Source organism: Phaseolus vulgaris, chromosome 7 (genome assembly GCF_000499845.2).
Source record: "Phaseolus vulgaris cultivar G19833 chromosome 7, P. vulgaris v2.0, whole genome shotgun sequence".
Taxonomy (NCBI): Eukaryota; Viridiplantae; Streptophyta; class Magnoliopsida; order Fabales; family Fabaceae; genus Phaseolus; species Phaseolus vulgaris.
In genome coordinates this window covers 37,838,981-37,960,132 of record NC_023753.2, presented here as the reverse complement: position 1 = coordinate 37,960,132, position 121,152 = coordinate 37,838,981, and the positions used below count along the sequence as shown (strand labels likewise).

The 121,152-nt window shown below is 29.5% G+C and overlaps 12 protein-coding genes across 17 annotated transcripts; 4 read left to right on the top strand and 8 right to left on the bottom strand.

Moving 5' to 3' along the window:
• The first annotated feature begins 14,533 nt into the window (after nucleotides 1-14,533).
• Nucleotides 14,534-18,214, top strand: LOC137830620 (FT-interacting protein 3). 2 transcript variants are annotated; one of them, XM_068638067.1, is made up of 3 exons: nucleotides 14,534-14,777; nucleotides 15,295-15,386; nucleotides 15,589-18,214. In XM_068638067.1, the coding sequence occupies exon 3, from the start codon at nucleotides 15,684-15,686 to the stop codon at nucleotides 18,006-18,008; it is 2,325 nt and encodes a 774-aa protein (XP_068494168.1). In that variant the 5' UTR covers nucleotides 14,534-14,777; nucleotides 15,295-15,386; nucleotides 15,589-15,683; the 3' UTR covers nucleotides 18,009-18,214. The 2 variants fall into 2 exon arrangements, with proteins under 2 accessions (XP_068494168.1, XP_068494169.1); XM_068638068.1 differs by having other exon boundaries at nucleotides 14,620-14,971.
• A 15,699-nt stretch (nucleotides 18,215-33,913) lies between these two features.
• On the top strand, nucleotides 33,914-41,849 carry LOC137830618 (bZIP transcription factor TGA10). Of its 2 annotated transcripts, XM_068638065.1 has the most exons (12): nucleotides 33,914-34,011; nucleotides 34,089-34,430; nucleotides 34,604-34,695; nucleotides 35,322-35,410; nucleotides 35,587-35,709; nucleotides 35,874-35,942; nucleotides 36,061-36,120; nucleotides 36,281-36,358; nucleotides 36,625-36,700; nucleotides 37,093-37,364; nucleotides 37,946-38,185; nucleotides 41,355-41,849. In XM_068638065.1, the coding sequence occupies exons 1-12, from the start codon at nucleotides 33,929-33,931 to the stop codon at nucleotides 41,502-41,504; spliced, it is 1,674 nt and encodes a 557-aa protein (XP_068494166.1). In that variant the 5' UTR covers nucleotides 33,914-33,928; the 3' UTR covers nucleotides 41,505-41,849. The 2 variants fall into 2 exon arrangements, with proteins under 2 accessions (XP_068494166.1, XP_068494167.1); XM_068638066.1 differs by lacking the exons at nucleotides 33,914-34,011; nucleotides 34,089-34,430; nucleotides 34,604-34,695 and adding an exon at nucleotides 34,908-34,926.
• A 3,137-nt stretch (nucleotides 41,850-44,986) lies between these two features.
• LOC137830616 (FT-interacting protein 1) lies at nucleotides 44,987-47,780 on the bottom strand. The gene has a single exon (XM_068638063.1). The coding sequence runs from the start codon at nucleotides 47,539-47,541 to the stop codon at nucleotides 45,151-45,153; it is 2,391 nt and encodes a 796-aa protein (XP_068494164.1). The 5' UTR covers nucleotides 47,542-47,780; the 3' UTR covers nucleotides 44,987-45,150.
• A 2,967-nt stretch (nucleotides 47,781-50,747) lies between these two features.
• On the bottom strand, nucleotides 50,748-54,512 carry LOC137830617 (3,9-dihydroxypterocarpan 6A-monooxygenase-like). Its single transcript, XM_068638064.1, has 3 exons — nucleotides 53,567-54,512; nucleotides 52,188-52,632; nucleotides 50,748-51,482 (listed from the first exon to the last, which is right to left on the bottom strand). Exons 1-3 carry the CDS (start codon nucleotides 54,079-54,081, stop codon nucleotides 50,871-50,873), a joined length of 1,572 nt encoding a protein of 523 aa, XP_068494165.1. The 5' UTR covers nucleotides 54,082-54,512; the 3' UTR covers nucleotides 50,748-50,870.
• A 6,079-nt stretch (nucleotides 54,513-60,591) lies between these two features.
• On the top strand, nucleotides 60,592-62,529 carry LOC137830615 (cytochrome P450 93A3-like). Its single transcript, XM_068638062.1, has 2 exons — nucleotides 60,592-61,595; nucleotides 61,748-62,529. The coding sequence occupies exons 1-2, from the start codon at nucleotides 60,681-60,683 to the stop codon at nucleotides 62,372-62,374; spliced, it is 1,542 nt and encodes a 513-aa protein (XP_068494163.1). The 5' UTR covers nucleotides 60,592-60,680; the 3' UTR covers nucleotides 62,375-62,529.
• Nucleotides 62,530-65,389: 2,860 nt separating this feature from the next.
• Nucleotides 65,390-66,234, bottom strand: LOC137829469 (F-box protein At5g18160-like). The gene is made up of 2 exons (XM_068636270.1): nucleotides 65,585-66,234; nucleotides 65,390-65,444 (listed from the first exon to the last, which is right to left on the bottom strand). The coding sequence occupies exons 1-2, from the start codon at nucleotides 66,232-66,234 to the stop codon at nucleotides 65,390-65,392; spliced, it is 705 nt and encodes a 234-aa protein (XP_068492371.1).
• A 9,260-nt stretch (nucleotides 66,235-75,494) lies between these two features.
• Nucleotides 75,495-76,667, bottom strand: LOC137829468 (F-box protein CPR1-like). The gene has a single exon (XM_068636269.1). The coding sequence runs from the start codon at nucleotides 76,665-76,667 to the stop codon at nucleotides 75,495-75,497; it is 1,173 nt and encodes a 390-aa protein (XP_068492370.1).
• A 1,186-nt stretch (nucleotides 76,668-77,853) lies between these two features.
• On the bottom strand, nucleotides 77,854-79,982 carry LOC137830614 (cytochrome P450 93A3-like). The gene is made up of 2 exons (XM_068638061.1): nucleotides 79,047-79,982; nucleotides 77,854-78,768 (listed from the first exon to the last, which is right to left on the bottom strand). Exons 1-2 carry the CDS (start codon nucleotides 79,959-79,961, stop codon nucleotides 78,142-78,144), a joined length of 1,542 nt encoding a protein of 513 aa, XP_068494162.1. The 5' UTR covers nucleotides 79,962-79,982; the 3' UTR covers nucleotides 77,854-78,141.
• A 2,793-nt stretch (nucleotides 79,983-82,775) lies between these two features.
• Nucleotides 82,776-85,281, bottom strand: LOC137830613 (ras-related protein RABA4d). The gene is made up of 2 exons (XM_068638060.1): nucleotides 84,799-85,281; nucleotides 82,776-83,562 (listed from the first exon to the last, which is right to left on the bottom strand). The coding sequence occupies exons 1-2, from the start codon at nucleotides 85,023-85,025 to the stop codon at nucleotides 83,121-83,123; spliced, it is 669 nt and encodes a 222-aa protein (XP_068494161.1). The 5' UTR covers nucleotides 85,026-85,281; the 3' UTR covers nucleotides 82,776-83,120.
• Nucleotides 85,282-87,706: 2,425 nt separating this feature from the next.
• LOC137830612 (transcription factor bHLH130-like) lies at nucleotides 87,707-91,380 on the bottom strand. The gene is made up of 6 exons (XM_068638059.1): nucleotides 90,425-91,380; nucleotides 89,181-89,515; nucleotides 88,918-89,088; nucleotides 88,581-88,646; nucleotides 88,182-88,250; nucleotides 87,707-88,100 (listed from the first exon to the last, which is right to left on the bottom strand). The coding sequence occupies exons 1-6, from the start codon at nucleotides 90,873-90,875 to the stop codon at nucleotides 88,041-88,043; spliced, it is 1,152 nt and encodes a 383-aa protein (XP_068494160.1). The 5' UTR covers nucleotides 90,876-91,380; the 3' UTR covers nucleotides 87,707-88,040.
• Nucleotides 91,381-98,935: 7,555 nt separating this feature from the next.
• LOC137830608 (OVARIAN TUMOR DOMAIN-containing deubiquitinating enzyme 4-like) lies at nucleotides 98,936-103,301 on the bottom strand. Of its 4 annotated transcripts, none has more exons than XM_068638055.1 (7): nucleotides 102,832-103,301; nucleotides 102,268-102,308; nucleotides 100,997-101,593; nucleotides 100,711-100,832; nucleotides 100,404-100,444; nucleotides 99,616-99,714; nucleotides 98,936-99,527 (listed from the first exon to the last, which is right to left on the bottom strand). In XM_068638055.1, the coding sequence occupies exons 3-7, from the start codon at nucleotides 101,580-101,582 to the stop codon at nucleotides 99,356-99,358; spliced, it is 1,020 nt and encodes a 339-aa protein (XP_068494156.1). In that variant the 5' UTR covers nucleotides 101,583-101,593; nucleotides 102,268-102,308; nucleotides 102,832-103,301; the 3' UTR covers nucleotides 98,936-99,355. The 4 variants fall into 4 exon arrangements, with proteins under 4 accessions (XP_068494156.1, XP_068494158.1, XP_068494157.1 ...); XM_068638057.1 differs by having other exon boundaries at nucleotides 98,936-99,543; nucleotides 102,832-102,999; XM_068638056.1 differs by lacking the exon at nucleotides 102,268-102,308 and having other exon boundaries at nucleotides 102,832-103,155.
• A 1,044-nt stretch (nucleotides 103,302-104,345) lies between these two features.
• On the top strand, nucleotides 104,346-108,249 carry LOC137830607 (protein cornichon homolog 1-like). The gene is made up of 4 exons (XM_068638054.1): nucleotides 104,346-104,644; nucleotides 104,729-104,910; nucleotides 107,123-107,245; nucleotides 107,961-108,249. The coding sequence occupies exons 1-4, from the start codon at nucleotides 104,567-104,569 to the stop codon at nucleotides 108,025-108,027; spliced, it is 450 nt and encodes a 149-aa protein (XP_068494155.1). The 5' UTR covers nucleotides 104,346-104,566; the 3' UTR covers nucleotides 108,028-108,249.
• Nucleotides 108,250-121,152: the final 12,903 nt, after the last annotated feature.

Here is a 121,152-nt window from a genome sequence, read left to right as displayed (position 1 = left end):
AAGATTATATATATATTTTTTTTTTTTATTAATAATAAATAAATAGAATAAAAAGATTCAGAGACTTAAAGAATATCATTATTTCGTCTATTTAGATTACTGATGCTAGTTTTATAAATTTTTCTTATATATACATTGTAAATTGTGATAATACATGCGTCACAACCAGCAATATTGGTTTGTTTTGATGTAACTGCTAATTTAATTTGGGCACCAATAAACTTATTTTATTAAGTATAATACTCACTTAAATTTTTAAACACTTATATTTTTATATAATTAAAAAATTAATTATATTTTTTAAAATTAAATATATTTTTTTGTTTAGTACTAAAAGTCAAAATTTGTTTTTTTACTAATTTAAACTTTAAAATATTTATAGCAAAGCATTTTAATAATTTTTTATTATAAATATTGAAGAGACTTAACTATAAACCAATTCATTGATAGCCGACCCTAAAATAGTGTATGTATTAAAACAAAGCAACATGCTTTATAATACTTCACTTATAAAAGTATTGGAAACTTAGTTAGAAAATTATATTTTAGTAGATTAAAAAAAATAAGAATTAAAATATGTTCTTATTGTGTTGGAGATAATTAATTTCTTCTTCTTTTCCTTTTGGCTTCTAGTTCTTTTGTTGATTAATTTTTTGTTATTGGATCAACTAGTTTGGATTCTTTGTTACTTGGGTTTAAGCTTTTTATCAATTATTGAATTTGGATTATCACTTAACTATTGTATATTTGTTAACTCTCAGTTACTAGAATAGACATTTTATTCACCACATACGACCTATTTATAATATTAATGGTTGAACTTTTACTTTTCATATATTATCTTTATTAAATATATTTTTAATATTATCTGAAAATTTTCTCCTTAACAAATAAAAAATAATTTATTTATTTATTTAATTGTATAAATAATTGAATAATTTCTTTATTTTAAAATGATTAAATAATTTCTTTATTTTAAAATGATTAAATAATTTCTTTATTTTTACAAAACTATATATATATATATATTAAATTATTGTATATTTTAATTATTTATTTATAAAAATAAAATTTTAGTTATTTTAGTTATTTTAATAACAAAAATGTGAAGGTTATCACTAATAAAAATAATATTTTTTTATCATTAAAGTATAAAAGAATGACGAAAAAATTTATATTAACAAAATAAAAAATCACTTCTTTTATTTAATACTAGCGGGAACAAAGACATTTTTTATTTCTATTTTTTTAGTACTTTTTTTTATTTTTCAAAAATAATTTCTCTTAATAACATTAAAATGAGAAGTTAAAAAGTATATCGTTAAAGAGTAGTGTGTATTCGCATTTTTTATTTCTCTTTTTTTAGTATTTTTTATTCTTCAAAAACAATTTATCTTAATAACATTAAAATGAGAAGTTAAAGAGTGGGTTAATAAAATAGTGGAGAACGGTAATTAAAAGTTACATATGGTAAAGAGAATGAATGAATTTTTCAAAATTTAAAATTCAAAATTATTATTTGAATTCAAAACCGTCTCTCAAAATAGAAAATAATTAAATAGAATTTGAGTTTCATATTTTTTTTATAATTTTTAATATTTTATTAATTATGGGTAAAAATATATGTATTTGGTAATAGTTAAAATTTATTTAAAACTACAAACTCAACCGAAAAAATAATTAAATAGAATTTGAGTTTCATATTTTTTTTAATAATTTTTAATATTTTATCAATTATAGAAATTAAACCAATATTTTTCATTAGGTCTATAAAATCAAATTGGAAGTAACTTTTCCGTAAAATATGCGGAAATATATGCTCTGTAGGATTTCATTTAAATCCATAAAATTGTTACCAAAAAGGGTCTTATGATAACTTTCATCATGTACCTTTGTCTCCTCTTGTTGAGTTCTTCTTATCGCTCTAGTCACATGTTTCAATCACAATTTCAGAAGACAAATTAGTGTTTTACAAATTGAAATGCATATAAAGAGAATTACCTATTGTTGTGATGAAGCGCGCAACTTTTGAGTCTTTTTGTTCCCTCTAGTCACAAACTTCAATTACAATTTCATGAAACAAATGTCAAATTAGGGTTTCAGAAAGATTAATCAAAGAAATGAAAGTATGATTTTAGATGAAAGTGAAAAGGAAAGAGAAAAGAAAGTGAGAAGTATGGTAAAAAAAAAATGTGTTATGTGTAGTGGAGAGAGAAAGTGGGAAGTAGGTACCTATATAGGAGAGAGAAAGTGAGAATGTGTTATGTGTAGTGGAGAATCATAAAATCGGTTTCTTAAACCATTTTTAAAATTCTACAATTTTAATAAAAAAAGAATATCAGTTTAAATCAGAAAAGTAACGTACCAAATATTCACTCTCCTGCTAGAGTGGTCCACAAAATATTACAAATATCTTTAACTTTTTTATTTAATAGAGAAGAAGATCTTTAAATCAGAAAAATAAGTAATCAATCTCTCCACTCTCCAGTTAAATAATAACAAATAAAATAAATTAAAAAATTATTTTATTAATTTTTGAAATTATAAAATGTCTAAATAACCAAAATAAATTAATACAATAAATTATTAAGTAAAGATAAAATGAAAAAAAAATTAAGAGCAGTTAAGAGGAGAATAAGAAATGACACCATGACCATAATACAATAATAAAATTAAATATTAATATAAGGATAAAATAGGAAAAAAAAGTAGTTAAGAGGGGAATCCCCTTTATATATAGGTATAGATAAAATATTTAATTTAATTAAAAATAAAAATTTGTATTTTTTAATTCATTATCTTTGAAATAATTTAATTAGATTTTTATTTTTTAAATTTGGTTGAACTTAATTCTTCTTTTGGAATTAATATTTATAAGTATCTGGAAAAAATAGACTTGACTGTTCTTTTAATTTTAAAACAGATATTAATTTCTCTTAAGTTTTTAATAAAATAATAATAGTTATAACAATACTTTCTATTATATTTTTATTTATTTTATTTATTCTTTTAATAAAATAACAATTACATTCTTCCACAGTTTAAAAAGACACTAATATCTTTTTATGTTTTTAATAAAATAATACTTATCATTTTCATATTTTTAATATAGAGTCACTTACTTTCCAATATTTTATTTCAAATGAAAACATTAACAAAAATTTAATTCAAAACTTAAAGTTTAAAAGTATAAAATTAAATATTTTTAATAAGTAAAAATTGAATGATTTGATTATGAAAAAAAAATACATTCACCCCTTCTAATAATATTTAAAATAAGCATTTACATAATTTATATAATTAATAAAATAGTATTTATATTCTTTATTTTATTTTAATTTATACTTATAATTCTTAATAACATTTTTATACTTATAATAAAATCATATATAAATATAATGATAAGTTAGCAAATTTAATTATAAATTTTATACGTGAAAAAATATAACTTTTTATACTTAGAAGTTTAATGACAATGTTAAACGTGCGAGATTATAAAACCATACCCCTTTTCTAAAAAATACCAATTTTAATATCTAATAATTTTATTCAGTATTGATAAGTATGTTTAAATTCATTTTTTTTTCTTATGTAATCATAATAGTTGAAAATTGGTTTATAAATTAAAATAAACTAACGGAAAAGTTGAGTTTGCAAACAAGGTCATCCTCTTGGAGTTTAAAAAGAGACTTAAGAAGAGATTGGGTAGTGCAAAGGGGAAATGGGTAGAAGAGCTTCCTGAAGTCCTATGGGCCTACAGGTACACTCCACATTCGGCCACAGGGGAAACTCCCTATAACCTTACACATGGAATAGACGTTGTTACCTGTTGAGGTCAGGGAGCGGACTATCTGACGAGAGCTTGATAATCTCAAGCTCAATGAGGAGTACTTAAAAACTGAGCTAGATTTACTCCAGGAAATGCGTGACAAACCAAAAGTACGGGAAGAAGCGTGTAAACAAAGGGCAGCAAGAAGATACAACTCTAAAACCAAGTTGCGCTCGTTCCAAGAAGGGGATCTTGTATGGAGAATGAGAGGAGAATCTCGTAAGCCGACAACTGAAGGCAAATTCAGCTCAAATTGGGAAGGACCTTTCAAGATAAAGGAAAACTTAAGCAACGGGGCTTATGTTACAACACCTGGATGGTCGAGAAGTTCCAAGAACGTGGAATGCAAATCATCTCAAAATGTATTTTAGTTGATATGTAATAGACGATGTACTTTTTCCTACTCTCGGTTTTTTTTCCTATGAATAGGGTTTTTGGCCGAAGTAGGTTTTAACGAGGCATCACGTTAATGAAAACAGACTTAGTCTGCGTAAATACACACAGTGATCGTATTTGCTTCTCATGTACTTCTGATCCTTCATGAACTTATCAAATCGTTTGTACCACTGTCTCGGAGATTGTTTCAGTCCGTATAACGATTTGCTAAGTTTACAAACCCAATCTTCTTTACCAGCAACCTTGTATCCTTCTGGATGAGTCATATAGATTTCCTCCTTCAAATCACCGTGTAAGAACGCGGTCTTTACATCAAGTTGAGCTAGCTCCAAATTCAACTGTGCTACCAAGGCCAATAAAACCCAAATGGAGTAATGTTTAACAACTGGAGAAAATACCTCATTACAATCAATTTCTTCCCTCCCAGCAAAGCCTTTAGCAACCAATCTTGCCTTGTAGCGAATATCTTCTTTATTAGGAAATTCTTCTTTCTTTGCAAATACCCATTTGCACCCAATTGTCTTCTTACTTTTTGGTAATTTGCCAGCTTCCACGTCTTGTTCTTCTTTAAAGACTGTATCTCCTCTTCCTTTGTACTTGTCCAATTACCACTCTCTGAACTCATAATGGCTTCTGGGTAAGTGGATAGAATGTCATCAACAACTTTAAGTGCATAGGCAACCATATCCATGAAACGAACAGGCTTCTGAATATCTCGTCTTTGTCTTCTAACTGCAATTGACGCTGATTATTGTTGAGATTCTTGGGTAGGAACTGTTGGGTTCAATAGTGTCAAAGTTCAAGGAGGGGTGAATTGAGCTTTTAAAAATTTCAAACAAATTTAGATTTATTACAGGTCAGAGACAAATAAATCGATTTATTTGACAATAAATAGATTTATTTTCATACTGCTTATGTATTAAGACAGTTATACCAATTAAGTGATTTTTTATATTAAGCAGATTGATTGGCAGGCGCTACGTTCACATCAATTCATTTTTGCTTCCATAAACATTCACATCACTAATAATCTCAGAGTCAACAGCAACATTTAAAGATGGGGGATTTTCACGCATATTCTTCAAGTTTTGTATTACATTTGCCAAAGATCTCTGCAGTATCATTTGTCATCATAAATAATGAGTATACTGAACCATGTCAAAAAGAGTTTACTAATGATAAAATATTGTATACAATAAATACATATAATTTGATAATTATTATTTTCTTAATAGAACCGTAGAACAGGCCTTAATACCTTCAGGACAATAAATCTTGTTTCCAAAAAATTGGGTATAAGAGTCTATTGGAAGGTAAAGCTTTGGTTTCCAGTTTGAGCTAGCCGTAGTGCTAACAAATACATGTGTGTTTGTTGGAGTCGCATTTAAATGAAGAGGCGCACCTCCATTTGTAATAAAATCTCAATTATGTCATAATATATAGATTCAGAGTGTTTCCTTGATGTTTTGTTTGGAAGCCTTCCATAAATATTACATCACTTCATGTATAGGAAATATATATGGAGTTTCTCTCCCCAAATTACCTAATCATGAGATTCTATAATTATTAAATTAATTGCATATAATTGGGTATAATATCGTACAATATTGCATACAATAATTGCATATAATTTGATAATTATTATTTCCTTAATAGAATTGTAGAACAAACCCTAATACCTCCATTACAATAAATCTCGTATCCGAAAAATTGGGTATAAGAGTCTGTTGGAAGGTAAAGCTTTGGTTTTCAATTTGAGCTAGCCGTAGTGCTAACAAATACATGTGTGTTTGTTGGAGTCGCATTTAAATGAAGAGGCGCACCTCCATTTGTAATAAAATCAATTATGTCATAACATATAGATTTAGGAGTGTTTCCTTAATGTTTTGCTTGGAAGTCTTCTATAAATATTTCATCGTAGTGTCTTTTATCAAAACGATACACAGCACAAGACATATCATACTCCTTAGTCCCGTACTTCACTTTGGCTAACTTCTTTCCTTCCAGCACGTTTATGCGGTGGATTTTAGTAAACAAATCTTTAGCCTCAGTCAGATTATCTCCCGATAAAGGTTGTGGGAATTTTGAAGAACAACCTCTAAATGAATCATTTTGTTCATGGATTGACATATTTTAAACCAACTTTCCACAAGTATCCTACCAGAAAATCATTAAAATCAAATCAGTAAATTTTTGAATCATCTTTGTCCGTGCTAAAAAAAAAGTTTCAATTTCTGAATACGGGTGTTGCAGTGTTTGATTTATTTATCTTAGAATAGACATCCGTTTGACCTAAAATTGGTTTCATTTGATCAAATATTGTGTTGAGATTCTCACATAAACATTTCATACACAAAAATGTTTCTAGATGAAGTTTCACAAATTTTGGAAGTTTCAATGTCTGTTTTATTCTAGATTTTTTGTTTTGTTTTGAAAGTTATGTCCGTTATCCGACTCTCTTTGAGCAAGAATGTTGCGTTCAACATTTTGAAGGAGAAGACAGCGAAAGGTATCATGGGAGCATTGTCTAACATGTACGAGAAGCCATCTGCTCCAAACAAGGAGTTTCTGATTAGAGAATTGGTAAACACAAGGATGAAGGAAGACAGTTCAGTTACTAAGCACATCAATAAAACGAATTCGATCTTAGCCAGACTTATGTCAGTGGGCATTAAGTTCGATGATGAAGTTCAAGCTTTACTACTGTTATGAAGCCAGGACCAATTGGGTTGGGTTGACTAGACACATGTTTAGTGAGTGGGCTTAATCATTGTGTCCCTTTATTATCTCTATTTAAAGAGATCATTGTGCTTGTAATTTTGTACGCAACAGAAAATAAATAAAACCTAATAGTTGCTCGTGTGGATGTAGGTTGTAGTTGGCGACTGAACCACGTTAAATCATGTGTTGTTTATTTTTCTGCAGTTGATTTGTGATTGTGTGTATTGCTTTCGCGTGCATTTTTTCCATCACCAAAAGCCACAATGAGTTGCTTGAAATTACATACACACAACTACAGATGAAAAAAGCAACAAACCTAGATGAAATATATATCAAGCTTTGGGGAAGGTCTTTTCCTTTTGATACGTGGCAAACCAAATGCTTTCAAATTTGTAATACAATAAACTTCTGTACAGTAAAGTAAAATGGTAGTGATTAAATATACATCTTCAGTCATTCAAAATATAAACATATAAGCTTCATAACATTTTTTAAAATGCACCAAGCCTATAGCACTTTGTTTCTCTTAATGTTATTATGATAAAAAACAAAAAAAAATGCATAAACGAATGAATTGTAACAGATAACAAAAAAACAGATTCATTTTGAAAACGATAACAAGAGATATTTGAATAGATGAAACTCAGTCGTTTTGATAACATGATGACTGAGTTGTGATACTGATGCACAAACCAAGGATAGGATATTCATTTAAGAAAAAACATATTCATTTTGTTGTGCAGTAAAGAGTATTTTGGTGAAACATGTGAAAACATTTTTAGAAAACATTGTGCTTGCTCTTATCACATGATTAAGGGTTAAGAGGTAGGTCATGCTGCAAAAAGCTCACTTTAAACAACCTCTAATCTAAACACAAGACAACCTCCTAAAAACAAACTCAAACAACAAAGCAAAATATACAAATGGGTTCATCAAACACATTGTCTTGAAGGGAGCAACATCCATCTTCAACAATAACCACGATTCATTATTCACTATTACATTCAAGCACTTGAAATCACCCATATGAAAATATACTGGAAACATGCGGTTTTTTGATAAAAAGGTTTTAAGAATCAAACTACCTTTTTATCAAAAATTGAGAATTGATTTTCAACTATGTTCATCACATAACCATTTTCGGTTAGATGTCCCATACTCAACAAATTACTTTTCATATCAGGTACATAGAAAACATCATAGATGTACCTGTGATCACCATTCTTCAATGTGATAAGAATTCTCATTTTCCAGTCACTGAAACGAATCTGCCATCATCGAATTTCACTTTTGTACAAAATGAGTCATTCAAATTTACAAACAACTCCTTCTGACCACACATATGATTCGTGCAACTTGTATCTAAATACCAAATATGATTGTTTGGAGTTTCATTTGATGTGGCTGCCATCAGTCCAACATGATCCTCTTCATCTTGTTTGTGATTACTATTTTCTTGAGCACAATTGCCAGCATGATTATCACCTTTTGATTTGCACTCATTTGCATAATGGTCGCATTTATGACAGTTATAACACTCCACATTTTATTTATTATACATGCATCTTTGTCCTCCGCAACCACGTCCTCCGTGCCAAGAGTTATTTGAACTTGGATTGTGATTGGAACTAGTGTTGTTTTGCTCAACGTCTCCATGATTCTGGCCACCACGACCTTTGTTGAACTAGCTACCACCACATCCCCATCCTTTGCCTCGTGAACTATCGTGTTTATGATAGGAGCTACCAATTGAGGTTTGTGCTTCTAAAGCCTGTTCAATTGGTTTTCCAATCTTATTGTCATTCGTCCGATGCTCATGCGTCCGTAGGGAACCAGACAATAACCTTAATGTCATTGGCCTCTTCAATTGCGGCAATAACATGTACAAATCTGGGAGTTAAAGACGTCAAAATCTTCTCCACCTTTGCCCTGCTCCGAATGTGTTTCACCATTGGTCTTCATTTGATTTGTCAAGACAAGAACTTTATTTATATAGACATCAACAGTCTTTGTCGTTTCCATTTGCAACAGTTCATATTAGCGTCTTAGGGTTTGAAGACACACCCTTTTGATCTTGTCATCACCTTTATAATTGGTTGACAAAATGATAAAAGCCTCACTTGCAATTGTTGCTCCTTCTATCTGTTCTAACATTTCGTCATTCATCCCTTGATGTATGAGATACAAAACCTTCTTGTTCTTCTTCTGGTCATGATGTGCTACTCGTTGCGCCTCAGTTGCATTATCAGCTAATGCAGACACTCCACTCTCAACGACATCCCATAACTCATGATAGTTATACAACCTCTTGAAATGTTAAATTCCAACATGAACCACACTAACATCAAATGATAAAACTATTTAGTGATGTGAGCAATGAAAGAAGCCATCTCCATATGAGAACCTCCACCTTCATCCATTGACCTATGGATGCCATTTTTAAGCTTCACTGCTCTCTCTTTGATCTCATCACCTTCCTCTGTTTTCATCAACCTGACTTCATATGCACAAATCGTCCCAATTAAATACGATTCTGTTATGTCATACTGAAGTCGTGTCAACTTTTATTTAATGCTTCCAAAATATAGATCCAAAATAAGACAATAAAAAAATTATTTGTGTAGAGAATGACTTATTCAGTATCCTATTCTTTTATAACTTAATGTAAATTTTTCGTGTTGTTGACCTGAAATTATGATTCAAAATACAAGATATAATGTGCTTTAAGAGATTAAAATACAACTATTTAAGGATCAATGAGAATAAAAAAATGGAAAAAAATATATTTAATAAGCTTACTTAAATAAGAGGATAATTCAAAACAATATCAATACCATATATTTTCATCAAATCTAGCATTTTTTTTTTCAATTTAAAAGTTCTAAAAAAATATTGTATTGTTTAGTCGTAAAGTTGCTTTAACTTTATTCATCCAATCATGTTGCATCATTTATCATACATTTAAAGTCTAATAATACAAAGATAAATATACTTGTTAGTGTGGATTCAAAACTCTTATTTTAAACCACATACAACAATATATACAGCTATTGATTATTTGTTCTTGAAAAAGAATTAAGATATTTAAATCAAATATTTTATTAATAAATTGAGTGAAATAAATAAATATTATAATAAAAATAGACAATTAGGCATATTTTTATATATATATATATAGTACTATTAACCAATGTCTTGTGTTAAAGAATCCATTTGGGAATACATTGAATAGATAGTAAAATTAATTTAATGATATTTTTTTAATAAAAATGTTCCATTTTGAGTTTCTAAACTATTGGATTGAACAATACAACGTTATATTTTAAAGAAAATTAATTTAAAAAAGACAAAGACTTAAATATAGTGTTGTAAATATGTTTTTTGTAATGATAATTAAATTTTAATCTCAGGCATTGATATATAATGAAATATTTTATAATAGCTTATTATACATATTGCAAATATGAAATTGTAAGTTTGATATGAAAACAACACTTCTCACAGTTGAAATGGTTTATTGTAAATTCAGAAAAAGTGTATGATTATGAAGATGGAAGCAGTACCTACCAAATTTGACAGCGTTTCAATAAAGTTCCAAGAACGTATGGTGAAATTCCCATTTTACCCTCAACCTCTTTAGAGGCTTAAAGTCTTGGTAGTATTTAAGAATCCAATAATTCACAACATTTTTCATGATTCCCATTTTTTTTTAAATTAGTGCAATTTTCTCCATTTATTATTGAAATAGATGATTTTAGAAAAAAAAAATTATGTAAATGGTCAAGTCACATCAAAGTAACATGGTTTTAGTGTATAAAAATCATGTTATTCTAACATTATTTTATTTAAAATTTAGTAAACTTGGTGAAAAAGTTGTGTGGTCCAGTCACAAATTTTGCTTAGTATAATTTTGTTTTTAAATTTTAGGTGAAGTTGTGATAAAGTTTAATGAGTTTAGGTGACAATTGCAATTAAAGTTATACCACAGTTGATATGACTTTAAATATTTGTGAATTGTTCTAAAATAGTGTAGAGTTTGTACTAAAATCTTCAACATGAACTATTGAAACAACTTTTCATTGAATATTTTCATTTGTAAATAAAATATATACAACAAATTTAATTAAGTTTTAAGTAATTATAATTTTGTGTAACTAAATACGTAAGTGTCTATGATTTTATTTTGTAGTGGTGGAATCGCGTACTTATTATTTCAGTTTTTTAGTCTCCAACTCATGTAACATTTCATTGATTATTTTATCCATAATAATCAAAATTATATACATGTATTTATATAATTTAAACAATTCATTGGTATCTCATAATTACAATCTCAAGGATATACATTCCATTTACTTATTAAACATATATCAAAATAAATCATTTAAGGATAAATATTCTATTTATTCATTCAACATATATCAAAATAAAGTATATAACTCCGAGTTTATGAGCTACATCTAGTGTCATATATCATCAATATTCAATATCAGAGACACCTAACTTTACTTGTCAAAGTCATGCAAGTTGAATTAAATTCAAAGTTTTGCATAAGTTGCACTACCCTTATTAAGTGATTTCACAACAAAACTACGTAATATGAATGTGTTTCATTCATAGGATAAGACAAATCCACACGACCTATAAGATAAAGTCATTTTTTAAACTCCATCACATAATTAACGTATATTCTTATTCATATATATTTCACTTGAAATCGTATTTCATCCTTCATCATATAAAATCTTACATTTTCCAATAAATTAATCACAACTACAATGTATACACATGACTACAAATCATTAAATAAAACAAGAAAAATCATACAACTTAATGATTTTTTTTATACAAACACATGTCTTTACACAAATAACACTTTTTATTTTTTAAAATAGGTTTTTTTAGCTAGAGCAAAAGTTTAGTTGATAATAAATTCATTTTTCGTTGCCTAATTTTTGCTTAAGCGATAATGTTTATTGAGCAAAAATTATGCTAAAAGTACCTATAAAAACACTATTTATTTTTTGTTTAAAAAGTGAGAATGATTTGCTTGAATAAGAACGAGGTCAATAACACCTCCAAGAACATTGTCTAATTCTTGTTTGAGTGAAAATGACTCATTTAAGCGAAATTTAGGCTAAAATAAAACCTAACTTAGTGTCAAATTTTAGTTTAAGAAAAAAATGACTTGATTGAGCGAAACTTTTAGTGCAACTTGATTATTCAACATCAACAAAAACTCATTTTTTCAAATCAAACTTAACATAACTCGAACAACTCTTTCATCCAAACGTTATCAATTTAACATGAATACTGATTTGTAGATAAAATATTATTGTAAACAATCTAAACACGCCATTAAGATTCTGGACAAACAAAAATTAATCTTTGTCACAAAAATTTCACATACAGAGCTCATTCCAAGCATGCAATCCTTCTAATAAAGATAAAACTAAAAGATACTAAAAGATGATTTCACTCGATAGACCAAAGTGTTATATTTTTTTTTTATCAAAATATATAAGATTGAAACTATTTTAAAAATCTAGAAATAAAATAAAAAAGTAATATTTAAGAGAGATAATGAATTTTGTGAAATGAAGTTTGAATATTTAATTTTTTATATTTATATTATAAAATATCCATACTTATTTTGTATAAGTCATTTATACTTTTATAAAGAAATTAGTTTGACTGATAAATTTAAAAGATAAAAAAAGAAAGAAACGAGTTAATCGAAACGATAATTAAATTTTAAAATAAAGAAAAAATGATATTTTAATTTTTGTAATAAATAAATAATTTATAATTAAGTAATTATATAATTGTAACGTTACATCTATATTTATTATAAAAAAATGAAATTAGGTAATTTAAAAAAAATATTAGTTTTATTTAACCTTTTGTCTTTATATATAAGTGGTAGATAAAATAAGGGAACTTAATAAAAAATGACATCCATCTTTACTAATTTTTATTATTGAATAAAAACAATGTTTTCTTTATTTTTATCTCTCCATAAATCACTTTTTATTTTAGACTTTACAACAAAAAAATGGCTTACCATAATTATCTATGAATACAAATATTATTTTAATGTAACTCAATTAGGTAAGTGAAACTTTACAAGATTAAAATCAATCTTCCTCCCACCAATTTAAGCTTAATTTATAATAATTTAATCCAAGCGTAAAAAATGCTTTGTTCTCAACGAATATTCCATGGTGGGGCCACACAAAATAAATTTTTAAATTACTAAAACTTACAATGCTTCAATTATATTTTTGCTTTTAAAATCACTGTATTTATCTTAGAAAAATCAAAATATTCAGCTAATTACGCAATCAATTGTTTTTTTTTGTTTCTTTACAATTCTGCACACTTACCAATGTTTTATAGTCCTTTTTTAACATTGATTTTAATTTATTTAATCGTTATTCAAAACTTGAAACGGTATTTTTTTTAACAAAAGTAAGAATAAACTGAAATAATACTTTTAAAAATAAAATAGAGATGAAATTTTAATATGCATTGCGAAAAACAACATTTCTTTTAAAGATAAAATAAACACTGAAACCGTAACTTAAAGGCACAGCATGTCAATGTCATACAAAAAAATGACTAATATTGGAATTAAAAATTCACATAACGAACACCTAAAATGTGAAGTTTTACTCAATTTCTCTAAAAAAATAAATATCAAATTGAAAATTATACAATATCTTCTGATTTTTTTTCTTTAATTAAACAATATTTTTCAAAATTCCAAATATTTATTTCCTTTTATTCTCCATTTTATCCAAAAACTCAAGCTTACAATAAAAGAACATACTTAATTAGATACGTAATTACTCAACTATCATTATTTTATAAATTTATCACTTGAATTTTCGTCATATTTTATCAAGTTTTTACATTCATATCTTAAAAAGTCCTATTAAATATATATTACACTAGTTTGATGAAGTTGCTAAAATAGATTTTTTTTATTAGAATAAGCTTTTGAGTTTAGTCCGTAATAGTTAAAATTAATTTATCAAGGAAAGTGATATATAATTTTCTTATCCTATTATTATGATATTTTTAATTTTTTTGAATATTTTTAATTCTTAATTTTTTTAAAAATTTAAAGTTGTTACTATAATGTCATATGATATTTGTTGCTGATACAAAATGTTGACAAGTCAACTTTAATTAATGACACATTGTTCACTATTGGTATGTTGTTATAACTATTAATTTGATAAAAGAGATATATTGAATCATTCTTAAGAAACTAGAGATTAAATTCAAAATAGTAGTATCATGAAATTAAAAAAATATCATAATATCGAAATATCTTAAAGAAAAATATATTTAACAGTAATTAAAAATAATTGAATAAATTGAGAAAACTGATAAAAAATAGAGTAAGTTTTTAGAAAAGAAATAGCATATGATATATAGTTAAATTAAAAGGAAAAAGAAAGAAAAGAGAAAAAAACATGGGGTTGTGTGTCACACGTGTAAGCGTTTGAGTGGGGTCCATGGTATGCAGCAGTAGCAGCATCACTACAGACGCAGAGATGTACAGCACTGTAACAAAACTAGCAATGGACCTTCTCTCTATGTTTCCCCCACAACCAGACAAATCACCAAAGAAAGAGAAAAAGAAAAACTCAGAACAAGAGAACACACAACCACCAAAAACCAAACACTTCTCTTTCTTTTTCTCTCTCTCTCTCTCTCTCACCTTTTCTTCTTCTCTCTTCACACTCTCTTACAACACTTGCCTCCATTGTCTTTTTTTTTTTCCTTTCCTTTTTTCCAAAAAACGACCTCGTTTCACAAGGTACATACACACCCCTCTCCGCTACTTCAATCGTTCCACATTCAAAAAAGTTAAAGCGAAAAAAAAAACTACTTTATTTCCATTTTCTTCACTTTCCCTTTTCGTTTTCCTCATTTCGGTGCTTATCGGGTTTTCACATGCACCGTCGCGCTGGGGTTTCTTCTGTGGGGGTGCGCCAGCGACGACGCCGTTTGGTATCGGAAATGCATTTTCTTATTTTACTTTTTTTTTTTAAAGTGATAATGTCTGGGAAAATGTGAGAACTGAGGAGACATAAATCAACGGTTAATCGAAGCGTTTTTTTTATTGGTGGTTTTGTTGATTTTCAAAGCAGTCAATTCTCTCTCTAGTTAAGGAAGTGGTTTTTGTTTTTACTTGTACGTTTCAAAATGCTGAAAGTACAAAGCCTTGAAATGTTGCTTTTTCTTTCATCTTCTGCTGCATTACACACCTGCATTTTTGTTTTATTTTTTTATGATTTTTTTATTTTATTTTATGATTTTTTTTATGCTTGCAGATTAAACAATCGGATCTAACATCTTCTGGGAAAGTGGTTGGTGTTTTTCCGATATTGGAGTCGTAGAACACTTTGTGCAATCTGAGATCTAGGTTTGACATTGCTGTTTATATATATTTTTTTTCTGTTTTATGGTTCATATACTAGTGATGCACATTATTTGAGTTACAGCTGCTGTTACCTCGATTATATCTTCTTTTGATGTGTTTTTTTGAAATTTCCCGAACTTTTAGGTGCCTCGGTTGGGTAGAGCGTGTTGTAACGACTATTTGACTGTGTTTTCCTGTTTTTTAGGCTCTTGGGAACGGTTGTGTATAATCCGAGTTGTTGAAGGCTTTGGATATTTGGGTTAGAAATTTTGAATTTGTGGTTCACTGAAGTGAGAGAAAATGCAGAGGCCTCCACCTGAAGATTTTCTGTTGAAGGAGACCAAACCCCACCTCGGAGGGGGAAAGGTCTCCGGTGATAAGCTTACCAGTACCTATGATCTGGTTGAGCAAATGCAGTACCTTTATGTGAGGGTTGTGAAGGCCAAGGAGTTGCCTGCCAAAGATGTCACTGGGAGTTGTGATCCTTATGCTGAAGTCAAGCTTGGGAACTACAAGGGTACTACCAGGCATTTCGAGAAGAAAACCAATCCTGAGTGGAACCAGGTTTTTGCCTTCTCGAAGGACCGGCTTCAGGCGTCTGTGCTGGAGGTTACTGTGAAGGATAAGGATGTTGTGAAGGATGACTTCATCGGTCGTGTCTGGTTTGACCTGAACGAGGTCCCGAAAAGGGTGCCTCCAGATAGTCCTTTGGCACCCCAATGGTATAGATTAGAGGATAGAAAGGGCGACAAGGTGAAGGGAGAGCTGATGTTGGCTGTTTGGATGGGTACCCAGGCTGATGAAGCTTTTCCGGAAGCTTGGCACTCGGATGCTGCTACAGTTGGTGGAAGTGATGCTCTTGCCAACATTAGATCGAAAGTGTATCTGTCTCCTAAGCTTTGGTATTTGAGGGTTAATGTGATTGAGGCACAAGACTTACAGCCAACTGATAAGGGTAGATACCCTGAGGTTTTCGTGAAGGCTATTCTGGGGAATCAGGCCTTGAGGACCAGAATCTCTCATAGTAGGAGTATTAATCCAATGTGGAATGAGGATTTGATGTTTGTGGCAGCCGAACAGTTCGAGGAACCGCTGATATTGAGTGTGGAGGATAGAGTTGCCCCTAACAAGGATGAAGTGTTGGGGAGGTGTGCTATTCCTCTGCAGTATGTGGAAAGGAGACTAGACCACAAACCAGTGAATACAAGGTGGTTCAATCTGGAAAGGCATATTGTTGTTGAAGGGGAGAAGAAGAAGGATACCAAATTTTCAAGCAGGATTCACATGAGGGTTTGTCTAGAAGGTGGCTATCATGTTTTAGACGAATCTACTCACTACAGCAGTGATCTTCGCCCAACAGCGAAACAGCTGTGGAAGTCTGGCATTGGTGTTCTTGAACTGGGGATATTGAATGCTCATGGTTTGGTGCCGATGAAAACGAAAGATGGGAGAGGGACAACAGATGCTTATTGTGTAGCGAAATATGGGCAGAAGTGGGTCAGAACAAGGACAATCATTGACAGCTTTGCACCAAGATGGAATGAGCAATATACTTGGGAGGTTTTTGATCCTTGTACTGTCATTACAATTGGTGTATTTGATAACTGTCATCTGCATGGTGGAGACAAGGCTGGTGGAGCAAAAGATTCAAAGATTGGAAAGGTAAGGATTCGTCTTTCCACCCTTGAGACTGATCGGGTCTATACACATTCCTATCCACTTCTTGTTCTTCACCCGAATGGGGTGAAGAAGATGGGTGAGATTCACTTGGCAGTGAGGTTCACTTGTTCATCTCTGCTCAATATGATGCACATGTATTCACAACCCTTGTTACCAAAAATGCACTATATACACCCCCTGACTGTCAGTCAGCTCGACAGTCTGAGGCATCAAGCTACTCAGATTGTTTCAATGAGACTGAGTCGTGCTGAGCCACCGCTGAGAAAAGAAGTAGTGGAATATATGCTGGATGTGGGTTCCCACATGTGGAGTATGAGAAGAAGCAAAGCCAACTTCTTCAGGATTATGGGGGTTTTGGGTGGTCTAATTGCTGTAGGAAAATGGTTTGATCAGATTTGCAATTGGAGAAGTCCTGTCACTACAATTCTGATCCATATCTTGTTCATAATATTAGTTATGTATCCAGAGCTTATCTTGCCAACAATTTTCCTTTACCTCTTCTTGATTGGAATTTGGTACTATAGATGGAGGCCTAGACAACCTCCTCACATGGACACTCGTCTCTCTCATGCAGACTCTGCACATCCTGATGAACTTGATGAAGAGTTTGACACATTCCCGACCTCCCGGCCAAATGACATTGTGAGGATGAGATATGATCGACTTAGAAGCATTGCTGGGAGGATTCAAACTGTGGTTGGGGACTTGGCCACTCAGGGTGAAAGGCTGCAATCTTTGCTAAGCTGGCGTGATCCCAGAGCTACATCACTGTTTGTGCTTTTCTGCCTGATTGCTGCTATTGTACTGTACGTCACTCCATTCCAAGTTGTGGCCCTCTTGGCAGGAATTTATGTGTTGAGACATCCAAGGTTTCGCCATAAGCTTCCTTCGGTGCCGCTTAATTTCTTCAGGAGGCTGCCTGCAAGAACTGATTGCATGCTTTGAAGCCACTACAGTGCAGAATGGACCTTGCCTTCTCCTGAAGGCAGTAGATTTTGTGCATTTATTGTTCGTTATCCTGTCACAGGATTTTCTGTTTTCACTTTTGAACTTCATGGTAGTCTTGTTAATTTGTAATTTTGTAGGTTTGAGTTGAAATTACTTCAGCTTAATTACTTTCATGCTTAATCAGATGTGGTAGTGTTTCTCAATGGGGAGTTATTAGTTTGTATTGTGATGGCAGTGGAGGTTATTTGTGTTTTTCTCCCCTCCATTATTTTTTAAGATGGTGCATTTCTTTTAAAATAGGCGTTTAATGCTCACTGTTCAAGTTTTCTTTACATTTTCTTTATATCATAACATATGATTATAATATGATAGGATCTAATGGATTTTTGTGCTGTGATAACATGAGATGCATGTTCTTAGTTTAATAAGAAGTTTCATGAATGAGTGTGGTTTAGTATATTACTGTTTTGTCTGGATAGTGTAACACTAAATTAAGTCCTACTCTGCGATGTTTGGATTCAGATTTTGAGGGTCAAAACTATGGGTCTGTACAGACAAAGATCCCTTCAGCTAAAAGTGTTGCTATTACTTTTTTATTGACAGATTGCAGAATAAAATACTATGATTCTGTCACAATGTCGTTCTGCTGTTCATTTTCTATTCTCTCTATCGTGTGGGTGAACTGAAATAGCAAATATATAAAAATAGTGTTAAATACTTTATTGTTATACTTTTATTTAAAATGTTTTTCTAATCTTATAAACTGAATGTTCTTGTAGTTGCTTTTAAAAATCTCTTGTATGGTATATGCATGAGGCAACTACAAATAATGATAGCTAACAAATACAAATATAAATGGTTACAATTTTCACAATTACTACCAAAGTGGGTTTATTAATGAGGCAGCAGTGATAGAGTACAGTGTCTGAGTATCTATAGCCAATTGACCAGGACAACCTTGGACTGTTAAGAACAGAGCATCATTATTCATAATATCCCATGAAGAGCTGCAATACTCTGTATGAGTGGACCCATGCTTTAATAAAAGTAAAATTTATGGCTTGTGCAAGCTATGATGGATTCAACTATTGATAAGAATCTTGGGACCAAACTTTTGGGCCAATGATGACATGTTTATTATATTTTTCTTGTTGCATATAGTATAGTAGTTGAATTGGCTTTTAAACTTGAAAATATCATGAAATAATATTGAAATAAAAATGTAAATATCACACAAAATACATCTGACAGAGATTTACTGTAGGGTATAATATTAAATATTGTATTTATTAAACAAAATATATATCAAATGTTAAATTCAACACATATATTAAAAAATAATAATCATGAGTAGATAACTGGAATTAACTGCACAATAATATTAAATACTGCATTTATTAATTTAAATATATAATAAATTCAAATACTACTATAATTAAATGTTACACTCAACAAATATATTATATTCATTATACTTTTGCTCAATATAATATTTATTCAATAAACGTAATACTCTTCTCATTAAAAATATCTAAATGTGTTGTGTTATTTATCAGTAAAATTAAGGTATGTATTTTGATTTTGGTCTTTGTAAATATTTTTATTTATTTCCAGTCCTTCTGATTGAAAATTATTGTTTTTAATCTCTAGCATTATGTAACACTAATTAATTATTAAATAAAAAATGAAGTTACCATCAAGTAATATTTTTAGGTAACACCTTTAAAAAAATCTTTAAGATATATAAAGTTATATTTGATTAATTTATCCTAAAATTGGTTATCTGGAACCAAAATAAATTCTTTCAAAAATTTAGAAAATAAAAATGTGAAAAATATTTTGTTGAGATTAAAATCGAAATTCATACATTACATTGTATAAGAATTAAAAAGTATAGATAATTTTTTATAAGAATTGAAATTAAAATTCATTTATTATTATTATTATTAGTTGTGGCTTAACATTAAAGATGTGAAAATGATAAAATAGAGTTTGGAAAAAAATAAAAGATAATTGATGATGGTGAAAGAAAAGAATAGAGTAGAGTAGGTAGGAGTAAAAAATAATTGCATGCTGATTTATAGCATTCCTTCGGCTGCTTGGAACACATAAGTGCCTACCTATCTGCCTCTCTTTTTTTGGCTTTACAGCCTGTAATATTTTCCTCATCTTAATATTATTAATATTATGTCTTTCATTCTTTAAAATACTTTTTACAAAAACAACCTCTCAAATATTATATCACACAAATAATATTTAGTTTGAGAAAAAAATATAAATATTAGCCAGCACAAAAATAATATTCAGTAAGAGGAAAATAAATAAATATTATAAGTGCTACGATGTGATAGAAACAAAAATAAGGATGTTGATCAAATATTTAACAGCAAAAATTAAGATTCTCATTTATCATTTTTCTAATATTTATGTGCATCTAAAAAGTTATATGTGAATTTTAGAATTATAATTTATCAAAAAATATGAAAGACTATGCATTTTTCTTTTTATTTAATTTTTTTTTGTTAAATATATATTTTTTCTTATATTATAATGTAAATTTGGTTTTTATGTCTATTTCAAACTTTAGATCCTTTAGTCATTCGATGGATCTTACAAGTATAAATCTTTAATGTGAATTATATTATAAAATTTACATCAATAATTAATTAATATGGAGAAAAAAACATATAATTTTCTTTTTTAATATTATGGTAAATGGAATAACTTTAATAAAAAATGAATAAATTCTTCTAAAAAATTACCATTCTCTCTTTAATTTAAACCTTTTAAAATTTATGGATATTTTCTCATGTATGTGCTTAATTTTCTTTTCATTTGTAGTTAATATAAGATTTTTGGGTAATACTTTTTAGATTTTTAACATAAATTCACATTGAAATTATCAAGAATTCTAACATCAATAATTTGTGGAAGGTGACACACACTTTTATTGAAAAAAGTAGATATATAAATGAAAGTAGAGAAAGAAGAAAGATGAAAAGGTTCCATGTGTGATTTGAAGTCTACAATGGTGGTGGTTTGGGTGAGCTAAAGGGCAATTTTTCTTAGCTCCTAAGTTAGGAAGATTTGTTGTTTTATAAAAAAATGATGATGAGAAGTTGACAATGCTACTTTTGTTTTCATCAAAAAAAGATGTTGGATTAGATCTCACCACAAACACTCATTATGAACCACTAATAATAATAATAATAACAAACTTTGGACTTGTGTTTTTTTTTGTTGCAAAATTTCGTGGTAGCTTTTGATTAGTTCTTTCACTTATTATATTTAAGAAATTATTTCCATTTTTTCAAACTAGCTAGGTCCTCTTTTAGCAAAACGACATGCAGATGAAAAAGCAAAGGTACAGTAATTTTATATACCACACCTTTATTAGTTTATCTATTTAATAAATTTAACTATTTTTTACTTATTATTTTTAATAATTTACCATTCACTTAGGCTAAACATTTGTTACCAAATATATTTTTAAGGCAAAAAAAACCTTTGGAGTCACTATATTTCCTAAAAGGGTAGAGAATCAATTTTTGTGAATATCTCCCTCAATAATTTTAGTCATTTGTTTGGGAATGGATGATTAGTTTTTACAAATCTTCTTAGATTAGATACTATTTTAAAATTAAAAAATTATTACAGTTTTTATTATTAATAATAAATTATAAATTAATTTTTTAAATTGATATCTAATATTATTAGTTAGTAATTAAAATCTTGGTAGTTAATCTTAAATACCAATTTAAAAATTAGTTTATAAATTTTTATTAATAATAAAAATTATTTTTAATATCAATATTAAAAAATAATATATAACTTGGTATTCAAATGTCATTTTTTTATAATAAAAAATGAATAATTATGGAATATGGAACTCTTTTAATTGTAAAATTCAGTATTATGTCAGTAAGGGGTTTTATCTTTTAACTATCTTATGGAAGTACACATAGAAACTATGGAGGTGCAGAAAGAAATAATCCACGATTAGTTTTTATATTACGAGACTGTGAGAAGAAATGACGAGAGTGCACAAAATAATATATGCCACAGATCATCCTCTAGGCCCGTATAATTTTCTATAAAACATTTAAGTGTCTATGTCGATGAAGTATATAGTGGGCTTTTGTTAACCCATATAGGTTAGAATCCAATCGATAATGGGCTTAAGTTGATCAATTTCTTCATTTTCTCATGGGCCTAACCCAATCCAGTTTCGCGTATTTGGACTCACCAAATGTATTTTTTTCTTCATCATATCGCATTGCAGTTAACTCCTAATTCATCTCCCTTTTCTTCCACCTATGCCCTTACAATTTTCATCACGCAAAAACCCTTTTGGACGTGAATCATGAATATTGCATACGTCAAACCTTTTAGTGATATTTATTATCTTTAAATTAAAAAATATCTGTAGAGATATTTATTATACGTCAAATTCATCATATTTATTACCTTAAATTTTCGTAGAGAGAAGTGTCTTCATTGTGTCTATATTTAACTTTTATCTGTATTTTGAATAAGATTCATCCTAAAAGAAATTATTTGAGTGTGCATAGATAGTTTTCATGATGCATTATTCTAACCCTCAAAATCAGAATAAAAAGATTAAAAAGCTAAATTATAAGTGCAAACACATTTAATATCATATATATATATATATAAAAGAAGAATAATTAGATGCATGGAACGATGGAAACCTATATTAGTCAAAGTCTCGTAAGAGAATAGTTCTAAATCTCAAGTCGGTGAGATAACATTGTTAAGATCAATTTATGCATTTGAGGTATTATATGTTTTAGAGTTTTTGACTTCCATTACAGTTTTGTTCTTAAAAGATGTCGTCTGTAGCAATGTTATCTTTCGGATTTGAGGTCAGAACATTGGTGCCCACCATGAGACCGAAAAGGTTCCTTAGCTCCTCAACTAGGAGAAATCCTCTCCTTAGACCTCGACTGAAGGGGCTTGTTCCGGTATGCCAATATAATCGTATCGCTCAGGAGTCGAGACTAAGGACAGTTTACAAACTCCTTCCTCCTCCAATCCATCGAGACATCTTTTAAGGATAAAACTGTGACGGAACCTAATTTCCAAAGCGGACAATACCTCAGATACGATAATTGACCCTAACAATGTTATTTCTCGTTGTAATGTTTTTCGCAAGTTGTTTCTTTATCTTTATCTTTGTTGTTGATTGCAGATGTGTTTAAAAAGTCTAAAGTGGGAACATATATATGGAATTCTTCAATGATCTTCCAATGCTTCTCTACACGTTTTCTGAAAGCATGTAAAGTCTTTAAATTTTTTTTAGAACTGCGTATGCTTCACGCAAGAAGGTGGAACAATTTGCCAATACTATAGTGGGAGAAGCAAAGTTTTATCTCCATATAAATAGTATATTTTCCAAACTAGAAGAATATTCAATCAAATGAGAAGACTAAAGAAATTCAAGAACCCACTTTTAATTGGTAAGTTTTTTTCTTGTAACAATCTTTTGATGTAATAGATTTTATAATCTAATTTCATTTGTGTTCTTACATCAATGAAGACGAAGCTTATTGAACAAGTTACAAAAAGAGTTGAATCTTCTTTTTATGTTAGTAGAATTTCCAAAGTTGTATTTTGGCTATCTAATATAAATATCGAATGAAATTTAATTTCAAAAAGACTTTTCAATACTTAACTAAATTAGATTTTTTGAATGATAAGTATGAATAGAAAACTTATAACATATTTATATATTTTTGAATCTTCACTAATAAATTTAAACAATAAAAAAAGTTAAGTGCCCAGTGTCCACATTATTGTATACATAACAATGGTTTATTTTTATATAATTAATGTACATATTATTATATACTTTATAATTTTAAATATAAAAATTCATGGATAAAAAAATTAAATGCGTGTCTGGATCAACATTTTTAAAATTGATTTTAGATATAATTAACATTGATTAGAGTTGATTTTGAAGTCAAATAATTTATGTTTAAATATTTGTATTTTAAAACCACTAACTGGTAAACACTATAAAACCAATAAAAAATTGATTTAATGTAAAAGTTATCTAAAATTACTTTTGACTTAATTAATTTTAAATTTTGGATAAAATTTTGAACACAAAAATAAACAAGTGAATATTTATCTAAATTATTTAACATTGAACTGAATAAAGGTTTCTTTTACACTTTTAGTAGCTCTCCAAATCCAACATGTTTTATTTTTATCTTTTTTGAAGTTTTGTTTGACCTAAGAAGTCAATGCAGTTCCAAAAAGTTCATCAAGTTTTCACTAAGACTCTGGTCTTCATCAGTAAGATATCAGACATTGTTCACCTCAATTTTTCAAAACTTGAATTTGGTTGTTAAGTTTTTTTTTAAATATATTTTAATTTTGTGTATAATTATAATAAGTTTTGATTTTTTTGTTTTTTAAAAACCTTTTTTTTATTGAAATCACTTTTTTTAATCTTTAAAAATGAGTGAATTTTATTTATTTATTTTAGTATATGTAAATTAAATTGTTTTTTAGGTGACACATTATATTACAATAGTAGTAAGTATGACTTTGTAACAATCATTAACTTTTTTTTCAATACATAACTTACTAATTAATGTCTTATATTAAAGATTAAAAGTGGTAATTTTCAATTTAAAAGACATAAAAAATAAAGATTTTTTTTTACAAGAACAAAAATTAAAATCCACTTACTTTTAAGGAAGTAAAAACATATTTAAGTCTAATTTAATTAAACTTTATTTAAGATGCTGTTTATGTTTAACTCTTTATCTTTATCATTAGTTAAAACCTTATAACTAACACCTTAATACTTAATTAGATATCAATTTAAAAATATTTATTAATAATAAAAATTACTTTAAATACTAATAATATTTTAGTCTTTAAAATAATATCTAATTTAGTTAATATAGAGAATAATTATTTTTATTTAATAATTTTTTTAAAATAATAATTTTAAATTTAATTTTTTACTATTTTTCTTTCACACAAAACCATCAAATTCTTGGGTGCTACAGAGAAATGTTACCAATTAATTAAATTAATCGCATTGTCTTTTAAGATTATTTGCCTCCATTTATTAGCCAAAACTTGAAATAGAAAATTTCACCAAAAATAAAAAATTCCTTCTCTTTCAATCCTAATCTTACATCTTATGAAATCTTTAAAAACTAATCAACATTTCATTAGATTTTAAAATATTTTTTATTCTAAATCTATATTAATTTTTAACATTTAAATAAAATATTAAAAAATAAGTTTAATTTTTTTTATATATAAAATTGTCATTAAAACATGATTGCAAGATTTGACCATGTTTTTTTTTCTTCCATTTCGTCGTCTTATTATTTTGAATACTTCCATTTGGTCTCACATTTTTTCTAAAAATAATCGTTTCTTTAGTTAAATTAATAGTAACAATGTTATTAACACTTACCACCTAAAGTTAACTAGTTCACGAAAGTGATATATGGTACAAACAACGAATAATATGTATATATATATATATATAACAATATCGTTATCATTAATTTAACAAAAGATACAATATCAATTCATTTTTCAAAATAGTAAGATAAAATTGAAAATGTTTAAAATAATGTAAAAAAAGATACTAATTAACATGCAAACAAACACAACACTCAATCCCACCGCTTTATATTAATGGTTTGTAGTTTTGTTTGTGTAGATTAAGAGTTTTTATTTATTTATTAGGACAATAGTGTTGATAAGGGTATCTCATGCTTAAATTTTATAAATAAATGAGAAGACATAATATTCATTAGGAAATAAACTTAGAATATAAGTGATAATAATATATAAGTGGAAAATAGTAAAGTTAACAGAGTCTTGAATTCAATATGGTTGAAACATGAAACTGAAAGCTTTGGGAAAAGGCTCCACAAGGAAGATGATGAAGATTTACTATATTTGGAAACTGAAAATTAACATGAAAAATGGGATGACCCATGATTTCCACAAATTAGGGAACTAATGAATGGAAGATAGAGCATGGTGCCATGCTAAAGCTAGCAATACCCCTTTTCCCCATCTTCTGTTTTTTCCCATTCCCAACCCTAAAAATCAAAACTTTATTAATTAATATTTCCATAACCCCAATTGCTTGGCTCAGATTCAGAGGACCTTCTAAATTAATTTTCGTACATGAAACAACCTTTGTGGGTGTGGGCTATTTATCATTAAATGCCTCTCTATCCATTCCTAAGTGAAGGAGAGGAACAATAACATGAACATGAACATGAACAACAACACCCATTTATGTCCCTTGCTTTAATAACTCAATATGGCTTCTTAGGGCAACATAATAAGATAAGGTACCAAATATTGGAGATTGAAGACATGGCAAAGCAAAGAATTTAGAATGAAATTGATATTTTGTATTTGTTGTTGGCTTTCCCATAAGCAGCTATTTGCCGAATAGCCTTCCGAAGAGGCATGGGCATAAGAACATAACTTGGTGGAGTGTTGTAATAATTAAGGGAGACCTAAGATGAAATGTAATAACACCATGATTGTAGGTAATGTCTAAGAAGAGCTAACTTTGGAGCTTTGAAGGCTATCCTAGACCATGGCCTTACCACATATTGGTTGCGTAAACTGTTTATGCCGGAAGCATATGCAGAAATAGAATTCTGAAATTGAAATTTGTAGTACTTGATTTGACTTCACTAATCTTCTTCTCCTTTCTAACAACCATACTCTACATACCTTTTCCTTTCACCATGCTATATGTGTCAACCAGTTTAGGTTTAGGTGTTCTTGTCATATGGGCAATCTCTTTGCCTAAACCTATATTTGGAGGAAGTTCAGATTACAATGTTGATTGCAAAATTTGGCATCAAATTATTTATATATACTTAAGCTTTATTTTGAAGTGAACATCACCAATTCCTTCTATATTACACCAACCTTGCTTTTTCTATTTCCATTTTTAAATCATTAAATTATAATAATGTTTTGTATCATCTAGAGTTTTTCCTCCAGGTATCAATGGATGGTATATAGATAAAACAATCACGATTTTGAAAGATGTGTTTATAGGATATCTGTTAAGTTAGGTGTGTTGAAATTATGTATAAATAATTTTTTTTATAAGAGTCGAAAGATCTCTTAAATATTAGTATTTGTTTAATTCTTTTTATCGATTAAAAAATATATTATATTTATACATTATAATGTATTATAAGTTTAAAAATGTTTATTAAAATAAATATTGGTAATATTTTAGAAAGAGAATTTAACTCAATTTTATAAAATTAATTTTAGTAAGATGAGGTTTATATTTCACTTATAATTTCACAATATCTTTAAATAATAATAAAAAATTTAATATAGAAAAAAAAACTTACTCAAATAACTTTTTTACACTGAATTATGATAATTCTCCATCAAAGTATAACAATGAAAAATATAATCATGAATGTATTATTTTGTAAACTCGAGGAAAGGTTTATGTAATCCTAGAAGTAAAAGATATCCCTTTGCAATGAGTGTATACGTATATTATTCTAAAATCCCATCAAATAGTTAATTAACCATGAATATTTCACTTGAATTCTATGGTTTTCCTATCACGTTAAAAATCTCAAAAGTCTTATTTCTTCCAAAATAGTATATTTCTTCATCCATGAATCAGAGCCTAGTTTTGCAACTTGCAAATTTTTCTTAACATAATTTGAATTTTGAAAGAATCAGAGATTCTATGTCTTAACATATGATCAAAGTTTAATGCCTTAAACCAAAACAAGGATCACAGAAAAAAATCTAAATTGTACAAAATATTTTCATTAATGACTATCACAAAAACAAAAGTGTCACGAAGAGTATTTTTGTCTACATCAGATATCATACAAAACTTCTTGTGTCTAATTTGATTTATAATTATATATGCTAATATTATTTAGATAAATGGGGAATGATATGATTGTTGAAGCGAGGTAAACGGTGGGAAAAGAATTGATGGGTTTAAAATGTAGAATTACTTATGCAAAGGAAAGAAAATGATTTGGGAGAAGATTCTTGGTCAAATTCCACCAATCTTTTGGCTTTTATGTATAAACCTTTCATATAATGATGAATGGGATTGGGTCACCTAATTTATCTTCCATTATTATAATATACTAAGAACAACCCCAACTGCTCATCAAATATCAAACCCACAAAATGGGACCTTACTTTTCAATTATTCTCTCATACCCTTACAATGCTTTCCTTTAAACCACAAAAATTAACATTACAATATAAACAAATTCTTCTTATAATCATGTGTGTGTGTCTCTGTATATAATGGATATATATGAAGAGCAATTCAAATTACTTTAAAAGTATTGTTATAGAGTTTTTATTCTTCTTAATCTAATAGCTATAATTTTTTTTTATCAGAACAATCAGATTTGAAGAATCAGTATAAAAGGGATTTCTTTTCAAGTTAACTTTTGGGAAATTTGATTTATATATATATATATATATATATATATATATATTATGTACCTTTTTAATATGAATTTTATTATTGATTGAAATTTATTAAAATTTATAAAGTTTTTCCAAACTCGTTAGTTTGGAGTCTCTTCATTTTATACATTTTTATAAATTTTAATTCAATATTACATAATGTTAACAAATGTGTTACTTTTACTCATTTGTGTAAACTGTATGAGTTTAATATCAGGTTCGAATTTTCCCCTTAAATTATAGATTACATATGTCGATGGGTTGCTATCTTACTTTAAAATTATTCATATATATTTAAAAGTGGAGTGGTGAGGGAAAATTACACAGAAATTAAAAAATAAGCAAAATTTGGAACTATTGATATATAGTCAATTTTTTTATTAATAAAAAATAAATTAATAAATAAAATATTTTAGAAATATTTCAACTCTTATATAAGTATTAAGGTTAAAAAATTCTTAATTTTTAATAAAAAAATTAACTAGATAAAAATAGTTATTTTCAATATAAAAAAATTGATATCTAGTAAATAATTATATTAATATTTCTTACACACATTTTTTTTATGATATCATTTCTACAATTCATTTTTCATTGTTCATTTCTATACACTACAATTTACCAACCGAATTTATTATTGTGGATAAGCTTATACCTTTTCAATTTAAAAAATAAATATTTTCATAGTTTTAAAAGACAAAATAAGATTTACTTGAAATTTAAGACTAAAAACACAAATAATAAAGCTTTGATCATATAGAAAAATACTCACTTAGCATAACACATCGATCCAATATAGTTGGTGAATTCATTACTTGAATCACCTTAGAATCTCTTATCTCATAGTTATATAAATATATATTTTTTGGATGTGTTCATCTATACCTAAACCAGTTTGTTTAAACATGAAATATATTTGTCTCTTTCGGAGTAAGGGTTTCACAAATAACAAACTTTGAATAAAGAATTAAAAAAGTTATGAGTATGCAATGCTATAATATTTGTTTATCAATGGAGTTTAACACTGTTTTCTAAACGGAAAAAGTTTCATGATAATGACACTCTAACCATTTTTACAAGTTATTTTTTTAAAACACAAATATAACAATATAAAAGTATGTTTTCTTCATTACTGTCTAAGCATGTTTATTATTAATGGTATAATAATCAGGTTAGATAAATAAAGGTTCAATTGTTGTTGTCTGAAAAATACTCAAATTTAGTATATACTCATTTTTTAACTTCATTTAATTTTTTGATAGACTGAGGAATAACATTTCTATATATTCGACACTTGTCTAGAAATTTGGGGCATAAGGAATTCTTAGAAAAAAAAAATCTTGAATAAAGTATAAATTATCTTTATGCATATCAATCTTTAGTTGACTTTTTTTAATCTACAAAATTGTTAATCTTTCTTTTTTTAAGACTCTAGTCTCATTGTCTTCAACTAAATATTCTTTTTCTCATTTTTATGAACACATTAATCCTAAATTCTAAATTCATTATCATTTCATTTTTGGTTTTTAAACATAATAAAGAAATGACCGATTATTGAATATTTATCATAAAAGCTTATGTAATATAAAATAAAAAAAATGAAGAAAAAAGAGAATTATATAATTTGATTAACATAAATCATTCAAGTGACTAAGATAAATATATATAGAGAGAAGATGATACATAATAGACAATGATTATCTATTCTTGGAGAGGCCTCGTGATTTTGACTTAACATTGAACATGAGATTGTCTAACAATGACAAGTTATAAATCAACAAAGCATAATTTAAAGAAACTTCTCCCAACCACAACCACACTATCAACAAAGAGGTTTCTAGACATTACTTAGCTTAGTGTGTACGTTTCAATGAGTTAGAGATTTATCACTTATATAGAGAACTATACGTCTATGCAAATGATTTACTCTTTTTCATATATTTTTACGATAATAACTTCTCTTTGATATAAGGAGTTGGAAATGACTAAGGGATGTCACAAACATCATAAAATACTTGCACAAAGGTCATCCATCAACAAAAAAATATTTAACATAAACCAATGTTAAAAAGTTGTAATAACTTAAGAAAGATACATAAAAAAAAGCTAAGACTCAATCTTAAGATAAACCAATGTTAAAACTTTGTGATAACTTAAGAAATTAAGATAAAAAAAATACTCCAGACTCAATCTTAGAACTCTAAAATTTCCTTTAAACATTTTCTAGCAAGCCTATTAAAATTAATTGAGCCAAGTATATTTTATCATTTATCATCCAAACTTATCAATTTATATACCATTCATCTAAAAATATCCAAACTTATCAATTTATATACCATTCATCTAAAAATCCTGAAATACATAAAAATTACTTATAAACTTGACAATCTAGAATTTATATTAAAATAACTATCCGTTCCATAGTCTAATTACTAAAACCATATTAATTATAAAATAAAACCTTATTCTGATCCTTATATGACAGATTATTCATAGAATACTCTCTACTTTCTCTAATTAATACACTTATTATTTTCTTAAACTGTTTTCTCTCTCATGACACTCACCATATTTTGACAACACGAAGTAAAAATTAAAAAGTATTTCATATAAAGGATAAAGATTTCAATTCAAATATTTTAAATTAAAATAACTAGCTTCCTTTTCCTCATTTTCTTTGCACACTAAGATGTTAGGTCTTTGAAACTTAGAGCAAGGTAAGATAGATTTTCGTGAGATTTTTAACTAATTTGAATTTTAAATTCTTCGAAGCAAGAGAAAGAGGAAAGGAAGTTCTATTTCTCAAATTTCAAGAGGAAAGGATTGAAAAAGCTAGAGGGTTTATTCTACAAGTCAAGTATGCACTCTTTGCACCCCTACTTTCTAAGTTCACAACCTAGCATATATGTCTTCTTTCTGCATGTAAGATAACTAAAATTAGTTCTTAAAAAATACAACCCCAAGGACTATCCAAGTATATTTTCGATCTTTACCATTCATACAATACATATACATTACACACAAAATAAATAATTTAAAATATAAACACGTGCTAAATTTAATTACTGCTTTAAATAAATTCTACACACTCATATCATCATTAAGAAAAAATCCAAAGTCCTTACATAAATTTCAATGTTCATTTCAAATCATGAAAAAAAATTCTAAGACGAAGAGAAAATTAGAGACAAATTAAGAGAGAGATAAATTAAAAGATTTTTTTAAAAAAAGTTAAAATATATATTTATAATAAAATAACAGATAACCTTTAGAAAATTTAAAATTAATTAAATCTTAAATAATTACCACAACAACTATTTTATTTTTTGCACTATTACACTTTGTACCAACTAAACGCAATTTTACATTTTTATTTTTCATTTCCTGATTATTTTTAATTATCTTGTAGAAATTAAACGCGACCTCGTAAGATTAAAGTAACAAAAGGGATAAGTTATGCATGAAAAGATAAAAAAAAAAACCTAATTTAGCTTTCATTTTCTACAATTTAACCTACTTTTGAACCCATGATTTATCAGATCGGTCCATCGCACGTGTTTCCAGCTGAAAGCTTTTCAGCCACCGCCGCGCCGCCCCGCCCCTTTTATTGTTCAGTTTATATTGACTACATAATATATATATATATATATATATATATATATATATATATATATTTTATTTTTTTATTTTTTTTTCTTTTATTAAAAAGACCTATCTGCAATTGCAATTAATTCAATAAGTTTCATTGATTAAGAATTATAAGATGTATTGAATTTGTCTGGTTAAAAAAATTATTGATTTTTTTAATAATGGTAGCTTTTTGAAATAGAAAGATATAGTTTAGTATTAAAAATTAAAGGAATTAAATAATCAACCCTGGTTTTCCGAGAACAATATTCGATGACTTTTAATTAATTAAAAAATCTTACATTTTGGTATGATTTTCCTTGTCTAAGAAAAGTGGAAGCATCTTCTAAAATATTTATAGATTTCTCATTGACATTCTTTTACTAGTCTTCAAGAATCCATACATAGGTGTGGAAGTAGGAAACAGAAAGTGTATGATCTCTTCCTTGAAATTTTTGTTGGGAATTTATTTGTAATTCCAACATATTTATTCCCTTCAAAGTCAATTTTATCCAAGTTTAGAACAATGCTGAAAATAAAGTATTTTCAACCATGTCCACCATGTAGAGATAACTTACGTATGCAAGCTAGTTTATTGTGACTGTAATTATTCTATAGATATTCCTCAACCATAAAAACGACATGTAAGATTCAACTTGTGACAAATATGTTTTGAAAAATCAAGGAATATGTTTCGTTCTTGAATTTATTCAATGTCTTAATTAACAAGATATCTGCAAATAATATAGTTTAATATAAATCATTAAGGTCGGCTAATGTTAATTACCTCTCCAAGTTAACAAGGGATAACGAAAGTAAATAAAATTAACGCAATTAGTGTTATTATTTACCAGCCATAAAGAAAAATATTGAATAAAAAAAGAGACACAAGAATAAAATGACAAATCGTAGAAATCTTTATCCATATAGAGAAAAGATAGAGTAGATGGCGACAAAAAAAAGATAAAGTTCAAGGGAATATGATTTTGTTGGTGGAAGAAAAATAGATTGAAATTTAATTTTTAAATTTATATTGTATTGTATTTTATTATATTAAAATCAAGGAGAGAGAACTCCATAATAGATTATTATGATACACTTTGGTGAATAATTTTGTATACTTCTTCATTTCTTTGTGCGAAAGTTTTATTTTTTGAATTTATTAATTTCTAAGAAAATTCTTTACATTTTTTTTATCAAAATATTTTTTTTATTAATATTAGTCATATATATATATATATATATATATATATATATATATATATGTAAAAGATACAGAGAAAGAGGAAAAAATATGTATTAAAAACAGAATTGGCTATATTATGATCCAATGGACAGAGTTGCTCCAAGAAACTACGTGTAAATTTGCATGGAAACGTCAAAAGTAAAATGTTGAACACAATGAAGACTTTTTGGTCTTTTCACCAATAGAATAAGAGGGCTACCCAAGACAACCATTGTTGGTCTTCCATTCCATAGATTGAACATCCTTCTCAAATCAAAACTGATTTTTTCTAAACAAAAACCATTTTTTTTTCTTGTTCCTTTGAACGTGTACACTTCCAGAAAAAAAAATTTAGAGTTTGATGAAAAAGATTAAAGGGGTGTAAAAGAAAAAATTATATATGTAAATCAATGAACAGTGAAACTTATTTGGAAAAATTAAGAATGTATCATAAATTTGAAATAAATATTATTAGTGTGGTTAGAAATTATTCAAAATAATTTATAATTTAGATGTGGATTAATATAGCTATTCTTGGTGGTGTTTTTAGAGAGAGAATATGAGGGAGCAACATTGTCTGAATAAAATTGCATTAGCAAAAAAGATGAGAGAGAAAGGTGTAAAAAGAAGAGAGAAAAGAAGGTTTGTCTTTTGTTTGTAGCATTGAATTCTATTATTTTCTCTCTTCCTCACACACTACTCTCTAGCTATTCATCCAGAATTCATAACCGACTCCTTCTCTCTCTCTTGGGAAATGGTTTTAAGAGGCATAAAGAGAAGGCGGTTTCACCATTAATGGGGTTCTCCATAGCTATTGAATTAGAAGCAGCACAAGAACAAGAACAAGAGCAAGAGACAAAGTTTTTAAGCTCCTCTCTGAATATCATGGCTTCCTCAAGTGTCAAGAGCACCAACTCAACAACTCAACTTGAACCACTCCCCCAACATCTTCATCATCAACAACCACCACATCATTTTCATCATCATCAAATACCAGACCAAGAAATCTCTTTCGGGATGATGCCATCTTCCTCATCACACTCTATCCCTGCAAATTACTTGTGAGTAATCACCAATAAAAAAAAGTAGGGCACTTTCTGCAACAAAGCTGAGGGATCATCCCATCAAGTTTTTCTTAGAACAAAATTTACACCAATTATATTGTATTATTATATATATATATATTGTTATTATGTTAATTTCTTTCTGCTGTTGTTTTGATTTACTTTAACAGAAGCAAAGATTCTGGAGCTTATGATTTGGGAGAATTGGATCAAGCCTTTTTTTTGTATCTTGACGACCCTTCTAGTGTTCAAGACCAAAGACGTGAGCTTTTTCTCTCTCTGTAATACTCTTACATAAAGGAACAGATAAACTTGTTTCTGATTTCAACGATCTTCTTCAATTCAGAAAGAACAGCACTTGCTTTTTTTTCATTTCAGTTTGAAAGATTCTCTAAGGCAAGGTTTGTTTGGGTCACAGCAAAAGCATGTTTCAGGAGATCCATATCTTATCTGCCGTAGTACTTGTTTGACCAAATCCTTACAGAAAAAAAAGGTGGCAAAAAAATGTTGTAGAGACATTTTTGCACTTCTCAGAAAAGAAAAAAAAGAAAAACTGATCCTCTCTCTCACTCACTTAGTTTTCTTGATTTTATTCATAATCTCCTCATGTACTGAAAAAGTATACACATAGGGCATGGGTGCTTTCTGCTATCTCCTTCTTCTGACAGAGCTACAAATAATGCATGACAATTTCCCACACCTCTCTTGCTTCTTATTTGAGTTCTTCTGCAATCATTTTTTTCTCTTCAAAAACATAACTCTTGTTTTTCAGTTCTCACAATTTCTCTGTGATCATCCATATATATATATATATATTATTTGTTTTGATACATATTTATTCATAATAATTGATGATGCTGAATTCCATTAATGTATCTGTTTCGGCAGAGAACTCATCATCAGGAATGAGGCCACCACCAACTCTCAATATTTTCCCATCTCAGCCTATGCACGCAGTGCCACCATCCAATTCCAAGGTACCATAATAATAATAATAATTAATAATAATAATATAATAATAGTAATAATAATAATCATATCCCACTTTCATTTATATATTGTTAATTTTTATATAATCTAGATTATCAATGTGTTAGCTAGCTTCCAATAGTTAACTAACATTAAATAAAATTTTATTTTTTCTATTTGTTAGGTTACCATGGAATTACCCTCCACACAAACCAGTGGCTCCAAGAGACCACCAGGGTCATCCATAGCCAAGCCCAACCCTCACACTGAAGCTCCCTCTGCACCTGAACCACCCAAAGTTGTAAAGGTACACAACATACACATAATTTTTTTTATGAATACACAAATTTTATATATTTAATTTTAAAAAAATGTGTCTAAAATCCATTGCCCTCAAATGGGTTGAGAAAAGTATATACATATTTTTTTCCAACAATTAATCACCTATTTAATATGCATGTGTGAGATCAGCGAGAGGGAAATCGAAAGGGAGCAACCTCAAGTTCTGAACAGGAGGCACCCAAAACACCAGATCCTAAGGTTGAAACTATAGTTAATTTTGTTTGGTGTTACACTTGTTGTTCCCTCACGTAGGTTGTTGTTTTGGATTTGATAATTAAAGCTGAATTAGTGTGTGGTTTTAAAACGGTGTGCACAGACACTGAGAAGACTTGCTCAGAATAGAGAAGCAGCAAGAAAAAGCAGGCTGAGGAAAAAGGTGCAGTGAATTCCCCTGAAAGATTATTTTTTCTAAAATACTGTGTGTGGTTATGCCCATTTCAGGCAAGACTTGTAAGAAGTCTCTCTTATTTAAAGTTTGAACCATAAATTGTTATAATATACCAATTTGTTTGTGTTTCTCTTTCTCTCTCTCTCAGGCGTACGTTCAGCAGCTAGAGTCAAGTAGGATTAAGCTTAATCAGCTAGAACAAGAGTTACAGCGTGCAAGAGCTCAAGTAAGGAAGAAACTCTTCTCTGCGGCAAAGACTTGGTGCATTCTTTGAATAGATTATTTTTGGAAAACTACTTTTTGTTAAAATATGCTCTAAAAGTTGACGAAGAAACCATTTTATTTCCCTTAAATATACATTAGACCAGACAAACACGAACTTAATATATATAAAAAAAATAAATGTTATAAAAGTGTTTGACATGATGGTGTTGTAATAATGCAAGTTCAAAACTTGATAGCACTAACAAGTAATGCGTGTTTCTATTTTAGGGCATATTAATGGGTGGAAATGCCCTTCTGGGAGGTGAACAAGGCTTTCCTATGGCTATGAATGGCATTAGCTCAGGTGATCATTCTGCTTCTTCACTTCTTTTTCCATTCTCATACTTATAGATTTTTTTATATATTATTATTCATATAACACCCTTTCAAAGTTTAAGATATTACGTAATACTCTTTTTTTAATTGTATCTTCATTTCCAATCTCATAGTTTAAACTTACGTATTTATTATGAAGTAAAAATGAAAAGAAGTACAATAGGAAGTCTCAATTATTTTATCATCATAAAAAATTGCTATATTTCTTGTTTCACCTATAAACATTACACAAGGAATAAACTTGTAGAATTTAATTTTTACATATTATAAAAAACCAAATAATGTAAAAATTTGGCATTATTATTGGTTACAGTAAAAGTTTGAAATTACATAGTTTTGTGCATGAGTGATTAATTTCAGAGGCTGCAATGTTTGACGTGGAATATGCGAGATGGTTAGAGGAGCACCAGCGCATAGTGTGTGAGCTAAGAGGTGCAGTGCAAGAACACCTCCATGAAAACGAGCTTCGGTTATATGTGGACAATTGTTTGGCTCACTACGACCAAGTAATGAACCTCAAGACCATAGTGGCCAAAACAGACGTATTCCACCTTGTTTTTGGCATGTGGAAGACCCCAGCTGAACGTTGCTTTATGTGGATTGGTGGCTTCAGACCCTCTGAACTCATCAAGGTATTTCATTCAATCCATAACATTTGTTTCATTCACAAATTTCGAATTTGAAAGTTTGTTTACACTAGGATTGTTACGTTGAATATTTTTCTATAAATGAAGTAATTGTCCAGTGGTGGTTCCTGATGATTTTGGAAGAAGATGATTATGTGAATCCATTGACTTGTCGGTGTGGGGCTTTGAAAGAAAATTTTATGGCGATGAATTTAATGTGGTGAATGAATATGGAGTTAAAGTTATGATGAAGGTTTGTTGTTGTATTGGGTAGAGTTAGGCTTCATTCCTGTTAAGCCATGCCTTTCACTCGAATTTCTGGTTGGAATCAGAGACCAACCAAGAAAGGAAAAAGAGTTATAGCAAAGTGCATGACACGGGTCTCTATCTCTCACTGTCTTCTTCCTATGGGAATGAATAGATGAATTAAGTTCCTTCAATTTCCATAACCCCAAGTAAAGTAACAACCCTTCATTGACCATAAAAGTGTGACACGCATACAAACAAAACCAACCTAACTCCCAGACAATGACTTAACCTTTTTTATTTATTTATTGATTCATAAATGTGCATTGGTTTTATTTTAGATTATTCTGGGTCAAATTGAGCCTCTTACGGAGCAACAAATACTTGGGATATGTGGGTTGCAACAATCTACACAAGAGGCAGAAGAGGCTCTTTCACAAGGGCTTGATGCCCTAAACCAATCTCTCTCAGACACTATAACATCAGACTCTTTGTGGTGTCCTCCAAACATGACCAACTACATGGGACAGATGGCTGTGGCAATGAACAAACTCTCCACTCTTGAAAGTTTTGCAAGACAGGTACGTATATTTTGTGGTAACTTTTTGAAAGAGTGCATGTATGAATCTTCTTTACATAAAATAACAACGAATGAATGCATGTTGAATATGTGGTTGATGTAATTTGGGTAAGTTTTGTGATGTTGGTAAACTAGTTTTGTGGTCCTATGATGACATTTGTACAAAGTTTCCGTAACTGATCTCGTGGGGGTCAGGTAAGGAAGGAGAATAATTGGTAGGAAGACCTACTCCATTTCATTTCATGCATCTCCCACCCTCTCTCATCACCTGTTACATGGAAAATCTATATTATATTTTCCTCAAAACTTTTCATTTCTTCTTTTACTTCATTCAATTTCGTCTGTGTTCTTCGCATATAAATACAAGAGTTGACATGCATAAGCTTCTGATAGTTTTTTAGTTTGCGTAGTTAGGTTTATTCATATTCTTTTTCAAGTTTATTTGTTGATTTTGTGTTGGTAAGTTCTAGCAACGTTATCAAATCTCTTTTTTAAGTGAAATTAGTATATATATATATATAAAAAAAAAGTTAAATCACCTTAAATAGTTCATATTTATTTATTTATTTTAATAAAAAAATTCTTATATTAACAATACATTATATATGATCATATATTATTACAAAATTTAAAATATATATTACATTAATTTAAAATACTTAAATAAAAATTTAAATATGTAAAATTTAGGAAATATATATATTTTTGAATGGTGTGTGAATTGATTTTTCCACCCTTCTTAATTAATTCCTTGTGTTTGTGTCAATGATATGCAACAAAATTGAATGTGCACGTGTATATTGAGCATAGATTTGTAGTTTTGCTTGAAAGTGGTAGGAAAATAAATCCCCTAAAGCTAATATTGTAGTTGTTCTTAGTTAGGATTAAGAGCGATAGGACAAAGTTTAGTAGTAAAAGTTTTAGTATAGAAAATAGTAATAAGGGTATTGAAAAATTGTTTTGATTAGTGAAATGTGAGGATAATAATAGATATAAATGCATTTAACATCGAATTCCTAAGTAAGTACTAATGAAGAGATACACGTGAGTCTAAGGAAAATAGTGGTCCCTCTTTGATGTTCCTCGTGGAAAGATACGTTCTGAATTCCATACCTATGTGATGTCATGGTCGTAACTGTAACTTGAAGACACCACATACACAACCCTTGGCTTTCTTTTTGGCCATTTATGAAAACACACTCTTATCATTCTTTAGCTCAATTAATTAAAATATTTTAAATTATTGAGTTCATAAGTGTGAACATGTTTGATCCTAAAATTTGCACTAGAAAGAATTAAGGAAAAAAAAAGAAGGAAAAAGATGTGGAATTAGATGACGGCTATGGGAAGATGTCTAAAATTTCTGTGTGACGTTGGTGGTCACTAGGTCGGTTCACCAACTATGCTTAACTTCTATCATTCATTATTCATTTTAATTACAAGTCTTAGAGAAGAATGCGTCTGAAACTATGATATGAGTGAGCAATCAAAAAATAACAACAACAAGAACAAAAACTAGAGGAATCCTTTGGGTAGCCAACATCATCATGATCGATGATTATAAAATGGATTTTGTCACAACAAACCTTTCCCATTAATCAATCTCTCTCTCTCAGTTTGACCCATTTGTAGTTTGTGTTTAATTTGTAATTTTATCTATAAAAAAAATAATAAATCATTTAAGAGGTAATCCAACTTTTATATATAAAAAAAAATATAAAACATCATTCTACTTGTCTGTCCCAAACTCTCAACAGAAACTATCAATAAATCTTTACCCTAAAAAAATAAAAAAAGTCCGCTCTTAACAATAGTCAAAATATATCATTACTCAAACTTCAAAATACATACAAATGTAAATAACTCACCAAATGATAGTCTCTAACCATAAAAAGTTTTTCTTTTTTAACCCCAAAAAGTTTTTCTTTTTTAACCCCTTATATAAAAAAACACAACACTTTAATAAACCACCAACAAAAAAAATAAAAACAAATACATAATATTTGCACGACACAAAGAATCATATTAATCTAATGCAAGAGTTTGTGTTTAACTATTACTAAATAATTTTGATTTATTGTTTATCTTTTTCTTAGTTGACTGCAAATTTTTTTATTAATTGATAAGATTTAATTAGGGGTGCCAATTACAATAATAGAGGGGGCTTTAATCTAATACTAGTAGCAACAAAGTTGACTAGAAAACCATATAGAAAAATAACATTCAGCATCTTTATGTTTCCAGTAGCTATTGGCTGCTCTTAAAGAAAGAGGTCCCAATCCAATGTTGTTGTTATGCTAAAAATTCAAAAGTATTTTTTTCCCAAGTTTCAAAATTAGACTAGCTAGCTAGACTATATCATATATATTAATCAATAAATTAGTGGGCAATTTTGGTTCTGGTTTTAGAACCAGACAACAAATAAAGGTACCATTCTAGTATACCCTATGCTATTCTAAACAAATCTCACTTCATTAGCTTCTAAATTCCTCACACCTTATACTACTTTAAATTGTTACATATATATGACGTACGTGTATGACTATACTGTATTTTAATTTTATGAATCTAACATAAAATACATTATTCAATTTTTGTCTATAACAATTCTTCTCATTCATTTACTGTGAACATTTTATACAGTAAGAATTTCAATTCTAGTTATGATTGATGATGCCTATTCTATAACATATAATTTATATGTTTTCTATTCGATATAAATAAATTAAAATTCATTTATTACACAGATTAGTTAAGTGCATTAAACTTTGCTAATCATTTAATAATTTTACCAAAACCCCCTTACAAAAAAATTACAAAAATGAGGAAAATAAAGGTTAAATGTTAATTAAAATTAAGATATTCTAAAGACAACATCCTTAAATAAAGTAAAATTTGTTTAAATTTTTTAAAACAAGTGTGTGTGTGTTTTTATGTTTATAAATGAGAAGGAAGGAGATAGAATGTAATATATTTAATGCAATTAAAGCATTTAAATGAGTGTATTTAATAATCCTAAACACTGCATTGATGCATAGAATGAAAGAATGCAATAAAGTCAAACATATTTATAGTTACTTTTTCATCTTTGTGCTGAAAAAAAACAATTTGACTGAGAATTGAATGAAGAAGGAGAAAGTTGAATTGTTTTGGTGATTAACTTATTACAGGCTGATAATCTGAGGCACCAAACCATTCACCGTCTGCACCAACTTCTAACCACACGCCAAGCCGCAAGGTGTTTGGTGGCCATTTCTGAGTACTTTCATCGTCTTCGAGCTCTCAGTTCTCTCTGGTTCACACGTCCTCGCCAAGACTAGTTCTCTCTGCTCAAAGGAACACTCACATCTTCCATAACCAACCTATGCCTACCACCTACTAGATGATATATATATATATATATATATATATATATATATACATATATGACCTTGTAGCTTCTTAATTTCTTCTCTTTGATTTTATCTTAAATATTAATTCTCCAAAGTTCATTCTGGTACCACCCTTAATTTCTCAGCCACCTTCTCCATCTCTGTGTGCATATACATAAGCACACATAAACTCAATTAACCAAATCAGATTAGAAGTAGTTATCATATTAAATATCTTGTATGAATTACTGGTATAAACATAATCATAAATTGGAGAAAAACCCTTACCTTAAAGTTGTGACTGAAATATAAAATGTATAAATATATGACTGTCATTCTTGAATCATAAAAGGGTAAAATAGTAATTGGTGTTTTGAAGACGACGAAGTTGTTCTTTCAAATTTAAGTCATTTTTAACTAGTTTTAGTAAGAAGTTGAAGTTTTTTAAAATTTTATATTTTTTATTGAACCACACTTAAAATGAATAAAAAAAATTTATTGATAAAAGAAAAAGGGTAAAACAGTGAAAAATTAGTGAGATGACAAAAAAATGGAAAATTAATTTTATTGAAAGATAAGAAGGGAAGGTTTCGGTTTGTGTAGAAGTCTCTGTGCTGATAAGAATATTATAAAAAAGGAAACTTGAAGAGTTTGAACTGCTACGTGGTCATCAATGGTTGCATGCAGAAGTTGTTGATCTCTTTCATTTATGAACATAAAGACTTTGGTCAAGTTATGATTCCTTCTATTTTCTTAATACTTTTTATATACCCTTTTATATATATATATATATATATATATATATATATATATATATATTGCTTTCTTTGTAATCAACAAATGAATCAGGTGGTGAGTTACTGTATGGTTATGGTTGGGCTGAAAATAAACAGACAGCTTCTTCTGTCAGAAAATCTCATTTTCATATCAAGTCTCCAATAATGTAAGATTATTGTGAGTAACAAGTGTACTGAAATTGAATATCAAATTACAAAAGCAATTGCTATTTAGAACAACAGACAAAAGAGAATATGGAATATTTTATTTGTTTAATAGGAGCTATTGAAATTCAAGTAAGTCATAGAATGTTTTTTAAGAAATTTGTTAAGCTGGTGAAAAATGCTAAGAACAAACAAGTTAGATTATGTGACAACAAACTCGTGTTGGACTCAAAAATCTTTTTGAAGTTATGGAATCACTATTCAATATTTATTTAATATATTAATATCTTATAAGATCTTTCGTGAAAACAAATTATTTATAATTAATCAAACATTCTTCATAATAATTCATCTAAAATAAATAAATATATGAAAGAGTTATTTAATATGTACAAGAATTACATTTATTATCATAAACAAGAAAGTTTCATATTAATAAAAAATATTTATATGCTGATTTTATTAATTCAATTTTTATTTTAATTAAAATTTTAGGACTTTTGAACTGGAAAACCTCTCGAAATATGAGATGGATAGAGATATACATGCAAATCAATCCATTAACATATTTTTACTTTTCTATTATTATTATTATTATTATTAAATTTTTATATTTTTAAAATTTGAAAAATATATACCAATTTTTTGTGTGTGTATAATTGAGATGTATATTAGTAATTAGAGTTTATAATAATTATGTCCTTTTAAGTTTTAGTGTTGTTTATTCTTGAAAGGAAAGTATCTTTAATTAGAAATATTTGTTTTTTTAGATTGATTAGTTATTTATTTTGTAGGTTGTGAGGAGGATCTATATTTATTAGTAGGGTTGAGTGACAATATTAATGATGTATAAGAGTTTGACCATTTTGAAGTAATTTATATTTATATTTATTTTTTTAAATAAAAAAATTCTTGAAATGAACATTAATAAAGGAGTCGTAAGTGAATTTTTTACCTTACATTGTACAAATATTTCAAATGTGATCTTAAAAATACTTTCATTCTTTCCTCTTAACCTTGGGTCAAGAAATTTTGGGTACATATAAAGTTTTACATCATATACCAATTGAGAATAAATATAATTTATAAATACTTTTTCTTAAATGTCTTTTCATGATAAAGTATTGACAAAATCACTTAGTTACAAAATAAATACCTACTCTCTTACTTGAAGTAAATGAGGTTGAATTTATTACCTTATAGTCACTTTATACGTGTTATTGTTCTTTTAATAAAAGTCTACGATTGATATTAAATCAAGTACTTCTAGAAGGCAACATCAAATTTACAATGAAATTGTGAACTTAATTTCAATGAGAGATGTAGGCTCAAATTTTCTCCACACATAAATAAAATTAGAGAGAAAAAGAAAGAAAGTTAGGTACCCAAGAACATTGGTCTAACTTACAAAGATTTATGAAAATAAATAAAGAGGAATAGTTAAAAAAGTGTTACAAAAGAAAAATGTTCCATTTTTCGGTCAGCTCAAAGAAAAATGTTGAATTCACTCGATTTTGGTTGAATTTTATGGACTTTTATGTCGTTTTTTGTGTGTTAAAAGTAGTTTGATAATAACTATGTATTCAACGTGGCCCAATTATGTAATGAGTTATTTATGGGCCTTCTGGATCCCAAAAAAGTTCTCTATGGACCACATTGAATAATGTATAAACTTACGTGGACTGCTTCTTGTTGCACCTACATTACTTCTTCAACCACCACCATAAATTTTAAAAATCTCATAATTAACTTTCCATAAATTTTGAAAATCCCATTACTCTTCAGCAAAAAGAAAAAAAATAGAAACATATTTCGGTTTATATATATTCCAGAACAGAACACAAAATTTAACACTTCAGAAACTCAAAAATTACACATTCCAGATTACGTAATCCAGATCCTAATTAGACAAGTCTACCGGATTATATAATCCAAAACCTATTTAAGAACTACCAATACCAGGTTATATAATCCAGAACTTATATAAACTATAAACTCTACCCGATTACATAATCCAAAACACAAAAGTTACAATCGGATTACATAATTCAAAACCTATTCAACAACTAATAATACCAGATTAATCTGGATCCAATTTAACCATCTAACACTACTAGATTACTACATGTCATTTGAAGGACTTCTGCCAAATTCAAATTAAAATAGAAAATCATTAAATCTATTGACCTATGGATGAAGAGGGCAACGTGAATGATGGAGGACAACGGGGAAGATCTTTGAAGGAGGTGGAAGTTTTGGAGGGAGGTGGGAGTGAAAGGGTACACTGAACGAACATAGGTTAAAAGATAGAATTAGGTTAAAGTAAAAATTAGGTTATATTTTAATATTTTTTACTGAAGGATACAATGGTAAAATCGATTTTAGTATGACTGTGACTGAAGATGAAGAAGTAATGAGTTTGATAAGTATGAATTAGATTAATATCGCAGTTTATGAATCATAACGTGTATCACTAACACAAAATCAATATTAGGAGAAAATGTTGCGGAAGCTTCATTGTCAAGGACAATGCCATGTAACAGAAGAATGAAAATTTTGATTACAAGATGAACCAGAAGGTATAAAAATGAATGATGCAGTACAGAAAAAAAAAAAAAGCGTAATGACATGATCTCCATGATTGATTTGGAAGCTCAAAGCATGTTATCTGCACGAGATGACAACCTCTTGAAGAAATTACTAGGCAGTGTGGGTAGCTTGCTTCTGAACTTGGGGTGCCTGAGCCAGAAAATGGCAGCCACTGAAGCCACAACCTTGAAGGGTGTGACATACAATGCCACAGCAGCAATGAGGCAGAAAACGATGAAGAGGCTTGTGGCTCTTGGGTCTCTCCAACTGAGCAGGGTGTGAAATCTCTCACCCTGAGTTGCAATGTCTCCAACCACAGTTTGTATTCTCCCAGCCACACTCCTGAGCCGATCATACCTCATTCTGATCACATCCTGAGCCTTTGAAGTGGGAAAAGTGTCAAACTCCTCATCAAGTTCATCTGGCCGTGCTGCTTCTGCCCAAGAGAGTTTGGTGTCCATTTCTGGAGGGTGCCTTGGCCTGAACCTGAAGTTCCATATTCCAATGAGGAACATGTAGAGGAACATGGTGGGGAGGATCAGTTCAGGGTAGCATATCAAGATGAAAAAGAGGACATGCACTAGAATTGTGGTCACTGGATTCTTCCACTGTTGCACCTCACCTAGCCACCTGCTCATTGATATTGCACCTGAAAAGAGTGACACAATCCTGAAGAAATTGGCTTTGCTTCTTCTCATGCTCCATATGTGAGAGTCCACATCCAGCATGTACTCCACAACCTCTTTCCTCAGGGGTGGCTCTGCCCTCCCAAGCCTCACTGCCACAATGTTCATAGCCTGGTACCTCAAACTTTCCAACTGGTTCACAGTGAATGGATGCAGGTAATGCATTTTTGGCAAAAAAGGGTGTCCATAAAGGTAGATGATGTGAGCCATGGAGAGACAAGTGAAACGAATGGCCAATTGAAGTTCCCCCATCTTCTTCAATCCAGAGGGTTTCAGAACAAGAAGAGGGTATGAGTTTGTGTAAATCCTATCCATTTCCAAGGTTGACAAACGAATCCTTACCTTACCAATTCTTGAGTCAATTTTGGCTCCACTTCCTTGAGTTTGCCCTCCACCACCCAAATGGCAGTTGTCAAAGACTCCAAAAGTTATGACAGTGCAAGGGTCATAGACTTCCCATGTGTATTGCTCATTCCATTTTGGATTAAAGCTCTCGGTGATTGTTCTAGTTCTCACCCATTTCTGACCATACTTGGCCACACAATAAGCATCTGTTGACCCTTTACCATTGTTTGTCTTCATAGATTGGAGCCCTTGAGCACTCAATATCCCCACTTCAAGAATCCCAATTGGCTGCTTCCAAAGTTGTCTAGCAGTTGGCCTTGTGTCACTGATGTACATTGTGAATTCATCTAGCACATGATAAGCACCCTCAAGACACACCCTTAGGTGAATCCTACTTGAGAACTTGGTCTCATTCCTCTTGTCACCCTCCAACACACCAAAGCCAAACCTCTCAAGGTTGTACCAGTGTGAGTGCACTGTTCGGTGATCCAAACGGATCTCAAATTTGTTAAGTGGCAAGGCTATTCTTGCCACAACCTCATCCTTTCCAGGGGAGGCCTTGTTCTCCACTGTGAGCACAAGCTTCTCCTCAAAGGGCTCAGCTGCCACAAACACCAAATCTTCATTCCACATGGGGTTTGGTGTTTTTGCTGGACACAGCTTGGTCTTGAGCACTTGTTGTCCAACTTGACCCTTCACAAAAACTTGGGGTGGCTGGCTTTTGTCCTGTGGCTCCACATCTTGAGCTTCAATTACATTAACCCTCAGATACCATAGTTTTGGGTTAACATAAACCTTTGATCTGATATTATAAACCCCTTCTCCCTTAACTGAAGCAGAATCTGAATGCCAAGCCTCAGGGAATGCTTCATCAGCTTGTGTCCCCATCCAAACTGCAAGCATGATCTCTCCTCTACTCCTTGCTTCCCCTCTCAGATTCTCAAGCCTATACCACTGAGGAGCCAAAGGGCTATCTGGGGGTACCCTTGTTGGCACTTCATGCATGTCAAATTCCACTTTCCCAATGTAGTCATCTCTAGCCACCATCTCTTTGTCTCTCACAAAGACCTCAACAACAGAGGACTGAATCTTCTCCTTTGAGAATGCAAAAACCTGCTTCCACTCAGGGCTGGTCTTCTTCTCAAAGTGCCTTGTTTTCCCCTTGTAGTTACCAACCTTCACTTCAACATAAGGGTCAAGGTTGCTGGTGACAGGGTTTGGTGGAAGGTCCTTGGCCTTCACAACACGCACATAGAGGTAGAACATCTGTTCCACCAAGTCATAAGTGCTTGTGGCTCTCTCACTGTATAACCAACCACTCCCTCCACGTTGCCCTCCATGTGGCCACCTTTCTCCAAGGTCTGGCTTTGTGTCCTTCAACTTGTAGTCCTCTTGGTTTCCCTTTGGTGCTGCTTGAGAACTCATGGTTTTGACTTTGGAAACTTCACCTTTCAAATTTCTTCTTGGAGGCTAAGGCCACAAATTCTATGTCCCTTCCCTTTCAGAAATGAGAATCAGGGTGGTAAATTGCTAGTGAAACAGAACATGAAAATTGGAGAAAGACAAACATTGGAGTCTCTCAAACATAGAAATGTGAGTCTAAAGTTTTGTGACATTTTATGGCACTAACATGAAAACTACTTACATGTTCGAATCATTTAGTGGTCCTCTGGTACTCCTCACTCCTTTGTTGCTTTATTCATTCATTATTTTAATTTTAATTTAATTTTGACTCAATATTAAGTGCTTGGTTGATTGAGCTTATTTTTTTTAAGCAGAAAAAAACATCAATCAGTTGTGTGATAACTTTTCTGAAAATGCTTTTCAAAAATAAGTGATCATACTTATAAGAGAACCGATATACTGAGTTGAAAATTATATATTAAATTGTATTATATAAAAGTTTCTAAACTTCAATTATTTTATTTCAATCTCAATTTTAATCATAACCAATATTGTAAAATCAAAATAAAATTTAGTACAGTTTATAAAGGCTAACTCAAATGCTATACCAATATTAAAAGATTTTTTTTTCCTTTGTATATCATAAGATTTGTATCAATTTCAAGAAACTTTATGAACAGAGAATCATTGTGCCAAACACGGTTCAAGGATAACTTTCTTCTTTCTTTGCAGTTTCCTCTTTCAAAAGTCACTTTTATGAAAACTATAGAATATTTATTTAGGCATATAGAAAATTAAGAGGAACCCAATAAAGATGGAAAATGCTGATTGAGAAAATGATACCAATGTGCTTTCTTTTTCCTTTTTAATTTATTTATTTGGCTAAAGATATGAATGTGCTTTCTAACTATGCTAGAGGAACATTCCCCAATTTTGTGGTTCATGTAAACACTTTGATAATTAAAGTAAAGATAAGAAAAAGCACTCGTTAAAATTCCAAATTTTTTTGTAAAGGTTTATTGACACCCCACTTGAGAAGACAAAGATAGTCTTTTAGAATAAAATGGAGGTAGACTTGAACATAATCGCTGTCTACTTTCATTGATTCTCTTGTCTCTCTTCCATAACTTTTTCTAGTGACAAATTTTGTGGCTGAAAGACCATTTTGCCATTAACCTATCTTGTTGTGGAAACTTTGAGATATGTATTGCGTTGAAGAAGACACGAGTTATAGTGAATAATAAAGAAGATGAAACAAGTAAAGGGTAGATTTTGAGCCCAAAGAAAAAGGAGAAAGCATAATGAAAAGGCTATGGTGTAAGTGAGGCTTCAAAAGATGCTTTAGAACGTTATTCTCTTGTCTTTATTCGTCTTTAAGTTAATGTTAAATAGAGATGGGAATTTTTGGTAGTGGAAAGGATGAGAAATTCCATAGATTTAGTCCAATAATGATGTGCATACTTCCACCGCCACAAGGTTCTGTTTTCTTGGGTGTGAACATCTACTTCATAATTTCAACCCAATTTCTATTCAATGCTCATATATTGTTGTGTAGATCATATTGATTAAAGATGATAATATTTCATTGTATATAAGTGGATGTAAATCTTATCCGAGTCAATTTTATAGGGTTGAGTTAGATTTAAAATTCATTTTATAATATGGTATAAAGCCATTTAAAGTCTATCTTAACGAGTATTTATTGAGTCTATCAGGTTATCCGCTATCGTTATCGGACCATCCATAAAATATTGTTCCTTTAATTTGTATATGTATTAATTAAGTAAGGAGATATGAATTAATTTTATTTTATCTGATTTAATACTCGAGTTTTTATATTCTATTTCAAATTCTACCCACCATCTTTTATTATGGTAAAACATTTGGATGTTGAAGTGTCCTCATATTTCCACTCATATTTCCACCAACATCAAACATACCATTTTAAAAATATTAAATTAGGCCAATGCAAACTTTTTAAAGTTTTTCTTTCTGCACCCCATACTTTCTAACTGCCCTCCCATAATTTTTAAAATTCGTAAATGTATCTTCCAAATTACCTGTTTTGGAAATCTTCTAGAACGGGATATCCAGAACAAAATTTCTAGTACACAATTTTTATAATATTCTAAAACGAGTTTTGCATAATAAATTTTGAGGATGAACTTTTTAAAACAAGATTTTTAGAATAAACTTTTCAAAATATATGAGATATGTTCTAGAATAAAATTTTTGAAATAAATTTTTTATAACAAACTTTATAAAACATCTATAATATCTTTCAAAATAATTTTCGAAATAAACTCACTGTTTTACTTTTCTCTTTTTTTGATGATAGCGGCAGGGTTACAAAAAACAGTGACATGATATAACGAGAGAGGGTATTTTAATCTTTTTGCTTGTAGTATGAGTACACTTAATAATCATGAGGTGCAGGAAAAAAAAAGTTTTGAATAGTCTGTTGGGTTAGACTGAAACTGTACCAACTACTTCTTCTAACCAATCTAATTCAAACTCTTTCCTTTCCTTCTGCACCTCCATAGGTTCTTCTCCATTTCATACAAAACGTAAAAATATCTTTTTATCCTTTTTGTGCCACCTCCGTCGAGTAGTTTATTATGTAATCAGAACACGCACTTAAAAAAAAACTTATAAATTATGTAATAAAAAACTAAAAAAGACTTCCAAATTATATAATTTAGAAACTAATCATGTATCTAAAAAAATCTTTCAAATTACATAATTTAGAAACTAATCATGTATAAAAAAATAAGTTACATAATATGAAATATTACAAAGAATATTTTAGAAATATGAAAATTTATGAAGGTGGTAGAAGAAGCAACCTCTAATTCAATTCATTGTGCATAGTGAAGTTCTTGTAACCCATATTTAAGAATAAATTGACCCCTGTCCAATTGTTGCGTACATGATTTTCTTTTGTAACATATACAAACAAAAATCCATGCATTTTATGTAATTTGATAAGGAGGGATGATGCTTGATTTGGAATATTTGAATTGCGTATACGATAGTTCGAACTTGGATATTTCTGAAAATGACACTACAGAAAAGTTAACAAAGGGAAATGTATTTATTTTAGTCACTCAAATAGATAAACAAAGCCAATTTTTTTTTTTTTAAATTTAAAAGATCAGAACCAGAATATCATAATGTTGATAACTCTCCAACATGTTACATCTAGAAAAAAAATAATCAAGTTCATATTTTATAACTGTATAAATATTATTTATTACTCCAAATAAACCAGTTTACATTTCTTTGATAAAATTGTGGGCACCTTTAAGTGAAGGTTGCTCTTATTATTGGACATACCCCATAAACATAAACTAGAACGAAAGTGACAGTCGAGGCACAGGGACACAGACCAAAGGGTGTGCCCTTGGAAGTGTCATGGATGGTTTCTCTTCCATGCTAACACTTCCTTCAACCTTCCACTCAAAACACTGAACCATAGCAGCAAGGTTAGAGGGCACAACCTGAAGTGCCAGTGAGGCACCAGGGCACGCCCTTCTCCCAGTCCCAAATGGCATCAGTTGGAAGTTCTGTCCTCTCACATCAAACTGCTTCTCCTCCCCCATGAACCTCTCTGGCCTGAACTCAAGAGGCTTTTCCCACACCTTAGGGTCCCTTCCCATGGACCACAGGTTCACAAGCAACCATGTCTTTTCTCGAATGTCAAAGCCACAAACGTTTATGTTCTCTGATGACTCTCTTCCTATCATGGGCGATGTCGGGTGAAGCCTTAGGGTTTCTTTCACTATGGCTCGCATGTAGGGAAGGTTAACAACATCTGACTCTTCAATCAGTCTACTGCTATTTCCTGTCACCGAATCTATCTCTTCTCTCGCTTTCTCCATCACGTTAGGGTTTCTCAATAACTCCGCCAGCGCCCACTCCATTGTTATAGACGATGTATCTGTTCCTGCCATGAATATGTCCTGCATGCAAGTTATTCAAGAATAGATCTAATATTAAAAAACCTATTATACACAACATAACATTTTTAATACATTAAATAATTAAATATTCTGTAATAATGAAAATAACAAAACCATGATAATAAAATACTCTACCTTTTGAGATCCATCTTGACTTTATAAAATGTGTTTGAAATTAGATTAATAATCCATGCAAGCTGTGTTACTTTTTAATTAAAGGATGCGTAAGGAACAATGTCATGGTGGATTATTTAGAGACTTTAATTATTTAAATCTTTTTATTTATTTTTGGTTTTTGAATAATTATTTGTTGACCCATATTTATTTATTCACTATTTATCTATATACAGAGGGAGGGAGAAAGGAACACAGTTTTATAATGCATTTGCTAATTATACATGTTGGTCCACCATGAGGAAAGTTGCTTATAATCTGATGCAATCAATCAATCAAAACGTTTCGTGCACGTTTATCATTTTCCTTTCAAGAAAAGGGAAAAAGTCATGCAATTAGTCAAAGAAACCATCATTTACCATTTTTCAAACTTTTTCCATCTTCATGTGTTTATGTTTAAGTAAAAGATTATATATTTTTTTAGTTTTAGCATTCTGTTTTGAATAGATTAGGAATAATCCTGAAACTAAAAGTTTCGAGAGATGATATTGAGCAGCATGCATATGTTTGAAGTTAAAAAAAGTTACTTACCAAGATAAAAGCCTTTACATTTTCTCTGGTTAACTTCATCTCCCTGCTCTCATCTTCATGAATGTCCCACAGAATATGAAGCAAATCTCTAACCTTCTCTTCTTCCTCTCCTCTCTCCTTTCTCCTCTGCCTCTCCTCCACATGCTCCCTTATCACCCTCTCCATCATCCCATCAAACCTCTCATGAATCTTCCCAACCCTCTTCTTCATTCTCTGCAAGTCCAAGCCCTTGCACAACCAAACAAAATCTCCCACATTAAACTCCCCCGCCACCTCAGCGGTGTCCTTCACCATTTTTCTCACCTCCTCCACCTCGCCCTCGCTCTCGCACCACCTTCGTCCCAACACCATCCTCGATATAATACTGTTCATCAGAGTCAACAACTCCCCGCCTAAATCCACTGCTTCACGCGCCTCCCCCTTCCTCCGCAACATCCGCAGGAACCTTGTTGGATAAAAAATGAACGGTTGTTCCAGTGGAACAAGTTTAAATTTAAAATAAATCATTTTTAATTACTCATTCAAAAGTAAATGAAATAAAAAAAACTCCTTTTTTATGTGTTTACTTTCTTATTTCAAAAAAATTGACTTTTTGTTTTTTTTATGAGCAAAAAATAAATAAAATAAAATAAGACAGTTTAAGGTGTTTCAACTCTTATACAAAACACTCCAAACAAGTTTCCTAACATCCTATTAAGAGACTCCAACCAATAATACACTACAAACCAACAATAAAAAATCAGTTCAAGATATAAGAACCCAACAAATACAATTAGATCAACCTAATAAAAGATCACACTTTCAAATTAGGACATGCATCCCACAACTAAAGAGAATCTTTGCCACCAAGAGAATTGACTTTTGTTTTGTAGGATTTCTTTTTAATTAATATACAATTAATTAAAATATATAATTAACTCAATAAAAGGTAATATACAATTCATTCAAATAAATGTGGTTGGATTGTATACATGTTTAGTTACCCATCTCTCTAAATTGTGATATAGATGAACACATTATTAACTTAAATCAAACTATGTTATTACATAGAAAATAAGCAAAATGGGTAAATAAAAATTAAATTTTGTCGCGTGCTTATAGGAAGTCCATTTTAGTCAACATACAAAGTTTTTACAGTATTTAAATTAAAATAAGGAAATTTAAATATATTTATATTCTACCTAAAATAAAGGATTTTATTTTTATTTTTTATTCTATTAAAATCCTTTTTTATTTTTACTTGTTTAATTCACGTAAGCTATGATATTTGAGTTTTTTTTTATAAAAATAAAATTACTATTTTGCTTTCAAATATTTAGTTTAAATTGATAAGTAATAATAGATATATAGGAATAAGGTGATAGAGTAAAGTTATAGACCTTCGAGTCTCTTGTTCCCTGACGTGGCGGAAGTGGTCCAGGGTGCGGGAACCGAGAAGCTCCGACATGCAAATCTTCTTCATGAACTTCCAGAACCTTCCGTAGCGTGCGAAGAGGAATCCTTTCGACTCGTACGACAGCTGGTGAACTGCCGCACTTACGAACCGGTTCGAGAAGCTTCTCTCGTGTGCTTTCAAGAACTCTTTCGCCATTTCCGGGCACGAAACCACCACGCACGAAACGGACCCCAGGAAGATCTGCATGATGGGGCCGTGGCGTGCGGCCAGCGCGTGGAATGACTGGTGAGGGAGGGCGGAGATCAGGTGGAGGTGGCCGATGACGGGGAGAGAGGGTGGCCCTGGTGGACGGCGGGGATGGCGGCGCGTGGACCAGAGTATGGCGCGAACCACGATGGTGAAGAGTAGCCAGATGAGGAAGAGTTTGACATAGGTTTGAGCTTCTATTTCCGCCATGAGTGCGTGCAAGTTTTGCAACAACGTTGGAAAATGTTTCATGTCTTGTAGAGTAATGGAAGAAAAAGACGAGGTAACAAACACAGACAAAATATTATAAAAAAAAATATGGAAGTTTGTTGATGGAAACAAAAATGATATGCGTGAGTAAATTTTACTCCATCATCTCTTTTGGTTACTTGAGTTTAAAATTTAAGGAGATAACTAAGTCTTCTCATTTAAGTTAACTTGTTCATGAAAAATAAAAAAAATTATTTAATTTGGTTATGTGGACTTAATTATCTATTTAGTGTGTGTGAATTTGAAGGAGTGAATGTGTAAGGATGTGAGAAGAAAGTGTGAAGAAAGTGAGGTTGTTTAGATTGGAGGTATGTTAGAGTAGGTGTGTGAAGAAAGTTTATGAAAGTTTGTGAGTAATATGATGGATGTGAGGAAGTTTTAATTTTTTTTTTAAATTGTTAAATGTTATTTTACAAATTTATTCTTGTCTGTTAAAATTTTTTAATAATGAAATGAGTTATTTTTGTTTAAAAATAAACAACTTTAAAAAAAACATGTATTCAACAAATTAAATAAAAACAAAACTTCAAATAATTTCTTAAAATATTAAACATGCATTATAAAATTAGAAAATAAATCAGATATTATATAAATAAAAGATAATTTTTTTATTATTAAAAAACCTATAATAATGAAAAATAAATAAAAAATACTAAAAAATATAACGTAATTAACAATAGAAAATAATTTCATAAAAAACTATTATAAAATAAATTACTAACTCATAAACATAATAATTGTAAAAAATATATATTAATATAAACGCAACAACAAATTAAATAAAAAGAGAACTTCAAATAATTTCTTAAAATATTAAATACATACTATAAAATTAGATAATAAATCACATCTTATATAAATAAATAAAAAATACTATTTTTTAATATTAAAAATCTTTGCAAATGAATGAGGGTAAATTTGGAAATAACACATGTTGATGTGGCTTTTCCTCTACATCTCTTCATTTTGAGAGGATATTTACTATTCAGGTATATTCTCTCATTCTCTTCTATGCAAAACCATGATATCATCTCATTTCTTTCATTGTTAACAGTACATCCATAGAAGCAAACAAAGTCTTAGTCTATATGTATTAAAGGTTAAAAATCAATTTTATCTTTCATAAAATTTAATGTCATCCCAAATTCTTTTAAAAAATTAAACTTCTTCTCAATTTTAAAAATATATATAATATAATATCATTAAAAAAAACAGTATATATAATTTATTGTGATGTGAAAAAATTATCGAAATAAATTTATTTTAAAGAAGACAATCTAATAGAAAGAATTACGTTAAATAATTTTAAAAATAATTGAAACCATAATAAATATTTTAAATTATCCATTGGTATAATAAACTTCCATATAATTTTTTCTTAGAATTTTTTATTAATAGGTATAGTCTACCTAGGTGAGATGTCAAGTAGCATAACGATGCTTGATATAAAAGTTTTTTATATAAAAAAAATATTTTTAAATTATGGGGATAGAACGGAGACTAAAAAAATAATCAAGCTTAAAATTCTTAAGACATCCTTTTATGTTTTTTTTTTCAATATTTAATCATTTATTGACACGACTTAAAAAATATGTCATGAAGTCTTGTTTTATACCATCACTTTAGTGGAGATTAAAAAAACTTTTGAAAATCAAAGTAGTTGTTTAGAGCACGTTTTACCTATACCTGCAATTTTTCAAATATGTCCATTTGTGTAAATTTTAAATACAATTGCACCATTTTCGTAAATTTCTAACACCTATTCTTACCCAAATTTTAATTGGGCCGGTTGTGAAGGCCCATTCCCCTCCACTTTACCCATTTAGGTTCGTATCTCGTTCAGGGAATTATAGACTCGAATAAGTTCTGAAACCATTATTTATTCTCCTATATCACTTCATTGATATTTATCTCTTCATTGACATTTAGTATGATATATAATGAAATATAGAGATAAAAACAGTATAAAATGGTAATGGATATACTAAACCAAAGCAAAGAGGAAAAAGAACAATGAAAGTGAAGAAAGAAAGTAACATTGTTGATTGAGAGTATGAAAGTTAAAACCCAATCCTTCTGTGTTGCATGGTTATTCTTAGTCTTAATTAATTTGAGCATTTAGCATGACACAAAGGGAATGGCATGAGTCTTGGTTTTGGGATACAAATCATGGGTTGAGATCTTGAAAGAATAAATGAGGTTCTTCTTTCATGTCAACACAACCACAATTCTCTTCTTTCCATTCAAAGCACTCAATCATAGCAGCAAGGGTGGTGTGAGCAACCTTCACTATGGCTTGGAGATAAGGAAGATTGTCTATATCTAATTCCATCACCATTCTGTCTTTGCCAATGATACACTCAATCTCCATTACTGTTGGATGGTTAATTAGTTCTCTCAGTCATCTAGAAGTTTTTTTTTATTAGCAATAAAGTAATATGTATAAGAGAATCATTTCAGGAGTGATCAAATCCATTTACATATACAAAGATAATCTGGTAAAAACCATCATAACCTAATTTCAAAATGTCTTCCAGATAGATGTTCAAAAACTATCTTTGTAAAAAAAAAACACCAGAGGAATTAAAGAGAATAAAAACAAAGTAAATGATCAATACACAAGTTAGAAAAAAAAAAAAACAGAAGAATATTTAATAGATATCAAAGACCAAACCTTTAATTGAACCAAATTGAAAATCTCAAAATAATCCAGAACTTCGTATTTAAAAATAATTGACTCCAAATCTCACTAACCATCAATCCAAATATTTATCCCTAATAAAATCCACTCTGAAGTATTACGCAACCTGAAAAATGAGAGTTTAAAAAAAACTGCAGTTGTGTCTGTTCCACCTATATGAAAATATCGTGAGAATTTATAAAGAGAAAATGTTATTCCCTCAAAATCTCTTAGCATAATTCTATGAAATTTATTGGTCGTAAAAAAGTGAAGTGACAAAGAAAACTAAAATTTAATAATTCTATTTGTGACTAAGATGCACAGATACGGGTAAAAGAAAAACATATATGCAGCTTGTTTTAAGAGTTTTGAATATTATTATGACGACTCTGAACAAAACTTTATGTTTTAATAAATTTCACTTTTGTTGAATTAAGTTATTAAAATGATAAGTTATATTAGCTTACTAATGTATTATCGATGTAATAATACTTTTTAAAAATTTATATCTATCTATATATATGTTACTCTTTTTATTACTATATTATAAGGGTCCAATATTTCTGATTATTCTCCTTTCTATTACATTTCCATCTTATTTCACATTTTGGTCTTTCAAAACGTCATTCCTTGTTAATATTAATCTATTATTATTTTCCTTTAATTATTCAATGTAAATCTTCGTCGTTTCCTTTTTGTTTGATAAATTAAAGTTGTACTGATAAAATGAATCGCAAAAGTGTTTGAATTGAGGAGAGGATGTGTGAGGATTTGAGAGAGTGAATGTATGAGGATTTGAAAAAAGTGTGAAGAAAGTGAAGATGTGAGAATAAATCACATCTTATATATAAATAAATAAAAATACTATTTTTTAATATTAAAAACCAATACAGATGAATGAGGGTAAATTCGAAAATAACACATGCGAATGTGACTTTCCCTTTATATCTCTTCAGGGGAAAAAATATTTACTGTTCATAAGTATATTCTTTCCTCATGTTCCCTGCAAAACTCTGGATTCAAACTACTGATATCCTCTCACTTCTTTTCTTGTGAAGAGTGCATTCATAGAAGCAAACAAAGTCTTAAAGTCTTATAGACTTAAAATAATCATCTTAGTTATTTTTAGAATTAAAAATACTGAATTAAATGTTAGTAAATATCAATATTTTATTTAAAATATTAAATTATTATATTAAACGATTAGTTTTTTTAAAAAAATATTTACATTACTTATAAAATATTATTTTCAAATATTTTACCAATATTATCATAAAAACAAGTTTTCTATATTCTTAAATATTATATAATTAATTAATTATATGTGCATAATTAATTATATATAATTAACTGTATAATATAATCATAATATATAATCGATATATATATATATATATATATATATATATAAATAATTGATTCTATGTTACGTGTCACATATAGAAACGAATTTATATATATAAATCCATTGTATATATTTTTTTAAGGGGATATAGAAACAATTTTGTATATAATTATATATAATGATTCTACTCAACTTCTATTAAGATAAAAATTTAACATATATATAAAAATAATTTTGAATAAGTTAAAAAAATATACGTAAAAAAAATATGAATTATTAATCAATCTCTTTTCCATGATTTTTATTTTCTTCACGTTAAGGTTATATTGGATGCGTTATTCTCTACTCTATATTGCTTTTATTTCGCATTAAATACTTTCTGCCGTACAGGATTAACATCTTAGTGATTTGAAGTTCTTGTTCCTTTCCATTTTCATTGTTAAGTTTTTTTCTAATTGTCAAAGTCATTGCACGCAATTGAAATCATCATACACAAATAAGTTTAGAAAATATTTAATTTACCCAAGATTAAATAATTGGGCAATGTTTTCTTAATGATTAACCACTTTTGCATACTTTATTTATATTATCTTTTTCTTTCTCCATCAATTTGAAAAGTCAACTTTCACTTCCACTCACTGTATGAACTTGAAATAAAATGGCTTTTCTTTCTTAGGTAAGGAAGAAATTTAGGTTACAGCATGGTGTTTTGGAGGATAACTTGTAACTATAATATCATTCTTAAAATCAAATAATATTTTAATATATAGATAAAATATATTTGTATTTATTAAAATAAATTTTAAATTTATATTTTTAATATAAATATACGAATAATAATATTTTATTTATTTTAAATATTAGTCTAAATATAATTTATCTTTTATTCAGATTATTGATATATCTCAGTATTATATAGGATTCAAATTCTCTATTTTTTATGAAAAAATCATGTAATTTAACCATTAATAATAAAATTAAATTTTAAATTTATTAATTTTATAAAAAAATAAATTGTATGGATGAGATATTTATGGAGTTTTACTTAAATTTCTATTATATTTTAAAAGAATTAAAGTAATTTTCTATCAAATATTTTTCAATTCAAAGTTCAATTTGACTCATTCTTTTCAAATAATAAAAATATTAAATGTAGTTCCCATTGTCTTTCAATCAGTTCATTTCAAATTTAATGTTAACTTCTTTTTTTAGTTTTAAAAAGTAATTATAAAAGGACAAAATAACCAAAATAAAGTATTGGTAGAAGGATAAAATAGGAACAAATTTGTGTATATCAAAAACATTTATAATGGGAGAATTCCCTTTATATATAGGTTTAGATTACCATAAATATAGACATTTATATATAGGTGTAGATACTGGAAATATAAGCATTTATATATAGGTGTAGATACTGGAAATATAAGCATTTATATATAGGTGTAGATTACCGGAAATATAGGTGTTGTTGTTTTCTTCATTTTTCTTTTCTACTTAACTTCTATTATGATAGAAATTTAACATATATATAAAAGTAATTTTGGATGAGTAAAAAATGAAAAGAAAAATTAATATGTAAAAGAAAAATGATGAATTGATTAATCAATCTCTTTTTTTCTGGTTTAAGTTTCTCTTCTTCTTCAAGCTTTTTGTTTTCTTCCATTAATATGAAGTTCACGTTAAGGTTAAGATTCAGATACAAAAGAATAATTAATTTACCAAAAAATATAGTTGTTCGAAATCGAGTGGAGAGAATGATTGAAAATTAAGGTTATTTTATTTTATTTTATATGTGAGATTTTATGTGGGAACCGAACACTACAAGAAAATTATGAAATAGAAACCAATTTCTAACCAAAATAATTAGTTGCAATAGTAACTAAATTAGAGACCATTTTAGAAACTAAAAAGAAATTTGGTTTCTAAATTAGTTTCTATTATTTTTTATTATTGTTAAATAGTTTTTAAATTGGTATCTAATTAGCCACCAAGGTTTTAAAGACCAAATTTAGAAACTAAATAATTGATATCTAAAACCTTAGTTGTTAATTAGATACCAATTTAGAAACTATTTAACAATAATAAAAACTAATTTAGAAACCAATTTTTTTTTTTAGTTTCTAAAATGGTCTTTATTTTAGTTTCTATTGTAACTAATTATTTTGGTATCTAAAAATTGGTTTCTATTTTATGATTTTCTTGTAGTGTTTCAAGACAGTAGACGGTAAATAATATAATTCCAAAATTATTTTATTCAATAAAATATTAATTATTCTTAATTATAATCTGTACATAATTATTAGATTATCAATTATATCAGTACTCTTAGAGCACGTTCTTTCTTAACAAGTTGGTCAATATAGATTATCTATTAGGGAATCTTTTTTTAACAAATTGGCTGACATAATATGCATACTTTAAGAATCCCTTATCAATATATCAGTACTATTAGGAAATCTTTTTTAACAAATTTGCTGACATAATATGCATACTTTAAGAATCCCCAATCCTTTGTTTGCTGGTTGTGTTGTTCATTGACAACTTTTTCCAACATTCATGGCTGATTTTGGTGACTATTTTTTGTTGCTTCTCTTGTGGCTAGTCTCAATATTCTTGTTAGAGGCAATTCTCAAAAAGTTTGGTATAAAGAGATGTCTACCACCAAGTCCTAGAGCCCTACCTGTAATAGGACACCTCTACCTCCTCACCAAGCTGCCCCACCAAGCATTTCACACCATCTCATCTCGCTATGGTCCTTTCGTCTTCCTTTGGTTTGGTTCCAAGCCTTGTCTTCTTGTTTCATCGCCTGAAATGGCAAGTCAATGCCTCAAAACCAACGAAACATGCTTCCTAAACCGATCCAAGAAAACAAATTTGGACTACATCACATACGGTTCTTCAGATTTAGTGATGGCACCCTATGGACCTTATTGGAGGTTCATGAAAAAGGTTTGCATGACTGAACTCCTTGGAGGTCGCATGCTTCACCAGCACCTTCCCATTAGAGCTGAGGAGACAAGGTTGTTCTTGAACAGTATGATGCAAAAGGCTGGTTTGAGAGAGGAGGTGAACATAGGGAAGGAGCTAGCCATGCTGACAAATAACATAATCACAAGGATGGCTTTGAGAAGAAGGTGTTGTGATGTTGAAGGGGAGGGGCACCAATTGATTGAGCTTGTGAAAGAGATGACTGAGCTTGGAGGGAAGTTCAACTTGGGAGACATGTTGTGGTTTGTTAAGAAGTTGGATTTGCAGGGGTTTGGTAAAAAGCTTGAGAGAGTTAGAAGTAAGTATGATGCCATAATTGAGAAGATCATAAAGGAACATGAAGATGCAAGAAGAAAGAAGAAGGAAAATAATGGTAATGGAGATGAAACAGTGAAGGATTTACTCGATATTCTACTTGATATCTATGCAGATGAAAATTCAGAGATTAGATTGACCAGAGAAAATATCAAGGCCTTCATTTTGGTAATTAATTAGCAACCCTTTTAATCATTCTATCCAATGAAAAATATTCTTTAAAAGAGTTTAATTGGCTTTTAGGTTTTTTCACAATAGTGTTATATTTTAAGGGGAAAAAAAAAGAAAGTACAAGTTTTTTTGGTTATGTAATTTTGCAGAATATATTTGGTGCTGGAACTGAAACAACAGCTGCTACAATAGAGTGGGGTTTGGTTGAGCTAATAAAGCATCCAGAGATGATGATAAAAGCAAGGGAAGAGATTGAATCAGTGGTTGGTAATGATAGATTGGTGAAGGAATCAGATATTCCTAACCTTCCTTATGTTCATTCCATAGTAAAGGAAACAATGAGGCTTCACCCACTTGGACCTGTAATAGTGAGGCAATCCACTGTAGATTGTAATATTAAAGGGTATGACATTCCAGCAAAAACTACTTTGTTTGTAAATGTATGGGCCATTGGTAGGGACCCAAACTACTGGGAAAACCCACTTGAGTTCAAGCCAGAGAGGTTCCTTGATGAAGAGGGACAAAGCCCATTGGACTTGTTGGGGCAACATTTTGAACTTTTGTCATTTGGAGCTGGGAGAAGAAGTTGCCCTGGTGCTTCACTAGCTTTGAAGGTTATTCTTACAACAGTGGCTGGTATGATTCAGTGTTTTGAATGGAAGGTTGCAGAGGAAGGGAAAGGAGTAGTTGACATGGAAGATGGATCTGCAGTGATACTTCCTAGGACATATCCTTTGATATGTGTTCCTGTGTCTAAGTGTCCTCCTTTAAGTTAAGGGTATGTTTAAATGAACTTTTTTTAAACACTTACAGGAAAAAGAAGAAGAAGATGAACTTAGTTTTTTCATGTAGTTTCTTTTCTTTAAATTTTTATGGTAACCTATGTATAAATAAATGTTAGCTTATGAGAATCTTTTTTAATTTTTTTAAAGTGTTTAGGGGAAAATCTCTTAAGTGTGAAATTTATGTTTGTGTGCATGAACACCCTTTTATCTTTCTTGTAAGCAAATTGGCATGGAATGTTGATTGAGTGTGTTATTGTGGATGTAGTTTATTATTTTCCTGAATTGTGTATGAAATGTTTGATTTTCAATCATTGAACTAGACCAAAATAACTCTACATATAACAATAAAATTGGTCAATGTTAATGAAAGCAACAATCCATAACAAGGAAGGTGAGGTAATTGTTGTGGTTATTAGTAATCATGGATAAGGTTGTCAATCTCGTGAGTTAACTCGTGTCCACACTAGTGCAAAATATAAAAATAACTACTCATTAACGCAGTAACATTTTCTAAATTAATTTCATTTAAGAATGCGACTATTTATAATAGTCAATCAAACACTTTGATTTACAAGTGCGGATACAGGTATAGCCGCACTTAACCATTAGAAAACCGTTTTCAAAACAAAACAAAATTATAATATCATTCTTAAAATCAATTATAAAGAAGAATATTTTAATATATAGATAAAATATATTCTTATTTATTAAAATAAATTATAAATTTATATTTTTAATATAAATATACAAATAGTAATATTTTATTTGATTTTAAATATTAGTGTACATACAATTTATCTTTTATTCAGATTATTGACATATCCTAAGTATTATATAGGATTCAAATTCTCTCATTTTTTATGAAAAATTCATGTAATTTAACCATTAATAATAAAATCAAATTTTAAATTTATTAATTTTATAAAAAAAATTGTATTGATGAGATATTACTTAAATCCCTATTATATTTTAAAAGAATTAAAGTAATTGTCTATCAAACCATTTTTCAATTTAAAGTTCAATTTGACTCATTATTTTCAAATAATAAAAATATTAAATGTAGTTTACGTTATCTTTCAATTAGTTTCTTTCAAATTAATATTAACTCTTTTTTTTAGTTTTAAATTTAAGTAATTATAAAAAAGATAAAATAACCAAAATAAAATAATAAAATAAAATATTGATAGAAGGATAAAAAAGGAACAAATTTGTGTACACAAAAAATTAGTTATAATAAGAAATTCCTTTATATATATATATATATATATATATATATATATATATATATTACCTGAAATATAGGCCTTTATATATAGGTATAGATTACTGGAAATATAGGCGTTGTTTTGATAGAAATTTAATATATATATATATATATAAATAATTTTGGATAGTCGAAATTGAAAAGAAAAAATAATATGTAAAAGAAAAATGATTAATTGATTAATCAACCTCTTTTTTAGGTTTAAGTTTCTCTTCTTCTTCAAGCTTTTTGTTTTCTTCCATTAGTATGATGTTCACGTTAATGTTAGGATTCACTTGATAGTAGATACACAAGAATAATGAATTTACCAAAAAATAAAGTTGTTCGAAATCAAGTGGAGAAAGTGATTGGAAATGAAGGTTATTTCATTTGATATGTGAGATTTGGTGTGAGAACCAGAGGTGAATATACTATTTCTTTCTTTCTATTTGTTGTTGCCTTAAAATAAGGAATTAAGGAAAAAGCGGGAGAATTAGTTTGCATATAAAAACGGTCTATTAATATTAATTTTAAAAAATAAAATTAAAATAAAAAATAATTTTATTTTTTAAGTAATTCATATAAAATGATAAAATACTTCATCATTGTACTAATAAAATAAGATATATTAAATAAAAGTATAAAATGCGATATATTAAGTAAGGGTAGATTCAGAAAAAATTTGTGTAAAAAAATGTTATTTAAAGAAATCTTCTCTATATATAGGTATAGATGTAGAGTTTTTTTTTTAATATAATTTTTTTTTCTTCGAGAAACATAAAATATTTATATTCTAAAACTGTAAAATAAAATAATAATTATTTTTCTAATAGAATTGAAAATAATTGAAACAATCTATATTTCAATCAGCAATATCGTAAATTTATATAAATATTTTGAAATAATTTTTAAGAGAAATTCCTAATATTAATTTATTTTAAAAGTTCAGAAATTAAAAAGATTTGAAATTTTGCAATATCGCAAAATAATATTAACTATGTACAAAACCATTAATATCAGTAACCATTCCTAGGACCAAAATCAATGAGGATATTGCTTACACACGCACCCCATCTCTAAACCATATTATAAATAAATTTAAAACAACAAAGAAAATAGAACAATACTTTTTACCAATTTTGATTATTGATTTCACAGAAAATTATCATTTCCTTGTAATCGCATAATCTTGAGATTTATAGGCAGCAACTCACATTACAAGATACTCTTTAAAAAAAATAAAAAATGAAGCACACAGATAATAAAAACCAGAGCAGTCTTCAACTGTTACATTGTAGATTGTAAGTACCACATACAAAAATAGAAAACACCATTCAATCTACTGCGTTTGGATGGATATAGAAATAGAATCCTAGTAACCTGCACATCAAATTAGTAAAAAACATTATTTAAATAAAATCAAACCTTTTTTAAATCATAAAAGAATATATATAACATAACACTTACTATACGCAGAAACTTCTTCTAAAAGAACTAGACTGGGAGGGGAGTAATCTATATAAAGATATTCACAGATCTTCCTTACATCATGGGGGAGCACAATAAGAGTTTCATGGCTTATATCCAAGGAACGAAGTGAGTATTGTGTGTTGCATTTCACACCAAATAACAACGTACCGTCACTCCTGTGAAATAAGAGAAAAGGAACTCCTATATGCGCATTAATGTCAGGTTTGAAGCCAAACAAAGTTGAAGAGATATAATTGTAATAACTATTAAAGGTGAAGATTTTATTCCAGGTCTCAGTTATCCCATATATATCCATCACCCACACAGATGCGGTACAAACGCATCCCTCTGAATAAATCAAAGAGTATAGGGTTAAGGGTTTCGCACTACTTCGAACAAATACCCCGTTTTTATAGTGGTAAGAATAAAGAGCTTCCACCAAGCTATCAACAAGTAAAAGCTCATCAAATGTCAGAATAAAATAATACAATGCGTTTTCAACCCATTTCTTTGCACCCCAGTGCAAAAGACCATTATAAACCACACCATTATAAGCAAGACTCTTATCTGGGGTAAGAAGTGAACAATCAAGAATTTTCAGAGGTCTCCAATCATGTTTTACATAGGTATAGAACCAAGCTTTGCGCGGCGAAGGAATGTACTCACCTTCATCATCATCAGCGTAATAGTAATGTTTCGCATCTAAATCAATTTTAACAACTAAATAATCGGATAATCCACGACTAATAAAGCCGTAAGAGTAGTAGATGGATTTATCTTTATGTAAGGGAAGATCAAAACAATACCGAATCATTGGATTGATGAAGAAGACATCACGATAAGTTTGCATGCATATAATACCATCACATATACCAATAATGTTGTCACCAAAATTACGATGCACGAACAAGTTCTGAAACAGAGTTAGATGATCGTCATCCTCACAAAGATTGGTGATGGAAGGGAGTAGAAGAACAAAAAGTTTCTTGCGAGACTTGCTGTGATGTCTAGAGATAAAATCCGGTGAAATCAGTAAGGAATGATGTAAATGGGAGAGAACCATGAATCTTATTATTGTCTTGCATGGAAGGTATGAAAATATCTCCAGCTGAAGCTCAATCGGAAGAGACATCGACATCATAGTGTGAGTTTAGTGAGAGTATTAGGTATACATTTATAGATAAATTTATTAACAATATCTTCATTAATTAAATTATAAAAAGTAGACTGCTATGTTGAGTATTATGATTATTTTATTTTCATAAGAAAAATAAAAATCGAATGACGTGACATAAATAAAAAAAGTAATAAATAAAAAAAAGTAACAAAAAGGCGTAATAAAAGTGAAAGAAGAAAAAACAGAAAGTTGTTTGTCGAGTAACAACCAGAAAAATTAAATAATTTATATATATTTATTTATATAATTTTGTTTTAGAAAAAACAGTTTTCAAAATCAAACTAAACTACAATATCATTCTTAAATATCAGTTATAAAGAGGAATCATTTTTATATACGCATATAATATATTCGTATTTATTCAAAATAAATTATAAATATATACTCTTCATATAAATATGCAAATAATAATATTTTATTTGATTTTAAATATTAGTTTACTTATAATTTGTTGTTTATTCATATTATTGACAAATCCTAAGTCCAAATTCTCTAAATTTTTAAGAAAAAATCATGTAATTTAACTATTAATATTAATTAAATTAAATTTTAAATTTACTAATTTTATATAAAATTAAATTGCATTGATGAGATATTAATGTAATTTTACTTAAATCTCAACTATATTTTAAAAGAATTAATAAAATTTAAAAATAATAAAATTAAATATGTTAATAAAAGTAAAATCAGTAATTAATTATAATAGTTACAAACAGTTATATAATAGAAACAATTCTTTTAAAATTAAAAATTGAAATTCAAACAAAAGAGTAAGGATAACATTTCAAAAATTATTTCCATGTTTAAGAAAAATTCTCATTTATAAGATCTTTAGACTCAGTATATATAAAATAAAAGTTTTAAAAATTAAGGTTTAAGAAAATGAGATAGACGTAAAACAATTATTAGTATTTATTATTTTGCATTCAACACAAACACCAATTGAATCCTATTTCAAATTAATTTAATTTCTTAATAGTTTAATTGTTTTAAAATTTTAAAATGATTTATTCGCATTTGAAAATATTTAACTAGATATGTATTTATTATAATTTTATATTTTATTTATTTAATAAATAAATACATATGGAGAAAAAAATATGTTAAAATATTTGTATCATAATTATTCTATGGTTAAATAATTTTCTGAAGATTTTGAATTGAATATTGTGATAAGTCTGGTTACTAATAAGATTTAATTATAAATTAGTTGTCAATGAAAGAAAATAATGAATAAAAATAATGTAAATATATATGAGAGAAACATTTTCTCAAATAAGCTAACATACCACTTTAATAATTAAGTTACAATAAAAGTATATTAGGATACTGTTGACAGAAAGTTTACTTGGTATAGTCGAATAGACGAGGTTCTTGTGTTAAAGGAATGGTTGGAAGCTTAGTCACATTGTAAACAATTTGTCTTAAGCAGAGAAGTCTTCGATCATTGTGCAACAATATTAAAACATGTGTTTATTGTCTGGGGCCCGAAACCGTTTCAGAGCCTGTATATCTGGCAAAGCGAGGCTTAAAGAGTTTCTGAGTTTTAAATGGTCCAGTTGCAAAGTGCAAGGTGGAGGAATGTTTATCTTCAAAGAAAAATTGAAAAAACTTAAAGCTTATCTAAGAGTTTGGAACATAGATGTGTTTGGGAATGTCCACAATATTAGTGATGGATTGCTAAAGAGGATTACAGAGTTAGATGCAAGAGATGATGTAAGTGAGTTAGGAGAGTCTGAGAGAGTGGAAAGAAGGACTCTTCTAGCAAACCTTAGTAAGAATCTTCTTAAGCAAGAGGCGATAGTGCACCAGAAAGCAAGACAAAAGTGGTTCAAGCAGGGAGATCTAAACACAAAGTTTTTCCACTCGCCAGTAAAATGGAGGAGGGCAATGAACGAGTTACATGGGGTGTTTTTCAATGATCGGTGGTGTGAAGATAAGGATGTTGTCAAAGATAAGGTCATAGAGTTTTTTGAAGCTAGGTTCGTAAGGAATGAGTTTAGCTAGCTCAAATTGGACAATGTTAGATTCAATTCCATTACAAGGGAGGATAACAATATGTTGGTCGGTGAATTTTTCGAAGAAAAATCAGGGAAGCTATGTAGAGCGGTAATAGTTCGAAAAGTCCTGGTCCATATGGTTTTAATTTTGGATTCATTAAATTTAGTTGGGATATTATTAAAAAGGACGTGGTGTCAGCAGTGACGGATTTTGCAGCTAGAGGGTTTTAGCTTAAGGGGTCTAATGCATTGTTTTTATGTTTAATTCCAAAAGTTGAAAATCCACAGCAGCTTTGCGAGTTTAGGCCTCTTTCGTTGGTTGGATGCTTATATAAGGTTATTTTGAAACTTCTGTCGATGCGGTTGAAAAATGTGATTAGCAAAGTCATTGACGTTAGGCAATCACCTTTTCATGAAGGGAGGGGTTTGTTGGATAGTGTTTTAGTGGCTAATGAAGCCTTGGATGAGATAAACAGAAAGAAGAGAAGTTGCATTTTTTTCAAAGTCGATTATGAGAAGGCTTATGATTCTGTCAGTTGGGAATTTATTCTATATATGTTGAAAAGGGTTGGTTTTGTGACAAATCAGTTTTTTGGATTAAGTGTTGCTTGGAATCAGCTTTAGTGTCAATGCTCGTGAATGATAGTTTGACTAAGGAGTTTTATCCTAAGAAAGGGCTTCGTCAAGGTGATTCGTTAGCCCCTTTTTTGTTTCTTATTGTGGGAAAGGGCTTGGCAAGAGTATTAAGGATGGCAATTGAGAAAAACACGATTGATAGCTTGGAGATTGGAAGGAAGAAAGTGAAGGCAAACATGTTAGAGTATGTTGATGACGCATTATTCTTTTGTGAAGCTAACACTAAAAGTGTGTTTAATATTAAGGCGGCTTTGAATTGTTTTGAGCTCTGTTATGAGTTTAAAGTAAATTTTATGAAGAGCAAGATCGGTGGGCTAGGGATAGACCAATGAAGTCTCCAAAGTTTTGCGGTGATTCTTAAATGTAATGTGATAGTAACCCCTTTTGTTTACTTGGGTATGTTGGTAGGGGGATGCTATAAGAAAGGCGCGTTTTGGGTTGAAGTGTTAGAAAGATTGAAGGCTAAACTGAGTAGATGGAAATGTAGGTTTCTATCCTTGACAGGGAGAATTTGTCTAATTAAGTTTGTACTTTCATCTATTCCATTATTCTATTTGTCTCTTTTCAAAATGCCCTCCGTGGTGGCAAAAGACATGGTGAGGATTCAAAGGAATTTCTTATGGGGTTGGGGTGCTGACGGGAGAAAGATTTCCTAAGCATCTTGGAGTAAGGTTTGTGAGCCACATGAGATTGGTGGTCTCAGTATTCTAGACGTAAGGGTTTTTAACATGGCATTATTAGGGAAATGGATGTGGCGGTTGGGGACGGATAAGGGCGGGTTGTGGAAGGAGGTTATTGATTCCAAATATGGTGGTTGGAGAAGTTTGCGTGAGGGAGTGAATTCTGGTAGGGTTTCCCTCTGGTGAAAAGATTTGAAGGAAGTTTGGGGTTCGGAGAGTTGGGGAAGGAATTTTGAAGATGCTTTCAAGTGGAAGGTTGGCAATGGAAAGGAAATTTCCTTCTGGGAGGATTGTTGGACCGATAATGAAGCTTTAAAGAAAGTCTATCCGAGGTTTTTCTCCCTGAGCTCTTCAAAAAAGCTATGATGGCTGAGGTTGGGAAAAGGATTAACGGTGTTTGTGAATGGAAACTAGCTTGGAGGAGGAGTTTTTTTAAATGGGAAAAGCCTTTGTGAGAATCTTTTTCCAGGATTTTCAAGGGCTGATCCTTGATTCGGAAGATGTGGATAGTTGGGTTTGGAAAGATGGGGAGGTTCTAGTTTATTATGTTAAATTTGCTTATAATTGTTGGGTCTATTTGTGTCTAAGTTCAAGAGGGGAGGGGTGAATTGAGCTTATAAAATTTTCGCAAGAACACACAATTTCCAGTATTCCAGAGGCAAAAAGAACAGATTGTTTTTACATGAAACAGATTGATTCTTCAGAGCAGTCTTGGCACAATTTGAATTTGTCCAATGTAAAATTGTGATCAACAGAGAATTATAACAGAATCAGATCAGCTTAATTATTGTGAGGATGAAGGATACAGCTATGCTTAGAAATCAAACAAAATTACTCAACACAAGGTTTTAAGAAGAATAAATCTTTCACAGGTTTCAATGAATAGACAATTTGTTTTCAGATCAAATAAAACAGCATATACAACTGCTTTGATTGTGATTAGAGAGCTTTAACAAATCAGGAAGAACAGTTTTTATTAAACCCATAATTAACAGATTCAATTTCAAAAGAACAGATTTAGTTCTTGACAGAAATAAGCAAAACCAGAAACGAGTGCAGGGATGAGAAGAAAAGGCACAAAAGTTTTTATACTGGTTCACTCATACAGAGCTACATCCAGTCTCACCTTACCCCAAGGTGGAATTCACTAAAAACAGTACCAATTACTTACAAACACAGCAGTTCTTGAACCCTACAAGAACAACACACTCAATGCTGAAAAACCCTATTTCAGCACACCTTGCACTCCAAGAAACCCTATCAAGGAGTGACTAACACTTACACCTTTACAAACAAGAATAAAGGAAAGATTACACCTGAAAAGAAGATGCAAGAACTCAAAACCAGTAGTTCAATTTGCTGCAGAACTGCACCAGCACCTTCACCAAGATCAAAGGTTTCCTAGAACAAGCACACTTGAAAATCTCTTTGGAAAACCTTTCAAAAATCTTTCAATCCTTCTTCTCACATTGAAAATGTTTGATCTCTGTCAAAAACGAAACTTGTTCTTTCACAGTGAAACAGATTAAAATATAGCAAACAAGCCAGCTCAGCTTTAACTGAAATAACGAACTAGGCTTTACCTGTGGTGTCCTAACAGAATTTTAGAAAAGCATTTTAACAGAGAAGAAATAAACCGATTCTTTCTCCACAAAACAGATTTATTTTTGTACTGATTTAAATCTTTTAAGAACACTTTAAAAAGCTTTTCAAAAATCATTTAACCACAACATGTGCTTGATCTAAGCTTGGTTAGGCATCTAGGATGGGTTATACAGCAAAAGGCAACCTTACACAATTACAAGGCTAATTACAAACATATCTAAAAACCTATTACAAACTTCAAAGCACTCAAGCTATTTTCTTCATCAAACACACATCAAGCCTTGGTAGGGAAGAAGCTTCCTCCTGCTTCAACAATAATTGTTTAAGGAGGGCACACGAAAGGGAGAATGTTTTTATGCAGAAAAAGTTTTGGAGGAGTAAAGCGGTGTCATCTGCTCTTGTCTCTGCTTGGAGGGTGTTGGAAAATAAAATTGCTACTAGGGAAAACTTAGTTAGGCGTGGGATGGGTTGGAATTGTTCGCTTTGGTTCAATTAAAGGCTTGGTCTAGGTTACTTCCAAGTCACCCTCAACTACTTTCTCTTATTCTGATTGGTGCTTTAATCTTCTAGTTTGTATGAGGATGGTTAAGTGATGTAGTTTAGTCAGGCAGTTCTAGAGTTGGTTTGAGAGGTCTGGTAGGTTCTGTATAAGGGTTGGATCACCCCTGAGGTGGTTTAGTGATTCATTTTTAATTTATTGTTTATTACTGATAAAAAATAGTAAAAAATATATTAAACAAATTCAAATTTATTAAACAATGAACATAATTATATTAAATCAATTACGTCATCTACTCTATTGTTAGAACTTACAAATCCCTAATCTTGATTTGTAACTAATATAAAACTAAAAACAAATGGAATATAATAATGAGAAAAAAAGAATAAGATGAGAAACTCTTATAACAAACCTTAAGAAAATATATAATGTTCTAATCTCTTCCCTCTTCTTCGCAAGAATGTTGAATTGACATCAGAACACATGAGGAGCATTAACAATTAAACAATAAAAAAATATACAACTTGCATTGATTGATTAAACAATAATGATCTTGGTTCAAAGAAATACTTTTAGATTGACATTTTTATTTTTTATTTCTTAAACAATTTTTTTCAAATTTAATATTAACTTTTTTTAATTTTAAATTTGAATAATTATAAAATGACAAAATAACTAAAATAAAATAATAAAATGAAATACTTATATAAGGATAAAATAGGAAAAAAATGTGTACACAAAAACAAAAACAAAAACAATTATAATAACAAAAAAACAGAGATTTCTTTTTTTATATATATATATATAATTGATTTTATATGCTTTTAGTTGTATATTATAAAATTTGAGTTTATAAATTAAATTGGGAAGGTTGTTATAGGTAAAAATAAGAATAAACGTGATATTATCATAAATCTTTGCATACGATAGAGGAATAAAAAAACTCAGTCGATTTACTCGTTTGTCTATACATTCATCTTCAAATGATCTTAAATCTTTGCATACAAGAGAGGAATAAAAAAACTCAGTCCATTTACTCGTTCGTCTAGGCATTCATCTTCAAATGATTTTATTTAAAAAATCAATTCACTCATTCGTTAATCTGTGTATGGAGTAGATCCGTGAAAACAACAACACCTAAACATTTTGAGTCATCATGAAATATTTTAACACACTTGAAATTATACTCTAAAACTACTTTACCCTATGCAATCTTCCACCAAGCTATTTTTTGGATACCAATGTTTTAACAATTTTTAATCAGTAATAATAGTGGAAAGAGTATGACTGCATCAAGATTTCGATCTCTTTGAATTCAACCATGCTAAAAATTCAAAATTATTGGCTTATCATAATAAAATTAATTAATTAACGGATATGACGCAATTTCTATAAATATATTTTTGTTCTCAATTTTTTTAGAATATATTCAAAGTTAAACTTATTATAAATTAGTTGCAGGATTGGTAAAATCACTTCATGGCTACTAATAACCGCAACAAAATACCTCACCAACATAATCAAAAAATAAATATGGTTGGCTATCAAAAAGTTTTAATAATTTTATCCTTTTAAAGTTGTATTGATCTAACAAATGGCTACCTTAATTAATATTTAGTTGTTGGTGGTCCATGGCATAGAAGCAGTAGGTAATATTTCATCTTCCTTCTCCTCTAATGTATGAACTATAGCTTTCATTAACATTGTCCAATTTTATTCTTCTATTCAGAGTTGTTTTGCTCTAGTTCCCTTATTGAATATTATAATGGAACTATGACTTCTTCTGATATTTTGAATTTTCAATATAAAAATAGAAAATAAAAAAAAAGATATTTGATAGGATAAAAGTGAAGATAAATTGGAGAAAAAGAGGTAATTGGGCAATGTTTCTCAGCAAGCTTAACTTTGCAATGTTTAATTTTGAATTTAAAAATTTTTGAAATATAAAATTAAAACTGCTCACAAATAATTATTATTTGTATTATTATCAAATGGGAGTGAAGAGGGTAAAAGAACGAAACCCTAAGAAATGAAATTTAAGGGAAAAGAACCTTCGTGACATTAACACGTTGACCTTGAGGGGTGCGGTTGGCAACGATAAGATCGAAAAAAAGATGATGAACTCCTCGACAATGTGATGTCGGAAGTAGCCAAAGTGATCTTCATTGTCGAAAGCGTTCATGATAATCATGAGATCCTAACCATCACCTATGCATTTAAGCACCAACAACGCTATGTGATCTACATTGTTCTCCCCTCTTGCTCTAGATTTTCTCTTAGTAAAAGTTCAAAGAGAATGATAAAGAATAGATCTAAAACAAAAAATTACACAAAATCGTATAATATTGACACGAAAATATGAAAGAACAAATTTGCAGAGAAAAGATAGGAGAAATGAGAGGCGAATAAATATAGTGATAAATAATATATAATCATAAAAAGTGTAACAAAGAAGTTGGGTAAAGTGAAGAAAATGTGCATACCTAAGAAGAATGAAAAAGTTTTTTTTTTTTTTTCTGTTGAAAGCATGAAAATTTAAGTGATTTTTCTGAACCATTGAAGAAGAAATGGAGAAAAATGGAGTTTGAAGAGAAATGTTTAGTTGAATAACTCAAAGGAGAGGAGTGACTCTCGCTTAGTTTGAGAGAGATGATAAAAATATCCAGAATAAAATTCAAGACGGCTGTAATTTTGAATTAGGTTTACAATTACTCCATAATTCATAATTCAAAATTTAAAATACAAAATTCAAAATTTAATTTTTAAAAATAAAGAAGTCACAAAATAAAAAAATATCTCTTCTCATATATTTTTAAAATAATAAAATAAAACATAAATATAAGAATAAAATTGAAATAAAAAAAATCTCTTTTATATATAAGTATAGATAAAAATTTAAAAATTTATTATTATTAATTATTAATATTTTTTATTAATAATTATTTTATTATATTATATAATTAATTAATTAATTGTAAATTATAATCATAACATATAACAAATAATTAATTATAAATTATAATCATAACATATAACAAATAATCGATTTATTATATATATAATTGATTCTATTATGTTTACATGTGACATATAGAAACGATTTTATATATATATATATATATATATATATATAATTGATTTGTGATATAGGATATAGACTTAGAGTTTATTTTTTTAATATAATTTTCTTTAAGAGTATAGATTCAAGAAACATAAAATATTTATATTCTAAAATTGTAAAATAAAATAATAATTTTTCTAATAGAATCGAAAAATAATTGAAGCAATCTATTTTCAATCAGCAATATCGTAAATTTATATAAATATTTTGAAATAATTTTTAAGAGAAATTCTGCAATATCCCAAAATTTCATGATTACTCATTTTCAATTATCCAATTCAAAGTGTGCAAATACTACCTAAAAAGTATTCTCACTCCATGTTGATCACACGCACCCAAAATTTGTGCCAACTTGCAATGAATTATCAACAAGTTTTATATGTGTGAACCTTCCTCATTTTACAGAAAATTATAATTTCCTTGTAATCGCATAATCTTTATATCCAAAAAGTGAGATTTATAGGTATCAACTACTCTTAAAAAAAAAATAAAAAAATAAGCAGACAGATAATAAAACCAGAGTATATTGATGGTGTATCTGCTTCCGGTCTTCAACTATTACATTGTAGATGGAGATAGAAACCATTCAATCTTTCGGATGGAGTTAGAAATAAAATCCAGACTAGTACCCTGCATATCAAATTAGTAAAAAATATTATTTAAATGAAATCAAATATTTTTTAAGTCATAAAAGAATATGCATAAGCATAACACTTACTAGATGCAGAAACTTTATCTAAAAGAAATAAACTTGGGGGAGAGTAGCCTATATAAAGATGATCAAAATCAAACTTCCTTATATTATTACGGATAAGAACATGGCTTATATTGCTTATATCCAAGGAACAAACCGAGTATGTCTCCAAGTATGGTGTGCTCAATTCCACATCAAATAACAACTTACCGTCACCCCTATGAAATAAGAGAAAAGGTAATTCTATATAACTATGAATGTCAGGATTGAAGCCAAACAAATTTGAAGATATATAATTGTGAGCATAATTAAAGGTGAAGATTTGATTCCAGGACTCAGTCATCCCATATTTATCCATCACCCACACGGCAGCGGTACAATAGTTCTCCTCTGAAAAAATCAAAGAGTACAGAGTTAAGGGTTTGGTACTATTTTGAACAACAATTACTCCGTTTTGATCGTTGTAAGAATAAATAGCTGCCGCCAAACTATCAGCAAGTAAAAGCTCCCCAAAAACTTTCGTTTGAGGATCAAATGTCAGAATAAAATAATACCATGCACCTTCAACCCATCTCTTTGCACCCCAGTGCAAAAGTCCATAGTAAACCACACCATTATAAGCAATATTCGTAGCCGTAGTACAGATTGTCCAATCAGGAATTTCCAGAGGTCTCCAAACATTTTCTAGATAGGTATAGACCCAAGCTTTGCGCGGAGAAGCAATGTATCCACCATCATCATCATCATCACTATCAGCATAATAAAAATTCTTCGCATCTAAGTCAATTTTAACCACTGAATAATCGGATAATCCACAACTAATAAAGCCGTAAGCATAGCCGTAAGTATGTTTGGAGGATTTATCTTCATGTAAGGGAAGATTAAAACAATACCGAATCGTTGGATTGATGAAGAAGATATCACGATAGTTATGCATGCATATAATACCATTACATATACCGATAATGTTGGTACCAAATTTACGATGCACAAACAAGTTTTGGAACAGAGTTAGATGATCGTTATCCTCGCAGAGACAGGTGATGGAGGAGGAGAGAAGAACAAAAAGCTTGTTGCGAGACTTGCTGTGATGTCTAAAGATAAAATCTGGTGAAATGAGTAAGGAATTGTGTAAGTGGGAGAGAACCATGAATCTCATTATTGCCTTACATGGAAGGTATGAAAATATTTTTAGTTGAAGATCAATTGGAAGAATCGGAAGAGACATAGTTCTTCACTCAGTGTGTGTGAGTTTGGTGGGAATATTATGTATACATTTATATATTTTATAGACGCTAAATAATTTATATATATTTATATATATAATTTTGTTTTGGAAAAACAGTTTTCAAAACAAAACTACACTATAATTTCATTCTTAAAAATCAGTTATAAAGAGAAATATTTGTTGCTAGATGTGGACGTGGAGATATTGCTACGTTACTTTACTGTTTTAGTGGAGAGTGCGAGATATTTGTTAATATTTGTTGTGTCCATTTGAAAAGAAAGAATGAGTCTAAGTAAAACTTTGAATTGAAACGTGGGTTGATGGACATTTACTTTAACTCCCTCACAAAAAAAATATATTTCATTATTGTTTTCCTTACTCTTTTTTTTGTTTGAATTTTGAAAGAATTATTTTTATTATTTCCTATTTACTCTCCACTATTGTAACAATTTTAAAATTAATTTAAGAAATAGATTTTATGATTGTCCAAACCCACATATCCTACTCCTCACTTTCTCCCCTTCTTTTCACAATTTTTTTATAATATATTCAAAGTTAAACTTATTAGAAATGAGTTGTGGGTTGGTAAAATCACTACTAATAACCGCAACAAAATACCTCACCAACGTAATAAAAAATAAATATGGTTGACTATCAAAAAGTTTAATAATTTTAACCTTTTAAAGTTGTATTGATCTAATAAATGGCTACCTTAATTAATATTTAGTTGTTGGTGGTCCATGGCATTGAAGCATTAGGTAATATTTGATCTTCCTTGTCCTCTACTGTATGAATCAATTATTGCTTTCCTTAACATGGTCCAATTTTATTCTTCTATTTAGAGTTGTTTTGCTCTTATTCCATTATTGAAAATCAAATATTTGTGATCTTCTATTTAGAGTTGTTTTTCTCTGATTCCATTATTGAAAATCAAACATTTGTGATCATGGCCAAACATAAATTATCACAATTCAAATTAAAAGTATTTTTTTTTAAACGTCCTTATTTCATTACGATTTTATCCTTAAAAAATATCTCGATGAATTAAGAGAGAAAAATGTATTTAAATTATTCCTAATCTCAACTCCTACCGAATGTGAAATTATATAAAAACTAGTTTCATGATTGAAAATCAAATATTTCATTTAAGGAAAATAATAAACTCCATCGCAATAACACACTCAATCAATACAAGAAAAATAAAAGGGTGATCATGCCAAACATAAATTTCACACTTAAAAGAGATTTTTCCCTAAACACATTAAAAAAAATCATAAGCTAACATTTATTTATACATAGGTTACCATCAAAAAATCAAAGAAACTACATGAAAAAACTAATTTCATCTTCTTTTTTTCTTCTTTTTCTTGTAAGTGTTTGGGAAAAAACCCATCTAAAGATACCCTTAGCCCAAAGGAGAAGACCTAGCCACAGGAACACATAACAAAGGATGGGCCCTAGGAAGTGCCATTCCAGGTCCCTCTTCCATGTCAACTACTCCTTTCCCTTCCTCAGCAACCTTCCATTCAAAACACTGAATCATACCAGCCAAGGTTGTGGGAATAATCTGCAAAGCCAGTGAAGCACCAGGGCAGCTTCTTCTCCCAGCTCCAAATGACAGAAGTTCAAAATGCTGCCCCTTCAAGTCCAATGGGCTTTGTCCCTCTTCATCAAGGAACCTCTCTGGCTTGAACTCAAGTGGGTTTTCCCAGTAGTTTGGATCCCTACCAATGGCCCATACATTTACAAAAAGAGTGGATTTTGCTGGAATGTCATACCCTTTAACATTACAATCTTGAGTGGATTGTCTCACTATTAAAGGTCCAGTGGGGTGAAGCCTCATTGTTTCCTTTACTATGGAATGAACATAAGGAAGGTTGGGAATATCTGATTCCTCCACCAATCTGTCATTACCAACCACTGATTCAATCTCTTCCCTTGCTTTTCTCATCATCTCTGGATGCTTTATTAGCTCAGCCAAACCCCACTCTATTGTTGTGGCTGATGTCTCAGTTCCAGCACCAAACATATTCTGCAAATTACATAACCAAAAACCTTGTACTTTCTTTTTTCCTTTAAAATATAACACCATTAACATTAGCTTTTGATATCTTATTTAAACAAGAGAAACTATTATTCAATCATAATCACAGTAAAAGTCATATTTATTCACTATTATTTAACAGTGCAAAAAGTTTTATGTGTAGAAACTAGGTTTTTTTAGGATTAATGTAGTTTTTACAAAATTATGAAAATAGGAAAATCTTATTTCAGAAACATGATTTCAAAATAAAAGGGGTTGGTAATTACCATAATGAAGGCCTTGATATTTTCTCTGGTTAATCTAATCTCTGAATTTTCATCTGCATAGATATCAAGTAGAATATCAAGTAAATCCTTCACTGTTTCATCTCCATCACCACTATTTTCCTTCTTCTTTCTTCTTGCATCTTCATGCTCCTTTATGATCTTCTCCATTATGGCATCATACCTACTTCTAACTCTCTCAAGCTTTTTGCCAAACCCCTGCAAATCCAACTTCTTAACAAACCACAACATGTCTCCCAAGTTGAACTTCCCTCCAAGCTCAGTCATCTCCTTCACCAGCTCAATCAATTGGTGCCCCTCTCCTTCAACATCACAACACCTTCTTCTCAAAGCCATCCTTGTGATTATGTTATTTGTCAGCATGGCTAGCTCCTTCCCTACGTTCACCTCCTCTCTCAAACCAGCCTTTTGCATCATACTGTTCAAGAACAGCCTTGTCTCCTCAGCTCTGATGGGAAGGTGTTGCTGAAGCATGCGAGCTCCAAGGAGTTCAGTCATGCAAACCTTTTTCATGAACCTCCAATAAGGTCCATAGGGTGCCAGCACAAAATCTGAAGAACCGTAGGTGATGTAGTCCAAATTTGTTCTTTTGGGTCGGTCTAGGAAACATGTTTCGTTGGTTTTGAGACATTGGCTTGCCATTTCAGGCGATGAAACAAGAACACAAGGCTTGGAACCAAACAAGAGGTAGACCAAAGGGCCATAGCGAGATGAAATGGTGTGAAATGCTTGGTGGGGCAGCTTGGTGAGGAGGTAGAGGTGTCCTATTACAGGGAGGGCTCTAGGACTTGGTGGTAGGAGTCTCTTTATACCAAACTTTTTGAGGATTACATCTAACAACAAACTTGAGGCTAGCCACAAGAGAAGCAACAAAAAATAGTCACCAAAATTTGCCATGAATGTTGCAAAACAGTTATCAATTATGAACACAACAAAGATTATCATTCTTATATAAGAGCATGAAGCTTTAAAATTAAATATAATAACATTATTTAAATATCAATAATTTATTTGAGTCCAAATTCTTTCCCTAATAATTAATATTTCAAATCAATCAGCAACATATATTAACTATTAGTTGTGTAATTCATCTATTTAAACATTAGTGGTAAAATGGGCTAAACAAATTCATTTTATTTCGGGTGTTGTTTGCCAGTAAATTATGGGATAGGGGGGTTGTGAATTCTGATCCATCTCAATTTTTTTTTAATTTTTTTTTAAATAAATATATATATGCACATATACACTAAAAAAATTATTAAATAACAATTAATTTAAAAAAAATAGTGTTTTATAAACTAAAAAATTATTTATTAATAACATAAAATTTATAAAATAATTTTTAAATTGATATTTAATATTAATTATTTAAAATTTTAACTATTAATTATTTTTTTGAAATTAATCTTTAATTATAATTTTTACTAGAAAAAAAATCATTTTTGTTAGACAATATCTATAATAATCATCTGGGGACACTCTACACATTAACTTTTTTTTGTGGTAGACCATATTTTAACCTGCCTAGTAATTGCTGAAACACAACACGTTAAAAATAATATTTTTTTTCTATTAAAGTTTGTTAAATAAAATTAAAATGATTCATACATCAAATCAAACATTATATGAGATCAGATTAAATATAATAGCAAGAGAGTGAATAATGCACTTAATTTATATTATTTATAATTTAAATATTAAAATCCGTACCTTTTCTAATTTCTTCCTTCTTGATTTGTTGCTAAAAATATATACTGAGTGGTCCTATAAATTACAATAATGAGATAAAATATTAAAATCCGTATACCTTTTCTAATTATCTTTCTGTTTTCTTGTTAAATAAATATACGTGAGTGGTCCTATAGTATATTGTCCTTCTGGGTTTCCTCCAACGTTCATCTAATCCTTTCTCCTATTATAAATAATTTTTTTGTTATGATAATTTGAGATTATCATCATTTTCTAATAAACTATCACAGACTTTATCACACAAAAACAACTATTACGACAAGCATTGATAACTAAATAAATGTGGTAGATTTTGAAATCAATTTTATTGTTATTTGTTATTTCGTCATAAGATTCATTACAAATTATCTTGTAGTATTTAAGTTAGAGAAAGTTATAATAATTTTATTTTTGTCATTGACAAAATTTATCACTATAGAGGCTACAATGGTATGAAAAGTGAATAGTTATATTCTTTTATGAAAGTCACGATCACTCCAAAAATGTAGTGATAAAAAGAATGTACAGTTTAAGTCCATGAATTTTTGCTTAAAGAAAGCAAAAACATCAAATGATTAATATTTTTGTGTATTCACTTATTTTGAAGTATCATATTCTTCAAGCAATTTCTCTTAAACGAGCTCAATATTACTTTAATTTTTTAATTGATGCTGCTCAAATAAAAATGATGTTTCTTTACCTTCGCTTCAAATGAAGATTCCTAATCAAACATTGTATGGTGTTTAAACCAGATAATCTAAGCATATATAATTGTGTTCTTAAGGGAGAATGTTTGTGCATCTATGATTTTGCTAAGTGATATTGCTAAAAAAAAAAGACATGGTAAAAAGAATGATTAGTCATTCTATTTTGCAAAAATAAGTGTAGGAGAATGCTTTAAAATATCCTAAAAGTTGTATACAATTTTTGATATGATTGGTTTAGATATAAATATATGTAATAAAAGATAAACTTGAAGATTGTAATGTGGTTGAATAAAAATTATAATTTGTCAATATATCATTATTTATTTCAAAAGAAAATGATGTTTTGACAATCCTAAAGTTGTATTCATCAAGATGGGTTTAAATATAAATATATATAATAAATGATAAATTTATAATTAAATGATATAAAAAATATTAAAATAATAGTATTGAGAGTTGTAATGTGGTGGTATAAAAATTCTGGATTGTCAGTATATATTACCCATTTCAAAATTAGAAAAACTGAAAATGGACAAAAAGAAAAGTTTTTTTTTTTAAATCGGCAGACACAAAAAAAGTTAAAAATTTGGCATCTTGGACACAAGAAAAAGTTAAAGATGCCAAATGAACTTTATAAATTTTATGTCTTCTTTGACCTTCTTTATACATGTGTAAATCATCTTAATCTTCATATACATGCTCCTTAGAGTTCATAACTGCAAAAGAAAACTCAGGTTAAAATTCACAGTTCTTGGTTTATGAATGAACACTACTAAGATTGAAAAGTTTTACTCATTGACAGGTGAAATGAAGTTGCTAACACGAGTTTTGCTTCACTTTAAAACTCCTGTGCACCTATCAATCTATGTTCATTGTCTCTTATCCATTCATCCACATGTTTACTATCTCTTATCCATACTCATCTCGATTTTGAATCACCATTCAATCCTTCAGATAAATTTATGAAAAAACCCTGAAAACAGCATCCAGACCGTATTGAAAGATGGCTACCAAACTGAAAAGAAAACCGTATATTCACAAAAAGAAGAAGAAAATAGAACAGTACGCCTACTAATAATCAAGAGCCACAGCGTCTTTCTTTGGGATCTTTTTATGCGTTCATCACTGCAAGATCTCTGCAGGCAATGCTGGGAAGAATAGAAAATACTTAAGAAGAAAAATATACTACACATCTTTTGTCTTTCATTGCTATTGGGAAGCAACTGAAACATCAAAATGTAACTGCAAAGCTTAGATGATTTCACAAGAATTATAGTTTGTGTAAGTTGATCCCTTCCTATAATTAATAAATATTTCACATCAAAGACAACATTAATACTAAAAATTTCAACTACAGTTTGCATTCCTCTGTCCGAACTGAACCATCCCTTCACAACCGGGGGATTTGTACTAACAAATTGAAATCCTAAAGCTGTAAAAGATCAAAACAGAAGAAAAACTGTATGCTTGCAATCAACAAGCACAGTGATAAATAAATATAGCCTACATTTTTCTGATTGGATGACCAAGAAAAGTATCTGCCCTTTCTACAAACGCCACAAGTGGGCGGAGTCAGGGGGAGCAATATGCTCCCAAGAGTGGAAACAAGCAAAACCTAAGACTATCCACAGCAGCCACCCTTTTTTTCAGCATTCATGTCTTGGTTAGGAACAATTATCTTGGTTCCCTTCAGAAGCCCTGAACTGCCATTTGGATCTGCATCATCATTGGCAGTTAGTGTTTTCTTGCTTATAAGTCTGTATATCTCAGATAGAATGGTCAGAAAGGCAGTTTCCACATTAGTGGACTCGAGTGCTGATGTCTCCATAAAGAATAGGTTCTCTCTTTGTGCAAACTCCTCAGCGTCTTCAGTTGGCACTGCTTTAAGAGTTCCAAGATCACACTTGTTGCCAATTAGCATCACAACAATATTTTTGTCTGCATGGCCTCTCAGTTCCTCTAACCACTTTGCCATGTTGTCAAATGATTGACGCTTAGTCATGTCATAAACTAACATTGCTCCAACAGCACCGCGATAATATGCACTAGTAACTGCCCTGTACCTGAGAGAAGAAAGAAGAGATTTCAGAAGCTAAGTTGCAAATAAAAGCCTCAAACTCTAAAATAAAATCCAGAAAACAATTCAAGCCAAAGCAGAGAGCATATATATAACATAATTAGAATATGATTACTCATCATAACCTTGCGCGCAGAAACAGCTACCTCAAACTTATTGTTTAGGAAATCACCACTTGAAATTTTTTTCCTATGTCATAATTTGCACCCCATCCATATATTTTATCACTATCAACAACAGTAATTCCACAATTCACTAAAGTACATCCAAGGATTCCGAACTTTACAGGAGCTAAATCCAAATAAGACATAAAATAAGTTTAATTTTCATGCACGTGTAAATAATATTTTGATTGTCAACCAATCAGAAATCATTTAAGTATGACTTTTAAAGTAGTCTGTCATTATATAAAAATCCTGCTGTCATTATTTTTTAACTGGCATATCACTTGTTGATGTATGTACTAGACACCGATTTGATTTTATACTTTCTTCCTCTCTCCTTTACTTTCTCTTTATGTAGGTTACCATGCATGGGTCTAGGCATAGTTTATTATAAAATTCAACAAACTTATCATTCATAACCATCTACCTTGTTAGATGAGTCACGAAAACCTTTACATTATTAATACATTCCATAAAATCAAACAACATTTCATCAATTTTCATAACCCCAAATCTTGATCACAGAATCCTCTAATTCAAAACAATAAAAACTAAATTTGCCGCCTGAACATCAAACACATTTCCCTTTCCTTTTCCACTTGATCCCCTTCCCCCTACACCATGAGGTCCTCCCAGTCTCAACCAAAACCATTCAATTCGAACACTAAACAAACCAAATTAGCTCCAGCACTTTCCATCTGTTTTCATATACATCTGTTGTGAATCAGAAGACTTGAGAAAACTCGTGATAAGACAAAAAATATATAAACCACTGATCTCTAGCAAAGTTCAAATAATCTCCAATACTGCAAATCATCTAAACCACGCAAGAAACACGTTCTTAAATTAATAAACAAAAACAAAAACGAAAACGACATTCCAGCAAGCGAAACGACACGCAATTTCTAGATTGATTGTTCAATAGTACAACGAAACAGAAGGATGAGAACAATTAACGGTGCGTTTGCGAGGTCTCTTCCTAATTATTGTTATGGAATTCGTGAGAAGCAAAACGACAGGCAAAGGAAAGCGAAACGCGGAAGGAGGAGGGAATGGACCTTTCTTGGCCGGCGGTGTCCCATATTTGAGCCTTGACGGTTTTGTTGTCGATGATGAGCGTTTTGGTCTGAAACTCGACGCCGATCGTGGCTTTTGAATCGACGCTGAATTGGTTTCTGGCGAAGCGCGCGAGGAGCTGGGTCTTGCCGACGGCGGAGTCACCGATCAACACCACTTTGAAGACGTAATCGATCTTCTGGCTGAAATCGCCGTACAGGTTCGACATCCCGCGGAAATGAGACGGTGATGGCTACGCGAGACGGAGGGTGCCGTTGGCGGCGGCGTGGTTTAGATGAAACATTGCGAATGGTTGTTGTTGGGATCGCGGAGGGGGGAAGGCGTGATCATCGTGATCATCACATGTTGGTGAAAGGAAGAAAGAGGGAAGACGCGGTCGTTTTGGTTGTTGGGTTGACAAAAGAAGAGGCGTGAGGAGCAAGGAAAGGCCGTTTCGGATGTTCAAATGGGAGAATAGAATACGTAGAAAAAAAATTAATATACTACAACTTTTTTTTATATATATTTACTTTTATATTTTTGAATAGTGTTTTTAAACTACTTATATTATGTAAGATTTAATTTTAAATACTTAGGAACATATTAAATAACTACATAAAAGCCTTATAATTTTAATTTATCTTTAAAAATATTAATCGTAATGGAATTTAGTACGACTTTTTTCTTTCTTCAATTAATAAAAAATGTATAAATAAAGAATAAAAAATATAATGAATCATTTCAATTTTCAAATAAAAAAGAATTACTGTTTTCTTCAAATACATTTTAAAATAACTAATAGTAAAAAACCTAAAAACAAGTATCTACGTAACATTAATGCTTATACTATAGTATTAATATCTTTATATATCTATTAAATATTTCAAATTTTAATAATGAATAACATTTTTCATGCATACATTGAAGAATTTTGAAGTCAGTGACTCATATTCTTACTTTAGAATGCAAGAGTAGAACAACTAGCGAGTGCATGAATACGAGAGATCTTAAATAGTGGTAAATAAATAAATGTTTTTGGAATAGAATAGTATTTTGATTGTAAAATTAAAAATTAAAAATATAGTTTCATTTTCTTTCTCGGGAAAAATAGGTGTAATTAACAATTTTTGTAATAGGCCTATTAAGCCCAAATAAAACAGGGCTGGGAAAAGTAGGAAATATAGAAGCAAGGGGAACTAAAAGCCCAAAAATTCTATATAGGAGCTCCAAATTTTCCACTGCACCTCAAGGTCAATACAAGGTTAAAAGAAAAATAAAACGCATGTGAAAGGGTGCAAAAGGAAAGCATGCTCTCAATTTCGTCACCATAATAATTACTTCAGTTGTATAAACTTTAAATTAAATCGAGTTTTATATATATATCATATTAACTATGGAAGTTTTACATACAAATTATTTCTCGTCACTATTAATTAAAATCCTCATTGAACATGCAACACCAAAACCATGGTATTTCAACACAATTTTAATTATAAAAAAAATCTTAACTAAAAGTCGTGGAATCAAAGCATATGAAGTGTTCCACTTCGTTCAAAACACGATCGTTTGTATACTCTTTCTTCATCTAACTTACTGAGACGTTTTTTAAAGATAAAATCGTGACAGAGTATTGATATCTAAAGTAAACAATATTTTAGATGTGATGATTGACCTTAGCCATGTTATCTTTCGAACTTACTTTGATTGAGAGCTTGTTTCGATACAGTCAGTCTCACATCGCTTAAGAATCAAATTTAAAGAGAATTTATATACTCTTTTCTTCTGCAATCCACATAAGTGATTTTTAATAACAAAATCATAATGGAGTACTGATTTCAAAAATAAACAATAATTCGGATATGATAATTTGAGGGAAACATGATTTATTGAAATATATAAATTTAAATTGTTTTGGTGGTTCTACCAAATATAGAATAAAATTACAGTATTTAGTACAAAAGTGGAAGATGAAGAGTGAGTGGTGTTGGTCATAAATGAAGGTGTGTGTGAATCTTTTCTCTAGGGGTCTACATCAATAATCAATCACACTTTTGTACTACTTATCTATTAAGGGCAAAACAATTGAATTTTTCTCTATCCATAACAAAAACGTGTGTTCCTAACTAACTATATCTCATAACTATTCAATCATGGGAGGCTACAAATAGATTTACTAACTTTCACATTTTTGGAAAAACCGATGAAACTAGTACATTTACTAAATAAGGAAAACATTTATTACAAATATGCTAATACATTTATTCACCCCCAATTTGAAACACTCTTTTGCCTAAAGAGCTTAGATATTGTGGTGAAAAACATTATGCTAGGATTTGGTGCAACATATTATATTTTGTTTATAAGATTAAATATTCTTTTTACTCTTATATTATAATATAAAATTAAATTTTGTTTTTTCCAAATTTTAAACAATTTATATACATATAAAATAATTAAAATAAATAATTAAAATGAGTCATGAATGTAAAATTCATTAAATTCATTAAAAATAGTTTTAATGGATATAGTTATAGTTATAATGGATATAGTTGTAATAGATATCGGTATGTAATAAAAATAACAACTTTTTTGAAAAACTAACTATTATTTAAGATTAAAAAATCAATTTCAAATATTTTTATATTATGAGTATTGATCTAAAATTTAGACAAAAACAAAAATATAAGACAAAAACATATTAACCATATTTAATATTTAAAGGAAAAATATAAGACGAAAACATATTTAACTATATTTAATATTTAAAGGGGAAGGGAATTGTGGTAAGAAAAACTAAAAAGAAGAAAATCATTTTGAGTAAGGTCACGGATAACTTTGAAAAAATTGCACAAGAAGAGAGAGAATTTTTCATTTTAAGTATTTTATACTATAATATAAAATTATGAAAAATTTGTATAATAAAAGTTTAAATTTTTATTATGGTTATAAAAAGTTCCTCTACACATTCATTTATGTATTTCTTTCCATTTTGATATCACTCATTAAACATGTAAAGACAACTTACCCTATGTTTTTTTATCTTCCATTCTTTGGATCACTCATTAAATATGGAAAGTGAATTTTCTCTCCCTCTTTATCTTCTATTTCTATCAATTCAAATAACACATCTTTCTTGTCTTATTTCTACTCTATTCTTCATTTTTTCTATTTTTGGTAATACCATCCTATATTAGCATCTTTCTTTCTGCATTGAAGTTAAAAGCAGCAGCCATCTTTGCACATTTCATGAATCTGCCTTTTGCATGCTTGAACACTTGCAGTTTGCTCGTTTATCACAAAGAGTCTGCATGTGTATGAAAAATGAGTGAATAACAACATCATATGAACTGCTTTTGAATTTGTAAATCTATGTTCCTTTGTTTACCTTGAATTGTTTCTGAAGATCTTTAATGTATTCAACAGCCAAGTCCAACATGTCTGCTGTGTTGGTTTGCTGCCAAGAGCATGAAGAAGGGTGTTAGTTAACTTTCCCACAACTACACTGATGATAAAAATATCTCGTATAATATTTTAGATTTTCAGTTATAACTGTTTTGATCGGTATAATTATTTTATCTGTTATAATTGCTCTATCACTTATAATTGCACTATCGTTGTAAATGTGCTCTATCAGTTATCAGTTGTAACTGCTCTATCACTTGTAACTACTCTATCAGTTATCCGTTATTTTCATCTTTTATCTTTTTATGTGCTTTATAAATAGAGCTTAAGGGTGTAACAATTATTGTCACATTCCAAACTTCAATGTGTTTATAAGTCTTACCTTGTCCATGTTTGGGACAAGCTCTTGTAATTTCCTCATTCTTTCACTGATCCGAGTTCTTCTCACCTGCAACAAGACATATATAACATCTCAGTTACCAGAACCATCTTTTCTTCAAATTACTTCATGAATACTCTTCTTTGTTGTTTTGGATCCAAAATAAAATTACTTCCTTCCAATGGGGTATAAGGTTTTTACATGGTCGATTAATCAGAAATCATCAATTTTAAAAATAATTATTACCAGAATAGATATTCTTACCCTCATAAATGGAATAAAAAACTTTAACATTGTCTGTAAATTCGAGTTAAATTCAATGCTGAAGACAAAATCCTACCCTTTCAGCAATGCTTCGAGGATGAGTAGCACACCCTCGCTTTGCTCTGGTTTTACAAGGAACAGAATCAGGGAACTGAAGCAACTTCTCCATGGTAATCATCTCTGCTGAAGTTTTTGGTAAACTCAAGTGATGTGATAATACATTGACTTGAGTTCCTGGCTCTCCATTCTGAGCACAACAATTTTTTGAATTAAAAATAAGAAATGAAGGTGCAATAGATACAACAACAAAAATAAAGCAATTGAGCATACTATATATACCTGAACTTCAGAAAAGATCTTTTCATTGTCACTTCTCCCTCTTTTCAAGCCACTGAGATTTTCACAGAGTTGTGGAGTCTCACTCCAAGAACCATAGGGGAATCCAGGGCCAAAATGTTGAGTATCATTACCTCCATGACTGGCATCATCATCAGGACTAGTTGCCTCAATGTCTTCACTCCCTATTTCAGAGATCTGATACAACATTCCCAGGGAAGAAGAATTTCTTGGTGAGAAGCTAATATGATTCTTCAACCTGCTAATACATGGACTAAGTTCACCATTATTGTCATTCACCCCACCATAGTTTCCTACACCTTTCATGGTGACAAACCCTGCGGTTTACCAATTTACAACTTCTCATTAGCCATCAGGAATGTAGAATTATAACCTTCAAAAAGAAATTTGTCTTCAAAAAATAAGATGCAGGATCAGGTAATAATATCTAGAATCTAGTCCCCCAGATTGATATTACTAGAACAGAATATGAAGCTTCAGTTTCCAATCTTGTGTCTCTAAGTATACTAAGTGATAAAGTTGAAGTATAAGAGAGTTGAATAAATGTCTAGCATGGGAAAATTTCAATCTTGGAAGTGTTTGAATTCTAGGAACTGCATCTCAGACCCACATATACACAATGTATGTGGATCATCAGATCCAAACAAAGAAGAACTGCATAAAATGTATTTCCCAGAATCATTACTTTCTATTTTCATACACCAGAATATCTATCCTTCAAAGTGTTGTAAATGCAGCTCAGTTCAGCATAACTGGCAGTCAACAATGGAATCTCGTTATTCCACTTAAAAATTGCATAGATTCAGATTATAAACACTGCAGTAAGTAACACAATTAGAAATTAATTATTTTTTCCAGAAGCATGAATGTAAACATTAACCAGTCTACTCCAGTTTTCCTTATCTGTTTCCATTTTCTCCTTTTTCTTTACAAATATTTCAAAACAGATGGAATATAAAGTGAAGGAGCTCAAAACAGAAGTGAAAACAGAAGAAGTAAAAGGACTCAAAATTTCCAAAAAAGTGGTCAACAAAAGAAAACATATAAAATGTCCAAAAAGTATCTATCTTTTCTATTCTCATACACTAAAATCTCTAGGCTTGTAATTGTAATTGTCATATCTATCTAGTACAACACAGCTAGTAACTAATAATGATGTTATAAACTCTCTGCTCCATTCACTACCAAGACCAACAGAACATAAAAAAATTAAAGAAAAACAGTACCATTTTGGAAGGAAACGTTGTTGTTGGAGAAAAGGCCAGCAGGAGAGCTACTCTGCCTGAGAAGACCTGACCCAAACCCCTTATTTGGAGCTTCATGGTCCATCCCCATTGAAGCCACCAACCCATAAGACCCTTCCATAGAAGAGCTCGAAGTAGCAGAAGAAGAACCATGTCTTGGATAGTGAGGTGGCAACCCCCCACCATAACCCTTATGCGAATTCATCGAACTCAAATCCTCAGAACAACAGTTGTGGTTGTTCTTTTCTTCCAACTCCTGGAAGCTACTTGAAGCAGCAGTGTCACCACCGAAGCTGACGAAAGGCGTGAGATTTGAAAGGAGTGAACTGGGTGCAGAGCGAAAACGAAGCAACCCAGAGGAGGGTTGGTTCTGATGGAGATGAAGTTGGTAATCCTGATGATGATGATGATGATGATGGGTATGGGAATCCATTGTTGAAGAATTATATAATAGTAAGTGACCGTAAAAGGATAAAAAGAAAACAAAGGTAAAGTCACAGTGGAATGAGAAGCTGGGGAATCATTGTTGAAAAGACTGGTTCCTTTTTATCCCAAGGAGGGAAAATTCTGAGAATTTTTTTCTCTTTTGTGTTTTTGGGTGTGGTTTTCAGCTTAGAGAGTAAGCTGGAGTGGGATAAGATCTTGTAGGAGAAGCAAGGAAAGAGATGAGTTTGCACACAGTTCGAGGGAGAGAGAAGAGATGGGAAGAGAGATCCAGTGAAAGGGACTGGTTTGGGTGAGAGAGAGAGAGAGAGAGAGGAAGAGAAGTGTGTGGAGATAGGGATAAACAAAAGGATGTGTTGAAGCAGGTTTCAGATTTGCTTTTGAGAGTAGTGAAAACAAGGAAGATCTAATGAATGAAGAAAGAGAAAAGGAACATGTTTATCTTGAATGTTGTGTTAAGCTGTTAACTTTGGCCAATAGAAAGTACAAAAGCCATCCATCACTGTCCTTCCTCTATTTATATACTACACTATAGGCTTAACACACTATGTTAAAAGATTTGTTTCATTCTTTTTTTAAATGAATTAATATAATATTTTTCATTAAATTAAAAGTGATTATATTATTACATTGACAACTAGTATTTGTGTACTTTATCTATTTAACTTAAGATAATATATTGATTTGTTTTAGAAAAACAAAATTAAATATACTATAAATAGTAAGATAAAATTTTAAAAAAAACATTATGGGATATGAAAATAAAATTTCTCTCTAAAATTAAAACTATAACTAAAAATAGGGGAATCCACTCCCCTTAGACCTCGACTGGAGGCTTGTTGTTCCCGTACACCAATATAGTCTCACATCGCTTAAGAGTCGAGGCCAATGACAGTTTATATACTCTCTTCTTCCTCAACCCATTGAGTACCTTTTCAGGACAAAACTGTGACGGAGCACCAACCTCCAAAGCAGACAATACCTCGAATGCGGTGATTGACCCTAGCGATATTGCTCAACGTATTATAAACTTCCAATTTTCTAAAACAATATTTTATTTTATTTTCATTTTCAAAATTTGTACTTAGATTTTCAAGACTTAGTCTCATATTGGTGTTCTTCTCCCACAATTTTCCCTGAGGTCGTTTATAGATTTAAACTTATTTTTCAAAAAACGAGTTCCTTGGTAATAGTTTTTAAATTATTTTTTGAGGTTGTGTAAATTTTGAAAAGTATAAAGAGTTGGAAAGAAATTGATTGTATGCTTGTTTGACAAAATGAAGACCAATAAAGTTTATCTTTTGGGGGAAACATTACTATGGAGAACAACATTGAAGAAAATGAATTTTTTGCAATTAGGGTTTTAGTAGAGAAGTGAGTTAGAATCTTAGAAGAAGATACGATGTAAAAAAGAAAAAAAAAACATTAGAGAGACAGAAAAGGTTTTGAGTTGGTGGATAGTTGTAAGATAGGTGGTGTCTGGTGCGTACCATATTCTGGTCGTATCTCATTCTGCAATGTCTCGTCCTTTTCACTTCCTCTTTCAAGATTACATTCGCATGCGCCGTCTTTGCCAAAACAATTTTCCATATTTGCATTGCAACCTCGCATTCTTCTTATTTCTCATTTTCCCCATTTTCAATTCATTCTCTTACTTTCTCTCTTTCGCATCTAATTCTTATATCTTTCAATCAACTTTATAACTATTTCTACAAACTAAATATCACATACAATTCTTCTTCATTCAACTTAATTTAATTGTTAAAACATGTATTGTTTTACAACTATCTTCAGAACTAACAGTGAATACATATAGTATTATTTTTTCATAATTTTAGGAATTGATTGATTTTGTAATAAATTATAATTGATATTATATGATTTTCTTGTAATATCACATGTATTGTTTTGCAGGTGATGCTAGTGATTTTGATATGATTTTTTAATTTATAAGATCATATATTAATGAAATATGCTTTAAACTGTTTCTTCCAAAAGATAATTTTTTACAGAATACATATAACATTACAACTATTATTAAAAAAAAATAGTCGTTGCGATTTTCATATCTATTACAAGAAAATTATTAAATAAAAATAATTTTAAAATTAAAATAATTAATTACTATTTTATTAAATTAAAAAATATTTTATAAACTAAAATAGTTATTGATATTTAAAGTAGTTTTTATTATTAATAAAAAATTATAAAATAGTTTTTAAAATAGTATGTAATCTCTTAACTACCAAGATTTTAACTACTTACTACTTTATATTCTAAATTATTATCTATTAGTCTTTTAAAAACTAATTTAGAATCTAGAATATTAGTAACATTTATATAACTAATGTAGATACCAATTTATAAATTATTTTATAAATATTTATTAATAACAGAAATTACTTTAGATATCAATAATTTTTTAGTCTCTAAATTAAGATCTAATTTAGTTAATATAATAACTAATTATTTTTAAGTCTTGTTGCTATTTAATAATCTTATTGTAATCACCTTCTTAGTGATAATGTTAAATTTGTATACATATATTTTATTACAATATCTATTAGCAATTACAACTGTTTTTATCGTCTATAAATTATAGTTTAATTTAATATTTAGAATCGAGTGATATTTAAGATTTTTATTTGATACTTTGGTTAATTTGAAATAAAATAATATCATTCCATGTCAATATTTAAGTTGGCTCTTTTTCTATACAAAGTGCATTATCTCCGTTTAGTTTAAATTAAAAGATAGCTATAATTATTTGAATAAGATATTTGTAGATATATACTACGATATTATTCACATGTAAATATTAAAAAAAAATATGAATGGAGAACTTAAAATTATTTAAACTTAAAATTTTGTTTAGAAGAAACACATTTGAGTTCTTTGAAGATCAGCATTTCCACGGAAAAGTTCATTGAAATTTTGCAGCAATTGTTTCCATTTTTTTATTTAAAAAATTATTTGTACCGAAAAACTTTGAGGTTTTTTAGGCTAATTGGGCCTTTTATGGCCCTTCAAGTGATTCCACCCCAATAGAGAAAACAGGATATAAAATGAAATGCAGTGTAATTCAGTCTTATATCAATGACACTTATTTTTCTATAAACTAATTATATTTTAGATAAAACTTATTTAATTATTTTTCTATTAATGTTTACATATATACTACTACAAAATTATTAAAAAATAATAATTTTAAAAATAAAAATAATTAATTACTACATTAACTAAATTAAATATTATTTCATAAACTAAAAAAAATAATTCATATTTAAAGTAGTTTCTATTAGTAATAAATAATTTTTAATTTTTTATCTAATTAAATATCAAGTTTTAAATTTTAATATTTGTAATTAAAATAATTAGATACCACTTTAAAAATTATTTATTAATAATTTTTTTAGTTTTTAACATAATATTAATTTAGTCAATATAGTAATTAATGATTTTTTTATTCTTAAAATTAATTTTTATTTAATATTTTTTAAAATAAATAATATTATTACTACTATTATGTAACATAGATACTGGCACGAACTTAAAATTTAATTAAATTATTTTTTTATTATAAATTTTAATCATTAAAAAATATTTCTTGAACTAAATAAAATTCTAGAAGAAAAAAGAAAGACGTATTTGGAGAAAAGAAAAAGAGGCATATGGCAGCTAAATAAATAGCATAGACTAAGATATTAGTTCACTTTCAAATCTCAAGAAAAAAACATCAAAATTAAAATTAAATGGTATTTTGTATTAGAAAAAAAGTTTAATATATTAACTAAAACAACTCTCAAAAAATGTATCACGATTTTGGTAGAGTAGAATAAAAATGATAAAGTGGAAGATAATTAATATTATGCATTTAATAAAAAAACTAACAACTTTTAAAAAATAGTAGAATTCAGTATACCATTTATTTATTTTTAATAATCAAATAAATCATGCAACTTTCAAAAATTATTTCAAATTAGGTGTGTGTAAAGATGTTGAAACAATAATTAAAATATGAACATCATTATTTTAATAAGATCAAAATTTTATGTGACTAGGTTCTACTGTCATAATCTTTATTTTTTTTCTGATAAAAAAAAACTGTCATAATCTTTTCTTTTGACAACTCCCATAAGCACAATGTCAACGAGACCTATATGCAAATAATGCATTTTTTCATGTGCTTTTTTTACAATAATTCATGGAATAGTATAACCAGCAGCATCCCACAGAATAATAATAATACTTTCTTTTTTGTTTTGTTGTTAAAAGATATTTCAATAAATTTGAAAATTATATATATATATATATATATATATATATTTTGGTATTAATATAGTCTCATATATTTTGGAGTAGACAATTTATATATTTTTTTCTATTAATCACTGTGAGATATTACTGAGGAACAATTTATATATTATTTTTCTTACTAATCGTTGCGAAATATTGTTGATTTTGAAAGTCGATATTCCGTTTTTGACCACCTCAACTGCTAAATGAGATTACATTGAGGATATAGAAACAATATATATATAAAAACTCTCAATAATACATATGCATAATATTGAGACATTCTCCTTAGTGTGTAAGAAAAAAAAACTTTTTATATTCCCTTGTTTTGTTTTGATTTCAAAAAAGAAGACATTACAGAATGCATAGATTCAATTCAATCTATATCTGTCGATTATGAATATTGATGATGATGTATAATTGTGCAGTGGTGTCAATTATGGAACAAAATCAGTCTCAAAGTACTAAGAATATTATACAACAGAATTATTCAACATTTCTCTTTTTTCCCATATGACGTAAAATTAATATCATTTTATTCCAAAAGGAAAATGCTAAAGATTTTTATCATTATCACATTATAATATACCCAGAAAGTAGACTTTGGATAGAATCTAATACCATCTTTCAACCCTTTTCAATTTACATAAACTTTCTACTATTAATTCTTCTTTTCTCACATAAATTCCTTTCTTTTTGGATAAACAGTCATTTTTTAGTCCTTAAGAATATTAATTGATATCAATTTAGCTTTTCAAAAATTTAAAAAATTCTTACTTAATCTTTGAATGTATAAAATATATTGCAATTGAACCTATTTTATAAGTTCTGAAGGATCATTTTATTATTAATTAGGTTTGCAATATTTAAGGATAAATTTGAATATATATATATATATATATATATATATTTTAAATACCAATTTCAACTCTCTTAAACATTAGGAGAATAAATCATGCTCTTTCAAATGTTAAATGTTAAATGTTAAATGTTAAATGTTAAGTGTGAATTCTTTGTATTTTTGTATTTTTTTTCTTTTTTTAATAATACTTTTTTCATGTGATGGCAGATGATTGTTGTTACTTGAGGTGTCAGCCTAGCTGAGATATCAAGTTACATAGTGATGCCTAACATGAAAACTTTTATAAAGAAATTTTTTTGTGTCAATTTGCTTAAACTTAAAATAAATATTTTGAAAAAATAATTTGTTTGAGAAATAATTAACAGAATCTGCTTATTGAGAATGTGACTTTTTTTAAAAAATAAACATATTACACTAGTACATTAAAAATTAGAAACTAAACAATAATAAATTTACCCTAAATTATTATTGTTCTGATATCGTAAATAATCTCTTATTTAAGGAATTGAGATAAAAATAATTTATATATTTTTACTCTTTTAATTTACTAAAACATCTTTTAAATACAAAATCATGACGAAATATCATTTCTAAAACGTACAATTATCTCATATCTATCTCACAGACTTTATTCATTATGAAACCAAATTCAGCATTTCCATTATATTAGGTTTTGTGTTATTTGATTAGTGAGATTATAAATATAGGATAATAGGTTATGGGTTGATATATGTGCATGCTTATGTAAAGAAAAAGTTAGCCAAAAAGTGAAAATAAAGTGAAAAGGTAGTGTTTGTATGGAGCCAGACACACACACGTGAGACTGCACTTCCTTCTATGCCATTTCTTTTGTTACTTTTCATGAAATCTAAAACCTTACTATTCAGAGTATTTAATATGAATCAAAGATGTATGAGATTTTGAGCAATGATTTAGTCTTTTAATGTAAACAACAATTTAGTCCTTAAATAAATGCTTTTACACTATTGTCAAAATGATGTCAAAAGATTTTAAATAACTACATAAAAAATAGTTTGAGCTTTTTTTCTTCATGTATGTGTGTTTAGTTTTTGAAATCCATTTATTGAAGTTGAAGGTCTCTTTCTTTGATAGAGGGTGGAAGAGAAATAAAATAAAAAATAAAAAGGAGTAGAAAAAGAGATTATTTAATTGGAAATAAATGAGTGAAAAAAAATATTTTTAATGTTATTTTTAAATTATTTACTACTCCTACTATTATCATAAAAAAACACCTATAATTAATTATAAATATCTCAAAATCAACTATTAGTCTCATCTCATATTTATAAAAATATTTCAAATAAAATATGATTAATTATGTTATTATATATAATAATTTATACGAATAAATATATAGTGACATCCATGTCTACATTTATTTACATGTACTAAACTATTATCTTCTTTTTCTTTCCATCATCATCATTTTATGCTTCAATTCAAATAAAATAAATATTAACAAAAGTAAATATATATAAAAAAAACCACTCCAATATTCAAATAAATTAATATTCTTCTAAAGTAGCAATATATAATAAATCTCTATTTCCTACAACATATTTATCATATTCTTAAGAGGCTAAAGTAGGGAAGAGTCCATGGTATGGGTCCAAGTTTTTTTAAGGAAAATATTCTCTTATTCTGATGTGGACTCACATTATTTATGTTGGGGATATAATTCTCTATTCATGATTTCATCCTAAAAATTTTGTTCTTATATGCTAATATAGATTCATACATATCTAAGTGGACCAATTGTATGAATTGGGTCTTAAACAATATTATTACATTATTAAAAAAGATTTTTTATAACATTTGTTTCAATAGACAATAATTACTTTATGGTTTAGTAGTATAAAAACCATATCAATAATGCATTAAAACTACTTTTTTATTAAACATTGATAATGATGTTTCTATTCTTAAGAAAGGGATTTTTTATATAATATTTAAGAAAATAAATTAATATAATTTTATTTTTAATCAAATTAATTTAATTTCTCTACTTTACATTATTTAATACCTTTTAAAAACATTCATTGCCATGCATTTCTAAACGAGTATTAAATTAACCTCTCACACTTAACTTTATTTTTCAATGTTTACCAATGAAATTTTTATTTTTACAATTAATAGAACTCACCCTCTATTTCATCTCAAATAATATCTCCGTATTAATGTATTTAAAAAATATTGATGCCACTTTATAATATTTATTAGTATAAATAAAAATGAATATATTACCAATAAAATATAAAAAAAGTTTAAATAGAAATACAAATATTTATTATTGAAATTTGATAGAATTGTATAAAGAATAATCAAATTAATTTAATTCATAAAAAAAATAATTTAAAATGAATTTAATTTACATCTGTTTTCATTTTTATTTATTATAGGCCAGTATAAGTAATAGAGTATGTATTTTATAATTACTATAAATAAGTTCACTTTGATTGCCATTTACTGTCAAGGATAGAAAAATAATTGTAAGAACAAAATAAATACAAAACATTGAAAAAAAATACCAAGAATAATTTGAAATAAACAATTTTAAAAAATTAGACAAGTAGAGAACAACTCAGTGTCGCATACTTAAAATAGTTACACAAATTTTGCCCAAATATTATTTTTTTTTGTAAATATTTTTATATAAAAGAAACTATATGATATATTAAAATATTAAAAACGCATATATTCTTGCTTTGATACACTAGATCTAGTTCTAACCAGAAGATGTGACATTGGTCCACAAATTTTACATGGAAAGAAAGTACATAATAATAGATGAAAAGATAAACACAGAAGTTTAGTTAGGTAAAAAATAAATATTAATTCCCTGAACACAACTTACCCCATATACATAGTAATGGTATCAATGAAAAATCTCAATAATTGCCACAAGTTCCAGCTTTATCAGACATTGCATATATTTTCTCAATGGAAGCAATAGTGGTGGACTCAGACTTAGGGGATGCCATTATTTCTATCTTTCACAGAAAGGGTTCACAAAAGTTAGTGGATAGTTTGAACATTGAACCTTTAAGGTCCACTAAAGTCAAGGGGCTCTTTTCTTTCTCTTCAGCCAAAACAAATTATAACACAAAAAACCATGAGCATGGCACAGAAATAAAGTGAATATCTTTGTTCCCTGTGGCCATGGACCCTGTGCCCTCCAAGACCAGAAAGCCACAAGGTTTTTGGGAACTGGACCTGTTAATGACATTATCAGTGGTACTAAAGGAAATAGATATAGGCTTCAATCTCTGTTACATTTTAAATATGAAATGCTACAGTCGTGGCTTAGGACCCTTCCTTATAGGAATCTCTAATGCATCATAATGACCAAACCCGTGGTAGAGAACTCTAATAGGGTTTTCTTTGCCGTATTCTTGGCCATACTCAGCAATTGATATCAAGCCACCAGCCTCCTTATCATACATGTATACAGTGATAGGCATCCTGCAAAATGGACCTCCTATAATATTAACTGTGTATAGTACATGACTGCATATGAATTCACTTGCCCAAAAGGAAGAGAGACGCTTACTGCAAAACATGTGATGCAATGAACAATTCGGGTTCACCTCCCCACACATGAGGCTTCCTTATGTGTGAAATATATGTATCAAAATCACCCTCAATAAACCTGAAGATTTCATGGGAGAACTATGTTCATTAGCAAATGATCATTCATCGATTACATCATCATACATAAAGTTTAATACATATATTGTGATTTAAGTTTAATACATTCCTCCAGAAAGTGATTTAAGTTTAATACATATATTGTGTATAAGTCTCCTGCTCTTTTGGAATTGAGTTAAGTTTGGTACATTTCTAATAACTGTATCAAGACCGATCATTTTTATGTTATACTACTAACAAATATCCAGTCCTAAAAATTTTAGACTCCAAATAATGTGAGAAGGGGTGTTAACTGTCCCAGATTAACTGGATATATGACCAAGCTATTCTTCATAACGGTTCAGAAATTCTTCCCAATTGTCCTAACCATTGGAGCTGAGTTACCCCTGGTTCATTTCTAGTAGTTTTAATAATAATAATAAAAAAGAAGAAGCTTCCTACACCAAGTAGGGAATCTGCTTGTACCAAAGCACATTTTAGGACAAAACAAGAAGTTTGAAAATAAACTCGTTGTTTTATTGACAGTAGAAACAGATGTTGTGATGTGATATCTCAAACATTCTTTCGTATTTTTAGCTGTATACATATTATGAGGAGAAAAACAGATTGAAAGAATTGTAGTGATAAAATTGTGGAGCAAGCAATAGAATCATTAGAATGCTAAAGGTATCCCACCAATAGGTAACTCACCATTCAGTTTCTTCCCTTCTTTTGATAAACTCATCAGCAACCTGAGAAATGAAAGACAAAAGTCAAGAACATGCCTGAGGTAAAGTAGTGACCAGATGACTTCAACCGCTTTATTAGGAGGTTACTACAAGAATAATTTGAAATGGTGATCCATCAGCAACCGATATAAGCTCAGCAATCACTTTAAATTGTTGGCAATACTGTGCCTTTGTGTTTTTCTTCTCCAATTAGTTTAGTTTCAAGGAAGTCAGGAGGAAGGTGGTGTTTTAAACTTGTTAGAATGATGCAAGAGATACATAAAACATACTCTGGCTCGTAAATCATCCGCCAGCTCTCTTTGGACGCTTTCAGTAGGAGGAGGCTTTCCAGACCTCAAACAGGCCCCACGAGATACAGAGCGGAATAAGCATCTTCCATCTCCTGGTATTCCTGCTCAGCACCATAAGTTTAGTAAACATTGCAGTTATTACATACAAATGCCAAGGTTCTTATCTACATCTATTTGCTCATCAATTATGCATAAGTAAGCATGTGAATAGACTTGTATGTGTATGTATCTAGACTCTAGAGTCTTAACAGAAAGTGCAGCTCACCAATTACAGAATAGTCAGTATAAACTTTCTTCCCATGTGAGACTTTAACATTTGACTCATACTGGTTGCAGTCATCTTTCCTATTTTCATTTTCAGAATGTGATTCAGCATGAGCAGGCTCAGAACTAGAACTACATACAAGTAATCCAAAAATCAAGCCAACTGAAGCACATCCCCGCGGCCAACTTACTGGACCAAAATTTCGCTTAACTTTATGCAGCAATTTTTGTTTGGGTAAAAAAAGCCTCATATTCACACTTTGGCATGCCAATGAAATTTCATGATATCTCTTCCGAGGTACTACAGAACTAAAGAATTGAGTATTTCCCCTTTGCTTGGAACAGCATGATCCTAGGAAACCTCCTCTAATTGTTTGGCCCATAACCGTAGAACAAGACAATTTTGTGCAAACAGAAAGATCAACATGATTTATCTCTGACTCCCCAGGAAATGAACTAGAAGAAAATGAAGTGGATATTCCGCGGGACCAAAGTCCATGAATGTTACTGCTCAACAGCAATGGAGAACGACCTTTCAGGACAACAGCATTTATTGAAGATTGACTAGTAGAAAAGCAAACACTCATGTTTACATTGCCTGAATAAAAGCCAACAATATTCATCAGAAACTATTCAAAGAAACATTACTGTTTTTTATCAGAATTAATTTATTTTATCAGCCCAGAGTAACATTACTAAGAATATACGAATTAGCATTAATATCCCCATAACCCAATATTATATACCAGCTCCTAGCTTAATTCTCAAGACAATCAGTTCACTGGATTTGGAAGTCCTTATCATGTTAATCTTGTCCATAAAATTCATATCACTTCGAAATTAATACGAAATTGCATAAATATTGTTTTTCATTTAGTCCATGGACATGATTTCAAACAGTATCCGAAGCCGACAACCAAAGCATAAATATTATTTTAAACTAGTATACATAAAAACAACATAAATGTCAACTGTTTAAATTGTGGTTAGTAACTTGTTCATCTGAAGTTCAAAATAAAGCTAATTGAACAGCAGGATTAGTCAAAATCAAACTCAACAGGATAAAAATCACTTTGCATAAGATAAATTGATATGAGCAACAACCATATTTTTTTGCCTTTTTTAGCCATTGTCCATGTATGTAATCAAAGACTCACTATAGAGGCACTCCCATTCTTTCCATTGATTTCAGTAATTTCTGGTGTTAAAAATTCAATTTCAATATCATCACACAGCAACTATTCTATTTGACACAATTGAAGGATTACTTACATTCTATCAAGTGCTTGGGTGGATGCTATGGACTCATGGCACTGGCAAGCAAGAGATTTCATAATAATAAGGATCAATCTGAACATCTGGAAGGCTCAAATGTTTAAATTGTATGATGTTTCTCACACCACAAACACAAGGGAATCACCAACCTAACTCCCATGATACAATTTCAAAATTTAAAACAAAAAAAAGTGTACGACAGCTTTTTATGTGAAATAAACGCATGAAACATTGAAAAGTTATATAGGTAGGTTGCTTTAGGATCCAGCTTGTTGTACACTCTTGACAAAATCCAATAACCCAAAATTCTAAATGACACCAATTAAAAAAATATCCACACATTAAAACATGTCAAGATTTAAAATGGGTTTTTTCATAGCATGGGTCTATCAGCAGCAGGAATTAAGTATATATAATACAATATTCAATATAAAATTAAAATTAAGATTCCCTATGATTCCTATCACTGCAATTTATGAATAACAAAACAATATAAAGAGGAAAAGAGAAGATAAAAAAAGGCAATGGAGAGAATAACACAAGGGGTGAGGAAAAGCAAACCTGTTGAAGAGAATGCAATGAAGAGTGGGTAAATGGGTTTTAGGGCTCTGAAGAGTTTTGTGAATGAGAAAAGCTATAGAATCTGGATTTGAAGAAAAGAATAATAACAATAGTTGGAAGATTAAAGGGTGAAGCAAGATTTTCAAATGATGATTCAACAAGTTCAGTATCGTTCAGCTCCTCTCTGCAACCTCTAGTTCCTTCTGGATTGGGTAGTACGGGCCGGGCCGGGCCCAATCATATCGGTCGGATTTTACCCATGGGACTTGGATTGGAGGTTGGGTATTTCTTCCCTGCACCCTATCAAAATCCTTGTTGCACCCCATTAATTTTCAAAAACATTGTTTTACTTTTTTTTTATAATTAATTTCGGATTATCTTTCTCGAAAGCTTTTTTCATAATATACTTCCCAGAATTCATGAAAATCATTTTAGAAAAAAATTTATAAAACATGTTTTCCAAAATAAACATTCTAAAACGTATAATACGTTTCAGAATGTAGTTGTCGGAATAATATTTTTAGGTGTAATATTTTATGATTTCACTTATTTTTTATAAACGAGCCTTTTTCAAAATACAACTAGTCACATAAACAAAGGCAAATAACTACTTCTTTCTAAAGGGTTAATTATTAATTTAATTATCAATTTATCAATTTATTTAATTTAAATACATATTTAGTCTTGTAAATATGTTTCCTTCTTTTTCTAATCCTACAAATATATGTTAGTTTTAGATTCCTAACATTTCCTAAAAAAACAATTTTTATCATAAATGGTTAGTCTAACCCCAAAAATGAAAAATATTAATTAATGTAAAAAAATATTTTAAATTGAAATTATTATATTTTTTGGATAAAATATTTAATTAAGTAATATATTATTTATTGAATACATCTAAAGAAAAATATATATATTATTTATATTTTTTTCATTCAATAATTTACTAATTATATGAAAAAGAAAAACTCAAATAATGTTTATTGATATTCTAACACAATTCTGAAAAATCTAACATGAAAAAAAAAGTAACTGTTTGTTTGTAGTGTGACTAAAATCTTACAAGATCAAAAATACTTATATTTACCAAAAGTTCTATTTCTCTTCTTTCGATTTCATAATTTTAGTTTTTATTTGGTGAAGTTTTTTTTTTAATTTGTGAGAGAGAAATAAAAACACCAAATTAAGACAAGTAACTGGTTTCATTGCGATTTTTGTAAGCAGATATTATATAGTATTTAGTATTTTAAATTTTTTCAACACCCTATTTTGTTTAGATAATTATAAAAATATTTAAATATTAAACAAAAATAGTATTTAATTAAAATATACACAAAATTAAAAGTATTAAAATAAACAAAAAATTAAAAAATAATACCATGTTTAATTAGATTGACGAAATATATTGTAAAATTCACCAAAGAGAAAAAAAAAAAAAAAAAAAAAAAAAAAAAAAAAAAACAGTATCTGATTGTGTGTCACTGTCATATTACCAGTTGAGTAATAATCGATGTGGTGCTTCTCCCTTTGTACCACGATCACTTTGCTTTTTTTCTTTTTCTAAACACGGTTTCAATTTTCGTATGCCAAATGCAACTTTACTCTTCCTTTTCGCACAGGCGTGGATGCCAACAAAGATTCATTCCTTCATGCACTTTTGAATTTTTGATCACTTCCAACGGTCACTCTCTTCCCTTTTGCCATTCACAAACCCTACTCTCCTCCCTCTCTGTAAATGGGTTGGAATCTTATCTTCTGGCTACTCATCTGTTTCCCTGCCAACATTGCTCTTCTCGCCTCCACTTTCTACCAGGTCTTCCATTTTCCCTTTGCTCAATTTCTTTTTTTTTTTGACAAAAATGTTTCTGAATTAGGATTTTTGTTGTTGGGGTTCAAGGTTTTGATTCTGTCGGATTTGGAGTCGGATTACATCAACCCTTTTGACGCTTCTTCTCGGATCAACTACTTTGTTCTTCCGGAGTTCATTGGGCAGGGAGCGTTGTGTGCTCTGTGCCTCTTCACTGGCCATTGGTTCATGTTTTTGCTCACAGTTCCTGTTACTTGCTACCATGTCAGACTGTACGTTAACTTGTTCATGGTTTTTCGCCAGATGAAAGTGAACGCTGTGTTGTTGTTAGTCGCATTGTGTTTGTTTGGTGGGGTATTTAGGTGTGATGTTTTTGCTGCTGATACTGTCTCTGTGTGTGCTTATAATAATGTTATGTATGGCTAAAGAAATAGCTTCTTCTGTAAGCTAAAAGTAACTTGTTGCCCCATCTTTTGAAGAAGTTAGAGGATATTTTTTCTTATATTAGTTAGAATGCATAAGTTGACTTTAACTCATGGTTGAGCTCGATTTATTTTACCTTTTTTATTTATTTTCCTTGTATGGTTGCTTTAAGAAAAAAGATTGAGGCCCAAGAGTTTTACTTTCGAAGGATTTATATGAACTCAAAACCAAGCACTTTTTGGGGAACTTTTCTGTTTACATTTTGTTTTATATTTTTTCCTACATACCTACATGGATGCCTGCACAGGTTTACTTTTGCTTGGGGAATCAAGGGAGTGAAATACATGTATGATGTGAGTATAGTGGTGCATTTATACAATCTTTTGTGTAGATGGAATATTGCTCTCTTTACTGCTGTTTGAATCTGAAGTTCTGATCGAAACTGATACACCCCCTACCCACTTTGTTATGAAACCTTTTAAATATTTCATTGTGACAAAGTAGATGTTATTCTTTAAAGTGTTTATTGTTTAGTTGTTTGGCTATTTTAATTTACTAGTTTACATCTGAATTCGCTAAAGATTCTTTTGAAATATTCTTCATACCTTTCTTGTCAATCTGAATATGTTATTATTTCAGAGAAGATTTTTTAAACACAAGAGAACAAATAGATGCTAATAAAGGCTCACAAAGTTAATCCTTAGTCCTGTTCTACAGTTACTGGAAAGTCCTATGTGATCTCACCTTTTGTTTTCACCCTAGCTGTGACCCATCATTCATTTTTTGAATTTTTAAATATTGCCACTATGAACTTTTTTTTTCTCTGGATACTTCCACAATATTTCTCTAGCAATCTTATTATATGCCTCTTCTAAATTGACCAAAACCATGTTTATGTCTCTTTGGCTACTTCAATATCTCTCCATCAATGTTTCTTGTGAGTATATGGAAACAACGGCTGACCTCCTTGGCATAATACCAAATTGATTTTTGGTAATATGATCTCTTGTCTTTGTAGAATCTCATGAGTGCTATCCTCCAATAATTTGTGGCTTTGAATGTCACCCTTCTTATTATAGATGGGAATTAAAGTTCCTCTTCAATCATTAGACATGCTCTCAGACCACACAAGTCAGAATTGAATTTAACAACTTTGTGAATCATCTTTATTGTTTCTCCTAGGCAATTCCATAACTCAATAGATATATTATCTGGTCCCAATAAAATAATTTATTTTTATTTCCTAACATAGTTAAAGTCATCCCCTTTTTTAGAAAGTGACTTTTAGGCCTAACTAAACCTCACAAAACTGATTTGCAAGGTGAGAGTTGCATTCATTTATATATTATAATTTGGTGATATCTCTAGTCGATGTGAGATTGAGTTATCTAAAAAAACCTAACATGTGCGAACACAAAAAAGAGATGCCGCTCCCATGATTCTGCTATTCCACATTGTCTCAAACAATTCCACTAACAGGCGACTTTGTCTGTGGACAAGTGTGGAGAAGGAAACCAGAATTATAGACTCATTTGGTTCTCCATGCATTTGCTACTGTATAACTTTCATAAGTTTCACATTAGTCACACCTGTGTTGAATACTGATGAACATTGTCTAGAGGTTGTTGTAACAAGTGATATAAAACCATTGTAAACTTTTTTTCAACACTTGTATATTTTAGCCATTTATTTTCAAAATTCTTTTATCAAAAAGATTGACAAAGGAAAACGTGAATACATAGAATATTGGATTCCTATTGTAGGCTGGCAATCAACATGGAACTATTCTTTAATCTTTTCGTTATACTATTTGGATCCCGACCCGATGTTTTCAATCAAACTGCATTCAGTCTGATGACAAATTAGATGGAATTTTTTAAACTCCGTTTGGCTTTGTGAGGTTTACTTTTATTTTTTGGCATTGTAAATTCTAGTCTATGTTCATGAGCTATTAATTTGTTAGTATGATGAATGAGTATGTTTGTTCTTCCATTTAGGACATTTTGTTTAAACTTGTTTTATGTTCTTTTTTGTCGTGATTATTCCATTTCTATGATTCAGGTATGTGAAAAGAGAGCATCTTATTGATGTTACTGAGGTATTTAGGGTAGCAAATGCAGAGAAGAAATTTCGGATAGCCAAACTTGCTTTATACTTAACGGTTCTCATTGTTACTATCTTCAGGTTTGTCACACCCTTACAATATAACATGCTTATCTACTCTGCTTTGGCTTAGGTGGTCTACTGTTTAACACTGTATCTATTTAATTAAGACCTTCCATTAGGATGCTTGCCGCAGGAAGAAATTCTGCAATTCCAAGTTTGAAGAGGTTCTAGGAAAAAAATTATAATATTCTACACTGTTTTTTAGTACATTACTATTTATCTAAATTAGGAAATTGACCATTTCAGATGCCATGGTATCATAGAGTCATGGAATCCTGTAATTACATTTTCTTGGCTAGTCCCTCTCTGCTAGATTTTCTCCTCTCTAATTCGTTTGGTCTCCAATATTGATGTAAATGAGTGTAAATTTTTTCAAGTAACCTTTGAAGTTGTAATTTTTTTGTCATATTTAACACAAGCTTACACGTATGAGAATGTTTAGAATCCTTGTCTAGATGCATTATGTGACCTATAAGTATTTTATCCTCCAAATTTGAAAAATACAGAACATACCAAATGTAATTATGCAAGTTAATATTGGAATATTTTTCCTCTCTTTTGCTGTTATGGTGTTCTCTTGAAATGTCCTTTCCTTCGGAAATAAAAGGGATGGTTTTGCTTTAGGTATCTGAAATATTCTACGATTATTCTTGCAAGCTTCATTCTTCATGGCTAGATATAACTCCCTTAAGGAACCTGATGGTCAACATTTCTGCCTACTTTCTATTTTCAGGCTTACATTAATCGCAGTCTACTATTTAGGCATTGAAGACGATGATGACCTACGATACCTTTGGTAACCCACAACTTGTGCAATGTGGGACTCTGGGTAAGTTGCACCCCATTTTTGGTTGTTGGGAGGGTTCCCCTTTTGGTGGGAACTTGTGACTTTATCTGTACCATTACATTAGGTTTACGCTTAGAATTCAGGTTCTGGAAATGTTAGGCATGAACTTGAGTGAAACATTGCAAACTCATGTATCCACATTGTTTGATTGATTAAACTCTTTTTCACTTTGAAATAGCTTGTCCTACGATTTTTCTTTTTATTTTGAGAGATTCTTTCAGTGGTATCATATTTTTTAGATGTTCACATGGTAACCAACCCTTTATTCTGGTCCTCAAAAGATTTCAAGTACATTAATTTGCTTTTCAATGGCATGAAAGTAGTTTCTTTAAAGGGATCATGCACTGAAACAATGCTGACCTAAAAATGTTGAGAACATGCTCTGTTCAAAAGTCATTATTTGACTTCAATCAAAGAAACTTCATTGTGATAAATTGGGCTTTAAGTATGCGAAATTCGTCATTTTGGACTTTATTGGGCTCTCCACGAGGACTGGATGAGGTGTTTCTTCCTACATTTTTACAAATTTCTTTACCATCTCCCATCATTTCGAAAAAAGAGAGTTTAGAATGCATTTTTTATGTTTCGGAATGAATTAAAAGAAATGTGAGGTGTACGAAGGGTGTGCATGGATGATGTGTATTTCTTTTAATACCTCCATATCTTCTTCTTGCATAATTTGGAAATCTATTTGAAATTCAAAATTCAAAATGTATCTTGGGTTATATAATCCAAATACATATTATGAATGGTATAATTTGAAATATATTTTTGGATTTGTAATGTATTATGTATTATGAATTATATAATTTGAATTTTGTAATCTAGAAAAAAGTATATTGGATTATGCAATCTAGAAATGTATTTCAAATTATGTGTTCTAATGCATTTTTGAATGATGTAATTTAGAATGTATTTCTGAATTACATAATCTCTGAACATATATATTTTTGGATTAAATAATTCATAATGTACTTTGAGATTGTGCAATCTTGGACATGTTTCTGAATTTCACATTTAAAAAATCTAAAGTATGTGACATTATAAACCTTTCCAACACTCATGGAAGTGTAGGAAAAAATCATAAGGGTGCAAAATGTAATTGTCTTAGGGTTGGGTTTGACCTTCATTGGTCTCCTATGAACAAGAGTATGCTCTCCAAATCACAGTGCCATAAAAAGTAGGCGTTTTCTTCTTGCACTTCCATTATTACTACCTACACCTCCATATTAACAACAAAAAGACTATAATGCCTTCTCTTGCTGCACCATGATGTCATCTTTGTTGAGGGAGGTGTGGACCCTAGTTGAAGGTGATTTCGACAAGCATGTGGCTGAACTTGTGATCATCAAGTTTTAAGTAATGTAAAAAATTAAATTCAAATTCAATTTCTTTACTTGTAGCATAAATTAATCTATCATATGTTAACCAAAACTTTTAATTGATTTATCCAAAAAAATGTAAAATATCTTAATCAAAATAATTCAAAAATTTAAAATTCCTCTTCCAAAACAACCTAACATTTAAAGAATTTCATACTTTAACCATTTATAATGAATTAAATAATAAAAAAAAGAAAATGATTAATGAAAATGAAAATGACAATGCACAGAGAAAATGGGCCCACATTATCTTTCTGAGATCTGACGATACCCGACACACTGTACTCAACTTGAGAACTACTGTATGCCTTTCTTCCAACTCATAATTGATTATTGGGCCCCTTCAATGCCAACACGTGGGCCTTTTATCCCTTCGCGTGTGTTGACCCCGTGTTTGCTTCGTGACATGCTGGGTCACTTTCGGGCCCACAATTCGGTGTCCTTTAGGGCCCATCGGGCCTTTGCAAGCTGCCACCTATCATTTTCACTTGTATTTTCAAATCAACAAAGCAGTGGGGTCGGGATAAAATATGTTTTTATTTTTTTACTCTTTCTAAAAAACTAAACCATTTTTTTTTACCTTTTTATCCTTGAAGTACCGTATAAACAACTTTTTTTCCTTTATAAAACATTCTATAACGTACTTAAAGATTAAAAGTATATTGTACTATAAGTCACTTGGAACCAAATAACTATTATCCTTCTTCTCGATCGGTCGGTTTACTTTTTTTTTTATTTTACTCGAGTAATTTTATCGTACTCCTCTTGCTTCTTTACTCAACGTTTTTGTGAACTCCAAGTTTATATGGTACCTGTAAAAAACACTCTAACGCTCAAGTAAGACTTCGATGTTCGCCATTCGGTACTATTAATAGTGAATGATGATGTACCTGATTCTTTGAATCTGTGTCTATTTATATGATTATTATGAATATTTTGTTTTTGACCGGATTAGAAATTTAGATTGTGATTAAATGTATGACCTAGTACTTGATCACTCATTAATCTCATTAATCTCATTAATCCTCTATTTGGATGTAATGATTTTAGTCGTATCACTCGTTCTTAACCGAATGTCGGACCTTCTGATGTCGTACGGACTTGACCAATACATATATATTTTAAATATAAAAAATAAATAAATAATAATAATTTTTTTGGAGAAACTTGAGTTTTACGATTTTAGAGGGTCAAAAGTATATTTTATTCTCCTTTTATAAAGTGAGTACATGTATATATGTTTCAATTTAAGAATATGGTTTAGATAATACAATTTTCTTTTTGACGGATATTCATGATTTTGAATTTCAAACCACTCATACAGTAAATATGTTTTTAGTTACATTAAATATATTAACATGAATTTAAACATAAATTAATTTGTAAAATATTCTCCACATAATTTTTTTAATTTTTTTTTGTAGTTTGTGTATAAATTAATTACAACTCTTTATTAAGAATAAATAAATAACATATAATAGTTACCTAAATATATTTGGCAACATCAAAAAAATTAAGTCATTTTCGTTCAACGTTACTGAAGCTTGTATTTAGAATGAATTAAATTTATTTGCCATAAATACCAAGAAATGAAGAATTTCTAAGTACTTTGTAATAAGTGCTTTTCTATATTTATAAAAGTGCTTTCATAATTCATGTTTGTAATGGTGTGAGGAACTGGTATTTGTAACCTAATTTTAGCGGGTCCGTGTTTATGCTATTTTTAATTTCACAAAATTAAATTAATAAAAGAGTAAATAAAATAGATAAACATTAAAGAAAACTCAAAAGCATAAAAGATAAAAATAATGCATAAGTTGATAATAGAATTTATTGATACGAAGGACCAGGTTCAATGAATTTTATTTTTCAGCATGTGTTTTTTTTATAGTAAAAATTATAATAATAAATAATTTACTCCACAACTAGTTTAATTTAGACAAATTGTTCATGCCCCTTCATACAAATTTTTCTCTACTTCTATAATTTTTTTTTTAATTTTAACAGTACCTTTCAATTAATAATCAAATAAAATAGAAAGATATTTAAAAAATATATTTATTTTTATTATTAGTTTGAGCTAAAATAACATTTTATTTTTATTATTTTCTAGAAGTCACAAAACCAAAAAAAAATAATAAGGTATAAAAATAGAATACAAAACTCGGAAAAAAATCTTTTTTCACTGGAAAAGGTTGAATACAATAAAACTCTCCCTCACACACTAAAATGATTGAACTATTCCCTCAAATGTTACGCCGGGAAAGAAGATATGCTGCTAAAAGAAAAATATATGGATGCAACTGAGATCATTTAAAAATATGATTTTAAAAAAAATTAAAACTATATTTTTTACTTTGCAAGGGATGTATGGAGGTGGAAGTAGAATTTTCCATTAATTCAGCCAGGAAAATAAATTAATAGAAAAAATAATAATTAGTTTGATTGAAATGAAATTTAGCCCAAATATCCCATTTTTGGGCCAATATTGTGCGGGCTTAGTTTAGCTTAGACCGTTAACTTTCATGATCTTCTTCTATTATTTAATTACATACATAAATCTATTTATTCACTTATATCATTATTATTAGTTTTAAAAATTATATTAATTAAAAAATAAATAATAGAATAAATTTTAAAAATCCTATTTTATTTTTTTCCATTCCTATTTTTTTTATCACGTCTGGTTATATTCAATTAACTTCAATTATAAAAAAAAATAGTTTTTTCCTTCTATGCGAATTCCTTATTAAGTTTACACACTTACATAAAATCTCAAATATTAGTTTATTAGATAACATAGTTATTGGATATTTCATAATTGAGTCTAAGTGAATTTACAATAAATATTAATTAAAAATTCTCTATATTTGTATATGATATACATATAAAACGTTATTAATTTAATTTAATTTAATTTCAACACTCTAAGGATGAATTATACCATAAATCATTAGTGTTGATGGATATTTCTTAGTAGTGAAAACAACAGCAGATATATTTTACCCAGATACACATGAAAAAAAATGTCATATTATATTGTCTATAAAATTAAATTTGATATAAATAATTTTCTAAAATTCCAATACTCCACAAATTAGAATAATTTAGATAATTCACCTCAAAGGCAAAATTAAAAGCATGATTTGTCATAACACCATACTATTTTTATTTTACACAAATTAAATAATTGGTTCAAAAAAAATTAAATCATGATCCAAGCATAAACCTAAATGATTATAACTTTACTAAACTCATAACTTTAAAGAACCACAAACAGAAAATCAAACACATTATACATATTTTTAAAATAAAAGGGTGAATTTGATCTCTATTAAAAAAAGTTATTATTTTGTATAAGAGTTAGATTGAACTAAAAAAAATCAATATATATTCATTTTTTTAATGTTTCAAAAATAATCAATAAGATGTTTTTTCCAATATTTGTTAGTAATTAATCTGTAATTAATGAAAAATGTTACTTTAAATATAATATTATCCAGTAATTATATATTATTGTGAGAAGTTGTTAATTGTGTTTGAGTGAGATCCAGGGGAATAGCCTTATAAATTTAGATTGCATGTAAAAAAAAAGTTTGAGACGATAGAATTGTTGTGTATTATTTATAAGAAACCGGGGCAAAACGAATTGAATGTAAAGAGAGGTTAGTGACACATTATTTTCAGAACCTTTATCAGACCAAGAGAAAACAAATGAATAAAAACACAAAACGATGTAACGTGGTACATGGTTGGATAAAATGTCAGCATAGATGTTGAAGAAAAGAGCAAAAAAGTTAGATTGAGGATGGATGAATAGTTTCCACAATTCATTTTCATCTTGAGATAGATTCCCATATTGCGACTAATAGAGTATTTTTTTTGGTACTGCTGATATAGTTTGTTCAAGAGTCGAGATCAATAGTAGTTTATATACTTTTTTTCTCCTCTAATTCACTGAGGTGTCTTTTAGAGATAAAATTATAAAGAAATATCGATCTCCAAAACAGATAATACCTCAAATATGACGATTGACTCTAACGATGTCATCTCTCGAACTTAAGGTCGGAATAACCACCTTACATTCGTAAGTTAACTTCCAATACAATACTATTGATTGAGTCGAGACTAATAGTAATTTATATATTTTTGTTATTTATTGAGGTGTCTTTTAAAGATAAAATTGTGACGAAATATCAATCTCTAATACAGATAATATCTCGAATACGATGATTGACTCTAACATCAAAGGTTTACATTCATAAGTTAACTTCCAATAACCCATATGAAAAGCCCATAAATAGAGGGCACCCTTGTAATTTTATATAATTTGATGTTTGTTGAGTATTGGATGAATAAGATGAAGGACAAAGGTGAAGGTGCCAAGTCATGTCTTTCTCCAATTCTTGCAACCTTGTCCCCTACCCTTGCTTTTGAGGGCAATACAATTGACCTTAACAGTTACAATACATAGATGTGTGATGGGTGATGGGTATGGGCAAGTGAACACTATAAGAGCCAGAGGAATCTCCATCACACACACACATCATCACTCATGCATCACACACACACACTCTGTGGCCCACATTCAGGATCAGGCCCTTCCTCACTAACATTAAAATCTTAGCTCAATGGGCTCTTATCCCCACCATACACCAGGCCCAATTGCTCTTGTCAGGATATGTCTCCCTCTTCTCTCTCTTCCATCCATCTATAATTATTTAATTACAATCACTTTTTAATCATTATATTAAATATAAGTATCAGTTGTGGCTACTTTTACTTTGATCTTATATGTGTATTGAGAAAAGTTTATTGGGAGAGTTGATAGATAAGATAACATAAGTACACATATATACGGTTGGTTGTAGGGTCATAATCAGAGCACTAAAAGAACCAGTTGTTACTACTGAGTGGGAAGAGGTAACCCTACTTCTTCTATCAACAATTCATAACAATAAATTTAAATTGTCATCTTTTTAACTTTTTCAACCCTTTGGACCACATCTTACTCATTGCTCATCTGTAACATATAACTACCTATTCACTACCTACTACTACTCATATACCTACATTTCACAATATTCTAAAATATAAATTAAAACTATAACCATAAACAAATCCTTCCTTTTCTTCAATAAAAATTAAATAAATTAAAATAAACACTTCAGGTATTGTTGGAGATCTCACATCGACAAAAGATGAGAACAGTTCGTCGTATATAAGTGAGTACAAACCTCATTTCATGAGTCGGTTTTATAGGATTGAGTTAACCTTAAAGTTCATTTCGTAATATGATATCAGAGCTATTTCGAGTCTATCCTAATAAAATACTTGTTGGTCTTATCAAATCACCCGCTATCAGACCGTTATCACACCATCCATAATATGTTATTCTTGAGACACACAAATTTTACCATTATTTTATACCTCGCTTTGCTTAGTGAGAGAGATATGAAGATAGAAGAAGTTGCATGGCATGCAGTCGTAAACTTGTTGGATGAATTCTGGTGGACCTACACTATACCTTCGTTTTCGAGCAAGAACATCACACATCAGTGATAGTGCTATTGTGTGCCCTTTCAGCATTACACAGCTAGAATTTGTTATTTTTTTGTTTATTTCAAAGCAAATTATGTGCATATAGTTGGCATTTTGATTGGCATAAATGAGTAGTTATTTGCATGCTTTGTACCATCTAACCATTACGTTCAAATATGTTGCTAAACTCAGTAATTTCTCACATACCTATTTCCAACTGTTCAAATAAAGATAAACTGTAAACTCTTTAGTAGTATCAATGCAACCAACACCAACACACGGTTATAGGTGATAAATAGTTGTATTTCTTAACAATGTGATGAATGATTTATCTCATACTCTGGATTAATATTAGGAGATTTTTAACTTTAAATGGATTTCAATACTTTTTATCATTTTATAAAGGTTGAGTTTATGTTCATCACAATCTTTAAAATTTCTCTTTCTTTTAACCAGAAGTCTTAAGTGTGTTCCATATTCAAATATGTCATGAGCTCTGATAAAAAAAACTAGGTTATAACTAGAGTAATTGCAGCCACATATTTTGATTTTGTTGTAGATATAATTACTTGTTTGGGTGAGACGTAGCTAATTGTGTATATAACTTCTTTCAGTCGTAATTATCATGTTTAATCCATAAAGTGAATGCATACTATTAACTGAACAAAACATTTTATTTATCATCGTAACATAAATACTAAGAATTCAATATTGGTATACATAATTCAGTCTCTTCTTTTCTTTTATTATGTTATTTTTATTCAGAAATTTTTTAAAATTTAATGTCACTGACCTAAAAACATAATGATATCAAATAAAACGATGTAATATTACTCTTTTTTTTAAAGAAAAACCGTTTAACACGCTAAGGTATACGATTAAGAATTTTTATAACTGCTTTAATCTATAGATAAATAATATAATATTCTAAGTAGACAAGTTGTTATTGTTATTGTTAAGATTAATAATATTAATAATCTTTTATGCAAATAATATTATTATATGTATTTTTAATTATTTGTGAATGTGCCCTCCAATTGTTTTCTTAGAATATCCATGTTGTGATAAAAAAATAATTCTTTTTGGAAAAACTTCTCTCCAAGATTTTTTAAGAAAAAAAATTAAATTAATTTTTTTATAAATTAAAATTTCGTATAATTTTTCTAAAAAATTGTTTTTAATTTCTATATAATGTAATCTTAATTAAAATGTTTTTTTATATATATTTCTCTCTCTTAAAATTTCCTATAAAAAAGTTCCTCACAATTAAATTTAAAATATTAAACATCAATTTTTATTGATTTAACATATATACATTACTTAGTATTTTTTGGAAAATATTCTTCGAGCACAGTATGATTCACTAGTGTATGCTTAATTGCTTTATCATTTTCTTTAGGATATTTTACTCAGATTTAGATGGAATTCTCTATTATAACTTTTTTTTATATACAATTTTTATTATTTTATTTGTATTGTTTTATTTTTAGATATTTTAGTTATTTTCTATTTTTTAAGTATTTACTAAATACGTAATTATTTTTATAATTAATTGAAATTTTTTATTTATTTTATTTTTAATATTAATATCTTATGGAACAGTTATAAATTTTAAATTTCATGGAGAGTAGTTTGTCAAATATAGAAGAAAACAGTTTATTAACACGTGAAATAGTTTTTTTTTTCATATCTTCATCTTTTTCTAAAAATGATAGTTTCTATCTCTTCTTATCATTTGATTTAATTGTTATATTTCTTATCATTTGGTTTGGTTATTATCCTTTTTATCATTTATTTTTTTATTTTATTTTTTAAAATATGTACCGGTACGGGGCGAGATCGGGACCCACCTGACTGCCCGATGCCCAGTCAACCTGACCGAGACCAGGAGAACCTGGCCGAGACCTTAGAAGACTTGGCCGAGGGGCCGAGACCTTAGAAGACTTGGCCGAGAGGCCGAGAGACTGAGGCCTTAGAAGACTTGGCCGAGAGGCTGAGACCTCAGAAGACTTGGCCGACAGGCCGAGAGGCTGAGACCTCAGAAGACTTGGCCGAGAGGCCGAGAGGCTGAGGCCTTAAAAGACTTGGCCGAGAGGGCGAGAGGCTGAGACCTTAGAAGACTTGGCCGAGGGGCCGAGAGGCCGAGACCTTGGGAGACTTGTGCCGAGAGGCTGAGACCTTAGAAGACTTGGCCGAGAGGCCAAGAGGCCGAGACCTTGGGAGACTTGTGCCTAGAGGCCGAGACCTTAGAAGACTTAACTAAGACGACCGAGACCACAAGGATTTGGCCGATGGCCGACCCGCATCAAGGGAACTTGGCCGATGGCCGAACCCTATCACAATTAACGCTCAAACCGAGATCAGTGAAGCTAATCCATCATCAAGAATTAGGTAATGCAACCCTAAGCGGTATCCACCTCGATAAACGGGCCCAACAAGGTAGGCCCATTAGAATAATATAAATACTGCGCATCCCAAGGAGTAAGGTATGTCATTTATTACTGTTCACCTACCTGAGAGCTGACCACCCGCTTTACTGACTTGAGCGTCGGAGTGCCTTCGCAGGTACCCCCACCATCCGGTGTTCACCCGACGACCGAGTGCCGAGTGTCGAGTGCCGAAGGACAAGCAGGAGGACGAGAAGAATCTCAGTTCATCACCCAGTCACCTGCCCGACCGAAGGAAGGAGAAGAAGACTTCAATAGTTCTCTAGGTCTCATCTCCCTAGCAGGAACAAAATATAAATATAATAATAATAAAAATAAAGAATGCGAATACACTTAGTTTTTTCATTAGTATAATAGACTTTTCATCTTGTCTTTATTAGAATTCTTTATGAATAAGTATAGTCTACCTATGTATCATTTTTTTTATAACATATGAGTTTTGGTTTAATCCTCATATTTTTGTTTTTTTTTCTTTTTTAAATAATATTTTTTTCATGTGATGGCAAAATAATTGTTGTTAAGTGTTAGCCTAGCTGACATCTTAAGTTGCACGGTGATACCTAACATGAAAGCTTTTACTTTTAAAAAAAAAATACACTTCATTGCAAAAAGTTCATACAAGTTGATGAAATATTAATTTTAAATTCTTATATATATATGTATATATCATGGCACAAACTCCTCTTACCTTGAGACAGCTATATTGCATTAGAAACCCTAACCTTATCTGTTTTCCATTTGGTCCAAACAACCTTAACACGCCTTAATAATGTTCCCTGTTTGCCAGCTGCATAATAAAAGTACCTTATTATTAAATTATTACCCACATTAAATTCCTCAAATACCATTTCGTTGACCTTTACATACATAGAAAAAAAAATACATTTTCTTTTCATAAAATTTAAAAAACTCCTCAATCAATCTAATCTTTCAAACCAGGCATTATGCAGCACTTTGAAAGCTATATAATTTCTCATCTTAATATTTAATTGTAAATCAGATCACACTGATTGGTTCAAAACTGAACTTCTCAAGTAATTATAGTTCAAATAAATTACAAAAATGGCTTGAAAAAAAATCATAAAATCAATAAAAACTAGTCTAAATTGGGTTAATTTGTAAATAATTAACAATAAATTATTTTAACCTTTTCTCAAGAAAATAAAATCAATTTTTTTATTTTATATATAAAACTGTTATTATTAATAAACAGTAAGGAATGTCATTAAAGTTTAAATTTTTAAGTAGGATAAATTATTTCATTTAAACTTGTATATATGTTTTAAATGTTAAGAATCAATAAACTGTTTATTGATGCTTTATTTTAGTTTTTAACATTGTAAAATAGTGACATTATGCTTTAATATTATTTTATATATTAGTTAATTATTGTAATAATTTTATTGATAATGATTCGATCCCAACTCAACTATGCTGAATCGAAGTATTCAATCTTTAACTAGTGTCATCGGTTCTAAAATAATTTAACTGTTAGTATCGTATTTTTGGGTAAATTATACTGTTAATTATTCCTGAGATTTTGTGAAATTATGCAAGCATCTCCTGTATTTTTTTTATCCTTCTACTTCTACTTCCCTTCCTTAATTTTTTTTTAAAATCATTACACAAATATATATTTTTTGGATTGCACCAACCTCAAATCTATGGAAGAATATTGTATCTGTTAAAAATGAAAGATATTACTATAATGTTTTTATCAGTAAAAATAAATAAATAAATATGATCCAATTCTTATATAGAATGAAAATTCTAATCTTTAGAAAAAAACTAAAGACTCCTATCAGCGATTAATACATAAGCAAACATCCAACTAACAACTAGAAAAATACTAAAAGGATGATTAATGTATTCTATTCTTTATTATTCTTTTTTTTTTTAACTAATATTTGATTTAGAATTTATAAGAAATGTGAGTGAGGAGAAAAGCATATTGAAAAGTTGTGTTGATTTGTGGTGGTGGTGATGGATCTTGAAGGCAATTAGGTGTTAGATGTGGTATTAAAGTAGGGCATGTTCCCTAGTATGGTGTGGTTTGAGGATGAAGCATGAGAAAGTTGGAGGGCATTTAAAATGTTGGCACTAAGATTGGAGAAGGAGCAAGTCCTAAAAGGATAAGAGGGACACACAGAATATTCACAATGGGAGAGACTATGCTACCCATTCACTTCACAACTCTAGAGTTACATGTCACCAATTTAGGGAAGGTGACATTTTCAGGAAGTTTCCAAACTCTAAACCCATTAAATAGTTTTGTGTTGGTTTGTTGGGAGATAATCACAAATTTTGAAGGCAACAAAAGAATTACAAATTCTATCAAATAAGTTTTCTTTCTTTTATGATTTAGAATTTAGGATTTTAATAAATAAATTTGAGTTTGATGAATTAATATTTTTTGTTTTTAGTGTTTTTTAAAAAAAATTAACTATAAGATCAAAGTGAAATAGTTGAATCCACCTCAACTATATTTTCTTATAAAAAAAAGTTAATTTGATTTTTAAGTTCTAGACTAAAAATATAGACAAAGAGAAATCATTAAATGAAGACGGTAAACTTGTTTAAAAAAACCAAGAAGTCCTCCTAATTCTGGAGTAAAAGTCAATAAGATAACATCCAAAACATGAGAAAAAATAATGGTAATGACATGCATATGCAAGAATATCATAATTCTATTACTACTGTTAAATGCAAATGAGAATTAATTTTATTATATTTTTTGGATTTAATTATTTATTTTTATTGTCTTTATGCGAGTTACAAAATGTTCTCTTGATTTATCTTTTTGTCTTTTTTTTCATGAATTTGATCTAGTTCGATGCTTTTGTTTTTTTTTTTTTTATTTCATGTTCCTTTCATAAAAAGTTATTTTAAAAAAACAATGTATCATATTTGAATTTTACTTAAAATGATAAAAAAAAATTAATTTCACTAATAAAAGTGTATAGATCCGTTATTCCATCTTAGTCTATACTTTCAAATTTATCGAATTTAATTATTGCAGTTGTGTTCAATACTCGAAAGAAAGGACAACTTTATCATTTATAGTAATGCATGGCTCGATCATGATTATTTTTCATTATAGATATCTATTATCTTACTTTAAAACATTTAAATAATAGTTGTAACAACCGCCATTCGAGATTTCTATTATTAAATATTTTTACAAATTTAATGTATTATCAAATTAGTCTTCAACGACTTGAAATTCTATATTTTTTTTATAAAAAATGTAATAATAAAAGACTGAATAGTTAATAAATTTTAAAGAAATATAGCTTCGATGAATATAATCTTTAATTTTAATAAATTAATTCACCTAATAGATTTTTTGGGAAAAAATATAATGACTCGTCAAACTTTTGAGATTAAAAAGATGTATTTTTTTTTTATTAGAAAGCTCGTGAATCAATTAGTGTTGCATTTTTTTTCAACGTAAAATTAAAGGCTTTGAATTTCAGTCATATATTTTACTAAATAAGTAAGAAATTTATGGTGACAATAATTTTATTATATATTTTTTAATAAATAGTCTTCTTAATATTAAGAGATCGAATATATTTTATCAAGTATATTCTATTTGCAGTCTTTTTTTTGTCCGTCCGTTAAGTTCAAAAAATTCGAAAGGTGGATATACATACAAAGACACTCTAACGTTCAAGTTAACTCAGATGTTGATGTGTCTATTTAGGT

Excerpts from the sequence above, each read along its gene's own strand:
- LOC137830614 (XM_068638061.1), bottom strand. The coding sequence starts at position 79,961 with ATGGCAAATTTTGGTGACTATTTTTTGTTGCTTCTCTTGTGGCTAGCC. Across the intron at positions 78,769-79,046 it reads ATATCAAGGCCTTCATTATG|AATATGTTTGGTGCTGGAAC; the intron begins GTAATTACCAAC and ends TGTAATTTGCAG.
- LOC137830613 (XM_068638060.1), bottom strand. The coding sequence starts at position 85,025 with ATGTCGAACCTGTACGGCGATTTCAGCCAGAAGATCGATTACGTCTTC. Across the intron at positions 83,563-84,798 it reads GACACCGCCGGCCAAGAAAG|GTACAGGGCAGTTACTAGTG; the intron begins GTCCATTCCCTC and ends TTCTTCTCTCAG.
- LOC137830612 (XM_068638059.1), bottom strand. The coding sequence starts at position 90,875 with ATGGATTCCCATACCCATCATCATCATCATCATCATCAGGATTACCAA. Across the intron at positions 88,251-88,580 it reads TTGTCCCAAACATGGACAAG|CAAACCAACACAGCAGACAT; the intron begins GTAAGACTTATA and ends TGCTCTTGGCAG. Across the intron at positions 88,101-88,181 it reads ATCTTCAGAAACAATTCAAG|ACTCTTTGTGATAAACGAGC; the intron begins GTAAACAAAGGA and ends ATACACATGCAG.
- LOC137830618 (XM_068638065.1), top strand. The coding sequence starts at position 33,929 with ATGAGGGAGCAACATTGTCTGAATAAAATTGCATTAGCAAAAAAGATG. Across the intron at positions 34,431-34,603 it reads TCTATCCCTGCAAATTACTT|AAGCAAAGATTCTGGAGCTT; the intron begins GTGAGTAATCAC and ends TTACTTTAACAG. Across the intron at positions 36,359-36,624 it reads TACAGCGTGCAAGAGCTCAA|GGCATATTAATGGGTGGAAA; the intron begins GTAAGGAAGAAA and ends TTTCTATTTTAG.
- LOC137830615 (XM_068638062.1), top strand. The coding sequence starts at position 60,681 with ATGGCTGATTTTGGTGACTATTTTTTGTTGCTTCTCTTGTGGCTAGTC. Across the intron at positions 61,596-61,747 it reads ATATCAAGGCCTTCATTTTG|AATATATTTGGTGCTGGAAC; the intron begins GTAATTAATTAG and ends GTAATTTTGCAG.
- LOC137830617 (XM_068638064.1), bottom strand. The coding sequence starts at position 54,081 with ATGAAACATTTTCCAACGTTGTTGCAAAACTTGCACGCACTCATGGCG. Across the intron at positions 52,633-53,566 it reads AGGGAACAAGAGACTCGAAG|GTTCCTGCGGATGTTGCGGA; the intron begins GTCTATAACTTT and ends TTATCCAACAAG. Across the intron at positions 51,483-52,187 it reads ATGTAAAGGCTTTTATCTTG|GACATATTCATGGCAGGAAC; the intron begins GTAAGTAACTTT and ends ACTTGCATGCAG.
- LOC137830607 (XM_068638054.1), top strand. The coding sequence starts at position 104,567 with ATGGGTTGGAATCTTATCTTCTGGCTACTCATCTGTTTCCCTGCCAAC. Across the intron at positions 104,911-107,122 it reads ACTTGCTACCATGTCAGACT|GTATGTGAAAAGAGAGCATC; the intron begins GTACGTTAACTT and ends TCTATGATTCAG. Across the intron at positions 107,246-107,960 it reads CTCATTGTTACTATCTTCAG|GCTTACATTAATCGCAGTCT; the intron begins GTTTGTCACACC and ends TTCTATTTTCAG.
- LOC137829469 (XM_068636270.1), bottom strand. The coding sequence starts at position 66,234 with ATGTCGATGTCTCTTCCGATTGAGCTTCAGCTGGAGATATTTTCATAC. Across the intron at positions 65,445-65,584 it reads AAATGGGTTGAAAACGCATT|AGGGATGCGTTTGTACCGCA; the intron begins GTATTATTTTAT and ends TGATTTATTCAG.
- LOC137830616 (XM_068638063.1), bottom strand. The coding sequence starts at position 47,541 with ATGAGTTCTCAAGCAGCACCAAAGGGAAACCAAGAGGACTACAAGTTG.
- LOC137830620 (XM_068638067.1), top strand. The coding sequence starts at position 15,684 with ATGCAGAGGCCTCCACCTGAAGATTTTCTGTTGAAGGAGACCAAACCC.
- LOC137829468 (XM_068636269.1), bottom strand. The coding sequence starts at position 76,667 with ATGAGATTCATGGTTCTCTCCCACTTACACAATTCCTTACTCATTTCA.
- LOC137830608 (XM_068638055.1), bottom strand. The coding sequence starts at position 101,582 with ATGAGTGTTTGCTTTTCTACTAGTCAATCTTCAATAAATGCTGTTGTC. Across the intron at positions 100,445-100,710 it reads CGGATGATTTACGAGCCAGA|GTTGCTGATGAGTTTATCAA; the intron begins GTATGTTTTATG and ends TTCATTTCTCAG. Across the intron at positions 99,528-99,615 it reads ATTGCATCACATGTTTTGCA|GATGCCTATCACTGTATACA; the intron begins GTAAGCGTCTCT and ends TCCATTTTGCAG.